We start from the raw sequence: 144,179 nt of genomic DNA, 5'->3' as shown, positions 1-144,179 counted from the left end.
TGTGGCTCCATCGGTTAAGCATCTAAATCTTGGTTTCTGCTCGGGTCATGGATGGTGAGATCCAGCCCCATGCTGGGCTCACAGTTCAGTGCTCAGTGCAGAGTTGGCTTAGGATTCTTTCCTTCTTCCTCTCCCTCCTCCTGCTTCTCCCACATGTATTCTCCCTCTCTCTCTCTCTCTCTCTCTAAAAATAAATAATATGAACATGTAGTCCTTTAAAAAATGCAAATTTATTTGACAGTGAAAAGCTCTCAACTGCTCATGACCTAAGTTGACTTGCTTTGATGGGATTAGACTCTCCCCCACTACCTCACTGTGAAAAATCGGGGTTTTGTTCGTGTAGTATAGAGGTGAGGAAGGAGGAGGCGGCAGGCAAGCCGGAAGCCCATGGTCACCTGAAGGATGGAGACAGAGGGTCCGGAAGGACACAGGAACAGGGAGAAAGGACAGTGAGACAGTGAGAGCCAGCACTTACAAACATGTCTAATGAGTTACCTTCCACAAGCCTCTGAGAGTAAGTTCGGCTTTGAAGTGTTCCCTAGTTTGGGTTTCCCCAGGAAGGAAAGGTATTTCCCCGGAAATTGCTTGATTCCCCATCAAGCAATTTTACATGAGAGGGGATTGCAAGATACACTCAGAGCGGGGTGGGAAAGTAGACAGCACAGAATGAGCATTAGGAAGGCAGTTTCCAGGGCACAGAGCTGGAGCTTTGTCCCACTGGAGACCTCCAAGTGTCGATAAGGTATGAATCTCAGAGTTTTCCCACCCAGAAGATATTGGCGTCGGAGTATTTGATTTGTATACTGCCTGCCGTGATCCATTACTGGCTGCCTGCCGTGTGTGTGTGTGTGTGTGTGTGTGTGTGTGTGTGTGTGTGTAGTAGGGGATGTTCCCTGGGACTCCTAGACTACCTTGGGGCTGCCACTGAAAGCTCTCGAGCAGGGATAGCTGGCTTGCCCCCCAAGAAGGAGGGGTTGTAGACGGGCACCAGAAACTTCTGCTACAGGGAAACCAATCAGCTCAATTCAAATTTCAATTTTTCTGCTTCCTAACTGGCGGAGCTTTGACAAGTTACATGGTCCCCTTTTCCTTGGGCCGTTGTGAAAATAAAGAGATGGATTGCGTAACAGCATTTAACTCATGGTCTCTGACCTGGAAGGAACCCAAGAATTATTCTGCCCGCACCTCTCCCCTCAGACCATACCCACTTTGTGTGGCACAGACCCGGAGGTACAGCCTCAGAGATCGTACTGGGACGTGGAAACATAGCATCCAGCTATGGCTGCAGAATTCCATGCTGATAGAGGGGATGTCTCCCTTCATTCAAAGGGGAATCAGGGTAGAGGAGGAAGCAGAGTAGCAGACGGAAATGGACATCATGGCAGCTGAATGGCTCTTACACTGAATTTCTAAGGCTCATGTGAAGAAGCAGGAAAGTCTGTTTCCATAATTACCTTTCTCATGAGGCCTCCCAGGGAATCACCCCCACGTAAGGCCCCATTAGCCCCTTGACATATGTATTACATAATCCAGCCTGCGGGTCTGAGGCAACAAGATGTTTTTAACGAAGTGCATTTATGGTGCTTTGCTAAAAGCTCCTCATAGAAAAACTAATATCTTTTCCATTTCTTGGGTCCTCGGGGAAAGATAATATTATAAACCATTATCCAGAGATTCTTCTTAAGACTTTCACAGCTTGACAGCCCTTCCAGTTTCACATTCTTTTCCTTGAAGGTTGAGTTTCCATTGTTTACGCACCAATGTTTTCTGAAGTCCCCCTTTCATCCCAAATCTAAAAAAGTTAAATGGGAACCATTCATTTTGGACGGGAACCTCCCATTGCTAAACCTGAAATAACTGCTACTGAACAAGCTGGGCCCTCAAATAACTGAAATTTGGTGAGCAGTGCTTTTGAGAGCAAAGAAGAAAATGTCAGTATATCACTCTATGAGGAGATTTTTTTTTTTTTTTTAAGCAGACTCTTACGGGGAATGGTCTGAGGTAAGTGACCCTCAGTTTCATGGCTCAACCACCCTTTACTTTTATCTCTGGATGACCCAAAGAAAACCGCACAGCTGCCATTTATGCTAACGGTAATGACCTGCCCGTGAAGACAAGGAAACCAATCCTTTCTAGTGACTTCACTGAGAAAATGATACTGATTGGCTTCTCTGGTCAACTCTTAGACTGAGTTAAGAGCCTATCCCCCACAAGACAGGAGCAAGTGACAAGAGGAAAATTCTAGAACTAATTATACCCAATTAGTTACAACATGTGGGCCATTTCTTTTCTGAGTGTTTTCACCCCAGCACCTGCCTTTCCATTTTATTCGCCAACTTCACTTTCAAACTCTCACTCCCATGGCACTGGGATGTGTCCATGGATACTTAGCTAGTCACCATGCCTCTGTGGATCCAGACCACAACGTGATTCCTTCAGTTCCTCATCTTCCCGCCCTTCCTCAGAAATCCGTAGCCTTCTCTCCTTTTCAGAGGAAAAAAATGGAGGCTCCTAGAGCTGGGACCTTACTCACATCCTTAATGTGGACTACTTCCTTGCATAAATCTTCCCCCTTTTCAGGCTAGTGTCTTTATAGTCTCTCAAACACAACTCATGATTTCCTCTTTCCACGTGTTTGGCATTTCTTCTTTGCTCTTATTCAAATATCACCCACTTATCAAAGGCTGACTAAAATCACACCTTCTCCATAAACCTCACTGAAGCATAAAGGCCCTGCTGAGAGGGAAAAAGGGGGGAGGGAGAGACAGAGAGAGACTGAGCCAGACAGAGAAAGAGGTACAGGTTCTAGAAACACATTAAAATGCTCTTGAATCTGGAGGGAGACAAACCATAAGAGACTCTTAATCTCACAAAACAAACTGAGGGTTGCTGGGGATGGACATTGGGGAGGGTATGTGCTATGGTGAGTGCTTTGAAATGTGTAAGCTTGATGATTCATAGACCTGTACCCCTGGGGCAAATAATACACTATATATTAATAAAAATAATTTTAAAAATGCTCTTGAATCTAACTTTTGCAATTTATGAGTGATGAAAGTAAATATCTTCTTCAAATCTCCTTTGTAGACAGTCATGCATATTTTAGTGAGTTTTTGTTCTGAATAAGAAGATCAGATGCAAAAAATTCCCAAAAAGCGGAAATCAATTTATTTATTCAACATTTTTTTAAAAAGATTTTATTTATTTATTTGACAGACAGAGATCACAAGTAGGCAGAGAGGCAGGCAGAGAGAGAGGAGGAAGCAGGCTCCCTGCTGAGCAGAGAGCCCGATGTGGGGCTCGATCCCAGGACCCCGGGATCATGACCTGAGCCGAAAGCAGAGGCTTTAACCCACTGAGCCACCCAGGCGCTCCTATTCAACATTTTTTAAAAAGATTTTATTTGAGAGGGAGACGGAGAGAGCACACATGATGGGAGGAGCGGCAGAGGGAGAGGGAGAAGGACACTCCTTGTTGAGAAGGGAACCCCGGGGGACACAGGGGCTCCATGAAGTCAAGGTCATGACCTGAGTGGAAGGCAAATGTTTAACAGAGTGAGCCAACCAGGTGCCCCTTTATTCAACATTTTTCAATTCGATGCCTCTTAACTTTTAAGCACTGATGCAATGTGAAGCTACCACTAAGCTTGTTTGTGTGATTTAGTCTCTCTGAATACTCAGAAACGGAATGAGACTATATTACTGAGTGAGGCTGTATTACTTAGCCACTGCACTCTTTGATATTTGCCAAAAAGAAATGAAGATACATGTCCATTCAAAGATTGTACTCAAATATTCATAGTGACTTTATTTATGATAATCCCAAGGTAGAAACAATCCAAATGTCCAAGAATAGGTGAATGGTATACCCATGCAATAAGACAGTAATTAGCAATAAAAAGGAATAAATTGTGGGTAGAAGGAACAACGTGGATGAATCAAATATTCATGCTGAGATAATGAAGTCACATCCCCCACCCCAAAAACAGTGCCTATAATGATTCCATTCATATAGAATTCTAGAAAATGAAAACTAATCTATAGTGATGTAAGACAGGTGTTGCTGGATTAGCAGTGATCAGGAAGAGGGGACTGCAAAGTGACAGGAGAAACCGTCTTCACAATGGACGCACACATGTCAACATGTATCAGATTACACACATTGCCTTTGCACAAATTACTGTATATCATTTATACATCAATAAATCTGTTTTAAAAGAAATTAAAATAGCTGTATTACATATTTGGTGCAAAAGGCCTGTGGAGCTATGCAAAGACAGAATACAGCCTTTTTGACAACATCTTCATAACCCCCAAATTTCTAGGACTATTCATCTTTATTGGGGTGGATGGTAGGCACAGGGGGAGAAGAAAAGAATATGTCATCTAGGAGGAAGGATCTTCATTCTCCTTTTGGAAATTTAGGTGAGCATCTGTACACTGGATGTTCAACATTCAAGAAAATTTTGGAAGATTAGAATTTTTTTAAAAAAATTCATTCATGAATGAGCTTTATCATATATGGCCTTCAAATGGCATTATTAAAATACTGAGAAAGTTAATTACTGTTCTCAGAGGAACTTAAAGGCTATTCTCATTTTTACTGTTGTTTGAGGGTGTATTTACAATAAGGAACATGGACCTTCTAGCAGATCTTCTCTTTTCCTCATTCCTAAACACCGGGGCTCCAAATTCCAGAAAGGAAATCTTTCCACGAAGAACAAGGAACAGAGTAGAATCCACAGAGAGGATTTTGGCTGACCTAAAGAAGAACATTTAACAGTCAAAAATGTCACTAAGTGTTGTGAACTGCTTCAGTATGGAGTGAATTTCCTGTCACTGGAGGTATTTGAAATATGCTACATTCAGCAGGATAACATTGCAGGAGAGTGATGGCCTGGGGAGGTCTCAGAAGGAAGATGGGAACAGAAGATCTTCTCATTCTGTGGAGAACTCCATCCTAAGGCAACGGCCTCCGCAATCATGTTGTAAGTTGCAAGGGTAGAATTATAGTAGCATGGGACAGAGATTTTTGCCTCTTTTCCATAGTAAGGAAGTTGTCCCAGAAGATCTGTCATTCTCCTCCAGGCTACCACCAATTCCTAGGATATTTTCACCTCCCTCTCTATGGCAGAGAGTGGATAATTTTAACATAGGAGAGACACTGTGCACATTGCTTTTCATTGGCATTTAGGGAAACTCATTTGTCATCTTTTCTCAAGTTGCACAAGGGGGGAAATCCAGAGGGAGTTGGCTGGGCCAACAGAAGACAAGCCTGTCCAGTACACTTGCATGGATCTGTCTTTGGCTTGTCCTATGCCAGAGGAAAGGGAGAAACGATTCTGTGAGTGCCCTACTAAGTACTCACATTTCCTTCTCCTTCTTCTTTTTTTAGTATGCTCAGTTAGCCACTGTATAGCGCATCGTTCGTTTTTGATGTAGTGTTCAATGATTCATTAGTTATGCATAACACTGCTCACATTTTCCAAGGGCACACTTTTCCGGGAGAAGGAAATTGAATTCTCTGATAATCTGACACCTCTTCCCCTTCTCTTCCCTCCCCCATTCCCCGGCCATTCTCTGCCTTGGAGATTTTTCTCCTCTGTAATAATAACTTCCAGGTGGGAAAGTTGACATGTTCAAGTCGGTTTCCTCTTCTCAATCCTCTACCATAGCTACCTACCCATTCGCCCACCCACCCTGAATCTTCCTTATCTGGGTTCCCCTAATTAAAAGAAGTATTGGCACTATGATCTTAAATGGGAAGAAAAAAAGGGGAAGCATGAAAACACAGGGGGCTCTGAATGAGAAGACAGTATCATCAGAAAGGCCTGCAAACGAGTCTTATTTGCGAGTAGTGTCATACATAGCCCTCCACTCCGGCTTGTGCTGAAGAAGGAACGAAGCTGCCAGTTCTGCCCCAAAGTGGCTCTTGTGACCTTGAGTAATTCCTTTCATCTGTCTGGATCTCCGTGTTTTTTCTCTGTAAAGTGTTGAGCTAGAGAGTTTCTTGAATAATGCAAATTTAAGACAAGTATGTATGAGGGGAGAAAAAAAAAGAAAGAAAAGAGTGGACAACTGGGAGGGGACATTCAGCCACTCAGCAGTGGTGACATATTCTGTGTGTTTAGCAGGGTGGTGGGGAGGTTGAAATGTCATTGGCACAGAACTCCCCAGATTGTGAAAATTTACCAATGTCTCCTTTTCCGTGTATGAGGAAATGGCAAGGCATGAGGGGGTGGGGGCAGGGGGAAGGGCCTGATAAAGATCCAAAGTAGAACATTATTAAGAAATTGCAGCTTCTATTGACGCTGGTAAAGCCTGAGGATCTCTTTGTAAGACTAACAGTTCCAGGGTCACGGCTGTGTTTTAAATTATTTCTAAACCATCTGAGCCAAAGTTATGGTAATTGCTTTATGAGGTAAAACTTATCAGCCTCTCCCAGACTTGTTTTTTATTAGCGATTAGAGGTTTCAATGTGAAAACTGTGAACTCTGGTTCTTTGGAGGTGGTGTTTCCCTCTGTATCACCCCCTGGACATGTCAGTCTCATACAGAAACACACATGCGTACAGTTCCCCCGGGTCCACACATGACAACGCACACTCACACACAATCCTGGATCAGATCGTTAGCCAGATTCAACCCTTAAATGTCATGGCCTTCATCATATCTCTACATTTACTCATTCCCTCATCCTAAGAAGAATGTTCAAGCTTCTTTCTCACCCTCAGTTTTCCTGTTGGACTGTTCAGCCACACAAAAGTGTTCTTTGTCTAAAGGAATTGCACCCAAAATCCCACACAAAAAAAATCATCTACTCATCTTTGGTCATTTGTTCCAAGAACGCCGAGCCTCTGAGTCTCTTCAAATCTGAGAAATAATATTTCTTTAAATAATTTTTTGAAAGCAGCCTCTGAAATCAAACTAAGGAAGAAGATGATGTAAAGCACGAGGGAAAAGAGAATGAAGTCTAGAAAAGGAAGCAAAGATCTCTGCGCTCAAGGAGCCATGAAGATCACCAGAAAGGCAGGATTAAAAAGAAAGAAAGAAAGAGACACAAAACGTCACATAACAAACACAAAGTCTCATGAGCACAAAGGATGAACCACAGCCCTTAATGGATATTCAAACACAGAAAGTCTTGTAGATTTGGGTCTGTCTTGGCTCTAGTTGGGTCTCCTGTGATTTCTGCTCCATTTCCAGCCACACTTTCACTCCCACATCTTCTCACGGTTCGCAAGTCCCTTTTAGTCTTTCCATGCCACTCTTCTCTCCCCATGATGTCCTCTCCCTCCTCTGGATGCTGCTGCCTTAAATATTCTTTACCTTCTTAAGTGCCCAGCAAATGTCCACTCAACTATGCAAACATCTCTTCTGTGATGAAGCCTTCACTCACCTATGAAGTTTCAAGTCAATAACTTTTTTTCTCATTGTCCCCAGAGCACCTTGTGCCTGATCATCAATGCTGGCATTTCAATAGTTGATCATGATTGCCTGTTTCCATGTTGCTACTCCCCAAAACTCTGTGCTTGCCTTTTTCCTGGGAATTTTCATTCACTCCAATCATGACCACTTACGAACTGACGCTGACTCATAGACATGGAACTCTGGCCAAAGCCTCACTCCTGATTCCCTGGTGGCCCTAGGCAGATGCATGCTCACTGAACATTTCCACATGGATAGGATCACCATTGGCCTTTCACTGTAGAACATGATCCTGTTTCTGTATGTATTAGGAGTTTATTTTATGTGTCTCCAGACTCCTACTCTTATGGGACACATATTTGTTGTTTAAGTGAGAGTTTGACACATAGTTAGGCACTCAAGTCATATTTTTATTTTTTTAAGATTTTATTTATTTATATGGAGAGAGAGTGAACAAGAAAGAGAGAGAGAGAGAACATGAGTGAGGGGAGGGGAAGAAGGAGAGGGAGGTGCTGATTCTTCTCCTGAGCAGGGAGACCAGCATGGGGCTCTATCCCAGGACTCCAGGATCATGACCTGAGCCGGAGGCAGATGCTTAACTGACTGAGCCACCCAGGGACCCACTCAACACATATTTTTAAAGTATTTACCCCAATGTGAACTTAGTATCTTTTTTTAAAGTGTGTATCATCTCCTGAGCTCCCTACTTTGCTCAGTGATATAACCATTTATTCATTCGCTCAAAACAGGGGTCATTTTAAATAACTCTCTGTCTTATTCTTAACGCCCGTTGGAGGATAAATGCTTCTTTTTTTATGATTTTATTTATTTATTTGACAGAGATCACAAGTAGGCAGGGGGGAGGAGGGGACAGGCTCCCTGCTGAACAGAGAGCCCTATGCGGGGCTTGATCTCAAGGCCCCAAGGTCATGATCTGAGCCAAAGGCAAAGGCTTAACCCACTGAGCCACCCAGGTGCCCAGAGGGTAAATGCTTCTTAACATTTCCTTACCTCTTTCCCTAATGATGGCTTCAGCTCAGACATTAATCAATCTTCTGAAACATGGCCATTGTCCCAAAACTGCTCTCTTTGCCTACAGTCTTAACTCTCTCCAGTCTTAAGTCACTATGCTGCAGAGCGATATTTTTTGAACATTAAATGTTCTATTCATTTTTTAATAAATCTCTTGTCTATTACAGTTTGAACCAATAGCAAGGGCTTTAGAAAAATGTAATGAGAAAACATCGAATATTAAGAATAGGAGGAGATAAATTGACAGGGCTTTCTGAAGGAGGTAAACACAAAGCTCAAAGGATATGAAAGAAGGAGCATGGAGGTAGGACTTACTATATTACATGTGGAGGATAAAAACCCAGTGGATTTGTTTAGAAGAGACTAGTCTTCTTTAGGAGCAATGGAATCAGGATATGGTCAAATAACCTATCTGGCCATGTCACCATGCTCTTTATAATTTTCCCTTGCTTTTCCAGTGCATAGTGAGGGATCCTAGAATCCCAGCCAAGGTTTGGCCTGCAGGGCTTCTGCTCAGACATTGTATTTCACAATGGCAAATAAATCTTTCAGCCAAAGTAGGTGGCAACTTGTCTTTTGAAGATAGAATGAGACTGCTAAAACTTATCTAGCTGAACACATTTTCCTTATAGCTGTTGATTTTTGTTAGCTGTATAGAATGACTGTTTGCTTTGGCTAATTCTTAATTAACTTCCTCTGGAACACCTTTCATTTTGAGACCTCTTTTTGGACAAATATTCACTTATAAATACCAGTTGGTGGATTGTATATTAAAAACACTGAAGTGCTAATAGATATAGTACAGGGGTTGATGAATCTACCTGTGCATCAAACATTATATGATTAAACTGGTAGAAGGATCTGACATGTAAAATGTATTTTTTTGTACAGATAGACACAGTTAAATGAATACAAATTCATTTGAAAAGGATTGACTGCATAGCAGCTCCCCATTAGCATATTTTTTGGCAATCAACTGACCCTAAAATAATAAAACTATCGTGTTAATGTCATGGAACAAGATCTGTTATGTATGTTGGTATTATAACGTGATTCTCAGACTAAAAAAAATCAACTATCAAAGAATTCCAAACGAAGGGCTAGAGCCACATAGTTTCCCAGTTTCTGGTTCATTTATCTGCTATACTTACAAACTGTCTAACAATTTGTCTAACAAAAACCTAAACAAGTAAGTAATTGGCTAGCTACTAATTTCTTGTTGCCTCATTTGTCTGGCTGTCTCCCTTCTTATTTGGTTCTCTGCATTTTTTAAAAAGATTTTATTTATTTATTTGACAGGCAGAGACCACAAGTAGGCAGAGAAGGCAGGCAGAGAGAGAGAGAGAGGAAGGGAGGCAGGCACCCTGGTGAGCAGAGAGCCCGATGTGGGGTTTGATCCCAGGACTCTGCGATCAGGACCCGAGGCAAAGACTGAGGTTTTAACACACTGAGCCCCCAGGTGCCCCTGCTTCTCTGCCTTTGTGTCCCTACTTTCTCCACCCTTTGATATAAAATAGTCCAAGTCCTTGATGACTGAGAACTCAGTATTACATTCAATAGCTCATCCCATGCCTCATTCTGGAATCTCTTTCTTTCCCCCATCCTCACATTGACTTCTCCTGAATGATGCCCACGTCTGTACATGGTAAGCCTATCTGCTCAGTCGCTTTTCCTGAAAAACTTGGACTCACCTGACTCATTTTCTTGACTCACCCATTGGTTGTTGTTCCAAATGAAACCCTGAAATCTGCTCACTTCTCACTATTCCCACTGCCAACATGCTGGTTGGCTGGTTGGCTTCTGAATGGTGGCAGTGACCTCACAACCGCTCTCTCAGCCTCAATCCTTGCTCTCCTAAGGTTTGTCCTCTACCCAGAATCCCACTGGGTCAATATTCTTCCATAACCCAGCTGTTCAGTACTTTATTTAATCATGCCCCATCTGACCCACAGTAAAAGCTGAAACTCCTATATAGCCTACAGGACCCGACATCATTTGGCCATGCGACTTTCCTCCTTCATGTCTTCCAGCAATCTCCCTTGTTCACTCTCCTCATTCAGCTGCACCAACTTACTTGCTAGGTTGAACATGTCAAGAGTGCCCCCTTCCAAAGGGCTATCGTGTAGGGCCTATTTCCTCGGGCTTAAACACTCTTCCTTCATATATCTTCATGCGAATTCTTTATGCCCTTCAAATCCTGGCTGATCTGTGTGAGCTCTACTATAACCGCCCTACTTAAAATTTGCTACCTATAAATATTTTACCAGAGACTAATCTATAGGGTTATCAGAGCCTAACTAACCAAAGAGAAAGGACAGGGCAAACGTGAACCCCTCTAGCCATTCTGTGTCACCTAAGAAAGGAAAGATTATTAGGCATTTGTGACATTCACAGCCCAGGGACATGGGCTCACCAAAAACCTGAAACCTAATCACAGAACTCTAGCATGCTTCTCATCCCCCCATTCCTTACTCCCACCTCAGCAGGGAGTCTGCTTCTCTCTCTCTCTCCCTCCGCCCCCCTACCCCGCTCTGTCTCATGTTCTCTCTGTCTCTGAAATAAATTAATAAAATATTAAATATTAAATAAAATATAAATAATGAATACAAAGGAAACCAAAATAAAATATGTGGGTATTATACAACATGCTTCTAGAGAATACTAGAGTCAAAGAAGAACTCTCAAGAGAAATTTAAATTTATCTTGAACCAAAGGCCAATGAAAATACAACTTAACCAAATCTGTGTGATGCAGAGAGAGCAGAGCTTGGAGGGAAATTTTTAACATTGAATACATATATTTAAAAAGAAGATCTAAATTCAATAATGTAAACTTCCAGCTTGTGTAACTAGAAAAAGAAGAGCAGGTTAAATCCAAAATAACAGAGACAAAAGAAAAGACATGATAAAAATTAGGACACAATCAGTGAAAATTGTAAACAGGAAATCAATAAAGAAAACAACTGAAGGAAAAGTCAGTTCTTTGAAAAGATCAATAAAATCAATAGTAATTGTCACATTATTATGTTGTAAAGCTGAAACTAATACAATGCTGTATGTCAGCTATATTTCAATTAAAAGTTTCTTTTTTTTTTTTTTAATGGGCAAAATACCTGAACAGGCAAACACTTCACCAAAGAAGATCTAGAGATAGAAAGTAAACATATGAGGGTGCCTGGGTGGCTCAGTGGGTTAAGCCGCTGTCTTCAGCTCAGGTCATGATCTCAGGGTTCTGGGATCGAGTCCCACGTCAGGCTCTCTGCTCAGCAGGAAGCATGCTTCTCTTCCTTCCTCTCTGCCTACTTGTGATCTCTCTCTGTCAAATAAATAAATAAAATCTTAAAAAAAAAAAAAAGAAAGTAAACATATGAAAAGAGCAGCATTCCCTTCTGCATTGGGGAACAGTAACAATTTCTACATATGCTGTTTTGTGGAACTCTCAGAATGGATCACTTCTTCTATCATGGTATAATCACTATAAAATAGAAGATGATCAATGTAACGACTTTGCGGGGTAAAAGGAAGATATTGCCAAGACAGCATGAAACCATGAAATGGACATCTAATTGCTGAGATCAGATGTTCCAGCAGCAAACAAGGAAAAAACTTATTTAGAAGTTACAAGAGTTGTTGATTATTAATGATTCAAATTAGATCAGTGATCTTCCAAGAACAAAAACACAAAAAAAACACAATGTGTCAATCAGAGGGGGAGTGTCAGCGTAAGATGTTGGAGAAAGAAGCTTCCAAACAAAATCTTTGGAAGTATTTGTTCTGTAGTGTGACTCGGAAGGGAGTCTTGGCCTTCAGACTTGACATCGCCAAACTGTAGGACCAGCACAACCTAATTTTGTGTTGAGAAATAATGTGCGTGCTAACTGGTAGTGTCAGCTACAAAGTCAACATATCCTGGGCGTGATACGGATCCAGGCACTACCTATCTAAGCAGAGTGGTGTTGCATCAGAGTTCCAACCCACTTAACAGGCAGTTTTTATATATGAAGAATATAATTGCTGAAAATACCATATATAACTGCTGTTACGGTTTAGCAACACGGCAAATGCTTAACAAAGAGTAATTTTTCAGTAGATGTTAACTGTGAATTTTATTTTTGACGGTTTAGGCTATGAATTTACTGTACTGGCATATTGTTGCATGATTCCACTTACTACCATCTCACAAGGCAACCTTGAAATGAGAGTCAAGACCACCCAATAATGTTTTCATGCGTTCTAATGTGTCTATGTGTTTATGTGTTTTCATATGTGGCCTCAGACCCATCAAACAGCAAGCTCCATAAAGGTTAAATTTTCATCGGTCTTCCCCAGTAAATCTGCCCTTGAGAAGAGATTGTAAAAAATGAGTATTTTAATTACACATATGTATCTTGTAAAATTGGTTTTAATAACAAAAAAGTGTGATAGCTTAGGGAACTGAGAAGGGTGAGGGAAGATGGTCCCGAACAATTTGAGAGAATAAAAATAGTTAGTGGATATACGTTCTCGACAGTGGAATTAAAATAAAAAATAGTTATGGAGATTCATCAATCAATACCTGTCTAAAGTCAAGAGAGACGTCAAGAGAACATAGACAATTGTATTTATTTGCCTTATTTTAATGAACCTATAAATATCCATAATTATATCACAAGTTTATGCTGACATGAGACTTCATACTACTATTCTCATAAAAGGTGACATTCTGGGGATGCCTGGGTGGCTCAGTGGGTTAAGCCGCTGCCTTTGGCTCAGGTCATGATCTCAGGGTCCTGGGATCGAGTCCCACATCAGGCTCTCTGCTCAGCAGGGAGCCTGCTTCCCTCTCTCTCTCTGCCTGCCTCTCTGTCTACTTGTGATCTCTCTCTGTCAAATAAATAAATAAAATCTTAAAAAAAAAAAAGTGACATTCTGGGGGACCTGGGTGGCTCCCTAGGTTAAGGGTCTGCCTTCGGCTCAGGTAACGATCCCGGGGTCCTAGAATCAAACCCCAAGTCAAGCTCTCTGCTCAACAGGCAGGGAGCCCTTCTTCTTCTTCTCTCCTCTCCTAGTGCTCTCTGTCTCTTTCAAATAAATAAATAAAATCTTTAAAAAAAGAGAGAGATAAAATGTCTAAATAATCCTCTTTTGGAGGATTTTACTTCCCCAACTCCTATGTTCGTGGAGAATCTATCCTATTTTGGCATTAAATTTTAGGAAATAGAAATGAGGGGAGCGATGATTCTGGAACCAGAAAAGTGTAGTAGAAATGCCTTGGTGCTGGGAGTCAGGAGACCAAGTCCCAGTCTGGACTGGGCAGGAGCGAGCCACATACCTCAGGGTGGGCTTCATTTCATGTCCATAAAATATAACGGTTTGAACTTCTATAAATCGATTTATATTCTCACTTTCTCGGATTCCATTACTTGATTTAGTAAAGACTCTGAGAAAGGTGTAACACTTAAACTCACTGGGGTTTAAGTGGCTCAGAGAGAAAGAGGAACTTTCTTAGAGTTTTATGGTGGCTGTAACAAATTACCACAAATGTGGTGGCTTAAACCAATGCAAATTTCATCTATTTTAGTTCTAGAGGCGAGAATTCCAAAATCCATTTCAACAGACCAATGTTAAGACCGGCAGGGCAGGCTTTTTTTGAAGGTTCTAGGGGAGAATCAACTTCCTTGCTCAGTCCAGCTTCTAGAAGCTCCCTGAATTGCTCATGAATTCCTGACACATCACTCCAGCTTCTTGCCTCCAGTATCATTTCTTGCACTCCTATACTCCAATCTCCGTCTGCTTCTCTCACATAAGGACCCTTGTGACTGCATTTAGGACACCCCAGGATACTCCAGGATAATCCCTCCACCTCAAAAGGCTTCACTCAATCACACCAGTGCAATCTCTTTTTCCATATAAGGTAATATTCCTAGGATCCAGGGATGGGGACTTACATATCTTTGGGGGCTGCTATTCGGCCTATCACTAGAACCATCCCAAGAATCCAATAAATGAAGTCTTATTGGAGCCAGTGCAGAGAGAGAAGGGATAAGGGTTTATTGGCATCAGATTATGAAAGATTTTTAAAGTCAATGGAATTTTAACCTGCCCAACTGGGAGAAAATGGACCTCTGGGAAAATCTAGTGCTAACAAGTATACGGGAATATGGAAGACTTTCTTTTATGTTATTTTGGGGAGTGTAAATAGCTACAATCTTTTTGGAGGGCAATTTGTCAATATCTACCTAAAATATACAGTATTTGAACCAGCCACCCCACTGTCTTAAATTTATGCTACCCATCTGCCAGAATGATTGCCTTTCTATTGAAAGACGTTCACTATAAAGTTGCTTATAATAGGAAAATTTGGAGAGTCCAATAAACACATTGCTGGAGGGCTGCTTTAATCAATTTTGGTGTGAACACACAAAAGAATACTCTTTGGCTATTAAAACAAATAATATAAAAATATTCATAAGATACATTGTTGCATAGAAAAGTTAAGATGCACAGGGAAGTATATATCCTGATCCATTTTGTGTAACAAGTAGAGGTTATTTACAAATTAGAATGGGCATGACTATTTCCCCCAGAATCATATATATATGAAGCTATTAATAGAAATCTCCCTTGAGCAGAGGGACTCTGGGGAAGAAGACTATGTTTCCTTTCTGCCTTATACTTTTTCTATTTACTTAGAAGTTTCTAGCTACATGCCTATGTAGACGCTATCTGGTAGCGTCCGCTACCAGAGTTTGGATTGTGACATGAATAAGCCAGTTCATCACCTGCCTGTGTCACAGTTTCCCCAACTGTAAAATGGGGCTAATAGTACTTCATCCCTAGGCTTGTTAAAAGGATTACGAGCAAATGCACTAATACTCTAAAGCACTTAATACAGTGCCTACCACATTGCAGCTTCCTAAGACATTTATCTATGATTACGTGTTGCTTTTATTTACATGAAAGCAATAAATGCTAGCTAGGCAGTAAAATTATGGGATATGTTTGGGTCTTCTGAGTATTTTCTGTATGTTAACAAAAGTCTAATAAGTGCTATTAAAAAAAATAGAATAAATCAGTGTAGGTCTGGAAGGTTCAGAAAACCTTTAGAGGTATTTGAGCAAAGGAAGCCCAAAAGCAAGCAAGCACACAGTGCACAAGAATATAGATAGCACTTACTTCGTCTTTTACAGTCAACGAAGCACTTTCAGGAATCACTTGACATTTTACGTTTAGAAGCATGCCGCACCAAAAGAAGTCAGATAAATCGTAAGGGAGATCAACATCAAAGGTGCCAGAAGTAGAGGTACAGCACCTCAGCTACAAGATATCAGGAGTCGTGCCTGGGTGGTGGAAGCAGGGAAGACTAAATGGAGCTGGTGGAAATGCGGGAATTGGGAGCTGGTAATTAGTTGCATAAAGGTGATCCAAGAAAAGGAGGAATCAAGGATTTCCAGAGTGGGAATCCGTCAGAATGGTAGTACCAGCATTGCAGAGTTTGGTAGCACAGAGGAAGGTAGAAGCTAAGTGTCCGAGTCTAAGTGATGGGATAGTGATTAGTTTGAACAAACACTGTCATCGAGGGGCGATGTAATTAAAGAGAAATTCATAAAATTCAAAAGCACATGAATCAAATAACAATTTAGAGTAAGAAGTATCTTCATTATAAAACCCAACATCTTTTTTTTTTAATATACCTTAGTGTTGATTCATTTGATCCCATGTTTTGAACATTTCAGATTAAGATATCAGGGGGACATGCTGTGTTATAGGATCAGTAGACTTAGCATGCAAAGTCCCCATTTTATTTTATTTTTTTTTATTTTTATTTTTATTTTTTTTAAAGATTTTGTTTATTTATTTGACAGAGATCACAAGTAGGCAGAGAGGCAGGCAGAGAGAGAGGAGGAAGCAGGCTCTCTGCCGAGCAGAGAGCCCGATGCGGGGCTCGATCCCAGAACTCTGGGATCATGACCTGAGCCAAAGGCAGAGGCCTTAATCCACTGAGCCACCCAGGCGCCCCCAAAGTCCCCATTTTAAATGATCATAGTCATTTACCTGCTTTGAGTCGCAGTTTCCTGGTGCATACGATGGGGGGTAATGATACTATCTATTTATAGGGTGGTTATATTGAGGTAATATTTGCCAAGTGCTTGGAGGTGATAATGCTCAATAAATTTAAACGGAGGTGAGAATGGGTATGGGTTCAAAGTGTTTCTTCATGCTGCCTTCTGACCTATGTAGAGTCCTCTACCAGACCAATCATGTAAATAGTCTGGATGAATTCGCTACCTATTCCATTTCAGCTGTTGCTGTGAGTGGGGAAGCAAGATTTTGAATAATCAAGAATCACTGTCTTCAGACAAAGTTCAGTAAAGAGCAGAGAGCCAGAGCTGCTCTCTCTTTTCCATGGTAGATGTGACGTCGCAACATGGTCCTATTACCTAATTTGAACCTGACCCATAGGCTTCCTGGAAAGTAAGTGTTCTCATGTTAGATGGAAGTTTTCTCATCATGAGGCTTTCTGAGGAGGCCTTATGGTTAAGTGTGAGCATGTTTTATGCACTTAGCCAGATGTTTGGGCAGCTCAGAGACAGGGACAGTCCTCAGATCCCGGTCAATGGAATTTGGCAGTTTGATCTCCACCCAAAGTTATGGGAAAAGGAACTCAGCAAAACGTGAAGGAGCTTTAAAAAGGGAGAGGAAGAGAGAGAGAATTTTTTCTCCCTTTTTAAAAATCAATTAAATGTGATCTTTCCTACCCTTACTGCTGTCTCCCACACACAAAATTCTGAGGAACATTCAGACACCAAAATCTGAGAAAGAACCAAAGACCATAAATCTCTCTTTGTCGGCGAGGAAATGACTAAGTCCATTCCCGCTCTTCCCTTCAGCATGAGAAAGCCTCATAAAGCAATCCTGAGTGAACCCTGACACAGACGTTTGTGACATACGTGTGTGCACATGAGTTTGTACATACAAAACTGGGAGACTGTCCTAATGCTTTCTGTATGTTCCATCTCTAATTCCAGTGTCCATAGTGACAGAGTCGGTGACTTTCCTGCACGGTTTCTGCAGTTCACGCAAATAGCCGTGTTCCCTGGCTCCTGGACTAATAGACACCCACATTTGTGATTTTGATGGCACATTTCTCTGCCTTGGGGAGTCAACTGTAAAGATGTGGATGTCTGCATCAGATTGACGATGAACTTACGCACAAAAGTCACCCATCACCATGATACCAGCAGTGCCTGGGAATGAGACCAATTCTTTTATTAGAAAAGACCTCGTCTTGTGTGTGACTTTGCCACTGTGTGATGTTGCCCGTTTTCTGATCTTATTGTGGCCTCAGTTTGCTCATCTGTAACATAGGGCTCGCAATGAACTATCTCATCAAGCTCTTCCCAGGTGACTGGCTCCTCTCTCTTCACATCGTTCCGTTTAATCCCTATCCAGAGTTTAATGTTTCCTAATATATATTCAAAACATTCTGTGTCAGTAAACAGATATGAGGCAAACTTTCTTCTTTTGTGGGTAGAGAGGGTAGATAGAAGATTTCGGTCCAAAGAGAATGTGCCAAAACACAGTTTAGGAAATTCTTGGCATCAACCAATCAACACGAATATACTCTGGAAACATGTTTTTAGCAGATGTCAGTAGCTAGAATAATGAAATGCTATCAAAACCAAGAAAAATTTCATGTTCCAGTCAGATAATGGTAAATGTGTATTTACACAAATCCCTATTTTAAAAAGTCATATTTTCATCAGCTCTTACCCAAAGTCGGAATAGAACTCCACCCCCAGAGCTCCACGCAAGCCTTGAGTCTGCAAGGAGAACAGCTCATTGACCTCACAGCCAACCACTGGAGACATACCAGGAGAGAGGAAAGAAGAGGGGAGAACAGCAGATTTCGGATTTCATAGTCTAGTTAAATAGGGCAATTATACCTTGTCCCTCCAGTGCTTCCAAGTTTTGGAAGTGGGAGGCAATTGTAAAAGGAAAGAGTCTTATTTGTTCCTGATGATGAAAGGGCACTCCTTTTCTTATTAATGCCACATGCAGATCGATCAGTTCTTTTCTTACAGGAAGGAGAACTAAGGATGTGGATAATCATGAAAGTATGCCCTGTCTGTAGACCTTCTTTTTAAGTAAATGGAATCTTAAGATATAACTGTTTTGTTAAATGGAGCAGTCATTATAGTTACTGAATGTAATGAGTTGTTACGTGCTAATAGACACTAGATTTTTTTAATTAATATTGAGTTTTTAATAAGTTAAATTTAAATAATCTACTCTCCTGTTCATGGAGAGAAGACCTGATGAGCAAGGCAGGGTGGGGATGAGGGGGGGAGGTTGTTGTGGGGATAGCATTGTGTGCCAAAACTTCTTTAAAAAAAAAAAAGTTTATTGGGGGTTCCTGGGTGGCTCAGCTAGTTAAGGATCAAACTCTTGATTTTGGCTCGGGGTCCTGAAATGGAGACCCATGCCTCAGGGCTTAAAATTTTCTTGAGATTCTCTCTCTCCCTCTGCTCCCCCTACTCAGGCTTGCTTTCAAGCACTCTCTGCCTCAAACAAAAACAAAAACAAAAATAAAACAAAACAAACAAAAAACAAACAACAAAAACAAAAACAAAACCAGTTTATTAATATTTATTAAGTTCTTAAGTGTTTTATACGCACCTCATTTAATCTTCACTTGAGATATCTGAGGTAGATTTGAACACCCCTATTTGACCAACAAGCAAAGACACAAGTTACACAGGTGGCAAGGGACAGAGTTGGAGTCTTAGCATGCAAAGTCCCCATTTTATTGATGGGGAATAGGGAAAACTGTGTTGGGGGAGGGGCAACCAAACATAAAAATCTTGCCCTGCTCATGGAGAAAGCATGGACTTTCTCTCTTTGATGACAATAAAACTCTGGTTGAACAGAGTGTTTCTCAGAATCCAGGCTTCTCAACCTCTACACTATAGACATCTTGAGCCAGATAATTCTTTGTTGCGGGGACTGTCCTGTGTATAGTAAAATGTTTACAGCATCCTTGGATGTAGGAATACCTCCACCAGAGCTGTGACAGCCAAAAATGTCCCCAGACAGTTCCAAATGTCTCGCCAGAGGCAACAATCACTTCTTTGAGAACCACTGCTTGAATCTACGCAAAATACTCACTTTGCTTTATCTCTGCCTCCAAGCCTCATGTGCCTGGTAAAGAAAATGCTAAACTCTGAGAGTATTTGAAATCATATTTATTTCAGGCACATTTCATAAACAGGTCTAATTTTCAGAGTATTTAAATGAGTACCTTACTCTCAAATACATAGGCAAAGTATTTGAAATCCCATGTTGCAAATAAGGACTTGGAAACCCAAATGGTCAAAGGACTGCCTGGGCAGATACTGCTAATTAATCACAGATCCGCTTCCTACTGTGACCCCGGAGCTCAGCAACACACTCCAAGCAACTCTAAACTAAAGGTCAGATTTTGAACTTGTAACTGGATCTATTGGTTATTTCTATATTCAGCAATGCTGCCGCTTCATTCCAAATCCTTCTGGGATCAGCTACTTTATACATTATTATTTTACGTGAAATATTAATTTATGGGTGTTTATTCAGGTACGGTGGCAAGAAAGTCAGGTATAATCTACAAATCCAATGTTCATCTCAGACCTTCCAAGTGTGAGCCTGTGGTGAGTCCAATCTCTAGCCTCCTTTGGGAATCAGGGATCAGAACACTAGTTCTCAGACTCTGGAGGGCATCTAAGTACCTGCACAGCTTGTTAAAATGCAGATTGCTGGACACACCTTCAGAATTTCTGATGCAATGGGCCTGAGACCCATTGGAGAACTTGCATGTTTAACACACTCCCCAGTAATCCTCCCTACTTCTGGTCCAGGGACCACATTTTGAAAACCACTGCCCTAGAGAGAGAAAAGACAACCGTCTTAGAGCAAGTAGATTTCCGTTTGAGAAATCCTTCTGGTTTTCTCTAATTTCTGTCATCTTGGGGGAAATGGTAGGCCTTTCTGGCTCGAGGCTAGTGCTTTGTAAAGAGGCTAATGAAAACTGATCTGCTCACCTCAAAGAGCTGTTTGAAAGATTAAATTACACAGAGGATGTGGAAGAGTCTTCCACATAGAGAAAGCTCTAGATGAATAAATGCTTGTTAGTGCTCTTGTTGTTATTTGGGGAAGGTGCCTTTTTAGCCTGGACTTCTAAAGATTTTATTTATTTGACAGGCAGAGATCACAAGAAGGCAGAGAGGCGGCAGAGAGAGAAAAGAGGGAATCAGGCTCCCCGCTGGGCAGAGAGCCTGGCGTGGGGTCCGATCCCAGGACCCTGGGATCACGACCTGAGCCGAAGGCAGATGCTTTAACCCTCTGAGCCACCGAGGCGCCCCTAGCTTGGACTTTTAACCACCAATTTATGGACCCACCTCTTCTGGACAGCTGACCAGTTTTCTCTCCTCTCCAAGGAGCTGTATGAAGTGTCTCTCTACACAATATTCCCGCCTCTTTCTCAGGCTTAACCAGAGTCCCCATGAAGGAAATGGTTTTGGAATGTTCTGGACGTTTGGCCCACTGCATTGTTTCCCTTTGCTGGTCTCCAGGGACTAAAGGAAATCTGTCAATCAGCGATGAAGGGGTGGAACTGTCCGCCATTGGCAGTCACTCCTCAGAGACTTGCTGGTGACTCATGGCAGCAACTTGCCAGAGGAGGGGGAGGAAATCATCTGGAAAACTCCCTCCCTCCATAAAACTGAAGCAAACATTCTGGGAAAGAGAGAGAAAAGTGAAAATAGTGCTGAAATGAAGTCAAGGTCCCCCTTAGGATCTCTGTAAATTTGTAAATCCCCCTTAGGATCTCTGGGTAAATTTTTTCTTTGGTAGCAGAAAAGAACCCAGATCTTGACGTTCAGGTTCCTGGTTCAGACCCTGGTTGGATCGTGTGTCACTGGAGACATTACTTCTCGACTCTTACAGTCTAAGAGCTCCAGGGAGTCAAAGACCACCACTGTCTTTTTCAGAACTCTATCTGCAGTGACACATCAGTGACAAACATAGCTGCTCGATAAATATTCATTCAGTAAAACTCTCCTAGCCTCAGTCCCCTCGATGTCAAAGGGGACTAAGAAGGCACAGGTCTCAGGGTTCCTATAAATAGCCAGTGAGCTGGTGAGCAATGCCCAGAGCACAGCAGGCCCTCAGTAAGAGGAGGCTGCAGTTCATGGAAGTGGATATACTGATAAACTGTATTTTTTGTTCTTAATGTCCATTCTTTGAACTTACAGGCATTAACTCAGTTGAAATCTTTTGGGGACTCATGTCTTGATTAACTTTTAATAAACCTAGAAGAAGGGGTGCCTGGGTAGCTCAGTTGGTTAAGCGACTGCCTTCAGCCCAGGTCATGATCCTGGAGTCCTGGGATCGAGTCCCACATCGGGCTCCCTGCTCGGTGGGGAGTCTGCTTCTCCCGCTGACCTTTCTTTACACATGCTCTCTCTCTCTCTCTCATTCTCTCTCTCTCGCAAATAAATAAATAAAATCCTTTAAAAAAATAATCCTAGAAGGAAAAGAATTAACTCAAGTACAATACTGTTTTGACTCTAAGCTCAAGGCACAACTAACTCCCTAGTGTGATGAAAAGAAACATTCATTCTCAAGTCAACTGTACCTTTCCATTTAATATAATTCTGTTAATTTTATGTTAATTGTGTGGTTTTTAGAATCTTGCTATTTTTGGGGGGGCCTTTTTTTTTTTTTTTTTTTTTTTGGTCTTTTATTTCCGAGGAGACAGGGTCCAAGGGAAGGATTAGAACAAAGATTAACCCAGAGCTTTGATAACCTTCTTATAAGCCCCTGAGAAACCAAACGTGGTCATTGAGTCCACGGTCCGCTTAGAAAACGTAGAGGAATAATTCTTCACCCACCACTGTCTCTGTAGGGCCTGAAGGGTCAGAAATCACTAAAAAAGCCTTTAAATGGCTAAAAAACAAAACAAAACAAAAAACCAAACCTGTTCTCCTCACAGGACTTACCTGGAAAGCCTGAACTTCTTTGTTCACTTAGAAGGACCACGAAGAGCTGTAACGTTCTCTCTCAAACCAAACCCACCCATTCCTTCATTCCCTCACTCACCTCCCCTTGACCAGTTACTAGGATTAGAAGTCCCGTGACTTGATCTTCAGACTCCTTCACGGTGCCGAAGGGCAAGCCCCAGGAAGGTCTATACTCATGAGTAAATTCAACCAGGTAGGATGCAGAATTTATCCTTTTCCCTTTTACTCTGGTCCCTCTCTAACAGGTCTGTTGCCTTTGCCTTCAGACGCAGGCATCCTCGTCTTCCCCGTAGTCCCCAAGGTTCCAAAGTGCATGTTGCTCTTGCTTTTAGCAACTGGTTCTTTTCTACGTGGAGACCAAAGCCCAGCCTGGGGCCTTCCAAGTTCTCTGTAAAATAATATTTTGCATCTGTTCCTTCTAAGACTCTTCTCTGGAAAAACACACCTCTGTATGAACTAAGTGGTACCATCAGAAGGACAGACACAGGGAGCCAGTCTTCTTAAAACCTGGCTTTCTTGATTCTCTTCTCTTGAGGTGACTTATCTTCTAGGACACTCCACTATGGTCAACTCCAAAACTCATGCTTGAAACACCCTTTTCCCTTCCAAATTATATTTGCTATCTCAGCCTTGAGTCCCAGCTTTTGTCTTTTCAGCATCTGTGGACTGTCCCCTCCCCCCCAAAACTTGCCAACTTTATCAGTATTTCTATTTCCTGCTAATTCAGCCTTGATTCCTTTTAAGAGCTAATTTCATAGCCTGGATGGTCATTTCATAAGACCATAGTCATATTCCCTCCAAGTGGAATGGATTTGGGTCTGGTCCCAAAACAAAGATAAAGCCTGCCTTAAAATCGGCTGAACATCACTGAGATCTCTGTATCAAAGCACTAATAGTAACAGGAAAGAAACATTGATAGTTTACTGCCGCCATAGTTTACTGCCGCCACACCCCATGTGCTTTGTATTACTTAACTTGATTTTCCTCAATCCTATGAGGCTGGCACTATTATTATCCCCATTTTGCAGATGAGAAAACTGAGGTACATACAGCCAGCAAGTGGCACTGCAGTGATCTACAGTCTCCCTCTAGAGTCCACATTCTTCCTTCCCTCAGTCCCAGGACTGTTCCAGAAAGGATGATGGGCTTTCTAAGGCTTAGCTCAATGAATCATCTTAGCAACGTTATGAGTTAATTACTGTTGTCATCCTCATTTTAATTTGGGAAAACAAAGGTGCAAAAAAGTAAAGTCCTGCAATTTATTCAGTATGGAAGTGGAACCGAAATTCACGTAGGACTGATACCTGAGCCCCTGCCCTTAATCGCTGCTCTGTTTTATGTTCATCCGCAAACATCTTCCTCGTTAGCCCTGACAGTGACACTTAACCCAGTGTCACTCAAACTTAAGTGATGGCTGGTTTCACGAGACATAGGAAAAAAAAGTATTCTGAACCCCAACATTGACTTAAATTACTCTGTTTTATAAATATATACAAATATAGGGGTGCCTGGGTGGCTCAGTGATCATGATCTCAGGGTCCTGGGATGGAGCCCCACATTGGGCTCTCTGCTTGGCAGGGGTACTGCTTCCCTTCCTCTCTCTGCCTGCCTCTCTGCCTACTTGTGATCTCTGTCTGTCAAATAAATAAATAAAGTCTTTAAAATATATGTATATGTATACAAATATAAAACTAGATACATAATTTCTATGCTTTAGTTCCTTGATTGCAAACCCAAAATTAGTTTACAAATCAAATGAGAATAAAACCAAAAAATCAATATAAGTCCAATTAATACGAATACCACCGTCATTCCAGTGCAAGGTTTTGGTGGGTAAGTGTGACCTGAAATGACACTTGCAATGTGCAACGATTGCTATGAAACACCCACTTGGAGCTTGCAGCTCCCAGCCAGCGTCTATCTTGTGATGATGCTGTCTCCCGCTTGCTGTCTTTCTTCAGGTCCTGAGGAACTTTGGTCTGTTCAGTGTCGTTTGGTTTTCACACGCACAAAGACATTTGCATAGGAAGTTCATCTCTGTTTGTGCATCATTAGGCCCAGTAATGAAAATAGCTTAATTTGTTGTTGCTCTGTCTGTGACACAAGGCACAAACTCCCTCAGAGGGCAAAGACAAATTTGATCCATTAGTGAACTGCATTTGGTCATCTACAATGGAAATCTCTCCCTGCTGGAAACACTTAAGTACTTTTTAAAATCAAGAGAAAAAAAGGGAAAAAAAAGTAAAATACTATCTCAAAGTGGTCCTGTAGAAAATACCTAATATACACTATTATTGTATGAGTGTACGTACACACACACACACACACACACACGCACTGCTCTTTATGGTGTATTAAATGCTAAGTTAAATTCAAGTTTCAGTGTAATGTTCAAATATCAGCTCTGGACAAAGGGAAATACATTTTAAAATTAGAATCAGGGGGCACCTGGGTGGCTCAGTTGTTAAGCGTCTGCCTTCAGTTCAAGTCATGATCCCAGCTTCCTGGGATTGAGACCCGAATCGGGCTCCCTGCTCAGCAGGAAGCCTGTTTCTCCCTCTCCACTCCCCCTGTTTGTGTTCCCTCTCTTGCTGTGTCTCTCTCTATCAAATAAATAAATAAAGTCTTTTTTTAAAAGTTTTGAATCGGTTCCATAAGTAAGGAAATGGAATGCCTGTTAGTTCCATTACCAGCATGCTATTTTTTTTTAAGATTTTATTTATTTATTTGACAGGCAGAGATCACAAGTAGGCAGAGAGGCAGGCAGAGAGAGGAGAAAGCAGGCTCCTTGCTGAGCAGAGAGCCCGATGCGGGGCTCGATCCCAGGATCCTGGGATCATGACCTGAGCCAAAGGCAGAGGCTTTAACCCACTGAGCCACCCAGGCGTCCCACCAGTATGCTATTAATGTGTAAGATTTTGATTCAAAATGGAGTGGCATGTCCTGGCTTCTAAGTCAAGAGAGAAAGGGTCCTGGAAGGGTATCAGGTAGAGGTCAGTCATGGAAGTCATTTTTTTTTTTTTCTTTTTGCCATGGTACATGGAAGAGAGCAGACTGACCAGGAGAAATGGAGCTAAAGTTATCCTCTGAGCATGACCTTCTGTAACCATAGGAGCACTGAGGCTCCAGAACGGAACAGGCTGTGGGGTAATTGTACTCCTGGAACCAGAGGGCTGTGTATACCTTCCAAGAGTACTGAGGTTGGAAGGATTAACCTGTAGGAAGTTGAGAGGAAAAGAATTCAAATTGATAAGGCTTCTGTTTTCAAAATAGAAAATGTCATTTCCATAAAGTTTGACCATGTGTGTATATATTAAATATACACTTCTATTTTTAAAGATTTATTTGTGAAAGAGAGAGAAAACACAAGCAGGTGTTAGGGACAGAGGGAGAAGCAGGCTCCTTGCTGAGCAAGGAGCAGGATTTGGGACTTGATTCCAATACTCTGGGATAATGACCTGAGCCAAAGGCTGCTGCTTAACCAACTGAGCCACCCAGGGGGCCCGGCACTTTTAATAATAGCAATAAAGTAGTATTTACTTGCATTTCCTATATTAATTTCATTACTAATATTTATTTGCATTTTTCTTTAAATAGATTATTCTATTTGGCCCTCTTGATGTCAACAACCGCATGAGATGGGCACAATTAAAGTACCCATTTTATAGATAAGGAAATTTGGCCATGCAGAGGTTAAAGAACTTGCTCAAGGTTACATCTATCAGATGACAGAGCTAGGATTGGAGTCTAGGTGTCCACAATTCCTAAATCAGAGCTCTTAATCCCTAGCACCAAATTTCTTTCCAAAAAGCATTCCCCAGGTAATCAAATCCTAATAATATAATGCACCTTAGCAATTCGCTGTCAAGCCTGCTTATAATAGAGTTGACACACCTGAGACCCAGAGATATTAAATGAATTTCTCTGGGTTATACAATTAGAGGTAAAACCGGTTTCACATTCCCAGCAACTTCTGTGACATATATTATTATCTAATAGAAAAACTGCTCACATTCTATGTTTTAGGTCTAATTTAATTCCCACAATTCTGTGTTTCCAGTAGATAACTTTATATATATATATATGAAAGATTTTATTTATTTATTTGAGTGCATGAGCAGCGGAAGGGGTAGAGGGACAGGGAGAAACAGGCTCCCCGCTGAACAAGGAGCCAGATGTGGGACTCATCTCATGACCTGAAGCAAAGGCCGATGCTTAACCGGCCGAGCCACCCAGGAGCCTTGGTAACTTTTTAAATATTAATTTCATAGATGAGAAAATGGAAGCCTAGAATTTGTTAAGCAAATTCTTAGTAATCTCAAAATTAATGGCTTTTGACTTCTGTTAAAACAATCATAGTTGACAATAACTTCGGCCAAGCATACATAGGCTACAGTGCTGGCTATCAAGCTAATTCAGCTTCCCGGTGGGTTGTGTTCACATCTGAATGCCTCCTGGCTGGTTTCCAGTTTTCCTGAGCCCGGTTACCTCTTGTTACCATAATCCAACAGTCCCTGAAAGCATTTAGAGTGTAAGTTTATCCCAGCAGAATACTTAGAAACTAGGGTGACAGGCTATCTTGTTTCCTTGAGAGGAAGGGAGTTCTCAGGACATGGAGTTTTTAGTGCTAAAACCATGAAAGGGTAGGGAAAACCAGGGTAAGTTAGTAACCTTATCACATAGTATAGTGGAGGGACATTGAAGTCTAGCTTGATAAACACATTCCAGGCATCATTCATTCATTCATTCATTCATTTTAAAGAACATTTTTTTTTCTTCTCTATGCCACACAACTGCTAAGCACAAGTGATGAGAGCAGGACAGAGAACCTCTGTCTTCAGCAACCACAGCATCCAGGAGATGGCAATAAGGCAAGCTTATAATCAACTATAACCCCAGGCAGAATAATGAAAAGAGCACTGGAAGTCCAAACTCATGTTTGTTTCTCTGTCTTTGCAACATGGTGATATGGATCCCATTTGGCAGCCATGTGGTATGGTTGAAGTTCCCGGGATTCCGAACCCTCCGCCTGAAAAATATGAGAAGGTCAATACAATGAAGGCTACGTTGCTAAGGGTGAGCCGAAGTTCTTAGCTGTTTCTAGGGGGACCTGACTTTTAATAGGAAATCCCAGCCTTTAACAGAAAAGCCATTCTTGTGGGGAAATCAATATTTATGAGATAGTTTCTTTTTTACATATATGCAAATGCCTCTTAATTGATTTACTCGGACCTTGGCAGCTTCATTGAACATGAGCTGTTTTTTCAGGTGAGCCTGGGGGGGTAAATGGGCCTTGGAAAACCTCCCAGGGGTATTAGCTATGGAAGACCAGTAGCATAGGGCAACCAAGCTATGAAAAGTAACTTTATTATCATTTTCCATGCTGTCGCAAGCTCTGTATTTCTGCTGGGAAAGACTTAGGAAACAAGTCAGTAGAAGCCTGCTGTATCCATCCGTACCGTGGGCCACATCCACTTAACAATCCAACAGAACTTCGCAAATCATATCTAGTGACAGAGAAGGAAGTATTACAGTGAAAGAAGAAAGAAGAGTGCCTGGGTGGCTCAGCTGGTTAAGCAACTGCCTTCAGCTCTGGTCATGATCCTGGAGTCCTGGGATTGAGTCCCGCATCGGGCTCCCTGCTCCACGGGAAGTCTTGCTTCTCCCTCTGACCTTCTCCTCGCTCATGCTCTCTCTCACTGTCTCTCTCTCAAATAAATACATAAAATATATAAAAAAAAAAAAAAAAGAAGAAGAAGAAGAAGAAAGAAGAGGAAAACTTGAAGAAGAAGGTCACACTCGACTGGAGAATTGATGGTTCGGTAGTTAGTTGTTCACTCAGAGGGCAAGAGCAGAACTGTCAGCTTGGCAAGTCAAGAGGTGAGCAGACGGCTGCAGATGAGAAGGCTAGGAAAGAAACAGCAATGGCCAAAGAGAAAAAGAGTTGGCCAGACAGAGGGGAAAGGGTGGGGATAAAACACAAAATTAACAGGTACTGGTTATTGAACTTGAACTCCGTGTCAGCCACGGCTGTGAGCCTTTCTTGTATTATCCCACCAAAAGCACTGACATCAACCCTGTGAAGCCAGGGCTGTCTCTGTTTGCAGATGAAAAGCAGACCGAGGGTGATTTGCCTGAGGCCATGCAGGTGGCTGGCATGGAGAGCTGTGCTTGGACCCCATCCCTTGGACTCGGCCAGTTCACTGTACTGTTCTCTTTCTGTCTCTCTTCATGGCCACACTGGGCACACCAGGGTCCCAGCCTAGTGAAAAGAGAAGTCCCTTCCCCAATGTCATCCTTATTTTCCTACCTACCTGCAGATGGGGCTCTCTTTCTGGCCACTGTGGAAATGCCCTTAAACAGCTGTGTCACACTGCGCTCAGAAATAAGGGGTCAGCCAGTTGGTATGAGGCCATATGATTGGTCACAACATCCTGAAAGCCAGAATCTGTGCAGATGTTTTGCTCTAACATTGGCCCCCAAACTTCCCACATGACGCCCTCCCAGCCAAAGTCACCATTCATTCTTAATGCTCACAGACCGGCGACTCTAGTTTCCAACCCCAAAAAGGGAAGCAGAGGAAGTGAGCTTGAGAGTCCGTTGGCCTTCAAAGTGGCAGTGCCAAGGCATAAAGCAAACGAGCACATTTCAAAATGGAAAGATCCCCCAATCTCGACTCGGGGAAAGTGCTCCAGGGGCCGGTGAGGCTGGCTGCTCGGCGGCTCGGCACAGCTGGACCTAATTGGGCTTGGGTCTGGGAAGCCTCTGGTTGCTGCTGGCCTCCTGGCAGGCTGCTGAGAGGAGAAATCTAGCGAGACAAGAATATGACTCTGCATTCCATCGGAAGCAGCCCGGGATACACTCTCTGCTAGGGGACATGGAAACATTCTAACCTACAAAGAAAGGGGCTTTCCGTGGATTTCCCAATAATGTGCATTTATCTGAACAGGAAAGTAAGAAAAAGCCCCGGCCTGTCAGACAGAAAGCAAGTTCTATCCCCTGCACAGTGCAGGCTCTGTTCTGACTTCATTCTTATGGAAGAGATGCCCATGACACATACTGTTTTAAATAACTGACTATTTGCTTCTCATTTGGGATGCGTAATCTACTCAATGAAATGGGCACTTAATAACCCTCTTTTTGAAACAGAACAATTGAGTTAGGGGCTAGTCACACATTTCTGTCTCTCACCCTGAACAAACATCCACGGAGTGAAAGAGGAAACTTTTCAGGGTTCTTCCAACATAGAAGGCTTTCTGCCTTTCTGCCTTTGCATAAGATGGTCCTTTTGCTCTAAAACTGCTTTATCTCTCTTTAACTAATGCTTAAGAATCCTTCCAGATAGCAATGATGGCAGTGGTGTGCTAGTGTTGACGATGATTGGAATACAAGATTTGTGAGAGCGTAGTCTGTGGTGCCCATTCAAATTTGCAAAGGTTGTTTCATTGATTTCTCAAAGATAAAAGGCTCTAAAGCCCACCTTTAATATGCAAGAAAGCTCAGGCAAAGGAAGGTGTGTCCTTCAGGACATATAGCAAAAATACTGCACTCCACATCAGCTAAAAAATTGAAAAATCAGCACATAGCAAATGTGGAGAAGGAAACGCTCATACACTGCTGGCAGGCGTGCAAATTAGTGAAACCACATGAGAAAGCTGTTTGGTTGCATTTACTCAAGTTGACAATAAACACACAAGTAATTCCACTGAAAGGTATATAGACCACTGCCACCCCTGCACCATCCTCACCAAAAGGCAAATATATATTTGTTTACTAGAATTCATCCATGAAAATACTCCATCCCTGGGTATATAGACCCAACTGAAATGCAAGTGTATGTTCACTAAGAGATTCATACAATAATGGTAATAATAGCACTATTTATAATAGTCCCAAATTTGAACTATTCAAATGTCTTCACCAGCAGAATAAATAAGATTGGGTATAATTACACAATTGGATAATAGAAGACAGTGTGAAAACAAACAAATTACAACTAAGTGTAACAATATAGAAAAGCTCACAAAATAATGTAGAAAAAGGGCACCTTGCTGGCGCTGTCAGGAAAGTCCGTGACTCTTCATCTTGGGGGTGTGAGTTCGAGCTCCACATTGGGTGTAGAGATTTCTTTAAAATAAAATATTTTTAAAAAGCAATATAGAAAGAAAGAGGCCTAACACAAGAACGTATATACACCATGATTTCACTTACATAAAGTTCAAATACAAAGTGAAATGATCTATAGTGTTGGAGGTTAGGGGAGTGGTTTCCCTTGGAAGAGTAACTCTAATGGAAGCTTCTAGAATGTTGATGATTTCTGTTGAGAGAAATACAAATGAATAAAAAAATGTTTAAATCTTTAAAAAAAAAGATATTACACTGTTGTGATAGACAAGAATATCTATTCTCATTACCCTTAATCAACATAGTAATGGAAAAGTACCCATCACAATAAAACAATAAAGAAAAATAAGAGCATACAAATTAGAAAGCAAGAAATAAAACTGTGCTATTTGCAGAGGACATATTTATGTATGTATAAAATCCTATCCTCCTAAAACCCCCCAAACGTTCCTATAACTGAGTTCAGTAGGGTTATAGGATATAAGATCAATGCAAAAATTAATCATAACAGCAAACCCATGGACATACATATTAAAAACACAATATCATTTGCAATTTCTCTAAGGAAGTTAAGATATTGAGGTATAAATCTAACAAAACATTTGCAATATCTGAAAAATACAAAATGTTAATGAAAGAAATATTTTTAAAAAATTAAATGCATGAAGAGCCATACCAGGTTCGTTGACTGAAGTTCCATCACAGTAAAGATGTCACTTCTGAACTCAATCTATAGGTTTCATGCCAATTTTTATTAAAACCTGGCAAGGTTATTGGTAGACACAGAAAGATTAATCTAAAATTCATATGGAAAAGCACAAAAACAAAAAAGCTTAAACAGTTTTGGAAAAAAAAGAATGAAGTAGGAAGGGGTCACAGCTACTTGATGTTAATCAGTAATTAAGACCATTGTGGTAAAGGCAGACAGATGGACACAGAGATCAATGGTCCATCTCCATTTTATAAAGGAAAAAAACTAAGGTCCTAAGAGGCCAAGTATGTTGCCCAAGGTTACATATTTTAAAGAACAGAGTCAGAATTTGAACTCAGACTTGAGTGTGTTGTTCTGTACTTACTATGTAAATCCATCACATAAGACTTCCTTTATTTTATGAATAAAAAAAGAAAGTTGGGGTGCCTGGGTGGCTCAGTCTGTTAAACGTTTGGCTCTTGACTTCAGCTCAGGTCATGACCTCAGGGTCATAAGATGAGTCCCACGTAGGGGTCCATGCTGAGCACGGAGCCTGCTTCAGATTCTCTCTCCCCCCCTCCCCTTGCTTGTCCATCCCCACCCCTTCACACCCAACCCGTGCACTCTCTCTCTCTTTCAAAAAAAAAAAAAAAAGTTAAAAAGTCTTTGGCAGATATATGCTTGTGGGCTATGAGTTTCTTACACATTTATGAATAAGTCCTAAAGCAAATCATACATCTGGTTGTGTTATACATTTGATTGTGTAACACTACAAGAGACTGTGAATGTTAATTAACTACAATGGTCAATTATGAAATTAAGTCAATTAACATACTCATCACCTCACATATTACCCCCCCAGCCCCATTGTTTTTTTTGTTTGTTTGGTTGTTTGTTTGTTTGTTTGTTTTTTACAGTGAGAATGCTTAAGATCTACTCTTTTAACAAAGAATATTCAGGTATGCAAGATTGTAACATATAGCACGGATTCTTTCTTTATGTCCCTCCATAGTGTTTTCATAAGCTAACCTTCTGAACCTCAGTTTCTCCATTCAAAACCAGGCGAATATCTGCTGTACAGAAAATAGTTTGTGTCTTTTAATCAAGCATGTTAACAGTCCAAAGTTATCTCTTATTAGCACATTAATTTCATCACTTTGGCCAAGATGGGAACATGTTGATCACAGTAGTTTGTCACGTCAGTGTCCTAGAACATAGACATATCATATCTCAAACATCTGGCTCTTGTATAGCCTGCCCTGATTGAGATCATATATGCATATTCATTGAGTCAGGACATAGCTGAAGACACACTGTTACATGCCATACACTGTGCTAAGAGCTAGAAATACAAAGAAATGTAACAGGGTTTCCACTCAAGGACCTCCTGGTCTAGGGGGACCTCATAATTATAACAGAACATAGGGGCACCTGGGTGACTCAGTTGTTTAAGCGACTGTCTTCAGCGCAGGTCATGATCCAAGAGTCTCAGGATAGAGTCCCGCATCAGGCTCATTGCTCAGTGGGGAGTCTGCTTGTATATTTTATATATACGCACAGTGTGTATGTTTTGTGTATGTGGGTGTATGTTGAGAAGGAGCGGCAGAGGGAAAGGGAAAAGTAAATTTCCCGCTAGATCCCAGGAACCTGAGATCATGACCTGAGCCCAAGGCAGACCTCTACTGACTGAGCCACCCAGTCACACCACAATATTTTCGTATCTTAAAAATCTCCCAGGGGCGCCTGGGTGGCTCGGTGGGTTGCGCTGCTGCCTTCGGCTCGGGTCATGATCTCGGGGTCCTGGGATCGAGTCCCGCATCGGGCTCTCTGCTCAGCAGGGAGCCTGTTTCCTCCTCTCTCTCTCTCTGCCTGCCTCTCTGCCTACTTGTCTCTCTCTGTCAAGTAGATGGATAAAATCTTAAAAAAAAAAAAAAAAAAAAATCTCCCAAATCAAGCCAACAAGTAAACACTTTGAGTCCTAAATACATTTCATTATCTATTGGGGTCCTCTTCTCTCCATGAACCTCCAGCCTTGTGTGAAGGATTTCCTTATGAAGGACAATAATAAATAAATAATGCAAAGTTAAGCACCGCTTTGAATTACCATGATAGAGACTCTAAAATGAGTCAGAGTTCAGAGCTACGAATATTTATGTTGTGCCGAGTACACGTCAGGTAGTGTTCTAGGAGTCTGGAATACAGAATGAACAAGACAGATTCTCAGCCATTGTGAAGTTTACATTCCAGTGAGGGATATAATAAATAAAGAGATATGTAATAATTCATATATTGTGAAGTGCTATAAAGAAAAATAATAGAGCAGACAGGGGCCATGTGATGGGACGAGGGCAAGCTATTTTAGATAGTGTGGTCAAGAAAGTCCTTTGAATAGGGATCCTTTCTGTGCATGCTTCCTGCATCAGAGCAAAGAACCTCAAGGTAGGAGCAGCAGCCCATGCAGGCGTCCTCAAGAAAATGAGCCTTTTGTTGTGTGTGAACCAGCGAGAAGGCCACTATGGCCGGAAGGGAGTGGGAATGACAGACAGAAGTAAGAAATGAAACTGCAGATGTAAACATGAGTGTGAGATGAAGGACCCCTTAGGCTATGAAAAACACTTTGGATTTTATTTTAAGACTGATGAGAAGCAATTGCTGCTTTCCATTCGGGAGGTGACTTGACGTGACAATGACCACCCTGTGACTTTTTTATTTTATTTTATTTTTAAGATTTTATTTATTTATTTGACAGAGAGAGATCATAAGTAGGCATAGAGGCAGGCAGAGAGAGAGAGAGGAGGAAGCAGGCTCCCCGCCGAGCAGAGAGCCTGATGCGGGACTCCATCCCAGGATCCTGGGATCATGACCCGAGCTAAAGGCAGCGGCTTAACCCACTGAGCCACCCAGGTGCCCCCTTTTTCGTCATTTTAATAATTAAGGTAAAGTCCCCATCCAGGTATTCTGCTAAAGATCTTTGATGGTAAAAGGCCATTTTGGTCTTTTTTGATTTCCATCAAAGAGATAAAACCCTTCGGAGAGGGAAAAACACAATCTCAGGGGCCATAGCCTTATTGCTACGTGAAACATTTTAACCAAGATGGTGCCTCCCCCTCGCTCTCCGCAGCTCATTCATCATTTCCAAAATGTATCCACTTTAATGATTTTGTTATCCTTTAAATTTCTAGTCAGGCATCACAACTTTGATATTTTCTCCATATTACCTCAGAGACAATCAGTTTCTCTTACACACTCCCTACACCTTTTTTTGTAGTTCTGCCATTACAACTAATTAACCAAACTCGCTAACATTTGAGGATTTTCAAACTTGTTTTTAATTGTTTTTAGTTTTTTCTTTAATAAAGTATAATTGACCCACCAGGCTACATTGGTTTCAGGTGTACAGCATAATGATTAGACAAGTGTCTCTGTTATGCAAGGAGCATTTATTGTATACTAGAAGAACATGTGGCATATTGTTTTATTTTTCTCCTATTACAAATATGAAACGTCAGACTGGAGAGCTGGTAAGTAGCTTATAGGGAGCCTGGATGTACTGAGTTGCAGGAAAAAAAAAAAAAAAAAAACAATGTGAATCTCATCTAGCTTTGTGCTGTTTGAATGGTAACCCCTATTTAGATGCTCAGTTTCTTTCTTTCTTTCTTTCTTTTAAAGATTTTATTCATTCATTTGACAGAGAGGGATCACAAGCAGGCAGAGAGGCAGGCAGAGAGAGAGAGAGAGAGATGGGGAAGCAGGCTCCCCGCTGCGCAGAGAGCCTAACTTGGGGCTCTATCCCAGGACCCTGAGATCATGACCTGAGCCGAAGGCAGAGGCTTAACCCACTGAGCCACCCAGGCGCCCCAGATGCACAGTTTCTAACGTGCGCAGTGGGGTGTTCTGAGATACCTCCACAAATGTAGGGGACCATTGCTGGATATTTTAGATTTTTAAGGGATACGGAGCTGTACTCTCTATCAGACACTGCAGGAACGTCTAGCTTCAGGTAATTTACAATTCTGTTAGGTGACACTGCATTTTTTTCAATGCCTCATGAATTTACAATGCTGGCTTTCTTATGGTTGCTGTGATGAACACTGAGGAAAAAAAAAGTCAGCGTGGAACAGGAAATGAGGGAGATGGGGTCCAACCTGATTTCCAGGTTTGAAAAGTTGTGCCTGACAAGTGTCCACATCTCATCAGTGAAGAATTGTGGCTATTTAAGAATGAAATAAAAATATTGTTTTTTCTTTCTGTGTGTGTGTGTGTGTGTGTGTGTATGTGTGTTTTCCCAAAAGGCTTATAAATTAAGACACAAATACTTATATGTTGCTTGGAACTAGTTCGTTAATTAAAGGAAATTTCAGGTGTTTCTTTTGGTCCAGAGGTGCTGTGAAAAAAAATTGCTGAGATACCAAAGACACCATGAATGGAGAAAGTTGGGGAATTTCTGGCTGATACAGCTGTCTCACCTAAAGAGGGTGATTTTCTTAAATGTAGGGTAAAATCAGATTGCGGAAAGTAGACAGCAGAAGCAGTCTTTTCCTTCTGGTCTGTCTCTCCTCTGTGAGAGCTGGAAAGCTTTTTGCTGCAAGAAATAAATGATCCAACTCATCTTGTCTTAATTAATAAGGAGGAGCCAGGGAAGCATGCAATGGGGGCTGGCTTGTGTGGTGTATTTTCTTGTTTATCTCCTTGAAAGGAACACATCTCCTTGGCCCATATTTGTTAGCGAACATCCGTAAATTACATCGCCACCACCTTTGGGATAATCACATAGATGCTTGCTAAAAAAGTAACTGAAAAATCCTAATAAAGAATACGGAGAAAGTATATGAAAAGAAACCTTTCATGCCGTTTCTTGCTAAGTTCTCTGGACAACTACATCAAAAGTATCTCCTTTTGGGTACTCAGTCCCTCTTCAGGAGGCATAAAAGGATTTATAATTTCCATTATAAAAATGGATTTATAATTTCATTGGAAGCTCACCTGGGGGCAAAAGAGATCAGGGAAAGGTATCTCTAAATTCTTGTCTTTCAATCAAATATTCACTGACATTTCTAGATGAAAACTAATGTTGCCCGATTTAGCCAATAAAAATTCAAGTGGTTCAGTTCAATTTCAATTTCAGATAAACCCAAGGAATAACTTTTTGGTATAAGTATGTACTAAATATTGCATAAGGCATACATATACTTAAAAATTACTCCTTATGGGCTCCTGGGTGGTTCAGTGGGTTAAGCCGCTGCCTTCAGCTCGGGTCACCGTCCTGGGGTCCGGGGATCGAGCCCTGCATTGGGCTTTCTGCTAAGTGGGGAGCCTGCTTCCCCCTCTCTCTCTCTGCCTGCCTCTCTGTCTACTTGTGATCTCTGTCCATCAAATAAATAAATAAAAATCTTTAAAAAAAAAAAAAAAGATTTTATTTATTTGCTAGAGAGAGAGCACAAACAGTTGGAGCTGCAGGCAGAGGGAGAAGCAGCCTCCTCACCCAGCGAGGAGCCCGATGGAGGGTCAATCCCAGGACCCTGGGATCATGACCTGAGCGGGAGGAAGAAGCTTAACCCACTGAACCACCCAAGCATCCCGCAGAATCTGTGTTTTAATGAACTTTCCAGGTGATTCGGATCTGCCAAGTTGTGGTAGGCAGAATAATCTTCCTCCAAAGATGTCCGTCTTAATCTCCAGAACCTTTGAACATCTGAGCTTAAATGGAAAAGGGGAATCAAGATTGCAGAGGAAATTTTGGTTACTAATGATCTAACGTTAGGGAGCGTGTCCGGTCTTATCCAGGTGGGACCAATGTGATTAGGAGCAACTTTAAGAGAGTCATTCAGAGGACGACAGGACGTGGAAAGAGGGTGGTGAGAGATGCAACTTCGTGGCTTTGAAGATGGAGGAAGAGGGTTTTGAGCCAAGGAATGTGGGTGGCCGCTAGCAGCTGGAAAAGGCAAAGCAACAAATGCTCCCCTAGAGCCTCCAGAAAAGAATGAAGCCCTGGTGACACCTGGGTTTTAATCCAGCGAGATTTGTTGGACTTTTAACCTAACAACTGTCCAATAATTTTTTTCCTGTTCAAGCCATTGAGTTTGTGGTCATTTGTCAACAGCCGTGGAAGAAAGTTAATAGAGCACTGATCGCGAATGCCTGCTAGAACCATTAGATAAAAGACCGTGCTCCAATACCAGAACCGGACTTGGTCGGTAGTTATCATCAGACCCTTCTGTGGTTATTCATGTGTGTTATTTCTAACTTATTTTACTAATACGTACAGCATTTATGTCTTTTAAAATAAGCACTTAATTATTTCTAGTGTCTACAGCTCTATGGAAACAACAAGCATCGGTATACTTTAGATTGAACGTTTGTGACCTCTGCCCTCCACCCCCACACTCCATTCACATGCTGAAATCCTAGCCACTCCCCCCCACCTCGGGGTGCCTGGGTGGCTCAGTGGGTTAAGCCTCTGCCTTCGGCTCAGCTCATGATCTCAGGGTCCTGGAATCGAGCCCCACATCAGGCTCTCTGCTTTGCAGGGAGCCTGCTTCCCCCTCTCTCTCTGCCTGCTTCTCTACCTACTTGTGATCTCTGTCTATCAAATGAATAAATAAATAATCTTAAAAAGAGAGAGAGAGAGAGAGAGAGAGAAAAGAAATCCTCACCCTAGACAGGATTGCATTAGGAGGTGGAGCTCATGGGAGGTGATGAAATCCTAAAGGTGGAGTCCTTAAGAATGGGTTTAGGGCTTTTATAGGGGAGGCCCCAGAGAGTTCCCCTGACTCACAACCAATCCCTCCTGCCACGGGAGGACCCGGGAAGAACACAGCCAACTGTGAGCCGGGAAGCAGGCTCTCACACCAGATCCCGCCTGAGTCGGCTGACGCCTTCCGCGTGGACTCCCTCACCCTTACAACTGTGAGAAATACATCCCTGGTGTTCCTAAGCCACTGGGTCCACGGCATTCTGTTCCTGCAGCCCAGACTGACTGAGACAGGGTGTATTTGAGAAATCAGAGATTCGACCTACTGTTGGCCAGTATGGGCGAACTGGGGTAAGCCGCTCCGGAGTAGATGAAGTCTGAACTCTTCTACCTGTTGGGTTGAAATGATTTCCCGGACAAGTGTAGTGTCCCTGTTTTTCCCCTTTCCCTTCTGAGCAGAGGGAATCTCCTCGCTGAGTTATTTTGGAAAGTAGCCCAGGGAGAACTTGGGAATCAGGAAAAGAACTAAGGACACATGTCCCGGAGGCCTCCAAGCAGTCACAGAAGGAAATTTTTTATCATGACTTTACCACAGACAAAGAATGCATCAAGTTTTAACAGTTTCCCAAGAAAGAGTTCTCATTTTCTCCACATATTCTGTTTGTACTTAAGCCTGTCTAAATCAGCATGAAGGCAGAACATTCATGTGAATGCTACCAGTTAGCTAAAATTTGGAAAAATAAGCAATTTTGTTTCTTTTTATGTTTATTAAAAACATCATCTGTGGCCACGTAGAACCTCTGCCAACACTTCTGACTGACAATCTTTAAATTTTTGTTCATTATTGTCATAGCATTAATAGTAATCTACAGCTGTTAAACAAAAAATGACTTGCTGTGGAATATAGAACAATCGGTCTGTGTGAGTCACTTGGACCCTGTCCTCGACAACCTCTTAAGAAGAAACCTTTGGAGAGTTTCTTACTGGTGTGTTTAGCTGTCTTGTCCCAAGTCACAAGAGCCAACTGATCAATTTTCAGGACTTCTGCACAACTGCTGTTTAACATGACAGTTACTGAAATTTGAATTCTATAAACTTACAATTTTAAAAATCGTATTAAAAATTTAATATGCTCAGGGCGCCTGGGTGGCTCAGTGGGTTAAAGGTTCTGCCTTCAGCTCACGCCATGATCCAGGGGTCCTGGGATCAAGCCCCGCATCGGGCTCTCTGCTCAGCAGGGGGCCTGCTTCCCTTCCTCTCTCTCTGCCTGCCTCTGTGCCTACTTGTGATCTCTGTCAAATAAATAAATAAAATCTTTAAAAATAATAAATAAATAAATAAATAAATAAAAAGTCGATATGCTCAAAATGCCTCACTTTCTAGTCAGTTTACTACATTTTTCTGTGTCTGTGCTCTGAGGTTATTCACATTACCAGGTGTGTATGGTAAATACAGCCCCTAATGACGTATCGCGGGGCACCTCTTCCCACCTCTGTGTTCAGTGAAGTCACTTTGGTAACTTGGAAGAAGCCACAGTGGGTGTATTTACACAACAGAAATGAGCCAATGTTACAAATGAGTTGTGATGACATCTATAAGCATGCCGCCCATTCCAGTTCAAATGAATCACTTGGAAGCAGCTGTATTACACGGGGCCATGATGTCCTGATTTCACATTCAAAATGGATCAGTCTTGACTGATATTGGGAATTATCCTAATTGGAAGAGGAGGTTAAAAAACAACACACAAATAACACAAGTGAACATGTTCCTAAAATGATACGGGCTTTTTCAAAAATTAGGAAGTTATATTCACTTTGGTCTCAAATCCAATCTTTCTTGTTTTCTTTCTCTTTTTAAAGATCCATTTATATTATTTTAGAGAACAAGCACATTGCAAAGCCAGTTTGGAGGGACAGGGGGAGAGGGGGAGAGGGAGAAAGAGAATCTCAAGCAGACTCCCTGCTTGCTGAACACAGAACCTGATGCGGGACTCAATCTTACAACTCCAAGATCATGACCTGAGCCCAAATCAGGTCAGATGCTTACCTGACTGAGCCACCCAGGTGCCCCCAAATCTGATCTTCCTTTAATGGAATTTTTTTTTTTAAATTGAAGGATCATAAGCTCTGAGAATTAAAAGAGGAAAACTTAGGTTCTCTAAGGCATTTCCCACCCTCTCCTGAACACTACAATCATTCTCCCTCAGAGAGGAAATGCCTTGGTCCTGAATTTTGATAACACACTATTTGTATCTCGAAGAGCTATGACCCTTTTAATCTTTTTCAAGTGTTCATGTTTTAATGTATTTATCTTCCCTGTAACACTATGGATAAGTTAAAGTAAATTCTACTAAACTATAAAGACACATCCCTACTGCATATTTTTTCAATGTATTTTATGATTTAAATACAAGGTTTACCATGGATTCTATGTTAATTACTATGCTTTGAATCCAGTTTTTGTTGTCTTCCATCTCTCTAGTCAGTTATTACAAAATTTTAATAAATTGTTACATACAATTCACCTAAGATAGTTGCTAAATGTATTCAAATATTCAGCTTTCAGGATCTCCATGCCCAGAGGCTCTGCTTCAGAAAGTGGAGCCAGTTAACAGAAGCTCCAAACGTAGGCATTCTTGTTAAAGTGGAGATAAAAAAATAATCTTCATTCTAGGAGTTTATAAAAAATACAACCAAGTCCACCATTGTCATGTGTATCTCTAGTTGGGAAGCTAGAGAACCAGAGAGAAAGGAATTTAACATCCTTTATTTATTCACTAGATATGTATTTAACATGTAGTCTCTCGCACTGGCTTCTAGGTGCTGGGACAACCGTGTTGAACAAAAACCAAAAATCTCTGCATGACCAAGAATATTTAGAGAGAATACTAAAGATGAATTTGGAGATTAAAAACATATGGGAATAAGAATATTATGTGTCCAGGGGCACCTGGGTGGCTTAGTCAGTTAAACCTCTGCCTTTGGCTCAGGTCATGATCCTCGGGTCCTGGAATCGAACACCTACATGTTGCCAGGCACGGTGGGGGGCTTGGTTCCTGCTCAGCGGGGAGTCTGCTTCTCCCTATGCCCCTTCCTCTGCTCATACTCTAGCTCTCTCTCAAGTAAATAAATAAAATCTTTAAAAAAAAATAATATATATGTCTTAGGTGGTCGCTGGAGAGGTACCAGCTAGGATGTGGGGGACAAGGTTGAAGCTAAAGGGTTAGGAAGGAAGACACATCAAGGGTGGAGGGCAACTGAAGCGAAATGAATCAGTGTACATACGTCACAGTTTTGGAGCTGTTCATTGCCCAGCAGAAGCTGGGATTCTCTGATACACAGGCTGACTTCCTTGTCAGAAACTTGAGACAGACCAGGTGTTCCCAAAGGAAAACCTCCACATCTGGTCAGGCAGGCAGGACATGGCCCAACTCCAGGTGGCTCTATGTGCCTCGGTATTTGACAATGGTACCTACGTTGTGCCACATGGCAGCTCTGCTCCGGGACATATTCCAAGAGCTAACCACGCCCAGCACTGGGAGATTCTACTTTCACAGATTTATTCTCACCTAGATAATTTTTAAAATCTTGTCCAATGACATGGGGGATAATTTACATCTGGACCATAGAGATTCCTTTAGCTCCAACTTTCTTTTTTTTTAAAAGATTTTATTTATTTATTTGTCAGAGAGAGAGAGAGGAGCAAGAGTGAGCACAAGCAGACAGAGTGGCAGGCAGAGGCAGAGGGAGAAGCAGGCTCCCTGCTGGGCAAAGAGCCTGATGCCAGACTCCATCCTAGGACACTGGGATCATGACCTGAGCCGAAGGCAGCCGCCTAACCAGCTGAGCTACCCAGGCATCCCTAGCTCCAACTTTCTATAGGGCTAGGTAATTCTATAATTGTTACAGTTTTTAGAAAACTTGAGGAATTAGAATAGAACAAATCCCACTCATTTTTCAGGGCTCAACTCAATTCTCACATCTCCCCAGCACATTTTCCTCACCATCACTGCTTTCTCTAAGCTCCTCTAACAATTACGCTCTGAACTCTCCGAGGCTTAGGTCAGAGCAAACAAGGTTCTCAGGAAAAAGGCTGTTGAGAATAAACAAGATGCTAGACTAAGTCATAATGGAAAACTACAAAAATCAACAAAAGGTATGGCCAGCTGTCCAAAGTAAGTTTTCCTGGTGAGGATGGTGATCTTAGCCTTCCTTAAATAGGTTGTCACTATCAAGGGAGGTATATGGAAAGGGCAGAATACATCCAGAAGAGAGAGGTTTTTCTACTCGTGCTATTCTACTCGGGGTTCCAGTTGTCATCCTACTCATAGCAAGATCATGGGAGAGTGAGGGTAGCCTGGAACAGCATTGAGCTCAATAGGGAATGGCACTGGTAAGAGCCAGGCAGCTGGACTGAGACGGCTGATTGGACTGGTCTCAGGGACAGCTGAAGTCCCCTGTGGAAATAAGAAAAAGGGAAAGAGCATGTGTGTGTGTGTGCATGTGTCTAGGAGAGGGGCTTGGGGTAGACACTCACCATCATGGATGCCGGCCGGCAATTCCTTGATGGGCTCTCAGGAACCAGGCAATTTAGAAACTGATGAAACCAGCAAAACTCATTTTGATTTACACTCACTGCTGTACAAAGTGTTACTGATGATTAGTCAACAGAGCAAGGAAGGCAGGAGCTGATGCTCTGTTTCAACCCTTTTATTTTCCATTTGTTTCATGTGGTTTAGCAAGAACATAATGAAGTGTTTACATATGCGTATATACAGAATATAGAATATATAACTATATGTAATAAATACATTATATTTAATACTCCTATATCACATATGTAAGGTAGATTATGCATATATTAATACAGTGGTAGGTACATAGAAAGTGCTCGATAAATATCTGTTGAACATTGGCCTATGAAGTCCACAAATCATCAACTATTCTTTGATTTTTCCATATTCAAATGGATTAATTTTCTACAAGTAACTGTTCACTGAAACCCCATCTCTACATAATCCTGGGCTGCCTGAGTGCCTCAGTTGGCTAAGCGTCTATCGTCAGATCAGGATATCTAGTCCTGAGACCAGGGGAAAGAACAACTGTTTTCCAGAATTAGTCTCAGTTCCATGGGGCAAGAAAGCAGTCACAGCAGAGGCTGTGCCCAAGGACAAGGCTTGCCATGGATCCTGGTAATTGGAAAGCATCAGACCAGATGTCAGATTGAAACACACATTTCACAACGTTATGTGTCTGTCAAATCATCACCTTATACATCACCTTAAATATATATCATTTTATTTGTTAAATACACCTCAATAAGCAAGCAAACAAACAAATAAATTGGAAAAATTGCAAATGTCAGGGACAGAAGAAAAAAGACTTCTTTAAAACAATAGAACAAAAAACAACAACAACAACAACAACAAAATAAAAACACAATAGAACAGGGACACCTGGGTGGCTCTGTTGGCCAAGTGCCTGCTTGCTTTCAGCTCAGGCTGTGATCCCAGGGTCCTTGCTCAGTGGGGAACCTGGTTCTCACTCCACCTTCTGCTTCCCATGCTTGCCCTCTCGCACTCTCTCTGACAAATAAATAAATAAAATCTTTTTTAAAAAATAAAAATAAAACAGTAGAAGAAATTAGCAAAACTTTTAACATTCATGGGCCTGGTCATGGTCCTAATAAGTGAAGACTTCTAGCAGCTAGCAGATTCCTTAAAATTCCTTTCAAAAAAATCTTAGAAGTATCCCTCTCCTCTTATCCAGCTGCCTCTAAGCAAGCCAGCGGTCATCACACACACACACACACACACACACACACACACACACAAGCAGGTGCACACTTAAACACACACACATAGTCTCGAGAACACACACACTTAACCTGTCATAGACTAAGTGTGGCTCACAGGTTGGAGTTCGGGGAAGGAGGCGTCGTACTTCTCTGCTTGAAAAATCAGTGGGTAGGAGAAGAATAAATGAAACAAGATGGGATTGGGAGGGAGACAAACCATAAGTGACTCTTAATCCCACAAAACAAACTGAGGGTTGCTGGGGGGAGGGGGTTTGGGAGAAGGGGGTGGGATTATGGACATTGGGGAGGGTATGTGCTTTGGTGAGTGCTGTGAAGTGTGTAAACCTGGCGATTCACAGACCTGTACCCCTGGGGATAAAAATATATGTTTATAAAAAATAAAAAATTAAAAAAAAAAAAAAGAAAAATCAGGTTGTATTTTGTCATTATAATATTTGTTATAAAATATTTCAGACTCATTAGGTTTAAAGTTATCCCTGGAATTTATACATTTATTTTTTAAAAATTCAAAAAGTCATTTCCAAGCTCAGGTAAGACCCAGGTCCCTAAATCAGTTTCACAGCCTCGGGAAAGGAGGGGCCATTTCCATGCTTCCTGTGAATTGGTAGAGTCCAGCAAAGAGGGTTTAAAGGAAGAGAGGCCTCACTGCACTCTAATTATTTGTGTTAGAGGAAAGAATGGAATTGTCAACCAGACAGAGCGGCCAGCAGGCAGAGACCTTTGTATGGCAGCGCGTTGGCCTCATTAGATAAAGACAGGAAGTGGCAGGAAATCAGAGAGTTTATTTTAACGATCCTATCCTGTCTTCCATTACACCGTAAACAGCCATCCCCTGTGGCCGGCCAGGCGACACCACCTTCCACAGCCTCGTGCGGCCACAGATGGGAGCCCCACACCAACCAGCCGCTGCTGGCAGAAGATAAGGAGGAAAGTGTGTCCATATGAGGTTTATTTATTTTATCAGAGGCAGCAACTGTCGGGGGAAGACTGTAAATGCCATGCACTTTATTCTGGACAGCCTGTCAACTTCAAAGAGGAGGTCTGAGGAGAAGAGTCTGGAATGGTCTCCCCCTCCTCCACGAAGCAAAGCCTCCCACCCCCACAGGTTAAGCCCAGCTTCTGTAGTGTGTCTGGGAAATGAAACATACACACCGTAGGCTGTGATTTTGTTGGCAGGTAGGAGTTGTTAAGAAGAACGCTGCTGCTTGAGAGGCTTAAGAGCTGCCAAGGCAGAAAACTCAGGGCACAGCGGACAAAAGCTGGAGTTTGTGTTAACCCTTGGCCCGTGATATTCCTGGCCTTTTTGCATTACTCACTTCAGGATATTTTAAGAAAGAGGACTGTGTTTTCTGACTGTAAATATGAGTGCAGCAGGTTGAACCAGGATACACCAAATATTTTTCTAACTGAGGGAGACCAATGTAGAATTTAGATGCCAACAAGATGACTAAACAGCCATTTGTCTCATATTTACTCATTTAGGGCTGATGGGAGTGGAAAGAAACAGCTGGTGTGAGCTATTTCTATGGGAATCAACAAGATACACCATGCCATAGGGGATTATTTTAAACCCAAGGTACATTATTGTCCCAGGTCTTTTACAGAGCCCTCACCCTTTGGAAGCTTCTTTGTCAATGTATATACACATACACAAAGAAGCTTTAACTGCTTTTCATGGGTGAGATTTTTTTTTTTTTTTTTTTTTTTGGTCAGCACTCTCTGCCTTTAAACCATAAAATACATCTGTGTGATAAGAAAGAAAAAAAGACTGTATTCAAAGTTAGAACTCAAGTTGCTTTTAAAAGAGCAATGAAAAAGAAAAAGGAATTTGAAAACAAAACAAAACAAAACCCTAGTCATATTGTGCTACATTCGCCCTTAATCGTCACAAGAACTGCCCTGTTTTTTGTTGTTTTTTTTGTTTGTTTGTTTTGATTTTAAGAAGTGGCCTGATAGGGCATCTGGGTGGCTCAGTCGCTAAGCATCTGCCTTCGGCTCAGGTTATGATCCCGGAGTCCTGGGATCGAATTCTGCATCAGGCTCCCTGCTCCATGGAGAGTCTGCTTCTCCCTCTGACCTTCTCCCCTCTCAGGCTCTCTCTCGCTGTCTCTCTCTCTCCAATAAATAAATAAAGTCTTTAAGAAAAAAAAAGAAAGAAAGAAAGAAAAGAACTGCCCTGTCAAGAAAGCGCTGTCCTCAGTTTTCATGTGAGATGGAGAATGACTGAGTGGCCTCCACTTTTTTCCACGAGCAGTTGGTAACTGCCTCACAAAAGCCTCCCAAGGCCCGAAGGCTTGAGCACACTGACTTTTCCATGACTAACACTTCCAGCACCAGGGCCAGCCTTGGAGTCTCCCCACCGCTAGGGAAATAGCCAGCTTGGATTCTCTGGAGGAAGGGTTTCAGGTAGTGCCACTTTGTATTTCCTTTACTAGTTGAGGAACCTTGATCCAAAAACACAATTCTAAGGAAAGGTCTCTGTTCTCATAGAATTTTAGAGCCAAAAGCCATTTTGAGGGGAGAGCGGGCTTCAAAGCCAGTATCCTTTTAAATGGGGATAGCCTCAAGATGGAGCAAATTGCCTGGCATTTAAACGCTCCATTGATGTTAATTAATTAATACCAATGGCCTTTTTTTTCAGATCCCTGTAGCTTTCATTTCCAATACTGGTTCTCATTATTCAAGATTCTTGCCGTGGCCATGGAAGGGTATTGTGCAGGTATTGGGTATCTGCTTTTTACATTTTTTTTTTCTTTGCCAAATCCCTGCTGGTTGTCTTATGTCACACTTGTTATGGTGGTGGTTCTGTTTGTTTGTGTTTTTGTGTTATCTGTTTCTTTCTCCCAAAGACTAGCCCAGGAAAAACATAGTCGATGTCTTTTCTTAACTGCGGCATCCTGACGTCAAGCTCCTCCACTGCCAGGACTCACACACTCATTCACACACACACACACACACACACATTCAGGACTCCTGCGAGGGACTGCCCTCTGGACTTCGGTCATCCTCAGGAATCTATTACCTACCACATCCCCCAAGGAGGAAAATTTACTCTTTTGAAGGCAATTCTTAAAAGCTGCAAAAAATCTCATGTCTCCCCATCTTCACTCCCAACATGTCTTTCCTGATGACATTTCAGTGCTGTGCTTGGCTCTATTTCTTAGAAGGCCCTTTGAGATTACTTTCATGGTACAACCTTAGGGAGAAATTAAATGTTTCGGCCAAGGTCTCCAATACAGCAGTAACAGAAATAAGGTGAGCACCCAGGTCTTCTGACTTCCAGGTCCATTCAATTTTTTACTACCTCAAACTGAAGGTCTTTGGTCCAGGAGACCTAACATTCTCAGAGGGAGAGGCAAAAAACAAAACAAAACAAAACAAAAAAAAGGCAATACGAACAACAATAATCACATTGTACAATGATTTCTCTAGAGTTATAAATGTCTACCATGTTACTCAATGAAATAAACTGGTGCCAAATCAAATAGCATGAGCAGCTGTGCCCAGATGCGATCAGAGGGTAACGACAGAAATGATGCAACCTCAAGAAAACTGTAAAGCAATTGTGAGATTGATCAGAGGGCCAGGGAGATACGAGAATGGTGGTGACCCAAGAATTCCTGATGGGAAAGAGCTTAATGAGAGCTTAGCATCTACGATATCTAAAAAAAAAAAAGAAAGAAAAAAATCCACTACAACCACAAGGTACACCTGCTTTCCCATAAATAGCATCATTGCTTACATTGTAGCCGTTGTCCAAAGTACCTGTCCCTTTCCATTGTCCAAGCTCTACCTTTCCCTCAAGATTATATTTTGCCCCATAAAAAATTCCCTGAGTCTTGGCCCACAGTTTTCCACCTTACTCCTGAAACCTTAGTCTGTGCTTTGACCTTGCTTAAAAACCCTTTCTTTTTCCCAAAAAATATTCTGTGTATTATTTTCCCCAGTTGGCTGGAAACCCCTATGCCTTCTTCTAATCACTTGGGTTTTTTCCCAAACAGCTTAATACAACACATTTTTTTTAAGAGTGTATTTGAAAGAGAGAGTAAGTGGGAGGCAGAGGGAGATAGAATCAGAAGCATACTTCATGCTGAGGATAGAGCCCAACAGGGAGCTGGATCCCACAAATGCAAGATCAAGCCCGGAGTGGAAACCTAGAGGCAGACACTTAACCAACTGAGCCATCCAGGCACTCCAATACATTTCTGATAATGACCTGACTCAGGGGTCAGGGAGGAAAGTTACGTGGCAGTTACAGTAAGAGGTAGGGAACATTCTGGATGTCTCAGAGGTGTGGGACCTGCATTTGTAGTCGGTCTCTCCTTGCATCCCTCACTCCTCCATGTAGAAAGTCATCCATGGCCATGAGAGCTCTGCCTGAAATTCTTGAATAAACCAGGAACTTATTCTACCCTAAGGGCAAAGACTTACTATACATTCAGGTATACAGATGCTCCATTAAAACTATAGAGCAAAAATTATTTACAATTATAATATTTAATGAGTCTGAAATTGGAATATAGGATCAGAGAATGTTTTTTACCCCCCTAATTTTTAAATATATGTTTCAGTGAGGGTGTCTGGGTGGCTCAGTTTGTTAAGTGACTGCCTTTGGCTCAGGTCATGGTCCTGGAGTCTCAGAATCGAGTCCCGCATTGGGCTCACTGCTCAGTGGGGAGTCTGCTTCTCCCTCTGACCTCTCCCCTCTCATGCTCTCTCTTTCATTCTCTCTCTCAAATGAATAAACAAAATCTTTTTTTTAAAAATCTATGTTTTTGCAACATGGGGGCTTAAGTGGGTAGGAGAAGAATCAATGAAACAAGATGGGATTGGGAGGGAGACAAACCATAAGTGACTCTTAATCTCACAAAACAAACTGAGGGTTGCTGGGGATGGACATTGGGGAGAGTATGTGCTTTGGTGAGTGCTGTGAAGTGTGTAAACCTGGCGATTCACAGACCTGTACCCCTGGGGATAAAAATATATGTTTTTAAAAAATAAAAAATTAAAAAAAAAAAGAAAAAAAAATCTATGTTTTGGCAGGAATGCATGACCTTAAAAAAAAATTCAGCTTTTAGAATGACCAGCATCTGGAGCACTGACAACACCAAAGTAAATTGACAGTAAAAAGATTAGTGGTTATCAAGGTTGGAAGAGAATAATAAAAAGGTAGAACACAAAGAATTTTTAAGGCAGTGAAAGTACTCCGCCTGATGCTGTAATGACAGATGTATGTTCTCCTACGTTTAACCAACCCATAGAATGTACAACATGCAAAGCAAATGATATTTTGAACTACAGACTTGGGGTAATAATGAGGTGCCAAATGCTGGCAAAGACATGGAACAACATGAACTCTTATTCATTGTTGATGGAAATATGGAATGGTACAGTCACTTTGAAAGACATTTTGGAGTTTTCTTACAAATCCAAATATACTCTTATCATATAATCCAGCAATCAGACTCCTTGGTATTCACCCAAAGAAGTTCAAAACTTAGGTCTGTAGAAAAGCCTGCACATCGATGTTTATAGCAACTTTATTCATATCTGCCAAAACCTGGATGCAAGCAATGTATCCTTTAGTAGGTGATGGATAAATAAACTGTGGTACATCTGGACAATGGAATATTATGCAGCCCTGAAAATGAGCTACCAGGACAGGGAAAGACTCAAAGGAAACTTAACTGCAAGTTACTAGGTAAAAGAAGCCATTGAAAATCTTTACACATTGGGTGATTTCAATTAGTGCATGTATGTGCACACATACATGGAAAGACAAAACTAAGGAGATGGTAAAAAGATTAGTGGTTGCCAGAGTTAGGAAGGAGAGGAATAAATGGGCAGAGAACAGAAGATTTGGGGGTCAGTGAAACTACTCTGCTTGATTCCATAATGATGAATACATGTTCTCACACATGTATTCAAACCCCCAGAAGGTGCAACAGGAAGAGGAAATTGTATGATGAACTACAGACTTGGGCTGATAATGATATGTCAGTGTAGGTTCATGGATGGCAACAATGTATCACTCTGACAAGGGAGATAGGAGGAAGGTTGCCCATGTGTCAGGGGCAGGAGGTGTATGGAACATCTTTACCTTTCCTTCAGTTTTGCTGTGAGCCTCAAACTTCTCCAATAATAATAATAATAACAATAACAATAATAATAATAATAAAGTCTCATCTTTAAGGAAAGACACACAAAACATAAACGTTAGTTATGTTGATATGCCTGCTGAAGTATGTGGGGGGGCATCCACTGCTATCTGCATGCAACTAATCTTGAAGTACACCAAGATGGATGAATAGACACAGATGGGTCTGTGACAGGTGTGCAAGAAGAGCACAATGCTGATTATTGACCCTGAGAGGTAGGTTAATAGATGTTCCCTGTAAAAACTCACCTTTCAATCTTTTTGAAAATATTTATAACCAATGTTGAGAAAAAAATCTAATTATGATGTAAAAAGGCAATAAACATAGGCATTCTCCTATTTTACTTCTATTTTAGGCATACTCCTATTTTACTTTTAGAAGCAAACACTTTAGAAGCAAAGTGTAATCTTTCAATAAAGCCCATGCACGTGTGTGTGTGCACATACATGCACTAAGAGTCTGAAAAATTCCATGTGTTAGTAAAACCAGCTAATATTGACTAGGTTCAAAAGCTATCTTGATCAGACTAAAATGTGTTCATCTCACCTATCCCCTGCCTTCTGTATGCCTGGTGAAGGAAGTCCCTATCTACATGGGGCAGAGGGCACATTTTGAAAATAATAACTCAGCAGAAGCTTAAATAAAAATATTTGATGTGCCAAAAAAGTTTACTTTTTTTCCTATTATAAATGCAACAAATACTAGCTATAGAAGAAAACAGATGATATGGGAAAACAGAAAAAAACAGCAAGGCCTGCTCAGCCTCTTTCCAGGGAAAAATCTGGAGACAAATGCTAAGATCAAGCCCCTACATTTCACAAAGAAATCTCAAAATAGCATCTCATTTTACATTATGACTAAAAAATAGCAAGATGAGGACAATGGTTAAAAGAAGAAATCCACTTGGAAGGTCAAGGACAACCCTGTTTGAGAGCTAACATTTATTCGGGATTTACAATGTGCCAGGCACCCTCCTGAGAATATTGCATGTACTGACTCATTTTACCTTTGCAACTGAGCCACCCAAGTGTGCCCCTTTTCTTCTTATATGTCTTTTTTTTTCCCCCAGGTGGGCCGAAACGTCATTAGAGATAATATTTATTTCTTCTAAAGCACCTAACACAGAAGGACTGGCTTTTTTGCAAATTTTATTTTTGTTGGGGTTTTTTTCATACCAAATTTATCTTTGACAGAATATATGAGGATGTATATACTGGTAAGTTTGGGACATAAGTGATGGAAGACATTTCCAAAAAAATTATAGTAAAGGGTAAAAAATGGAAGGAAACCCAAAAAACGTAAGTATCATAAATTGACCTACAGAGTAAATCTACCAGAGCTTTATTAAAAAAAAATTCTATTTATTTCTTTGAGAGTGATCAAAAGTGAGAGGGATCACAGAGGGAGAGGGAGAAACAGACTCACTGCTGAGCAAGGAGCCTGATGCGGGGCTCAATCCCAGGATCCTGAGATCAGGACCTGAGCCAAAGGCAGATGCCTAACCAACTGAATCACCTAAGGGCCCTATTTCTCTTGCTGCCATGCTAAGTCTGTGCCACCAGCAGCTGGTATGTTCTCACATCCCTGATGTCACACTGCCTCCCTAGCCCTAAACATCATGTCCTATCTGGGAATGCTGCTCAAGAGATCTAATTGAGGGCATTTTGGAAAATAAAAAACTAGATAAAGAAAATAAGATGTCAATCATCCTATGTGTTTTTTTTCTGCTTATGTATATCCTCACTGTCCTTATAAAACAATCATAGAAGCTATCACAATTTTACATTGCCCTGTGGGTTATCATGTGCTTATAAATGGTGTAAGTTATGTCCAATAGATTATTATACTTCCATCATTTCCCTCTTAGTCTATATGCAGATTCTTTCAGTCTTTCCTATTATACAGAATACCGTGATGCATGCACTCATCAAAATTTCAACATTTCCTCAACACACATTCTGAGAAATACAATGACCAGGGTCAAGGTCGAGTGTTTCTCTTCAGACACTTGATGAATATTGGCTTTTTCCAGACTGCCTTCAGAAAAAGCCCAAAGATTCTCCTAGCACGATATGCTGGTCACACTTTTCAGATTATTAAGTATTTTTTAATTTTTTCAAAGCTGATAGTTGAAAATTAGAAAATTATATGTACCCCTAGATGCATATTTCTATATGCATAGAAAGCACATGCAATATGCTTATTGCAGCATCATTTGCAGTAGCCAAGGTATGAAAGCAGCCCAAGTATCCATCAATAGGTGAATGGATAAAGAAGTGGTATTTGTGTATACATACATATATAATGGAATATTATTCAAATATTACTCATATATATAGAATATCACACACACATATATATAATGGAATATTACTCAGCCATAAAAAAGAATGAGATCTTGTCATTTGCAACATGGATGGGAGGATGAGTGAAACAGATGAAAGGATTAAAAAAGAAAATGAGAAAATTATTGTTTTTATTTGCATTGTTTGATTGATAATGGTGGCAAATATATTCAAAAGGGTACTAGGCATATGCACATCTATGAATTACTTCTTCAGGTATTTTAGCTATTTTTTATAATAATGTAGGTATTTTTTCCAATATAGCAGAGATATTCTTTCCCTATGTTAGTCTGAATAAATATTTCCCACCATTACTTTTCATTTGCATCTACATTTCAGTTGTTTAGAATATGTTGCAACATAGAAAATATATAATTTACACACATACACACAAAATGCACCCATCAGAAATGTCCAGATCGGTGAGCTTTGAGCAATGCATATTTATTTATTTATTTATTTATTTTTTTATTTTTTATTTTTTATAAACATATATTTTTTATATACATATATTTTTATCCCCAGGTCTGTGAATCACCAGGTTTACACACTTCACAGCACTCACCAAATCACATACCCTCCCCAATGTCCATAATCCCACCCCCTTCTCCCCAACCCCCTCCCCCCGGCAACCCTCAGTTTGTTTTGTGAGATTAAGAGTCACTTATGGTTTGTCTCCCTCCCAATCCCATCTTGTTTCATTTATTCTTCTACCCACTTGATACAAATGTAGTGATCCAAAGGGACACATGCACCCGAATGTTTATAGCAGCAATGTCCACAATAGCCAAACTATGGAAAGAACCTAGATGTCCATCAACAGATGAATGGATCAAGAAGATGTGGTATATATACACAATGGAATACTATGCAGCCATCAAAAGAAATGAAATCTTGCCATTTGCAACAACATGGATGGAACTAGAGCGTATCATGCTTAGCGAAATAAGTCAAGCAGAGCAATGCATAAATTTATGTAATTACCACCCTAATTAAGGCAGAGATTCATTCCATCTTCACAAAAGTTTTCTCAGCACCCTTTTGCAGGCAGTTCTTCTCTACCGCAGCCCTAGAAACCACCGGTTTGCTTCCTGTTGCTCTAGATTGATTTCACCTTTTCCAGAATTTCATATAAATGGAATCCTATAGAATGTGTGACCCTTTCTTTCTTTCTTCTTTGGCTCAGTTTATTGCTTTTAAGTTTCATCCATAATATCAATATTATCGGTAATTCATTCCTTTTTATTTGTATTTGTTACAAAGCACTCTACTTCAAAATGCTAAATTTTATTATTCTCTATTTCATAAAGAATCTGTTACATTCTTTTCCAAGATTTTGTTTTAAATTTTCTTGGCTTCCTACATAATATATATTTTAGACATGGGTCCTTCTTTTGAGTCTTCAGAATAATATGCATCTCCCCTTTCTATATATTTCTCATGTTCAAATTTTTTTTTGTTTTTTGTTTTGCTTTGCTTCATTTTAATTAATTTTGAAAGAAGGAAAGATGTACCCAGACATGCCAGCGAATCTCTGCGTGAATTACCCTTGGCTTCTCTCACTGCTCATTTGCTGTTAGTTCAATCTTACGTCCTGATTAATAGGTGAGGTGAAGAGGGAGGGTAAGGGGGGGGAGTAGTTTGATAGTTTTTATTTTGACCCCATTCCCAGTCATGAAGTCACCTGCTTTAACTCTGGTAACTTGAAACAGGATTGTGTCTAATGTCTAGTACCTGATTCTTTATCATTCTGCCTAAAATCCCCAGCACGTCATCAAACCAGATTCCCATTTCTGCATTGCCCCATTCCCTACCTAATTAACTTCCAAAATTTCTTTATTATGGAGACCTAGCTCCCCAGATTCAATGTTTTATTGTTTTATATAAAAGGAAGATAAGGATGATATAAGTCTATGGGCTCGTGTAGTACACAAGTATGCAACAAAGGTTGCGGGAACACAGGAGTATGAAGAAAAACACTCTAACTCCAAAACATAGAACTGGAAATTAGAGGAGTAACTGCATAATTTCTTTTGTTCTTCCTGGTTGAAACAGGATTTGAATCCAGATCAGTTTGACTACAACATTCAAGCTCCCTACAGCAGACACTGCTTCTAGAAGCTGATCCATTTTTGTAAAAAAAGAACCCAAAATTTTCCATCTCATTTATACTACAAGTTAGACAAAAGAGAAAGATGTGTTCCTAGCCCTCAATGGTGCAAACGCCTACCTATAAAATAAAACAACTTGCATGGTAAGTTCTAGAGTAGAGATAAGATAAAGGAATACATTTCTTAACATGATTATTAGACGATCCGTTGTCATGATACAATAAACTCCTCTTGGTACAGTCCACTATAAAGAGTGGGTATTTGGAGGGTGCCTGGGGGCTCAGTGGGTTAAAGCCTCTGCCTTCGGCTCAGGTCATGATCTCAGGGTCCTGGGATCGAGCCCTGCATCGGGCTCTCTGCTCAGCGGAGAGTCTGTTTCCTCCTCTCTCTCTCTCTCTCTCTGCCTACCTCTCTGCTTACTTGTGATCTCTGTCTGTCAAATAAATAAATAAAATCGTAAAAAAAAAAAAAAAAAAAAGAGTGGGTATTTGGGGTAAATAAGAGCTGCAGCACATTAGGTGTGGTCTGCTTCATGCCGAGACAGCAGGAGGATCACTCCCTTTGGTCTGGACACTACAGCCCTGTTAATTCAGCCCCAGATCAAATTATCCTCTTGGCAGCCTCAACACACTGGTGACTCATGTTGGGCTGGCAGTCAGCTGAAATCGCTAATCCCTCTCACACGTGCAGCTGTTTAGCCATATCTCCCCCATCCTGGCCTGGTGGGTTGCTTCTCAGAGACTGAGTGCTACGTTCTCATTTTCCCCTAAACCATCTCATTTGCAAGGATGCACATTTCACACATGGCATAATCGTCATGACATAGGGATGAAACAAGCTTAAACTGCTATTCGTTTGCCCTGTAAGCTTGAAAGTCTGAGTCAGAAAAAGAAGCAAGAAATTAGGAAGAATGTCAGTGTCCCCCAACCTCGCAAGTCTAATAAATCAACATTTTCATCTGTCTCCCCCGAATATAAAGATGATACAAATTCTCTGTCCCTGTATTTTCCCTGTAAAGGTCCCAGCTAAGAATCCTTGGGAATTTTTTTTTAATTAATTTATTTGACAGAGAGAGAGAGATCACAAGTAGGCAGAGAGAGAGAGGGAAGCAGAGCTGAGAGCCCTATGCAGGGCTTGATCCCAGGACCCTGAGATTGTGACCTGAGCTGAAGGCAGAGGCTTAACCCACTGAGCCACCCAGGCACCTCCCCCTGCCTTTGGGGAATTCTTAAACACAAGGCAGAGAGGTACTCTAGGCCCTCTAAGCTGGTCACCTACTCCAAATCAAATATGATTCTAAATGTCTGCGTGTCCCCCCGGGAAAGATGTCTTCTTTCAAAATGAATAGGCCATGCTAAGGGGGAACTCACCTTATCTGAGCATCTGCTATATTTATTCAGGTTTAAACCCTTTCTTTAAACATGCTATTTATTTCATTGTCATGACAACCTTGTAAGTTACACATGACTCTCCTTGTTTTATGGCGACAGAGCTAGAGGTTCACAGAGAATAAGGATATTATCCTTGTTTTAACTGAAAAAAAAAAAAAAAAAAAAAAGGAGCCAGGGTATGACCATCAAAGTGTCTGGAATTAAGGCTTAGTCTATTCAACAAACCATATAGATATCCCTTGCCAGTGCATAGATAGCAGCCAACTCCAAGAGGGAGGGTCTAGGGTGGAAAAAATGAAAAGACACTCACTCAGAAGGGTAGATAAATGAGGTAGTATGCTTACTTTGGTCTTGGTTTCTACAGCAATGCCAAAGTCATAATAGACATTCAAGAAATCCTTGAAAATTAATAAATAGCCAGGAAATGGTCAGGTATTTTCAATTTTCTTATCAAACCAGTAACTTTCAATTAATCAGCAGAAATGTCTTAAGTTCTTACTGTATATTCAATACCTCCTGGTGTATCATGAGTATATGATGATCTAAGACAATCTGATTTGAGTGAAACCCAATATACATGACCAATATTCTCCAATTTAATCAAGTAGCAAAAATCAGCATAATACTGATTGTTCATGCTACAAGTATTTAGAGATAGAGTGCTTGAAAGGATTTGGGGGAACATATCTACAGCTCACATGACATAGTGCTCACATGATGTGAGCCTAAAAGGACAGATAGAAAAATTAGTGCTTTTTAGGAAAGAAACACATTATTAGGAAGGGAGGCAGAGGTACAGAATGGGGAAAAGGAGAAACAGAGGCATTGGAGTGACAGAAAATGATTGTAAGTTAAGGCAATGTTAGTAGCTGTAACAAACAGAAATGTATCATGCATGAGAAAGCTTACTGGGAGCTTTTTAGACCAGATCCAGAAGTGATACTCAACATATTAACACTCACATTCCATTGACAGGAACTCAAATATTCAATCACACCAAACTGCAAGGCAGAGTGGAAAGTGTTGTCTTTCTGTGTATACAGGAAGAGGAGGAAGTGGTTTTGGTGAATAACTAGCCACTCTCTGCAATCGAAATGAACTAATTTGGCAAAAAAAAAAAAAAAAAAAAAAAAAAAATCACATAGAGCTCAAGATAGAGACCTGATCTCTGTGCAATTTTACAATGGAGCTAAAACCCTTGATGAAATATTCATAAGGTTGGCTTTTAAGGGGGCAAAATGAATAAGGAATATAAAATTGCACTGAAAACTCAATGGATTTCCTGATTTGGGTTTGACTTCACCTCTTAGATGCCAAGAAATTGTTATGCTGCTACCGTACATAAAGAAGATGGAGAATACAGCAATACCTTCAAGAATCAATGTAGTCCAAAGCAGTTTGGACTGGGGAAAATAGGAATAATCCTTTTAGGACTACTCCCCATGATTCCAAGAATTTGCCAGCTATATGTTAGGTACTAGTTAAATATTTGTTGGGTTGATGAATAGGGTCTTATTTTCTTAGTGCCCAGAAAATGTATATCAAGGTCATATTTGGAAAAGAGAATTCTGTGAGTGAAGATATAAGACAGAACAGAGGATGAGAGAGAGGGAGAGGAAAAAAAAAAAAAAAGAAGACAAAATATAGAAGGATCAGTGATTGTTACTTTACTTTATGACTGTGAGTTTTGTATACACATTATAATGTTTCATAATGATAGCTAAATTAGGAGGGATGTATTATTATATTCATTTTGTAGAAAAGGTAACAAAAGTCTATAAATTTATGTCAGTTGGACAAGTTAGCACTGTCGATCATTGACAGAACTAGACTGAATCTGAATCAGATTCCAAATCCATGCTTTGCCCCCGATCCTCACTACAGCTATTAATTAACAAGGTAAGGAAAAGACTGGAGAATTCATCATTATTTAAAAAAAAAAAAAATGTCGTGGGGCGCCTGGGTGGCTCAGTCATTTAAGTGTCTGCCTTTGTCTTAGGTCGTGATCTCAGGGTCCTGGGATGGAGTCCGGCATCAGGCTCCATGCTCAGTGGGGAGCTGGCTTCTCCATCTCCCTCTACCACTCCCCCAGCTTGTGCTCTCCCTCTCAAAATAAAATCTTTTTTAAAAAATGTCTTATGCTACAGAGGAGAAAATTAGAGAGAAAGGAAGAACTGTGTCTTGCCCAGGGTCAGAGAACTTTAATGGCAGAGCCAGACCTAGAAAACTCAGATCCCCCAATTTATGGTCCCACTACAAAAGTTTCAACTAGGGAACTGCTTTTTAAAACAGCATGTAGTGCTATAAAGTCATACTCTCCTTGGCAATATACATCTAGAAATTTCCCTAAATTTATGCTTCCCACTGTGGGTTTTTGTGGCAGAATTATACCCCAAAGTAGAACTGAATCAGTAAGTAGTACCTGAACTATGTTTTACTGAGTGAGGTGAAATGGGCACTGAGTAAAAGGAATGGTCAGTTGTATAAGATCAGGATTCCTAATTGAGTTACAGAAGTGATCACCTGATATAGTGGAAAAGAACCCAAGCGGAGAGTTAAAAGATCTGACTCTTCAAACCTGAGTGACCCTGGCTACCTCTGTGACCCTAGCTCTCACATCCTCTATTTCAGTAGCTGGATATACTTCATCTCTTTCACAATAATCCCATAAGATGAGTACCTAACATTTTCAAAAACCAAGGTTCAGAGACATTGTGTTGATGAACATCTATAGGTTAGAGATTAGGTTCCAGGGGTCTTGACTATCAGTTTTAAATAAAACATTGTGCCCGGAGTACCAAGTACAGTCGCCATCAGCATCACCTGAGACTATATTAGAAATGCCACTTATCAGCATCTCCCAGACTTCCTGAATCAGAATATTTGGGGCTGGGCCCTGGAATCTGTGTTTTAGCAAGCCTCCTATGTAGTTCTGATTTGAGAAGCATGGCATCACTGTGATTTGGCATGGACATCATCACATGTTAAATGATATAGAGAAGGGAACCCAAGATATAAGCCAGATGGAAAGGTAAAGTTCAGGAAAAAGAGGCACTGAATCAAGAGTGAGAAGATGGGGGCACCTGGGTGGCTCAGTGGGTTAAACCACTGCCTTCAGCTCAGGTCATGATCTCAGGGTCCTGGGATCGAGTCCCGCATCAGGCTCTCTGCTCAGCCGGGAGCCTGCTTCCTTCTCTCTCTCTCTCTCTGCCTGCCTCTCTGTCTACTTGTGATCTCTGTCTGTCAAATTAAAAAAAAAAAAAAAAAAGAGTGAGAAGATGGGATGATGATGCATGGAGTCCAGTAATTGCCTGGAATGCAACCCATTAGTTTGGGATTAATTTGAACTTTTTGTTTGGAAATAAGTATAAATTCTCAGGAAGTTGCAAGAATAGTACAGGCAAGTCCCATTAGCCCTTGGTCCAGTTTTCCCAATATTTATATTTTAAATAACTATAGAGAAATATGATTACCAGGAAGTTGATTTTGGTACAATGTGTGTGTTTAGTTCTATCTCATACTTATCACATGTGTAGAAACATGTAAACATCACTTACCGCAAAGATCTTCTCAAGTTATACCCTCTTGCCATCCCATACACTTGTCAATCACCACTTTTGTCTCTGTTGCTATAATTTTACCATTTAAAGAATGTTATATAAATGTAATAACATAGCATATGACCTTTCATATGTGCTTTTTCTTTTTTCTCAACATAATTCCTTGCATTTCTCAAAGCAAAACTTTTACTTTTGATGAAACCCAATTTACCAATTTTCTTTTTAAGAATGGTGATTTTTAGTGTCATACCTAAAAAACACTTTATCAAGCCATAGGTCCCAAAGACTTTTTATCCTATGTCATTTTATAAAAGCCTTAGGGTTTTATATTTTACATTTAAATCTATGATACATTTGAACTTGATTATTTTTTTAAACTTTTTACTATGTATGAACTTTGAACATACAGATGAACAGAATATAAACTCTGTAAACCTATCATCTAGATCTGACATCATGTTATATAAAGGAAGGCAGGCAATAGAGCAATTGTCTTAACTGAAATTTACTTAAAAGACCAGTCACATGCAATGAATGGAAACTGAATTGATCATAGTTTGAATAGAGCAAACAATGAAATACATTTTGAGATAATTCGGGAAAGCCGAACATGTATTCATGTTCATGTAGGATGGTATTAGATAATATTGATACAATTATAGTAAGTTGTATTGGGTATAATAATAATCTTGTCATTAAACAAGAAAATGTTCTTACCTTTCAGAAATATATACTAGGGTTTAGAAATAGATACTAGGATATGTAGTGGTAAACTATCAAGATGTCTGATATTTCTTTTTACAATTTCAGCAAGAAAATCATGAAGTAAGTATGGAAAAATATTAACAGCTGTTCATTGGTTCCCTAAAGGAACTGGAACAGCTGTTCTAACATCTTAGTCTTTGAAGTATGGGACAAAGGTAAATTATGAAGCAGAACTTGGGACAGACTTGATTGAAAAAGAGAACATTGGGGTAATAGTGAAAATTTAACCAATTTAGGGGCACCTAGGAGGCTCAGTGGGTTAAAGCCTCTGCCTTTGGCTCAGGTCATGATCCCGGGGTCCTGGGATCGAGCCCCCTATCGGGCTCTCTGCTCAGCAGGGAGCCTGCTTCCGCCTCTCTCTCTCTCTCTGCCTGCCTCTCAGCCTACTTGTGATCTCTGTCTGTCAAATAAATAAATAAAATTTAAAAAAAAAAGAAAATTTAACTAACTAAATTCAATCTAATGGATATTTACTAAGGAATTGAGCATTTGTTTTCTACAAAGTACTGTTCAGCATTTTGGATGATTTGAAGGTTGATAACACAGTCTCTCCTATCTAGAAAACAAAAAGTTCTTCAAAAAGTTACAGCAAGTGTTATAGGAAGGATGAGGAAAAGTCTTCCAGGTAGAGGAAGTGGAGAAGTCAAGGAGCGAAGACATCCAGACAAAGACATCACCTTAAGTAAATACATTCATGGGGTGCCTGGGTGGCTCAGTCTGTTGTACATCTGACTCTTAGTTTCTGCTCAAATCATGATCTCAGAGTCATGAGATTGAGTCCTACATTGGCCTTCCCAATCAGGAGGCAGTCTGCTTGAGATTCTATTCTTCACTCTCTCTCAAAAAAAATAAATAAATCTTTTAAAAATGCATGCATTCCTTCATTCATTCACTGAATTCTTGTTAAACACTGAGGATGCAAGGTAAATAAATCAGGCAAAATCAATATGAATAATAAAATCCTGCATACTATCTAGCCCAGGGAAGACTTTTCTTCTATCTTAAATCAAGTTCATCTTTATTCTTAGAATGACCTATGTATTCTTTTCCTAAGGCTTCTCTAACAAAGTAGCACAAGCTGGCCCCTTAGAACAAGAGAAATGTATTCTCTCAGTTCTGAAGGTTGGAAGTCTGAAATCAAGGTGATGACAAGACCATGCTCTCTCTAATGGCAGGGGTAAAGAATGCTTCTTGCCTCCTTCTAGCTTCTCATGGTTGCTGATCCTACTTAGTAGCTTTTTGGTTTGTAGCCTGCCTGTAATCTCTGCCTCTGTTGTCACATGGCCATCTTCTTCCTATTCCCTCTTCTCTTCTTATAAGTCTACCAGTTCTACTGAACCAAGGACTCAGTCTACTCCAGAATGACGTTATCTTAATTTTATTACATCTACAATGGTCCTATTTCCAAATAACCTCATATTCTGGAATACTGAGGGTTAAGATTTCACTATAGCTTGGGGGGGGGGGGACACAATTCAACCCATAAGAAAACTGATTCTAAAAATCAATTACTTCCATAAAATGTGTGCCTTGGGTTTAGCTAACTTAGAAATATGACAGCTTTGCCTCAGGAACAATTTCCTTTTTCCTTTTTTTTTTTTAAGATTTTATTTATTTCTTAGAGAGAGAGAACACAAGTTGGGGGAATTCAAAGGGATAGGGAGAAGCAGGGTGCCCCCTGAGCAGGGAGTCCCATGCGGGGCTCAATCCCAGGATCCCGGGATCATGACCTGAGCCCAAGGCAGACATTTACCTGACTGAGCCACCCAGGTGCCCCAAGAAACAATTTTCTGAACCTACATTGGACTACCCAGTCTCTGAGATAAGGTCGATAGTATTTAGTCCCTATCTTTCTGTGATCAGTAAGTTCTTGTCCTAATTCACATTATTTAATCATGAAAACATATTTTTAGGGTGTTAATGATGAATCCATCTTATATTGCACAAACATTAAGTTAAAGCTTTAAAGAGCAATCTTTCAGAATTTCATTTAACAATGGATTTATACATCTGTTTAGTGCGAAGTTACCACCACACATAGGTTTCTTGGCAACTGAGCTATTTTTGCCTACAGAGAACTAAAGAGGAGCTGAAGGGTATTTAAAACAACAGATTCCCAACTGTCGGGAATTATGAGTCTGTGTCCTTGTTTAATATCTTTCTGGACAGCTGCCTCCTGCTCTAATGGCTCTGGAGTTCTGCTTTCCACTGACAAGACACTTTCTGAATGGCCCGTGGCAGGGCTGGCGGAAGCCATCAGGCAGCATAGACTTTACATCAACAAGATGCTCAATAAACATTTGTCATGTGAGAGAACGTTGTGAAGTCAGGGATGTTGCTTGCCTTGGGAATGCTGTAAGGTTTATTTCAGTTAGTTTCTACCTACAGTGACTGATGTGCACTACAGCAGCATGGCACCATGGTCAAGGATGAACTGTGGCCCAGAGTTCATGGGTGTGGGTGAGGTTTCGCAGCAGGATTCATAACCTCTTTCATGCCCGAATGTCTTAATTGGTGAAATTGTAAAATAAGATCCACCCAACAAATCTGTGGTCGCAGTTACCTAGGAGAGAGCCTGATTAGGGGAAGGAGGGCAGAGAAATTCTTGCTTTGACTCTTTTCCTTTCTTTCATCTTTCCCATCCTTTTGAAGTAACCCAGAGACAGTGGGAGCCCTTTTTTTTGGGGGGGTGGATTTTATTTTAAGACAGTAGGGCTTTCTTTCTAAAGAGGTGGAAGCTTCATTCCCTTTCCTCCCATTCAAGGGAATAAGGAACTCTACTGTCCTGGATTCCTGTCCTCAAGAAGGTGACACGTGGTTGAGGAGGACCGATATACATTTCCTCAAACTTCGCCATTGTTAGCATCGTCACATTCCCATAACCGTCATGCTGCCGTCATCATTATCAATAATCATTAGCATTTATAAAGTGTCTACTATGGTCCAAACACTGCACTACAACCTGTTTATACAGGGCTCATTTCGTATCACCAGAACCCTTTGACTTAGGTCCTGGTCCTTTCCAGCAAAGTTGGAGAAACAATGCAGCATAGCAAGTAGGCACTGGGTCACCAGAGCTGAACTTGCTAGGTTTAAAGCCCTGTCCCCTGTATGTAAACCTGCCTCCCAAGGAGCCCTATTTAATCACACAGTGCCCTGTTATTCTCAATAAACCAGGGTGACAATGATGATAAGAGCACCTGCATTGTAGGAATATTATGAAGATGACATAAGTTGGAAGCATATCGTGCTTTGAACATAGTTCACAGGGTAAGAATTCAGCCAATGCTTGCTATTCTCATCTCTCTCTTTTAGATGGAGGAACAGACTCGACTAGACAGAGCTGATACCATTTTTAAATAGTGGCACTGAAATCTGACCACGGGCAATGTGATTCGGCCGCTCGCATTCAAAACCTCAACGCTCCGCAGCTAAATTGAGTTTAATCATGAAAAGCCGTTGGCCATCAGAGAACTGGCACGGTGCCATGCAAACCTAAGGGCTGAGGACTGGCACAGCTGATCAAGGCTCACACCACATTCCCACAGGCTGGAGTAAAAGTGAAATATGGCTCTGTTTGGAGATTCCCATGACACCCTCCAAACAGGGTGGAGACACACTGGTTTAAAACCCTTCAAATCCTAGAGATTAAATTGCGGGAAAGGTCAGGAGCAGGGATATGGGAAACTCTCGTTGGCCTTTTGAAGCCTGAACTCGGCTGCAGTTTCAAGAGGCATGCACACAAAAATTCCTCTTTGCCTTCCCTTTCCTCTTGGGTTCCGTAGACGAAGCCCGAGGACAGCCTGTTCTGAGGGTAGATTGAGAGCAGAAGTTGGGACACCCAGGGTGGCTTAAGTTACTACACTGAATGTGGAACCCGGTCTCTCGATCGGAGCCAAGGCTTGGGCTGCCCGGCCCTGTAATTAGCAGGGCTGTTGAAATCCACAGATTTGTCAGGCAAGGAAATGCCCTAGGCACAAGGATCCCATCGCAGGCACTCACCTTCCAGTTCTTTCTCAGATGCATTTAGCCGCAGCTGTGACAGAGGTCTGACACTGAAGTCTGATGATACTAAAAGCACTGACTCCATATTTTATAAGAACAAACACACAATCTTTTCCTCTTTGCTATTTTTTGATTATAGGCCGTCTTGAGCCAACATTTTCTGGACTAGGAGAATGTTTTTTGTTTTGCTTTTTTTTTTTTTTTCCTCCTTCTCCAATCTGGCACCACAAGTACTACATGACAGAGTTGAATCAGAATCAGTCTTGAAATCTTCTACTTGGGGGGCCCAACCAGACCTAAATGAAAACCACCATCGCCAACCCTAGGGGACCCTAAAGTTTGAGCACAAGCTTTGTCATGGCGGCTGGTTGCCAGGGACCTTCCTCTTTGTTACAGGGAGCTCGGGGTACTTATGTGTTCCAGAATGCCATGTTCTCTGCTAAACTTCCAAAAAGCTGTATGCACGGCATATGGATCCTTTATTTATTCATTCATTTTAGATTTTTTTCTTTCCAAAAATGAAGGCAGAGAGCGAGGCATCTTTAAGAAACCTCTTTGTCGAAGCAGTGAGCTCTGAATAAATGAATCCCCCGTCTGCAGAAGGTAAGTCAGAAAGCATTAGTCCTTTCCTCAGACCAGATCCCCATCTCTCTTCTGGACTTCCTTTCCCCAGCTCGTAGACCAGACCGTTTGGCTTTTTATTCTGGGAACTGATGTGGTGGTAATGTTTGAACACTGCTTCTGGAGTTCTGACCCCTGACATAGAGCTCATCTTCAAAATGTACAAATCATGACTCAGACCCATAGAACAGCCAGGCACACATTGACTTCTAGAATCTCAGTATGAAAGAGGGATTTTATAGATTACCTCATTCATTCATTTGGCCCTTTGTTCCCAGTTCTCCATATAACTGATAAAGACCTCTGACTTCAAAACCCACTCCACAAGCCCCTTTTCTCTTGTGAGTTTCAGCTTTTCTCTCTGAGGAAGATGGGCTTGACTATGTCCGATGTTTCTTTTGATCTGTAATTACATTTCTGATTCATTTTTTAGTATCCCCCTTCTACAAAGCAGCTTCCTTAACCTCACAGAGGAAGTATTATAAATATAGAAACATAGCAGGCAAGGCCAAGTTCTTACAATTCCTGATTCCCCAACTAATGATCAATTACATAGGACTTTTTAAAATTTTAAGTATTGAAAATTAATTCTAAAATTGTGAAACCCCAATCATTAATACTGGTGTTGAGTAGTCTGTAACTCGAAGACCAAAGGTCTCTGCCTTTTTCTTCCCCTCCTTTGAGTTCCGGTCCTTCCATTGCCATCTTCAGTTACATAGATGTCTGTTGTTTGCCAGACTCATGAGTTTTTTGGGTAAGAGGATTTCTGTTACCTTTTGGAGAATGACCTCCTTTTTACTGTGTATAGAATTAATGGCAATGGCTGTTGAAGAGTTCTGTCCAACCTTAGCCAAAGGGTAGTCATAGGACCTATCAGAATAGACTTGTGGACCAGTCAGAATCTCCCTTGTGAGAATTTAAACAAAGACAGAACCTGGGCTGAAGCTCACTCCATGTGGGAGGTGGGCATGGGAAAGAGTAGGAATCAGGAAGAGAATTCTTCCTTAATTATCTAGAACTACTATGTGCCTACCCTCTTCTTTACCTGACTCTCTGGGTCTTTCCTCATTAGAAACTCCAGTACATTCTTTCTCTCCTCTGATTAGCCAGTCATGTTCTATTGCATTCAAGAGAAGGATTAGTTAAAACTGAGAAAACATAGCCTCATTGAATCTGTGTAACCTATCCAGGGTTACCCATCTTATGAATGGCAGAGCAGGATTCTAATTCATGCCTTTAGCCCAATCCAGTGTTTTTAACCATTCCAATCTTAAATTCTTTTAGATTCTCTAAGCTCCGAATTGTTAGATAAACAGATATCCTTTCTTCTTTTGGTAATAGGTGCAACATAAATGGACTCTGTTATTTTAACACCTTCCAAAAATGTGTTTATTGAAATATGACTTGATGTAATGCTATTAGAATTTATGGGGGGGAACAATGTAAGGAGGTTATGAGAAATTGGAGAGAGCATCAAACTTGAAGGAAGCAAATCTTTTAAAAATTAATTCTGCCTCATTATAGACTTTTTTTTTTTTAAGATTTTATTTATTTGACAGACAGAGATCACAAGTAGGCAGAGAGGCAGGCAGAGAGGGGGGGGGGGAAGCAGGCTCCCTGCTGAGCAGAGAGCCCGATGTGGGACTCGATCCCAGGACTCTGGGATCATGACCTGAGCCGAAGGCAGAGGCTTTAACCCACTGAGCCACCCAGGCGCCCCTCATTATAGACTTTTTAAAAGTTTTTTACACTGTTGAGTCCGACATTTTTCATCTATACAAAAGGGTTTTTATGGAAGATGAAAAAGTTGAACAGCAAATGTCATTATTCTGAGGGATATCTCTGTTGATGCCACTTAGCTTGATTTCTATTAATTAAGTTCAATAAAATACAAGTTTGGCCACGTAGCGAACAAATTCTTTTTAAGTGAGACACTTTTCTCCTTCTTAGATCTTGAAGTCGGCACTCGCTCCCTCAAACCTGTTTCTTGACATCTTCCTTACTAAAGAATGGAAGGGTATTAATATTTAATTTATAGGCTTGTTTAGTGTTAATGAAATCATATATTCAAAACTGTCATTTGGTAAGCACTCAACCAAAATTTACTTGTCATTGGCTTAAGGGTTCTGTATTTTTTGCTAAACTAAAGATAAATTACTTTTATTCACTCACTTGATCAATTATTACTCACTTCATCAGCAAATACAAAGTCTTCAGTTGATAAGCATTTCATGTTGGCAAGATATGTTTGCAAAGATGAGTAAGACATAGCCCTCCTCGTGCATATCACAGTCTGTTAGACAGAAGAAGAGAGAAACTTTTACATAACTAAATGTAGTATATTAAGGACATTATTAGGGAAAATACAAGTGCCATATGGAAACAAAAAATGGAGTCACTGACTTGTTTTGTCACTACCCAAAGTCTTCACAGAGGAGGTTGTTACTTCACATAGACCTTACAGGATGACGTAATAGGTTGAGGGAACTAATCAGGACTGGTGAACTAGTCTTGGATAGGGATCAGTTGAATTAAAGTGATTATCTATGATTAAAGTGATTACCCACTGTTTTTACTGCAAATCTAAGTCTTCATCCAACTGTACCATTCACACCTGTCAACTTAGTTTAAACAGGAAAAAAATGAAAATATTTTATCAGTGGGTTTAGAGTAAAAACAAAACAAACAAAACAACTGGTCCATATGTTCTCATTCATGATAGTAGAAAGAGAATGAGGTTATAGCTGGGGCTCATATCCATCTGACTCCAGAAGTTCAGCTGGACTAGATCAACTCTGAAAAAATATTCCAGTGTTTATATATGAATTCTCACCCAGTTATATTTCTGTAGACTGCCCGTTATCTGGTCTATGAAGGAAATGACTCAGGCATAGAAAGGAAAGACAGATAATACCTATGGCATCATTGGATTTGTCCCTTGCCAAATAGTATCATTCCAACAGAGATGCTTTCTTAACTGGACCTTGTCCAGCCTGGGCGTCTGTCCATGCAGTGAGATATCAGCTCTATATGCCCAGAAGTAATGTTCTGAACAGTTTGGAAAGTGGCCATCTAAGGGGGTCACAGTAACATAAGCAGCCTCAGTCAAGGTCCCAAAAGGTCAATGGAAGCTTTTAGCCCTCTTTACACTCTCTAATCTCTAGCTGTTTCTTCTGCTAAAAATATACTTGTGGAAAATTATTACTGGTTCCAAATTGCCATCCAATGCCTAGATTCTTGGCAATGCTGGGTGGGACTTTCCCTGGGTGGAGCTGAAAATTAGGCAAGAGATAGCTGTGGTCATCAATGCACACAGAATCAGTGTGTTTCCCTTTCTAAAATTATCTTCTCCAGATACCCAGACATTAAAAAAAAAAAATGTTGCCAGCCATCAAAGACAGTAAAAAAATGTAAAACCCTGATTTGAGTGCTTAAATACACTTTCATGCAATATTGATTAAAACATGGATAAAAACAATTTTGGATCAACAGTCTATATATAACCAAGTCACACAGTTTTAAGTATTTCCTTGGGTCTCACTTGAGTAAGTTCTTGATTTGTGGAAATGAATAGCAGAGAAGAGAAAAATCCTTTTTCAAAATTTGATTTTGGGTAGGCAGGTAAAAAATTTACAAAAGTTGAACTGTTAGCCCCATTATTTTGGACCTGCATGCATTCAGTAATGTTCGTTGGGCACATTCTATCTATCAAGCACTGTTCTAGACTCTGAAATCTAGACTATTCCCCCTGCTCTCTGGATTTTATTGATACTCCAGGTGCTGAGAGAGACAACAACCAAGCAAACATAAATAAGTTTTGTTGTTTCCATTAATGATAGTTGTGTTGAGAAAAATCACAGGATACTATGTTGGAAAGTGCCAGGGAATGGGGGTGTCTCTTTAGGGAACATGGTTATTAGAAATAAGGTCTCTCTGAGGAAGTGAACTACATTGCAAATAAATAGCAACAGGTAGTGATCCTGAAGTAGAAACAAGCTTGTCTTGGCTGAGGAGCAGAAAGAGTGCCAGTGTGTACTGTGTAATAAGGAAGAAAGATAGGAGTTTCACAGAGGTCATGAAAACAGAAGGCAAATCATGTGGAACCTTGTGGAGCATGGTATCCCCAAGAGAAGAAGGCACTTGAAGGCTTCTATGCAGGTGAATGACATGATCTCACACTGACCATTCCATGGAAAAATGAAGAGGAGCAAGAGTGGAGGGAAAGACGGATGTCTGTGAAACTAGGGACAAGATGGTAGGCAATGTGGCTGGGAGGTTGCAATAAGTACCCATGAAGAGTTGGGGTCCCAATCTGACTTCTGCCACAGTACATATAAGAATGTCTCCTAATGCTCAGAACTCATAACAGGAACTCAAATATGACGGATTTTTTTGAATTTCCAATGGCCTTTCCCTTCTTTTATTTTTATTGAGCCTGTCAGCAGCCCTATGAGCTTTGTAGCAGGGGAGTTCTTAGACTTTGACAAAAGAAGAAATTGGGGTTTTCGCTAAGAGTCAACCAGAACACGGTAGAGCCAGGACTCAAACCCATCAGATGCCAACTCCATGCTCCCACTGCCCCCCCCACCATGTTTTAGGCATTACAGAACATTTAATTTATCAGACACAAAATTGTATTGAGTTAAGTGCTCTTCTCGAAGACAGAACTTACTAGAAAAATTATAACAGTTTACCTGCTTTGTATCTAAAGGAAAAGAAGATCCCCTGTTCCTAGAAAAAAAAAAAAATCTTCAGGATGTATTAGAAGGCACCAAAATGGTTATTTAAAATGCATTTTTGCGGGCACCTGGGTGGCTCAGTGGGTTAAAGCCTCTGCCTTCGGCTCCAGTCATGATCTCAGGGTCCTGGGATCGAGTTCTGCATTGGGCTCTCTACTCAGCAGGGAATCTGCTTCCTCCTCTCTCTCTGCCTGCCTCTCTGCCTACTTGTGATCTTTCTCTATCAAATAAATAAATAAAATCTTTAAAAAAATTAAAAAAATAATAAAATGCATTTTTGAGGTAGATTGAAGGACACAACTGGTGGAATTGGTGCCTTTTGCAAGACTGAAATCATGGCAGGTCCAGAAACTGCTGTCCCCTTCCATTTCACTGGTATCTGAAAAAATTTAACTCTTATATTTTCATAAGTAGAATGAATTGTGGACTGGACACATATGGGGGTATTGCTGTGATGGTCTTAGACTTCACGTTAAGTTAAGGTCTAAAAACACATTACCTGTGAAAGCAGCATAAATGGGTTTTATACCTTACTACAGCTGTTGAGTTCCCCAGGCCTGGAGAAGCTAATGGTAGCTCATCATGTGATAGTAATTTATGAACCTGGGGCAGGAGGGAGGAGTTAGGATAAAATGCATTTCTAAGAAGTAAAATTCCTCAGTATTTGAGTTAAATGTCTCAGCCCTTGGTCCAGAAATTGCTACGGAAAGAAATTCTAAGAAAGAAGGAACAAATGCAAGAAGACAAAGATGAAGACGAAAACGAAAACGAAGATGAAGATGAAGGAGAAGGAGAAAGGAACATAAATGAGGTTAGTTGCTTAGGAAGGAGGGGGAAAAGAAAATAAAATTTTATTAAACTTCTATTATGTGGCAAATATCTTTCATAGGGACATTGCATAGGCTACCCTGATTGCACAGTGACTTTGAGATGTGGCATCTCCATTATTATTCAGACGAGGAAAAGAAGGATCAAAGAAGTGGGGTAATTTCCAGTTTAAGTCAATCTCCAACCAAAGCCCAGATATAAAATAAATGAGACCTCCAAACTTGTTCTGGCCTTGTGCACTTCCAAAGTGGGTAGTATGGCAATGATTTGTTTGAGGGCAAGAATTTAGAAGATCCATTTTTGATAGGTTATGAGATTTCTTCATGGTACTGAAAATTTCAGGTATTGTTGTAGACAGCCCGGGGTGGTTTTTTATTTAAAGTCTAAATATCAAAGACCCATAAACCTGAAAAGCTTATAATTTACAACTCTTTTTGAGGGGAATGGATTTAAGCATAGCCTCAATCTGTCAGATTTAAGAGAGTAGCTGCCCAGAAATTGCTAATTTGAGGTTTTCTGCATTATAAAGCAGGCCAAAACATCTGGATAAAACAGACTCAGATGCTAGCCTCAGGGTTTGTAGCCAGCAGTGCAACCTTGAGCTCGGTGCTAAAATCAACTGGTTTGTAGTTGATTCCTTTGAGATAAGGAGCCTTCGCTCTCCCTTTCTTTCTTTAGGTCTTGACTCATTCCAGCAAGGCAGCTGAGTTGGACGCCTGTGAACTTCAAAGTTCCTTTGTGCACTGATGATACTGATAGTTTCATTTAAACAGCCCTTCAACTTTGATCCCAGAAATCCTTCTTCCCAGATTTTTATTTCCTTTAAACTTTCGTCAGTGTTCTTTGGGTTTTACTGGAAGAGACATATCACGTGTTGTCTAGAAAAGTGGGATGTGTCCTTACATGACACGCTCCCGCCTCCCTTCTTTCTGAGTGAATGTGTACAATTGCGATCCTCTCCTGATCTAGTTAAAAAATGATTGTATTCGATTTTTCGACTTGACAACCCAACTCAACCCAAGATAAAGGCAACTTTTGCTTCAGTTTGTGAAACAGTTGTGCTTCTTCTCAGTCAGTGCCCTATACGATGCCAAATTGTTTCAAAGGTTAGGTTCACCCAGTCTTTGCACATTTCCCCAACATACCAGGTTTGAACTCCTGATTGCCCTGAACCGCAGAGCTGAAACAAGTCACCTAGGTTTGCTGAAGCCATAGTGGGGAGAGTTTTGTGACAGCAAATGGGCAAACTGAGCTCCTTGAGAGGAGCCTGTGTCTGTGGCTCAAAGGCCCAGCGGAAGGAACCTGAAGGCTCCTCCCCCCTTCACTCCTATGGTCTCTGCACCTGGAGCTGATTACTCAAGAAATAAGGAGCTTAAGCGTTGCATGTTTTTCCTAGATTTGAGTGAAAACAATTCCAACTTGCGGTGTCAGGAATTATATACTAGTGTTACCTACACAAATTCTGCAGGATAAAAATGTTAATCCAGATGTGACCTCACTTCCTTGTGGAACAGACACCCTAGTCGTCTAAGTGTAGAAATTTCTGTATGTGATGGGCCTTCCTTGCAGACTCATAAAACATCATTAGCATGTTGAGGTTTCTGAGAATTTCTGCAGGAAAGAAAGCTGACTAAGGTAAAGGGCAAAATGTGTGCAAGGGGGAGCAAAGCAATCTACTTTAGTAGGACTGCAAAAAAAGAGTAGGATTAACGCCTGCCAAGAAAGGGTAAAAACAGAACAATCATTAGGCTTGAAGGTTCTCGAAGAGATTGAATCGTTTTCTCTTGTTGACAGTGGGATGAAATTAAACCTTTGTATTCAAAGTAAGGTCTTAGAAGGAGAATTGTAACAGAAATGTAGAGAATCCGTTGGATGGAACAGAAATGAGGAAAAGAGGTAGTTAGGAGGTATCTTCACCATTCAGGTAAGAGATGGAGATTGTCTTAACTTGGGTGAGAGAGGAATTTGAGTGTCATGGCAAGCAGGAAATCAAACAGTTGTTGCGACCAGCTGGTTACAGGGTATATAAAAGAAGCTGAAGGGACGCCTGGGTGGCTCAGTTGGTTGAGCCGCTGCCTTCGGCTCAGGTCATGATTCCAAGGTCCTGGGATCGAGTCCCACATCTGGCTCCTTGCTCGGCGGGGAGCCTGCTTCTCTCGTCGCTGCCTCTGCCTGCCTCTCTGCCTGCTTGTGTGTACTCTCTCTCTCTATCTCTGGCAAATAAATAAAAATCTAAAAAAAAAAAAAAAAGAAGCTGAAGATCGTGTTTGGGCAACTGGAGGGAGAGCTGGAGGGAATGGGATGAAAGCAGTCAAGTGCCTGGAAGAGCAAACTTGAACGAAATCATATTCGTTTATGTGGGACACTCAAATCCAAACCTCCATCATGTAGTTTGGTTTGTGGTATTTTTAGCACCGCGTTCAAAATTATCTACATGCCCTGTGCCCTATCAAATTGAAACATCTCATTCTAGTACTTCTCCCAGTTGGATTATGGAAGATACCCTTCAATTGGTTTGGTTATTTTTTTTAAGATTTTATTTTTAAGCAATCTCTATGCCCAATGTGGGGCTCGAACTCACAATGTCGAGATCAAGAGTCACGTGCTCTACCAACTGAGCCATCCATGTGTCCCTCAAATGTACTTTCTATAGCTTAGTCTGCCCTCTTGGTTAAATACCAACCCCACCTTAATTAAACTTGTTAATTCTGTGAAAAGAACATATACCAAAATCATACCTTTATTACTTCACCCATATTCTTTTCATCTGGAAAGTCCCCGTAAAATCTGTACCTCCTTAAAGAAATCACCCCCAAACCACACCACCTTGATGGCCATCTTAACAGAGCTAATCGTCCACTCCATTCCTTCCTTATATCCCCACGCCATTCTTCACACCTTTATTATTCCATTTTGCACTGAATGTTTGTATAATTATCATATTCCTCTTACTCAGTTATAAGTTCTTTGAATCTACCTTTTGATTTCTTGCTCAAGACAGGTGTTTAGTATGCTTCCTTAAAACCAGGTGTCTGTCAACATCCATATTTGAATAGCTCAAAAGGAAAATGCTAATATTTGAATGACAGTTGTCACAGAGAGGATGCTTTGTCTGAGGAAAACAGAAGATACTAGATTAGAGCAACGCTTCTCAGATTCAGGGTGAGGAAGTCATCCGGTGGATTTCATTAAACAAGTCCTGGGGGCCAGCCTGGGATTTTGATTTGGTGGGTCTGGAGTGGGGTCTTGCCTTTGCATTTCTAACAAATGCCCAGGAGATGCTGGTGTTGCTGGACCACGAATGGTACACTGAGTAATGACCTATTCAAAGGGTTAAGTCTGACATCAGAATGCCTTCCCCTAATTCCACCATCACGATTTACTAGCTGTTTGAGCTCAAGGTACCAACTTAATCTTTAAGCCTGTGATTCCTCACCCGTAAACAGCAATCATAGTAGAACCCCTTCTTCAGACTGATAGAACTAAAACGGCCAGTCTATACACGGTGCTCCTGGCGGTCCCTGATACCTGGTAGGTGCGCAAAAACTAGGTGTTGGTTTGAGTATTTAATGGTACAAATAAATCAGCAGATTCCTAAAGAACAAGGGCCATTAAGCCATGGCCAAACCTGGCTCATTGCCTTTCTGGGTAACGCAGATAAACTTGGTATGGTTTTAAAATACTTAAATGACTAAAAAATATGAAAGATTTCATAATGCATGAAAATTACAAATTCAAATTTCGATGTCCGTAAAGGGTTATTGGAACATGGGCACACACATTCGTTTGTATAATGCCTGTGGACACTTTTTGTGCTGCAGGAGCAGAGTGAGTAGACCCCTGACTGACCACATGGCCAGGAAAGCCTAGAGCACACACACACTGGCCCTTTCCATGAAGTTAGCCAACCTTTTAAAAAGCACCAAGTGACTTTATCAGTCAATTGGGATTAGAACCATCACTAGATGGCAATAATATTCAGTGACTACTGTATGTGTATTCATAAACTGTTTATACATATAGTTTATATATGTTATATACTCTTGTATGTATGTATATAATTTATATGTCTATAGACAGATAATTTAACTGTACCCAAGTAACAAGGGAGCCTTAGGAACCAAATAATAAAAGAAAATTGGAAAATAAGATGTTTGAGGGATGAGTGGCAAATTGGATTACCATGATATTCCTAAAAATAGAGATAACCAACATTTAAACATCTGTATTTTTACAAAATTGGGATGTTACTGTACAAAATGGTTATACATTTTCAGTGTAACATTTGCCCAACTTCTCGTATCTTGAGGATATTTTAATGGGTAATAATGTTCCATTGTTTGGAAATGCCCAAATTCATTTAATTATTGCTCTCTATTGGTTTTGAAGTTACTTTAAGATATTGCTATTATTTATAAATACAATTAAACAAACTTGATTATGACTTTTCTGAAAATGTATCCCCCCCACTCTGATAAATTACTATAATAAAAGTTGTTGAGCTGTTTCCAAGGGAAGTAGAAGGTTAAGATTAAAGGCAAAGTTTATATGAATTGAATCTTTCTCTGTATCTGTTTTCCAGCTTTCCAAACCACACCAATTTAGGGGATTTCTGCTTCATGATTAGTAATATAAGTGACTTTTATTATCTCTGACCAGGCATGTTTGTTTGTTTTCTGCATACCCCATTCTTGAAAATCTATTCCGCTACAAATCAGGAAACAAAGCTTTTGTTTGAAATGCCCCCTTCCCTTAGAAAAAAAGGCAATGCTCTTATCAAAAATATTTTATTTACAAAAAATCAATTATACTATACATCCTATACTGGAAATACACTGAATAATTGCTAAAATAAATACAGGAATTAATTCAATCTCTTAAAAGAATGAGAGAATTTGACATTTGAAAGTTATCAAAGCTTAACTTAGAACATAAATAGTTAAAAAGGCAAACTCAAGTTTTAGTTTCATTTATTGGCATGCTGTGCTCTGTTTCCCACAAACTCTCCCATCCGTGAGTCTGAGTTGCAGAATGGTTATGTACCTTTTTGAAGTCCAAAGGTAGAATGTGCATCTTTTTCTTAGGCAGAATAGATGAAACAGGGCATCTGCATGGAGAGGAAACACGTGGTTGAACACGTCTCCACATTCACACTCCACTTCATCACAACATGTTTTATGCAACGACTCATGTGTTTGATTGTTTCTAACACAAGTCTACACAGCACCAGCTACAAGGCAAGATGGGTCACATCAAAAGTCAAAGCAGGTAACTGAGGCCCTTAAGAGTAGTGAAATTAGCCGGGTTAAGGGAACCTAGTTCCTTCATTTGTTCATGTGCCAATTCTTGATATACTTCTTAAACCTGGGTATTATTTTGATTACGTAAACCTATTCTTGGAGGCCAGTAACAGGACAAATGGAGTGATTATCTGTATGAACTCAGAAAAAAATATCCTCCCTGGGAAGGAGGATGATGAGTTTAATGCGCCAATTTTGTAATCTATAAGCTTTTACACTTATCAATTGTAGCCAACTCACCCGTGTAAAAGTCCTAGTAACATGGAAACTGAACTGGCAAGCTGAAAGAGACAGGTCGATTATGTTCAGTTTGTTGACAGGATCTGGTGAATTCAGGCCACAGAACAAACGATGAACTTCATTGTACTTGTCCAAATGACACAGGTAATTTCTTCCACTTTCCCTTTTACTCAGCCTGAGAAAACACTGCCAGAAGCTCCATATTTGCCCAGTGTTTTCTTTCAAGGACTAGCATTACCCCCCACTTATTTAAGAATCTTATGAAAAATTGCACTTTTCTACCCCCTTTGGCCTTGATTTTTAATGACTTCCTTTTGTGTGTGTGCACCTAAGTATGTATTTCTACTCCCAAAGTGTGAAGGCCTTTTCTAAAAGAAATGAAAAAAAAAAGTTAAAATATTGAAAGTTTAAATATTTTTCACAGAAATAAACTATTCCATGTTAAAAGGTAGAGAGAGAGAGAAACATTTTATTCTTTCTATCATGAACAACATCAGTCAACCACGCTTCACATTTTGGGTAGGTTTTTTTTTTTTAAGTATGAATTTTTTCAGAACCTATTTTAATAATAATAAAAAAGAACAGGTGTATTTTGGCAGAGAAGTAAAATATAGAATATGCAAAATTTGTTTTAAAAATCGGCATACAAAATTTTAAAACACAGTACAATTATATAAAAATACAGCACAGCCAACGGCCTTTGAAATTTCCTTTGGCATCTCATTTGGTAGAGTTAAACAGAAAATCCTTTCTAAAAAAAAAAAAAATTAGCTATCGACACAGTCCATAAGTTAGGTTGTATACGTTGAAAGAACTTTTCCTTGAGTTTCCAAAATCCTTTTCTTCCATGATAACCCACATAAAGCATGGCTAGTGAGGTATATAGGGCAAACACTGTTAGGCAGATGTACATAAGGAAAAAGTGCATAAACAAAGAATGCTTCCCATTTTCATAGAAATAACAGGTTAAATCTGAGTTTCTTCTCATTGATGTCTTGTTTTCCTTTGGCTGAATCAAAATAAACCCATAGAGACATGTCTTGGTTCAAGTCCCAGCAGCAGTGATGTGTCTCCTTTGGTGGCATTATTGGATGCCACAATACTGTACAGTCCCAAGAGGAACTAAGGTTTTGTGTGTGTCTGCGTATGTGACAGCAAACATCAAACAACGTAAGATCATACATCAAGCACCATGTCATACTGTTGTCCCTTCTTCCTCCTGCCACATTTATTGATGAGAACCACATAAAGCGTCAAAAGCATGACCCAATAGCACGCATAGAGCAACGTTCCAACAATGAGAACTGTCTGCTTGGATTCTGAGAATGGCTTTTTAGATTCCTTATAAATGGTGAAAATCACACCCCCCAGGAGGATTGTAAACCACACGGATACTGGAATGAGTCCTATGAAATTGACAACAATGGTCTTCCTTCCAGACGTGCCCCACCCAGCTTTGTTTATTGTTGCGATTGCAAACATCTTGGCAGGAAGTAAACTTGACATATATAACACTGAGTAGAGGGACATGAAGACCATGACAATATTTCCTCTAAGGCAGCTGGCAAAGGACGATTTAATGAGACCTACTAACTGGACAGTTAACAAGAAGAGGAGGATGTTCCAAATTTTACCCCGGTAAAAGAGTTGGATGACTGTCGCAATGAGAAAGAAAGGGAAGAATCCAGTGATCACGGCCTCGTAGGTCATCCACAAGTGATGTTTATGAAACCACATAGCATTGTACAGCCACTCTCGGAAGTATGACTTGCTCCAACGGGTCTGCTGGTTTAACCATCTGAGATATTCTATCGGTGTCTCCGTAAGGCACTTGGATCGAGCTGTGTATTTTGTTGCATAGCCCAGGCTCAGCACTCGGTTCGTTAAATGCCGGTCATCACCAAAACTACACTGGCTGCCCATAAATTCCTGATTGTACCAGTCTTCCACAAATTCATGCAGCAAGGAGTTTCTGTACATCCCCAGAGGTCCACTAATGCACTGGACACACCCAAAATAAGACTGGCAGGCCCTTTCTATATTAAAAGCCATCCAGTATCTCACACTGCTGAGGAAGGAGATCCAGGAATCGTACTTGTTTAAAATCTGCAAGAAGAAAAAAACAAAACAAACAAACAAAAAAACCAAATAAATAAAACATAGGCCCCCACTAAAATACCAACAAAATCCACATCATCACGAGATTACTACCTAAAGTGAGGTTTGTTGTTTGATCCTCCTGTATCAGCATCCTTCTTATTTTTGACATGATTGTTTTTCATTTTCTCTGATTCTGTGTTACCGGATTAATCTGATAAATTGTGTGCCTGTGTTGGGACTCCTGGATGAGCAACCGTTTTTCTCCTACATGACGCTGTCCTCTTTTTTGCCCAGGGCTTTTGTTGTTGTTGTTCTTGTTATGCTGTGATATTGAGCGTGTTTTTAGGCTCTAGTTCTCAGTTCCTAAATTTTCCCACTCTTTCCTACCATCTAAGATTTGAAGGTTTTTAAGCCCTATTCTCTCCTGTTCTGGTTAATTTCCAACTCATTCAATTCCTTTAATTTTCTTTCTCCCTCTTGTCCTCCTTTATGCAATGCCAGTGATTAAACTGTTTGTTCTGGCCTCTCCCCAAAACTTAAGTCCTGAAATAATGCTCTATGTAAAGGCTATTGAAAGTTATCAGCTTTTTCTTGGCAGTATTTCTAAATTCTTTCCTCCATCTTAATTTTGCACGGTTCTCATCTGGATTTTGCATGCTTCCTCTTTTATCACCAGGCTGTTTGTCTATTCCAGGCATTGTCTTTGCCTTCATTATCTCCATGCACGTATAAAATGGGTTATATAGCAATACAATACCTAATTTTTAAAGTTAAGTTTCCATGGGCTTCTCACCTTTTGCTAAAATTTGATCACGCATTTGCAAAGCACTCATTGTAATCTTCACATGTTATCACATATTCACATATATGTGCATTTCCCATCCCACAGACTCCAAGTTGCCTTCATTAATATCAACTTCATGGTTTCTCCATTTTTAACAAATAATGGGAAATAAATAATTATAAGTGGGAAATAAGTCATAATCAGAAAACCCACTTAATTATTTGTTCCTTTGCCTTTCTTACCAGTATAAATCTAAGTTGCAATTTTTTTCTTCTTTCGTGTTCCAATTTGAATTTTTAATCAACCATATATTAATTATCTTTTAAATACATAGGTATATAGAATCCATCCTCAGCACTTCCATTTTTTTTTTTTTTTACCTTCACAACTAAATGAACTTTGACATCAGATTTTTTTTTTTAAGATTTTATTTATTTATTTGGCAGGCAGAGATCACAAGTAGGCAGAGAGGCAGGCAGAGAGAGAGGCGGGAAACAAGCTCTCTGCTGAGTAGAGAGCCCGATGTGGGGCTTGATCCCAGGATCCCAGGATCATGACATGAGCCGAAGGCAGAGGCTTTAACCTACTGAGCCACCCAGGTGTCCTCAACATCAGATTTTACCAGAACACTAAGTTATGGTTCAAGAAGATATGGAGATCATTACACATTTAAATTAATTACGTATAACTTATATAACTTATCAGCCATACCTCACAAGGGTTACATTCCAGGGTTAAACAACAACACCAAAAAAATCTTTTTTTTTTTTTCAATGTAGAAAAGAAGAGAGACGGGGTGCCTAGGTGGCTCAGTGGGTTAAGACTCTGCCTTCGGCTCAGGTCATGATCTCAGGGTCGTGGGATCGAGCCCTACCTCGGGCTCTCTGCTCAGCAGGGGCCTGTTCCCCCCCCACCCCCACCACCTGCCTCTCTGCCTACCTGTGATCTCTGTCAAATAAATAAAATCTTTTTAAAAGAAAAGGAAAGAAAAGAGGCAATAAAGTGGGTCCAAGGCACATACTCATGTGTCTCTATCACCAAAGCAACATTTGGCAGAGAGTTTGGTGTGTAGTGAATATACATTCAAAGAATCAGTGTGTGAGCGTTATCTAAAAGGGAGGCGTATGGGAAGTGAAGCCATATGCACCTGGACATCTCCCCCGACACCTCCAACCATGGGGTCTTCTTCTAAAACTTTCACCATCTCCACAGAGGAGGCAGGGTCAAGCATGGTGTCAGAATCACAGACCTGCAAAGAAGAAAGCAGAAATGAGTTAAAGAAGAGGAAGAAGTAGGAGTGTGGTCACTACTGTCAAAACTGAGCACACAGATTAGGCCTTCAGCTTGACTGTCACAGGCCCTCAATAAGCAAGTACTGCAGGGATGACAGCTTGTTTTGCCATGACCATTACAAACAGCATGCTCAGTACTAAAGGAAATGGCATAGCTGGAAGAAACAGGCGTAGTGCTAGGTGTGCCCTGCAGGCTAAGCAGGTTGTCTTGGTTTACTACCACTATTCCTCATCTTGGCAATGAAAGTCTTATGTCCCAGGTAACATCCCAGTTTTCCAGGACTTGGTAAACATCTTAGGTTGGTCACTGAGGTCTTTTTTTTTATTGTTGTTGCTATTGTCTTAGACAAGCCCTTTATGCAACTTATCCCTCAGGTCTGAATGATGGTCAGAAGATCCTATGAAGACTATTGAAAGAGAGCATGTTTAACAATAATTTCCCCCCTATTTTAATATGATGACTAAAAGACTGGAAAGCAATTCTCTTACGTCTGGTCCGTTAAGAGCTGGACTTAGCCACTGATACAGCATCAGGAAGGGAACTAGCATGATCTGCAGACCACCTGCTTATTCTAAAACATTAAGTATTTATCTAGCCCTTTGTGTGTAATGTAAATTATCGTTAAGTCATTCTACAAATGCTAATAGTTGTTCTTAAAAACAATCTTTCTATGGGTCCAAAAATGTAATTCTGAAATGAAACCAAACTATAGCTTCAAGAAAATTATTGGGGTTAGTCTTTACCAATGAACCTCTGAGAGCCCCTTCTGTTGGAGCTCTAAGGGCTCAGGGTTATAAATACTTTTCTTTCCAGCCCGATTTCTGAGCCTACTGGAAAATGAGATAGAAAAATAAGGGAGATGAGACCAAAATATTACCTATATAATCTTAAAGAGAATACAGAGAACAGATCTAATTACCTGTGGAATAGCAGGTTTCATAATTACACTTTCCTGTATTAGACAGACCTATCAAGTCCAAGTAACATCTAAGTGGGGTCAGCCTCCTCCTTCAGATAACCTGCATTCCCTTCTAAAAGGATGGAAGATGCCAGCTTCTTGGTGGTAGCCCACTCCCAGAAGAAAGGGGAAAGGAGGAGCCAGCAAACCCCTCTGCTATACTCACTAATCAGATGAAATCATTTGGGGAGGAAGGAGTGAGGCCACTGAGAAAGGCTACTACTGCCAGGTAGGTTACACCTGTGAACAGACCTTCTAACACATGATCAGAGAAAAGCAGAAGTAGGGAAATGCTCCCAGCTCTCTATCCCTGATTAATACCAATAAGATAGTATCCTTTTCTGGACACGGCAGCAAAGCCTAGTAGAAAAAAAATTGATCAGAGTTGACCGGTAATGAATCAGTTTCACTCACATCCCCATCCAAATAACAACATAACTGATAGGGACTGGAGAGATATCAGCAATTCCCATTATTTTGCCATCAACTCTGACTACTATGGACTTAATCAAAATTTAGTTTATGAGGCGCTTGGGTGCTCAGTGGGTTAAGCCTCTGCGTTCAGCTCAGGTCATGATCTCAGGGTCCTGGGATGGAGCCCCACATCAGGCTCTCTGCTTGGCGGGGAGCCTGCTTCCCCCTCTCCCTCCACCTGCCTCTCTGCTTACTTGTGATCTCTTTGTGTCAAATAAATAAATAAAATCTTAAGAAAAAAAATTTTAATCTATTTACTTGTATCAAAAGTAATTATTTTTACAGTTCTCCATACTACTACATTAAAATAATACGGACTTGATATACTAGTTTAAAAAACAAAACAAAACTAAGAAGCATAAACTGAGTTTAAGGGGCCTCTCTCTCCCCTCCCCCCCCCATATACAGTATGAGTCTCTCACATAAATAACTATGGAATTTCAACATTTTATTTTATTTTTAAAGATTTTATTTATTCATCTGACAGAGAAAGAGACAGTGAAAGAGGGAACACAAGCAGGGGGGGTGAAAAAGGGAGACACAGGCATCCTGCTGATGGGGGGCTGATGGGGGACTGATGGGGGGCTGATGGGGGCTTGATCACGACCAATGCGGGGCTGATGGGGGGCTTGATCACGACCCCAGCCCGAAGGCAAGTGCCTAACAACTGAGCCACCCAGGTGCCCTAGAAATTCAACTTTTTTTTTTTGGACAGACAGAGATCACAAGTAGGCAGAGAGGCAGATTGGAGGATGCAGGATCCCTGCTGAGCAGACAGCCCTATGCGGAGCTGGGGTGGAGCTGGATCCCAGGACCCTGGGATCATGACCTGAGCCGAAAGCAGAGGATTTAACCCACTGAGCCACCCAGGCACCCCGAAGTTCAACATTTTTAAAACTGTGTCTGTCTCCATTTTACTAACAGCTACATTTTTCTGCAAAAAAATTAACATATATTAATGAATATAATGTTGGTGAAGACAGCAATTTAAACGCATTATTGAAACTTGTAAATTAAAAGTATACAGGGTATTCGGTTATAACCTTATAAACTCTCTGGATTTAACTATCATAGTAATTTTAGGGTTAACATCTGAATTTTTTATTTTATTTTACTGGTTTAGAAGCATTTATTTTCTAAATAAAAACCGTTTATGTTGCTTCATTTTTCAGCATTCTATTTTGGTCCGGCATGATCTCACTTAGGCAACAGCAAGGCATTAGTTTTTCACCATAGAAAATAGGATTTTACTAATGCTTGGGTTGGTATGCTAGCCTCAAGCCTTAACAAATTTCTCCAGAAGTGACTTTTTGCCTCTCGCGTGCCTTGTCTATTCACCGGTTTGTAAATGGATGGTGGCAAGCTTGTCCAGCCCTTCATGAGGGTAGAAGCTGTGAAGGCAAGAGTTCAAACCACCTTCAGCATCCAGCATCCTGAGTCTATGGCCACACCCACCTCTATTGACTCAGGCTGGGAAAGGTAAAACCGGAAAGCTAAAATAAGCCTAAAAACAACAGGAAGGGGGCAAACTAGAATTAATGTTTAAGTAACTCCGCCTTGTGAGCAGAGGCAAGCCAAGGGAACTGCTCCTTTGAAATGACTAACCGTGAACCAAACTTCTGAGGTTCTGAATATTTAAATGGGTCCTGTCCTTGCCAGTTTCCAACAGCAAAGCGCCAGCAGCTCTCTGAGAGAGACTGTTCTCATGGTGGGTTGAGCGATGTCAGAAGGGAAAGTTCCCACAAGTCTCCTGGGCAGGGATATGCATCAGAAGGATGAAAGTGCTTTAGAGAAACTCAGTTTCTGTGACTGGCTTCCAACTTGGAACCATACAGAGAAGACACACGTGGCCCCTGGGTATGGGCGACATCCAAAGCTGTGACGCATTCCGTATTTAAAAAAAAAAAAAAGAAGAAGAAGAAAAAGAGAAATAAGAAGCTCAAAATCTGGGTTTCTGGATGCTCTTTGGTGACAGAATGCCGGCTGGAAAGCTATCATCTGGGACAGTCAGCATGTATGTTCACGGACCTACTAGTATGTATTCATTACTCTCTACCGAGTGCAACTTGAGCCCTTCTGAGTATCTAGTTGCCACCCCACCAATTCTCCCACCAATCCTAACAAGCATGTAATTTCATAAATGTTGGCCATTTAGCTCTAGGCTAGACTGTGAGGGACATACACCAGCTGACCTAGAGCTTGACCTCACCTGGGGACAAACTACAGGCCGTGATTTGCCCACAGGAAACAATTAGAGAACAAATCGAAACGTCTCTCTGTTCACACTTGAGTGTCTCCCTGTCATTGGTTTAAAACCACATGATCACAAGTCATAGGATTTCTCACTAGGAGACATGGAAATGAAGTCAGCAAAATCTCACTAAAATGAGTGGAAAATGTCAAGACAAAGACACTTCTGGGAGGAACCAGCCACCTCAGTCTCAGCCACAGAATCATCAACTGAAGTGCCCAACACTGCTCTCTTCCTCCTTCCTCCTGCCCTTTCACAGTCAAGAGGTGGCAGCCTCCCTTCCTCCCACCCCCCAGCTCCCCCAACTTCCACTCCACACTCTCTACCCCTCCCCAACATCCCTCCCGGTCTAAACCAGAGTCTTCAGGCCAAGTCCAGCCTGACACCTGTTATGGTATGGTCCATGGGGTCATAGTGGTTTCTATCTTTTAAATTAACTGAAAAAAAAATTTTTAAGTACTATTTTGTGGGACATGGAAATTATGTGAAATTCAAATTTCAGTATCCGTAAATACAGTTGTACTGGAACTCAAGCATACCTATTCATTGTCATAGCATCTATGGCTACTTTCACACCAAAACAGCAAAATGGAATAGTTGTAATAGAGACCATATGGCCCGCCAAGTCTAATAGTTCCTATCAGGCCTTTTACAAGCAAAGTTTGCCAACCCTGGGACTAAAATAATTGGTTGCAGGGGGAGGGCTCTCTTTCATAAAATTAAAAAAAAAAAAAAAAAAAGAAAAAAAGTTTAGATTAAGTACGTTCTAAACCCAATTTTAATTCTAGTGGATTTTTTTTTTTAAACATTGCCTCCATCTTTATGTGTTGTATGAACAGGAAAGGCATAAAGGGTGCAAAACATTAGGTAAGGTAGATTTTTTTCCTTTGGCCAAGATTTGCCCATTATAAGGACAAATGCCTTCAGAGTCAAGAGGTCTTGGGGCCTGTATCTCATAATTTCTGAGAACTTTAACAAGTCATTTACCATCTGAATGGTACTGGAGTGAGCTTCTCCATATCAAAGTCCCTTGTAAACTGAAAAGGACCATAGAAAAGTACACCATTAGCACAAGGTAATAATCTTTACATTTTTGTGCTAAGTAAACCCATAACCTATGGAATCATGACAATCCTTACCACAAATGGATGGCTCAGCAGAGAATCTCTAGAATGACCGTAGGAATTGATTACATATTGATGATCTCTTATCTCAATGAACAAATTCAATGTGTCTGCAACTATCTGTAATTCAGTTACAAACTATTAGTTTGTAGTCTATTACATCCATTATTAGACTATAAATTCATTCCAACTAATCTCATTGATCTTAAATTTAACCTAACAAAACCCTCCTTTAGAAATATTACCTATTCTACCAAATGTTCAAATTCTAAGACCCAAGACTAAAGTAAAATGTTAAGTCTCTGTGTTTCACTTTTTTAAATGTTTCACTTTTTTTTAACGGGTTTCCTTTCAGACCGCCTGGTGGATCTCCCCACCCCCACCTCCACCCCCATACCGCTTCAAAGGGCATTGAGAGCTGCACAGATTAAGAGAAAATCTTAATTACTCGGGCTGTTACTCAATGAGTTAACAGGTTGAAAGTAAATCAGGACCCCTTCTGTTGCTACTGCCTTTATCCTTTACCTACTTGCAAGGCTTGACCCTTAATCTTAACCTTGACCCAGGGAAACTATTTTTTTCTGTACTCTTGGTCATGACCCTGCTACCAGCTTTCCTGACCCAGCTTTACCATGAAGTAAATGGAGTCTCCCTCCTTCCCCCCTCCTTTCCCTCAGGGCATTTCTCTAGCGGAAAAGGGATAGGTCAGAACCACCACCAAAAATCAGTACTTTTTAGTGATTTTATTTATTTACTAGTTATTTACTAGCAAACACAAGATGGTGTCCTCCTTGAACTCTTACCAGTTTAGTACCAGAAGAAACACACTACTGTAGAAGAGAAAGTACCATGCAAATACTGGAACCAAACAGATCGGTCTCAATCCACCATTCACGAAGTTTGTATAAACTTGGACTAGTTTCTTGACCGTGGTGCCCTCACCTCACCTTTCTAAGCCTTCACCACTCAGATGGAAAATACGGACCCTCACATCCACTGAAGTTTGTTGTGTTGGTAAGTTAATTCGATAATGCATGTAAAACACTGAATAATGGCCAGGTCATAGTAAATACTCAATAAAAGGAAGACATAAAGAGATAAACCTAAACCAGAAGTGACAAACCAAAAACAGAGGACCCTAAGCTAAGGACACTCATCTAAAGAGAAGGGGTCTTTCATATCCTTACTGTGAGTACGTGAAGGCTAAGGGAAAGAGGAAACTGATGCCTACTCCAATACCCAATAAACTGAAGTTAAGAAAACTGAATCCTGGTGCACCTGGGTGGCTCAGTGGGTTAAAGCCTCTGCCTTCAGCTCAGGTCATGATCCCAGGATCATGCATCTGGCTCTCTGCTCAGCAGGAAGCCTGCTTCCTCCTCTCTCTCTGCCTGCCTCTCTGCCTACTTGTGATCTCTCTCCCTCTGTCAAGTAAATTTAAAAAATCTTAAAAAAAAAAAAAAAAAGAAAAAAAAAAAAAAGAAAGAAAGAAAACTGAATCCTGGGCAGGCAATGTAAAAGATTAGGTCACTCACTAGAGAAAAGAAATTTAAATAAATAAATAAATAAATAAATAAATAGCAGTTTGCAGCTGATTGGTATTCATTCATAACCTTGAATGTACCCTTGGGGTGTAACGTGTGAAAGTTCATCCTTTCCCAAAGGATAGACCCTGGGCCCATTAAAACTTATAAAAGTGTTTGCTGCATCTTGACTTCATGCCTCATTGACGTTGAACCTGCTGAATGTGATACAATTTAAAAGAGGAAAATGCTCTCTGGTTTTGCAAGTATCTAAAAGTATGGGACAGAATTTTATTTTTTAAGGGGCGCCTGAGTGGCTCAGTGGGTTAAGTCTCTGCCTTTGGCTCAGGTCATGATCTCAGGGTCCTGGGATCAAGTCCCGCATTGGGCTCTCTGCTCAGCAGGGAGCCTGCTTCTCCCTCTCTCCCTGCCTCTCTGCCTACTTGTGATCTCTCTGTCAAATAAATAAATAAAATCTTTAAAAAAATTTATTTTTTAAACATGGACTTAAGAATTCAATTATCTGCCAAGAAAGAGCACATAATTTGGTTGGGAACACAGACATGCAGGAGATGGGGGAACTAAACAATAAGAATGGAAAATAACCTTTACAAAAAAACAGAATATTGCACACAATTTAAAATTTCTCATATAACCAAAAAGGTTATTCAAAAGTTCATAGTATATGGTAATTAATTTTATTATAACAAACTTCTAGGACCTTATCAATATTGCATGATACTTTCAACTTTTAAAAAATCTTGATTTTCTATTTATTTGGATTCTGGATAAATGGAACTTACAGGTAAGCTATAGCTAAATTTACTAGCCTCAGATTAAAGTGGCAAATACAAAATCATAAAATCTAAAAATTTTAGAGCTTAAAAAGACACTTTGAAATTCATTAGTAAAACCATTCCAGAAAAAAAAAAAAATACCCTCAAAGAAAAAAAAGATAAGGGGTACCTGGGTGGGTCAGTGGGTTAAAGCCTCTGCCTTCGGCTCAGGTCATGATCTCAGGGTCCTGGGATCGAGCCCCACATCGGGCTCTCTGCTCAGCAGGGAGCCTGCTTCCCCCTTTCTCTCGGCCTGCCTCTCTGCCTACTTGTGATCTCTCTATCTGTTAAATAAATAAATAAGTAAAATAAAAAATAAAATAAAGATAATCTTTTGTGAGAGGAAGGAAGATAAGGAAGACCACCTTTTCTTACATCAATTGAGATTACGAAAAGGGGTTCAAATCTAGTCAATGAACATCTAAGACCATCATGAACACCTAAGACAATCATAGACATCTAAGCAATTTGGCCCTTCTCTGTTGCTTTAAAAAAAAAAAAAATAGGAAGATATATGCCTTTCTTGGTAGAATGAATTATCCAAACTATTGTAAAATAATTACTGACTTTGGTCAACCTAGAATCTCTTCAAAACATGAAGGTTAAAAAAGGAGTCATTGGTCATTCTCTTTTTAGGAAGGCTTACACATGAGTGAAAAAAGTCACAGAAGGTGCAAAAAAAAAAAAAAAAAAAAAAGTGACAAGCCAGCTGGGAACATGGGAAACCAAATGTTATCACCTTTAAGGCTTAAGCCATTGAAACACCCTTATTCCAAATGGTTGGAATTCTCATTCTAAAGAAGGAAGTCAGGAAATCCCATTATGGTGCCACTTAACACAGGGCTTACATTCAAGAATCCAAATTTGAGGCAAAGGGCAGATTAAAAATGAAAGTGAGGGGAAGCTGACTGGCTCAGCCAGTCGAGTGTGCAAATCTTGATCTCAGGGTTGTGAATTTGAGCCCCATATTGGGTACAGGGATTACTCAAAAATAAAATCTTAAAAAAGAGAATACAATAAAAATGACAAAATAAAAATGAAAGTGGAAAAACGGGACAGTAACTGCTAAATGAAAAGTAAATTCTGGTAACCCCCTCCCCCCATTTTTTGGCTTTGTTTTTTGATTATACTCATGCAAAGTCTAGGTGTATTGCCAGAAAGAAATTAAAATGTCAGAGGAATTAAAATTATCCTGGAAAATTTTTTAAAAAGAAGAAGAAGAAGGGGGCACCTGGGTGGCTCAGTAGGTTAAAGCCTCTGCCTTCAGTTCAGGTCATGATCTCAGGGTCCTGGATTGAGTCCCCCATCAGGCTCTCTGCACAGCAGGTTATCTGCTTCCCCCCTCCCCAACCCCTGCCTGCCCACTTGTGATCTTTCTGTCTCTGTCAAATAAAAAAAAGTCTTTAAAGAAGAAGATGAAGAAGAGAAAGAAGAAGAACCAACTATACTGAGTTAAAGCTCTGAGCTCAGGATGTATCTCAAAGATCATTTGTTCTACCATAGCAAGAAAACAAGAGTCAGGTCTAGAATTCAGATTGCCCCATTCCCATTCCTATTTCAACATATTCTAATCTCACCCCCTAGTATGAACAATACAAGAAGACACAACATTCTCAACATTGGCCCTCGGAGTATTTGAATTCCTTAGGTTTCCCATAGAGAACAAGAACCAAGGCAATATGACATCGGATGATTCTCACAATCCTTGACAGTTATGTCCTACAAAGTTTCCATGAACACCACTTAGAGAACACTGAAACAATTGCCTCTGGCACAAATATGGGGTTCAGTTCCTCTGAGCCTCTGACTGCAAATTTTTGTCTATGGATCAATACCGAATCCTGTTTTATTTGCATTTCTGTTTAAATACATCTTAAAATGTGAATTTGAGTCATTAACATTGAATTCAAGGCCAACAGCACTTTACTGACCTCTGAATGAAGCCCCCCAACAAATCCAGCTCCTCCGTGAGGCAGTCCCACTAGCCAGCACTCAGCACTACACTTGGGGAGCACTTTAAACAGCCGTATCACCCACAGAAGGCACAACAATGTGAGAAACATGATACGAAACAGATTATGAAGCTCCTTGTTTACGCTGTGCTGTACCATGTACAGGACAGTTGAGAGCACAGTCTTCTCTGACCTCAGTTGGGAACATGCACGTCAGGTGACTCAAATTGTATGCTGTTCTCCACGTCTGCAAATGATCCCCACGGCACTGCAAGTACTGATTTGGGGCTTACAAGTACATCTTAGTGAGTGGGGTCATTTACAAATACAGACTCCATGAATAATGAAGGTCAGCTCTACAATTTTGAATAATTCAGTCTTACTTTTTTCCTGCTAAAGGAAACATGGATACCTAGGATACTGTCAAGAGCAATTAATCAGGGCGCCTGGGTGGCTCAGGTCATGATCTCAGGGTCCTGGGATCAAGCCCTACATCGGGCTCTGTGCTCAGCAGGGAGCCTGCTTCCCCCCCCCCACCCCCGCCTGTCTCTCTCCCTACTTGTGATCTGTCAAATAAATAGATAAAATCTTAAAAAAAAAATTAATTAATCATAAAATTGTCTCCTCTAATCTTCCCCAGTAGAAAATGTTTATGCTTAGTATGTTATTTTGTGCCTGGACAATCCCTAATACACACATCAGGGGATGATGATAGTTACACCTCGGTCACATGGTTACCAGTGGCCACTTAGGTTGGAAAATCCATGTTCGGTAAAAAGACATAAGAATAAAGAAATTACATAATCTAGATATCAAAGTACAACTAAAAAGTCTTCTGAAATTGTTAATAAGTAATAAACAAACAACATAAAAAGGAACTACAATATAATCTGAAAACTATTTCAAAATAGGGAAAATTAGAAAGGTCTATGCTGGGGGCGCCTGGGTGGCTCAGTGGGTTAAGCTGCTGCCTTCGGCTCAGGTCATGATCTCAGGGTCCTGGGATCGAGTCCCGCATCGGGCTCTCTGCTCAGCAGGGAGCCTGCTTCCTCCTCTCTCTCTCTCTGCCTGCCTCTCTGCCTACTTGTGATCTCTCTCTGTCAAATAAATAAATAAAATCTTAAAAAAAAAAAAAAAAAGAAAGGTCTATGCTGTCAAGTATCAAATTTGAGAATCTATAGGTCAAGTATTTGCTGCGGAGGATTTTAACTTTGCTCATTGTGCTTTTCCATATTTTTAAATACACCGCCATGTGTTACTATACTAAATTAAAAAGCTAATAGAAGTACTATTTTGCAAAAGTAAGACAGACTTTGCCCTATCTTACTTAAGCCATATGAGACAGATCTGTCTCTCTTTGGAAGAAAAAAAAAGTTCTTTCCAGAAAACACTTTGATTCGAAATTCAGAAAATCTTCCCCATTCTCCTCTTTTATTTCTCATTTCCTTCTTTTCTCACTTCATTATTTATGTTTTCCTGTATTCTTTATCTCAGAAAGCAGCCACTAGCATCCTAGGTGAATTTGCTACTACACTGGCTTTCTCCCAGCTAAAGCTTCTCTCTCTGTATTCTAGGTTGGTGTTAATTATTTGAAAGGCTTTAAGCGGAGACGACCAGACAGGAGAGCTGAGACAGGTGGAGGGACAGGCAGTAGAGCCTTGCAGTGGTGGAGATCAGAGGGAACTGCTCCAGAGTACCCAGGCGCATATGCAGAAAGGTTCACCTTGAGACAGGAGGTGAAGCTGGGAACCCTTGCGACTGTGAACAAGGAAGAGAGAAGATGACCTTGACAGCATTGAGAAGCAGTACCTTTGATTTTCTCTTGTAGGAGGCAGGGCTATGTGTTAATAGCTAAGGAGGAAGTTTGGGTAGGTGCTGGGAGGGCGGTGAAGGAATGAAATAATAGGTCATGAGAGCAATAGGCGGGACAACTACTCAAGGTCAAGTGGAAAGAGAGCTAACCAGTGCCCAAGACCCAGCTGCAACCAGAGGAGACCAATCACCTTGGCTGCGTCTGCACAGCTAAGCAGTGTCTTCAGCCACATTAGCAAGCCTGTGTGTGCTGCCCCAACCCTGTGTTCTCTTGTGTGTGAGCACCTGCTCTTCCCATTCAGTCACTTAAATGCTTAGTAGCCAACCTCCTTTAACCCCCTCTCCTTTGTCTTTCTGCTTCGGCTTTGCAACGCTGGGACCCTGGGTCACTCAGAATGGATCGTGAGAATGTGCTGGTTTGAACCATAGGACATTTCCATTTTTATAGGACACACACGATTAAATATCCAGGGATGGAATGAGGGATGACAGCATGGAATCACCTGGATTCCGAATGCCAGAAGGTTTTCAAATACCCTTGTTTGAGAGCATAGAACGGGCTGAGAATTCCAGCAGGATTCAGGGTCCAAGGGAACAGCTGCTGCTTGGGTCAGTCTCTCTGGAGGCCTCAGCCTGATGGAAGGAAAGTTCTCGAACCTGATTAGGGCTCTAGCAAGAAGCCTACTCTAACATTTCACAGTTTGTCCTGGTCAGGCACAGTGTCAAGTTGTCAAGGATACAAACAAAATTCAAAACAAGAATGAAGGGAGAAGGGATTTGGGAAGAACAGGCTTAAAGAAAGAAAGAAAGAAAGAAAGAACTCACAATGACATCTTGATTAGAAATGACAAACATAGCAATGGTTTTAACTAGAATTAAAGGCAAAATATCAAAACATGCTTCTTCATTTTAGGCCCAGAGCTTCAGTCTTCAAACCCTCTATAAATTCCCCAGCCATCCCATCACTTCCTTTAAAAGGGTCATTTTAGGGACCCTGGCTGGCTCAAGGCAGTTAAGCTTCTGCCTTCAGCTCGGGTCATGCTCCCAGGGTCCTGGGATCGAGTCCCATGTCTGGCTCCCCCTCCTTCTCCCTCTCTCTCTCTGCCTGCTGCCCCCCCTACTTGTGGGTGCGCGCTCTCTCTCTCTCTCTCTATCAAATAAATAAATAAAACCTTAAAAAATATTTATTAAGATAAGTTAAATAAAAGGATAATTGCCTCCCGTCTCTGGGCCTGACGTTGCATTATGAAAATACATAAAAATGTCCCGAGTTAACTAAAAAGTACCTCAACTGTGACCATTCCAGAAATTAGGAGACTAGGAGAAACTAGAGAATGAAACTATATCAACTCCCCAGAAGATGGTAATACGCAGACTGGTATGAACTGAAGGGAAAAAAAAAAAGGTACCTCAAAACTCTTCAGCTATTAACCAAAATTTACCCCCATGGTAATCCCAAACCCCTTATGAGATTGGTTTATTCTATGCAGGAAACTGAGGCTTGGGGAGGTGGTCGGTCCCAGTCGAGGTCGTCCAGCTAGCATCAACAGATTCTGAAGGCAGTGTCCATTCCCAACCCATGACACAGAACCTGTCATCCCACTGCCCATGACTTTGTGGAATCAAGGCCCCTGAAGTATATGACAGTTCTTCTGAAAAGTAGAATTTCACCTATTAGAGGATGAGAAGGGCGTCCCAACGGATTTTCTTAAGTCAGAGATAGGTCTCCCTTTTCCATATCATCATGGCCAAAAACCTAACAAAGTATCTGCAAGACAGTTGCAACGAGCAAATTCACAGGGACCCTACCAACATTCTAAAGAAAACTACAGTGAGAACCAAGAGGGGAGAAACCCAAGGGCGAACAGTCAGGGAATTAATGACAGACACAGCCTGTCTCATTTTCATGAGAGCAAACACCATCACAAATGCTTTCAAAGGTCAAGTGCAGTGAGTGAGGTAATGCTGTTTGGGGAGTGAAATAAACATTACTTTGGTTTTGCTCTGGGAAGGTTTTTTTTTTTTTCTTTGTCTGTTTGTTTTTCTCTTTTTTCCTTTCCTTTCTGTCTCTCAGTTTTGAATTCTTTACCCTTTTCAATCAAAATCATTCTCACTACCCCCATTTTGCCCGGTCTCTGTGAAAAACGTTTTTATAGCCATCTCTCAAGCCTGCAGATTTTCTCAAGACCCTTCTGCTCGGCAGACACTATTTTCTTACCAGGCTGGAGATTTTAAGACTGTGGAAAATGACGTTGGATTTGTCTTGGCAGAACCGAGGGGGCAGAGAAGGTGAGAGAGGGAGGGAGTAGGAAGGAAGGGTCTCCTGTTCAAAATAATCTTGATTTCCAACCCATAACACTGCGTAAGTTAAGCATTTTCGTAGATAGTCTTAACAGTTACACAAGATTTTTTTTTTTTCCCCTCTCTTTCAAAATGTGCTTTCAACAGTCAGGCTGTTTTCAAATGAACTGAAAGAAGTACTGTGTTCAGAGAGACAAGGATGGGCTATATAGCACATGCCGGGAGAGATACAAAAGCTGCTTTATTTAAATGTATGTTTGCCCTGGCAGGAATTCGGAAACCCACCTGTACATAATCCACACTGCGTCCCAGCGCTCTGAAGGCCGTGTACATGACTTCTCTTTTTCCACCCCATTTTTGCATGATGCAAATACTTTTGTTGGACAGGACCAACTGTGTGACATGCTGCGAGCTTTCTTTATGCGACTCCTCCGTCTCACCAGGACCTTTCTCGTGGAAGTTGTTCTTCCAGATGTAGGTGGCTGATTTGTCCCTGCCCATGACTTCACTAAAGATGTCCATCATATAGAGGTCGTCTTCCGAGTTCCCGTCTATGACCATGACTACTTTAATCCCCGGGTAGGTCAGCCTCTTCACCGACTGCAAGCATTTTCGTAAATAGTCTGGATCTTCTTGATACGCGGCGATGCAAAGAGCAACACTTTTGTTCAATTTAATGGGTGTTTCTAGGGATTTTTTCATTTTTCGGTGCTCCAAAAAGGCAAACAGGCTTTGGATGATGAGGTGGGATGCTAAAAAGGCACCGTACAGTCCAAAAGAGAAATAGTAATTATCTGTTTGGATAAATTGGTAGCCGACGATATAAGCAGCGGTGATTCCGAGGAGGAGAGACACTCCGAACAGCGTGGTTCCAATTATTCTCAGGATACACAGAAACCTCTCACAATGCATCTGGAAGAAAATCAAATGATACTGCTGGTTAACCACTCTTGTCCCCTACTTGTTGTAAACATGGCATCATGGGGAGTATTGGGCTAGAAGCACCCGAGAGCTCCAAGCTCACTTTCCTCACTTAATCAGCTGTGTGACTTTCTACCGCCTCAGTTTTCTCATCTACAAAATAGGGATAAAGATGCCCTTCTGGTAGACCCCAGAGGGCTGTTTCAAGAATCAATGGAGGTGATGGTGGCAAGGTGCTACTGGAAACCATAACGTGTCAAAAAAAATATGTCAAAGTATTCTTTTTAGCATGTTAGATCACTTACCTAAGGATACACTCTACATAGGAGGCCACAGCTAGGTGTAGAACCTAATTGTTCTAGAGAGCAAGGCATTCTTTCTTCCTATACCACAGGTCCCCCCTACCCCCCAACACTGACCAGTGAAAAATGCATTGGAGATTTTGCTAAATTTCATCTCCTCTCCAATGCAAATCCCTCAGCTCACACCCTCTCCATGCAGCCATCCAAGTTTGGAGATCTGGATTCTAGTACTAACTCTTCCAACAATTAGCTGTGTGTGACCTTGAGTAGCTTTACCTCTCTGAGCCTCAGGTTTTTAATCCGTTACATGAGGGAATTTAGACTCCCAATCTCTGCTGACATTGAAAGTTCTTTAAGCCTGGGCACCCGGCAGATACATCTCTCAAGCCCCTGTAATTCTGATTTGCACTCCCCAGAGGCCTGGGGGGTGGGATTAGATGCTCCAATCCTCTAATCAGAAGTCTGTTTCCTCCAACCACCAGCACAAAAAATCCTGAGGATCAGAAATCTTACTGTAACACAGTCAGCACACAGTAAGTGTTTATAGAAACCATTCATAAATTAAGGAACAAACAGCAACACGCTGTAATATATTAGACTTGAAACACATTTCAGCTTTTAATGGTAGCCAGTTGTGTATTCCTCTCTATAGTTTATGTTATCTCCTAATAAGACTTTGAACAACCAAAGTATAGGAGGACATTTTTTTTTTTTAATTTCCTTTTATATCTACAAAGTTAAACATACAAGAGTTACCTGGCATGTGATGGCAAGGTTTCCCACGTACCCAACAATTCTCCGGGCAACAGTGGTTGTCCCATGATTTAATTCAATTCTGACACCATCCCCCCCAATAGCATCAGACCCCACAGGACTGCCTGCATCTCCACAACTTCAGAAACCAGTCCCAAACCCAGGGAGTGACCTGTACTTCTGATCTACCAGTTCTAAATAAGAGGTTCCCAAGACCCACCCACCTTGGGTTTGTTTAGTTTGCCAGAGCGGCTCACAGAGAACTCAGGAAACCAGTTTATTCACTAGATTCCTGGTTTATTTTACGAGGAGCAGCAGCCAGCAAAAAAGGTCTGAAGGAAGGGCACGGAGCTTCCATGCCTCTCCAAGAGCACCACTCCCCCCAAATCTCATTGTGTTCACCAGCCCAGAAGCCCTCTTAATTCTCCTCTTCTGCGTGTCTACGGAGGCTTCATTATACAGGCGTATTTGATTAAATCACCGGCCATTGGCAACTGAACTCAATCTCCAGCCCTTAAAAACTCCCCAGAGGCCTGGAGGGTGGGACTAGATGCTCCAATCCTCTAATCAAATGGTTGGCTCCACTGGCAGCGAGTCCCCACCCTTAGACTGTCTAAAAGTCATCCCATTAACATAATAAAAGACACCTCTATCTTCTCACTTCAAAATACCAAAGGTTTGGGGCACCTGGGTGACTCAGTGGGTTAAAGCCTCTGCCTTCGCCTCAGTTCATGATCTCAGGGTCCTGGGATCGAGCCCTGCATCTGCTCAGCAGGGAGCCTGCTTCTCCCTGCCTACTTATGATCTCTTCTCTCTCTCTGTCAAATAAATAAATAAATAAAATCTTAAAACAAAACAAAAACAAAAAAAACACAAGGGTTTTAGAAGCTCTGTGCCAGGAATAAGATGAAAACCAAATATATATTATCTTACTATAAGCCATGATAACAATCCCTCACCCCGAAGTTCATGTCTTCCTCTTCCAATAATGAACTATAATGAAAGATGTCACTGGTGTTTGTAAACACGGCGTCCCCATCTTCAATCATTCACTCTGACTTCGGGGTTTTTGTCATATCTATATATAATTAATACTTGACCTTTTTCTTGAATTCAACCAGCTTTTGAAAGCAAAATAAATCTATTTTAAGTGGAAACTTAAGGTAAGCAATGATCTCTTCAAAGTCTCTGTTTTCCCACTCCACGTTGACTTAAAATTGAATGCCCACCCAGCACCTGGTATGATGTTGGTTGCTATCCGTTGTGTGGCCAACACGTCTCCCAGATCCAAGAGGCATCATTTATAGTCCAGTGCCTGTCATTACACACTGAGGTGGTCCTGAGTGGAAACACATTGTGCTTTGAGGAAACTGTATGACTTCTCCATCAACCGTGTTCCCCCTCCTAAGCACAAGATGGCTTGGGGTGGCTGGCTCTGGTGTTCCAGCTTTTGGAACCCTGACATGGGTCACTTCCCATAGGGACTTGAGGGCGGATCTCCTGCCGTCTCTCTTTTCCTTCCACAGGCTCAATGCGCATACTGACAAGGTTCCCGGGGTTTGCAGAGCCCAAAGATCAAGGAATCTTGGTTTTTGAACAGCCACATGAAAGGGAGTGAGACACCAATCAGGAAGACCTGCCTTGGACGCTCTGTTAGCAAGAATGAATTGCTGAGTTTTGTTTTTTTGCTTACCCACTACGAATTTTGAGTTCACTTCACTCTAACTAATAAAACCCAGGTAATGCAAAGCAGCCTGGAGGGCCAGGATGCTAGCTTGTGGACATTATATTCTTTCGTCAAGAGGAGATAATAGTATTTGTCAAGGCCCCTTCACAGAGCTGCAGTGAGAAGCCAAATCAAAACCAACCCTTATGAAAGGGTTTTAAAAAACCCAAACCATGACAGTTTCAAGTATTGGCTAACAATTAGGAAGCTAAAACAACATACACAGATGCTTGTTCCCCTTCCGGCACTTAACTCAGGACATCAGAGGCTGATAAAGGTAATCTGAACACAACGGAAAATTCTCAGAGCTGGGGAGCGGTGAAACGGTGAGTTCCCAGTGGAAGGCAAGAGAGCACAGCATCCCTTGTTAATTAAAACAGCTGACAGGATGCTGAAAACTCCCACCAGGCACCTTAACTAATGCTAAAGGTGCACGGAGCCCCAGACTTGGAACTTGTCATCTCCAAGATGTGAGTCATTCTCACAAGAGTGAAGAATTTTAAGGGGACTACAACACTCTGCCAGGGAGAAGCTGAAGTGTGTGTTTCGCTTGTGTTTAACATCGCCAGAGCCAGCAAAAGAACTGCCTGCCATTCTTTCCCATTATTCACAGTTTCCTTGCTTTTATCAGCACACGCGGACAAAGAGCGTTTGCAGAGCATCTGCTGGCCACAGCTGAAGTGGGAACACCCTCTTACATCAGAGGAGTCTCCAGAAGGTCCCTTTGAAGCCTGGGAAAAGTTGCTAGTAAACTGCAGCAACACAGTTAAAAATCGAACCTTTCTATTTCTGCAACATATTGTACTGCTGCCCGTTATGACACATGCAGCATGTCGGTCCGGGCCAGAGGGCACAAGGCACATTTCAGAGCCAGCTTTACTGAGATGCATTGATCTCCAGGAGGGACACACAGTGTGTGTTGCTTTATAACCCCCCCACCCCGCCGCCCCCCAGGGCAATTTCATAGATATGGGCACCATATGTGTGAGACTTACTGAGTCTGAGACAATCCTCAATTCATATACTCTGTTTCATAAGCAAAGTCTCCTTGTCAGACATATGGCTTTATTGTTAAATCGGAAAATATGGTTAGTTCCATCCTGGATCGTAAGAGTTTATTGCTACATGGAAAAAGGACTTAGAAATCACCTTCTGTAAGCATTTAAAGCATAAAACTTAAATTATTATTATTATTATTTTTTTTTTGCTCAAATCAAACTTTAATTGATTTTTAGGCTGCTATTAGACCTGATACCAGTTAATTCACTGAGTACTAGTCTTCACAGTAAATTCTAAGCTAAGCCAAGTGTTAACGAATTATCTTGATGTACCATAAGGTAAGTTCCGCAAAGTTGACAGATTTTTTTTAATCTATTTTCACTAATGTACCCCAAGGCCATAAAACACTGTCTGGCTTATAGGTGGTATTTAGTAAATATTTGCTGAGTGAATGGTTGTAACTTGACCCATCAATATTGTCACTGGCATCATTTTTCTACCAGTTAACATTCCCCATTCACTCTTTGCAGGCACCAGGGCAAGTCTTATCTGTTTTGTTGAGTAGCATAATCCTATTTACTCTTTCTTTTTTATTTTTTTTAAGATTTTATTTATTTATTTGCCAGAGAGAGCGAGCGAGCACAGGCAGGCAGAGTGGCAGCAGAGGCAGAGGGAGAAGCAGGCTCCCTGCCGAGCAAGGAGCCCGATGTGGGACTCGATCCCAGGACGCCGGGACCATGACCTGAGCCGAAGGCAGTCACTCAACCAACTGAGCCACGCAGGCGTCCCGATCCTATTTCATCTTAACAGCTTTAAATGGTAAATGTATTCTCAATCTCATGTTACAAATAACATCTACAAAGGACGAGGAAACCCAGGACTCTCCAGTACAGAAGTAACTTGTCCACAGTCCCAAAACCAGGGATAGGATCCGCAGGGTAGCGTAATGCCAGATTCAAGAGTTCTCCATCAATATTTGCTGCATAGATTTGACTCCTCATGATGCAACAGGCACCATCCCTTTGTCTCTGGCTAATATAACATGCTGTGAAAAGAAATTTTAGCGATGAACCTCAAAAACTCTTTTCCTGCTGTTATGGAAAATGGGGAACTGACAGGTGCATATACACGATCAACCAATACTCCAGGAGGATTTCAGGGCTCCTATACTCTTCTATGTGGATGCAGCCAAAAGTGACATAGAAATTCGTTATCCCAAAGCAAGCAGCCCAAATCCTGCTTTCCCATGAGAAAGGCACTCCTCCATTCACTGTTCCATCTGTAGAGCAGAGAGCAGCTTTGCTGTTAGCTCACATACCCCGAGCTGGACTCCACATGTCATTGGGTATCAGAACCTTTCTCCCCCTTAACCTGTTATTAACCAGAAAGTAACATGGGATGAGCTAGAATGACAGCTGCTCCCACAGCACTAGCGCCATGGCAAGAACTGTGTTCCCATAGCTTCACAAAGGGGTCCTTATGTGGGGGATGCGGGAGAAGAGGAAGTGAGTTCAATGATTCGTCAGCCTCTGGGAAAGGCTACAGAGATAAACGCCAAGGGATTCCTCTTCCCAGAGGTCTGAGCTTACCACTCCCTTCTAAAATGATTCCTCTCTCTCTTCACTCCCTGTTCCACTCCCCAGATTCTACCTGATTTTCTAACGAGCCCTGTGTACACTCTGGCCACAGAGCCTTGATGATCTGTCAACTGTGTGTTCTTGTACTCAAAACAGGGTCCGCCACGTAGTAGGCATGCTGAGTAAATGAGTAAGTCCTTTTGGAGTCAGACGGTCAATGCAGAATAAGAACAGGTTCCTTTCCTATCTTTGCTGCAGGGGCGATGGGTATATGCTGAACCCTTAAGGGTACCCCTCATCCGGCAGGATTTTTTTTCTTTACTTTTGAATGATTTTTTTTGCCCAGCTATCTAAATGTAATGGTTTTAAGGAGTACCAGACCAGCTGTAGAAGCCCTTATGATAATAAAGTTAGAAAAGGGCAAATGGCCTTCTGAAAGCATTTCCAGAAATTGCGAGTTACAGTCTGAAGAACTTACGAATTCAGGGGTCAAGTCTGGGGCACGGGGCATACTGGTACTCTTACACTCCTTACTATCCGTTGATCCATATACCGTTTTGAGTTTGGTTCTAATGATGTGTGTGTGTGTGTGTGTGTGTGTGTGTGTACTTGTGTGTTGCACACATGCCTACACATCTCTGGAACCAGACTGAACTGGGCCAGATTCAGGGCTCTTCCTTTTAATGGCAGGGTACACACTGAACCAGTTACGTAATACCTGACATCGTAAGTTCCTCCATGTAAGATAAAAAGGAAATAATCATGTTGACTTCACAGATTTTTAAATTAATAAGAGAACACATTTAAGCACATTAAAAAAAAAAAATGACCAACAGAGCTCAGCGAGGTTAGCCCTCTGCCACTTGTTGTCCTTCCGCTAACTACCCCATCAGCCTGACTCTCCTTCCCTCTGATCCACTGTTAGTTAATAAAGGATAAGCATGGCATAGTGAGCGCAGCTGGACTGGGAAGAAATGGACTGAAGCCCAAGTTCTGCCTCGTATTAGCTCTCTGATCACCTGAGGGTTCCTGTGAATGAGCCATGTGTCCTTAGACAATCAATACCCCTGAACTTCAAATTCTGGGGACAGGGTTGAAACTTTATTTTCCTATCACAACTGCCCACAGCAGAGTGTCTAGGTGGATGAACGTATGTTGCAAAGGGGACGTGCTCTTCACCTGGGAGGAGTACAGAGAGTAAATTCCTTTTGGTATCGGTCTACTCCCTGTGCCTAATGGAACTTTTTGTGGGCTTGCTGTAAGCAGGCAAGGAATATATATCTATATCTATATATACATGTATATGGATATATATATATATATATGGATATACATGTATATGGAGATATATATATATATATATATCCATCCATCCCAGCTTCTGTGAGATACTAATAGCTTTAATGTCCTAATGTAAAGAAAGAGTAACTTAAATCGTAAAGTACACCTGCCCCTCTTTCTCATCATATTCCAAAACCCACGGAAGACTAGATTGCTGTCTTTTTAATTTGTAGCCAGTATCTACACCTATAGAGCCCAAAAGGAGATCCGTAAGGAATATTTCTTTAGCGGGGGCGCCTGGGTGGCTCAGAGGGTTAAAGCCTCTGCCTTTGGCTCAGGTCATGATCCCAGACTCCTGGGATCGAGCCCCGCATCAGGTCTTTCGCTCTCTGCCTACCTGTGATCTCTGTCTGTTGAATAAATAAATAAAATCTTAAAAAAAAAATATTTCTTTAGCAAATGCACTGCTCAAAATCACATCTCATAAACAGCTGAACTGGCTCTGGAACACAGGTTTTCTTAACACTTAACTTGTTGTATTGCAGGGGGTGGGGGCGGCCAGGCCTGCAGTCATAGGTAGAACAATTAGAATTGTGGTGAAAAAATAATGAATACTGTTATGCTAAAAATAAATAAATTTAATTTTTAAAAAAAAGAATATTAACTTGGGTGGGAGATCCTAGCAAGGAGCGTGGAAACCTGCTTCTTTGTCATGTAAGACATACTCTGCTTTTAGCCATTTGCTTGCTAAGGGTGGGTTAGGAAGGCATGGTGAGCAGAGAAAAAGCAGGGGTTCCCAAATTTTCCTGTACATCCACATTACTTGGGGGGTCTGTAAAATCTACCCATGTGCGCCTTCCACAACAACCTGTGTTCATTGGTATGGAGTGCTGAAAGGGCATCAGTAATTTTCAAATCTCCTTAAGTGATTCTTATTGCAACAAAGTTTGGCAATCACTGGGTTAAAGTCTAAGAAATCTTCAATGATTTGTTTGCATCCATCCGCATCCCTCCTGTACTGCCTCGGCCACTGTCCTCAACCAGAAATCCAAGGAAAAAGTGCCCAAATAGAGCCTCTCAACAGACTTCATATTACAGCACATTCCCCTCTGGGACATATTAGAGCACATGATCCTCATCTTGTCCCCTTCTGACCTCCTCTCCCTCTCTGGCTTTGAAGTTGGCCTTTGTCTCTCCAGTCCCACTGCACTGATCCTAGCAGAGACCCTGGAGCCACGCTTGTAAGGTTAGGCAATGGGCCTCTCCAAGGCCTTGACACTCCATCTGTGTCTGGATCCAGAGCTCCGGGTTTCAGATTTCTCTCTGTTGGTACCATCAGTACTGATAGATCACTCCCAGGATGCTCGTTCTCCCAACTGCCCTATTGGTTCCTGAATTTCACCATCATAAACTTCATCCTGAAATTCAACATGGCAAAGGGGAAAGTTTGCAGAAAGACTTGGCATGAAATCTTCCTTCTCTGTGTTCCTCCTCCATTGGCTCTTGGGCACAATCTTCACGGGTCAGAGCCCCAAGCAGCCACAGGCACCAGAAATGCCAAGAATCCTAGAGAAATCTTTTCTCATCTCTCTCAGATGTGGCTTCTCCTCAACGCTGGCCCCCATAAAATTCGACTAGTCCAGCTGCAGCATAGACCAGTTCAGGGGGCCTTATATTCAAGAATTATTGGATTTTTTTTTTTGTTTAAAGATTTTATTTACTTGAGAAGAGTGTGAGAAAGTGCATGAGAGGGAAGAAGGTCAGAGGGAGAAGCAGATTCCCCATGGAGCTGGGAGCCCAATGCAGGACTTGATACCCGAACTCTGGGTTCATGACCTGAGCCGAAGGCAGCCGCTTAGCCAACTGAGCCACCCAGGAACCCAAGAATTAGTGGGTTCAATGACATTCACACTCCTCTCTAAACACTGTGACTTTGACTGAGTTGCTTCATCATTCTTAGGCAAGGTTCCTTTAATTACAGAATCTTCTTTATGGGGGGTTGGGATTAGACATAATGTATATAAAGTATCTAATTCAGTGCCTGATACATATTAGATGTGATAAATAGCAGTTATTATTTTTTTTAAAGATTTTATTTATTTATTTGACAGAGAGAAATCACAAGCAGACGGAGAGGCAGGTAGAGAGAGAGGAAGGGAAGCAGGCTCCCTGCTGAGCAGAGAGCCCGATGCGGGACTCGATCCCAAGACCCTGAGATCATGACCTGAGCCGAAGGCAGCGGCTCAACCCACTGAGCCACCCAGGTGCCCAATAGCAGTTATTATTTTACTTTTTTATGGGCCCCATTATATTTTGCCTTACACTACGGTTATTTATGAAGACTTCTCTGAGTATATTTTTTGTCTGACAAATTCCATTAAAATGCAAACTGCATCTTATTTGTTTTTTAGAACTTTCCAGTAAAAATTATGCAGTTAAGAGGCAGTCTTTTCGGGACACCTGGGTGGCTCAGTTGGTTAAGCAGCTGCCTTCGGCTCAGGTCATGATCCCAGCGTCCTGGGATCGAGTCCCACGTCAGGCTCCTTGCTCAGCAGGGAGCCTGCTTCTCCCTCTGCCTCTGCCTGCCATTCTGTCTGCCTGTGCTCTCTCTCTCTCCCCCTCTCTCTCTCTGATAAATAAATAAAATCTTAAAAAAAAAAAAAAAAAAAAAAAGAGGCAGTCTTTTCTATTTTGTTATTTAAGTTAAAAAATATATACTTAAGGGGCACCCGGGCGGCTCAGTGGTTTAGAGCCTCTGCCTTCAGCTCAGGTCATGGTCCCAGGGTCCTGGGATCGAGCCCCAAATCAGGCTCTCTGCTCAGCAGGGAGCCTGCTTCCCTTCCTCTCTCTCTACTTGCTTCTCTGCCTACTTGTGATCTCTGTCTGTCAAATGAATAAATAATATCTTTAAAAAAAAAAATATATATATATATATATATATATTTAAGATGGGCACCTGGGTGGCTCAGTCAGTTAAGTTGTCTGTCTGCCTTCAGGTCAGGTCATGATCCCGGGGTCCTGGGATTGAGCTGACATCTGGCTCCTTACTCGGTGGGAAGCCTGCTTCTCCGCACCCTCTGCCCCTCCCCTGCTCACTCGTGCTCACTCTCTCCCCTGAATAAATAAATCTTAAAAAAAAAAAAAAAAAAGTAACCGCATTATATTTAATGTTGAGTCCTGTATCAGTAACATCTTCCTAGATTGTGAGGGGCACCCGGCTGGCTCTGCCAACAAAGCATGCAACTCTTGATCTCCGGGTCATGAGTTCAAGTCCCACCTTGGGAGTAACTTGGAAAGACAGATTGTAGACAAGGCTATACACACACACACACACACACACACACAGAAACTCTATACATCTGTATACACTGATGACATTCAAAATATACTTGAATAATTTAATGTCTATGCACCGGGATGATACTTATTCTATGCAGATCACTGCTAGAGAGGAAAGGATTAAAACCAAGTTAGGGAGGAAATGACTTTTCTGCAGGGAGCTGTCTCCCCATTCAGCTGTCACACCTGCCACTGGCTTGGTCCTTGCATCCTCTTAGTGGGACACAACCAGAGTGAATTTGAATTAAAAAAAAAACAGAAGCCAGAAAGGGACAGTGGAGTTTATGTTCTGTTCTCCAATTACATTAACTCAGCAATCCCACATTACGCAAAAGCTGAGAAGCTAATAATTCAACAAACCACTTGTTCTTAGATTGAAAAAAATGTAACTGTGTAAAGAAGTCAAGCGGTAAAAGGCACAGCATAGGGAAAACGGTCCATGGTACTGTAATACTGTCCGATGATGGGGGGTTGGGTAGTTACACCGGTGGAGAGCATAGCGAGAAGAACAAACTTGTTCCATCACTGTGTTACACACCTGAGACTAATGTAACGTTGTGTGTGAACCACACTTCAATTAAAAAAAATGTAACACTGTAATATAACTTGGCCAAAGGGGCCAAGTGACCCATAAGGGCTTTCCCCACAGTTCTAATAATAGATAATTAATAAATCCATGAGCAGTCTGTGCCTAAAATTTTAAGAAAAAAAATTGTCTTAGGGGCACCTTCGTAGCTCAGTTGGTTAAATGTCTGCCTTCGGCTCAGGTCATGATCTTAGGGTCCTGGGACTGATTCCCACTTGAGGCTCTCGGCTCAGAGGGGAGTCTGTTTCTCTGTCCCTCTACCCCTCCCCCACCCCAGCTCATGCTCGCGAACTCACTTTACGTGAGATCTTTATTTTTTTATTTTTATTTTTTTTTAAAGATTTTATTTATTTATTTGACAGAGATCACAAGTAGGCAGAGAGGCAGGTAGAGAGAGAAAGAGGAGGAAGCAGGCTCCCTGCTGAGCAGAGAGCCCGATGCGGGACTCGATCCCAGGACCCTGAGATCATGACCTGAGCCGAAGGCAGCGGCTTAACCCACTGAGCCACCCAGGCGCCCACGTGAGAGCTTTAAAAAAAAAAAAAATTTTTTTTTAAAGTTTTAAAAGAAAGCTGGTACAGAAACCATGTATAAAAGTGTTTACGAAATTCAAAACTATGAGGCTCTTCTATAAACCTAACAAGAACAGTTAGTTTCAATCTGACTTACTTTCTAGGAAGTTTCTTATTTATTTGTTGCTCAATTCCTGTGTTCTAGGATGGCAGCTACTTCCTTTGCTTTGGAGAGTGACATTCAAATTTGCGACTAATCACCAACTTAAGACCTTAATTTATCAAAGATGCAGATCTTTCTCTGGTAAAGATTTAGCTCTAGGTATAATACCAGGTAATACATTGGCCCATATATCTACATTTTCCCACTCTCCCACCTCAGGAAATACGTAAGAAAAAGTGAGTAGGAGTGTTGATATTCTAATTCCAATGCTATCATTGAAAAATGTATTGACCTAGAATTCTGAATACTAGTTCCAAAACTGCAAACTTACACATGACATAATATAAATACTATTACAGGCAACTTTAAAGAGTTAACCTTTTATTGAAAATGTAAAATAGCCAAGGAGTGAAAAAACCTGCAATGAACATGATGGGTATTACAAATGCAGTACCAATCAATCAATAGTAAATAATAAAATAAAAGTAAACATAAAAAGGCAGTACCTCAGTAGTTTGAGTAATCTTATCTATCATCTAGAAAAACGCAGCGAAAATATAATGAATGAGTCAATTTGCACACACTGGAATGAAAAGAAAATGTTTAGAACTTAAGTATTCCTTTCAATCCTAGTCTCAAAACTTAAAACCGTATCTACAACAGTTTAACAGGCATAAATATTTGTCCTAACCAAATCTATATAAATACACCTTTTAGTTTTTAAGCCTTTCATCACTGAATGTGTCTGAATACGTGCTGACCTTTTAAAAAATTGCCTTTCTAAAAAATCATAATCCCGTTTAACGCTTTCCCAAAATACATGATCCTACTCCTTCACTGCAATGAAAAAATCTGCGAGGAGAAATGCTTGAAATCTACAAAAGGCAGTGAAACCTACCCCCCTCTTAATCATCACCCTCACTTCCCCAGCAAAATCCAACTACCAATACCCTTCTCTCCACTCCTAACCCTGAGCTGAGAGTCTATATATACTCAGGCTGCCAGGTCGGGGAAGCCCTTTGTAGCCAATCAGAGCTCCCCGATCTATTGCGTCACACCTCCCCCCAGGGTGTGACGTCAAAGGCAATCCCAGGCCAGCCACGTGGGTTGGAGTGCAGGCGTTCTGGGCAGCTGCTCGGGAGACACCCGGCTGCAACGGTCCCCAGGCGGGGGGACGCGGCCAGGGTGGAGCCGCCAGGACTCCGACACGCACCTTCGGGGCGCACGGTTGTAGCTGCTCGCGCGCCCGGAGGCGCGCAGGGCCGCTGAGTCCAAGTACACCGCGAGGGCGGGTGGGGGGTTGGGGGGGATGCAGGGAGAGGCGCGGGCACCTAAGCCGGTGTAACAGGACCCGGGTCTCGTAAACCCTCCTCCCCAGGCACCGCCTCTCCGCTCCCAGCCCCTCTTTCCAGCCTTAATTATTCTTTCAGCGCCGCTTCCCCTCCGCTGAGTCTCCCTGGCCGGAGGGAAGAGGCTCTGTCGCCAGCCCATCCCGCCCGCACACAGACCCTCCTTTCAGACCCGCCCTCCCGCTCGCAGGGACCCACTTCGGAGCCCTCGCTCACGCTGGGCGGGAACCGGCGTGACGAATTCCGCCCAAGGTGTTGATTATCCATCCCGACCCAACCTCTGGCTCGCCTCCCACTTCACCCCGGCTCCCGCGGGCCCCCGGGGTCCCACCTCCCGGCCGGGCGCTAGGGACGGCACCCCCAGGCCCCCCACCCTCCCGGCCCCGCGCTGCAGCTGCGGAAAGAAGCGCCAGCGTGCTCGGTGCCACGTCGGAGTTGGCTCCCGGGACGTTGCAGCTGCCTGCGCAGCAGCGCCCGGTCCCCACGCACGCCCTGCCCCCGGGCGGCGGGGAGAGGGACGCGCGCCCTCCTCCCTTTGGGGACCCTGAGTGCCACCGCCCGCGTCGGGGACCCCCGGCCCCGAGTCAGGCTTCCGGAGCCGAGCAGAGCCGGGGCAGACCCAGCCTGACACTTTTCTGGGGTCGGAGGAGAGCAAAGGAAGGGAAGCCCGGGAAAGTGGGAGTGGCCGAGCGAGGCCGGTAGCCGCGAGGAGGTGGCAAAGGACCCTCCTTCTCGGGGGTCCCGGCTCTCCGGAGCTGGGAGCCCGGATCGCTTTAACCCTTTGCTTTCCAAGTAAGAAGCGGGTTTCCCACTTGAAAGTAAAAGGCTCTGGGCTGTTGCAGGGTTTTCCTCCCCAGGTACATTGCGGGGGGGGGGGGGTAGAAAGGATAGGGGCAAAGGGTGGGGGGGAGTGGGGGTGCTGTGCGGAATGCATTTTCCTTGCACAGTGGAAATCCCTGTTTCCCAACTTGGGAGCCCCTCTGCGGCTCCGCAAGAGGAGGAGTGGAAAAGTACATCCCGGGACACGCAGTCTTCCCAGGCAGAGAGGTTACCTGTGTTCCCAGAAAGGCAGCGGATTTCTGGCGAGCGCCGCAGGGATGAGAAAGGGCAGGGATCTATTGCCAGGCCTGACACTGATCTGAAGTAGCCCCTGGTTTTCAGTCTGTTGGAAATTGGCCGACCTCAAACTTATCTGTCGAAAACCAGCTTTACCATTTTTTAACACTTCGTGGATAATTTCTTCCCTCTCCCTGGCCTAGTCGGGGGCGCCCTCCTGGTTCACCATATCGCGCCAGGGTAACGTACCTTGTTCAGCTCTTGGTCATAAAGTTGTCCTCAGCCTGTCTGTGTGGTCCCGGAGGGTTGGTGGCGGGCAGTTTCCAAAATTGAGGTAATAAGAGATCAGATGAATTTGAGACGACCAGCCAAAAAAAATAAAAAATTTAAAAACAACATTTAAAAAGGATTGGGGAGTCTTAAATGTTTGCTTCTCCCCCACTTTTAAAAAGGAAATATCACTACTATTCTGTTTACTATCTCCGTTGCACTTCAGTCTAATTCTTAAAAAGAAAAATTTGTGCTTTAAAAATAAATTAACTTTTTTTTTTATTTTATTTTATTTTTTGCTCCAGTTCCCCCTCCCCTGATATCGGATAGTCTCTTTTCTTATTCGGGTCAAGAAAAGCCCGGTGAAGACTCCGAAGAACCCAGGAAGCGCAGAATCAGGAGAAAGTCTTTGGCTGGGGCTGGTTCAAGTCCCTGGTTCAATGGGCTGCTGGAAGCCAGGACTGGGTAATTCTTTCCAGACGTCTTGACTTCTCCTTCCTCGCTGTTGTTGCCTTTCTGCCTCCTCCAACTTAAGGGGGTCTTAACAAGCGAGCTGGTGGGTGTTTTAATAGGGCGGAGGAGGGAGTGGGGGGTGAGGGGAGTGGAGAAGGGAGGTGCGGACTGGGGAACCCGGAGGGGAGGGAACTGGGAGCGCGGGCGGGCGGGCGGGCGGGAGGCGGGGAGGGGGAGAGGAAGAACGAGAAATGGGCCATTCAAAGCCCTCTCTGAGCTAGAGGCCGGTTCTAAACTCCAATGAATTCAATTAACTTGATTGCTAACGTGTGCAGAGAAATTCACTGCACAGATGCTGGTCACCACCTGATTCCTTCCTTCCCTCCAGCGGCGGAGCTGGGAGGTCGCGCTTTGCAGACATCCGTGAACTCCAGCGTGAGTTACAAGGATTCCCTCTTCGCGAAATAACTCCCCACACTGTTCCGCTAATTCACTTTAAGGCCAAATGGTGCCCTTAGGCTAAGGAACAGCCAAGGGGAGGGATATCTGGGAGGTGTGTGTGTGCGTGTGAGTGCGTGTGTATACACACACCTGGAAATTCGAAAGCCGCCTGCGACGCTAAATGAAGTAAAATCAGCTACAAGTCTACTGCATGTTAACCCTTTCTTCCCAGGACCTCAAAAGTTTCTGAGCAGATGTCAAGTGTCAGAGCTTCCTTACACAGACGTTTCCGTATTGGGTAACGGAAAAAGTGAAAACATGATCATATATATTTTTTTCCCCTAACTTGAACCCCTCATGTAAAAATACGCAAGCAGCACGCATTATAAACAACGCATAAAATAAAAACCGTGCTCTGGAGAACTCGGAGGCAGCGCCATGAGAAAAAAAAGCCATTTCCAAGAGAATGGCTTGAATGAATGGCTTTTGCTTCTTGCGAGTCTTCTAAGAAGCTGACGAGTCAGAATGCTTCCATTTGCTCCCAGGCGCTCGTTTCTCAATCTTTTTTTTTTTTTTTTTTTTTTTTTCCAATGCCCTAAAGCTGGGAAGAGTTACTTTTCCCGGTTAATCTCCCCTTTATTTGTTTGGTCCTCGCCAACACGGCTCCTGATGACTTAAAATGGACAGTAGGTGGCACTGTTTAGGAAAAAATGGGAGTGATTTTACAGATGCACCGCTTTGGCCATTGAAGGCTCCGCTGGAATTATTACAGGGGAACAAGAGATTTCTTTTTTCTTTCTTTCTTTTTTCTTTTTTTTTTTTTTTTCCTTCTCTTCCAAGGTTTCTCTGAAGTGTGGACTTCTTTGGAACTCGGCTAGGCCTTGAAAAGTGGGGTTTTGCTCCTTATCACATATTTTGGATAGTAATGAACAAGTCAAAACAAAAGTCGAGTGAAATTTGAAACGTTGCTTTTCAAGGAGTCGCGCAAGGTGTGGTGGTAGGGGATGTGCTTGGAGGTCAAGAATTTTATGGCAATACCAGGTAGGCAGCCAACCCAGTCCCCAGGGGCAGACCTGCAAAGTACCACGCATTTCCGCTAACACCTCCCCACCCCCCACCTCCCACGAGGTTACACCTCTGGGAAGCATTACCCTGGCCTGATGACTTCACACCGCTCTGGGGAAACCCACTTACTAATTTTCCCCTACACACCCTCAAGGCTTCAGCCTTTGTTTGAACACTGCCTTAGGTGTGATTCAGCTCTTGAGGAACTGGCTTAAGTTTCAAGAGCTCAATTTCATCCCACTTAGACTCCTTTTTCTTGAATTTTAGTTGGATGATAGCTTTTAAATGCTAAGTTGTAATTTAAAATATATTATCTAACTTATGCACTCTTACATATACTATAGATTAACCTTATTTAGGGGTAAGGTGAAAATCGTGGGTGTCAGGTGTCTAGCTGTGGGACCCCACAGGAACACTTAACCTTGGCTCTGAATTTCCATGGTATTATGTGATGCAGGATGGCCGATTCTTGCTTAGTAGCATTTAGCTGTCCCTGTGCTAATAGTTCCAGCAATGAGAACATTTAGTGAAACGGGGTTTCTTTATTAAACAGAGACACATTTGCTGTTTGTCCCCTTGTGCTTGTAATTCATGGCCCATAAAGAAAAAAGTAAAATGTTAAAAAAACAAAAAAATAGAATGTTGCCTATGGACGACTATAAAAGCTCATTACACATCCATGGATTTCTATCAGCTCTCTCACCTCAGGAGAACAGGGAAGAGGCTAGTGTAATTTAAAGCCAGACATGAAAGTTCCTGAAGGTAGATATTATATATACATACATATATATGTATGATTATTATATATGCAAATATTATATATAAATATATAAACATATATACAAACATATGTTTATATATTTTATTTACATATATTTTAAATATATATGTAGTTACTTACATTTATATATGATTTTCTTAGAGAGGATCCAGGATAAGAGACACCTGAAATTCAAACCCTGTCTTTGACATGGCATTATGTGATGATGTGGAATCCATTTGTGTGATCCTGGAATTGTACTCACCCTCAAGACCTGTATTTCCTAGTTGATAGACGAAGAAGAAAATACCTGCTTTCCACAGTTATGATGATATAGTTTGTTCAATACTCGTAGGAGATTAGCATAGAGTCCAACAGCTTCTCTGAGGTAATGTGAGCCGCTGGTTCCTCATGTAACCCCCCCGTGGTTTCTCATACAACCATTAGGTGTATTCAAAAAACATTAGCACCCTTCTCTTGGCTTTCTATTAATTATATTTTTTTGAAAAACATTCGCTGAGGTTTTGTCCCATGTTCATTTATTTGACCAACTTCAGCTTTCCGCTGTCCCCTCTGTGACTCTCTTGGACTAAATTATTCTGTGTGCCTGTGGATATACCCAAACCTTCACATTTAACCAGAATTCCTTTCTGAGTCCCAGGCCTGAATTAACGGCCACCAGCCATCCAATACTGATTCCCAAGCAAAAGGTTAGGGGACATGAGATCGAGTTTCACAAATAAGCTACGCCACCAACCAATTGAATAACATTTGATAATCTAAATTTTAATTTCTATTTTAAACATGAGCCATTTGGATGGATCAGAAGATGACAGATGTTTCAGGATGTTTGACATCCTAACTCCTACCTCATCCAACGTTTTCAGCTTTACAAGACAATGAATGTGGCAAAGAGCTAGGGAGGTTAAGAGTTTTACTTCAGTTAACATAAGGTCGCAGTAAATGTTGCCAATCTCCTCCCTTCCGCATCACAAAGGAAGTGCTCATCATCTGAGAGGCAGTTTCCAGAAAAAGGATTTAGTACCTTCACAATTCTATATATTCTAAGTGGTTCTCAAACTTATTGGTGTCAGGGCCTCTACATTCCTAAAAATTATTGAGGACTTCACAAAACTTTGTGTGGGTTATAGCCATCAATATTTACATTAGAAATAAAAGCTGACTGAAAAGTTTAAAAACATTTATTAGTTCATTTAAAACAATAACAAACACAATAGCCTGTCATGTGAAATGTAACATTGTTTTCCATTTTTGCAAATCTCTACTAGCTGGCTTAATAGAAGACAGCAGGATTCTCACATTTTCTTTATCATCCAGTTGTTTTGACTGAAGTATAAAAAAAAAAAAAAATTCTGACTTCAAACAGATATGTAATGGGAAAATGGAGAAGTATCTTCCTAGTCTTTTATTTATTTATTTTTCTTCCTAGTCTTTTTAGATAGGACAAGTTTGCTACTATGTCAAACCTGACAAACTAATTTTTTTTAAAGTAAACTCTACCTTCAATATGGGGCTCAAACTCATGATTCTGAAAGTCGCTGAGCCAGCCAGTTGCCCCAACACAGTAATTTTATAAAGGCGAGTTGCAGTGTTGTATCTAAAACAACAGGAATGAACTGTGTGTACTCTGTTACCTTAAAATCTCTCGGTTTATCTTAAACCTTAAACGCATCTTTACAACCACTCATGAGTTTATATCCTGAATTGATTCCTTGGAAAATACCATTTCACTGAGTTATGCAGATTTTCCGAATGTTGATATATTTCATTATTCCATGTACATGTGAGATGTAGCATTTCTCTAAACCCTAAGGCTGTACTCCTGTGGGGATTAAAACACAACATTTTTTCAGCTTTACAAGAAATAGAACTCTGTGAGTCTCAGTTGTGCAAAGATGGAAGGAGATTGACCTGAAATTTTGTTTTCTAGATCCCTGTTTGGAATATGTGAAGGAGTTTCCAGTAATCGCGTAGAAATTAGACTTCTTACTTTTAGTGTTAATTCCAGGCTAAACTCTTGAGACTCTAGTATTAATTCAGACCACATTTTGAAGAAGGTATGGCTCTCTGCGCTAATGACTAAATTTGGAAAATGTGGATAGAAAGAGATACGGAGTCAAGGTTTTAGAGTGAACACGTTGGAAGAGATCAAAATGCTTATTGATTATTGATATAGAAGAGGATACTTTATTTCTTATTATGATTATAGCTTTTGACTATCTCACCAATCAGAGTAGTAAATTATCAATTGTTGGTGATTTCAGATTAAATACTGAATTATTATTAGAAGTATGCCTTAGGGATTACTCAAATGAAAGAAAAGGGACAAATGTATCTCATCAGCATTTCTTTCCACGGGTGAGGAAACTGGCTTTAAAATACTATATGACTGGGGCGCCTGGGTGGTTCAGTGGGTTAAGCCTCTGCCTTTGGCTCAGGTCATGATCTCAGGGTCCTGGGATGGAGCCCCACATCAGGCTCTCTGCTCAGCAGGGAGCCTGCTTCCCCACCCCCCCCTCTGCCTGCCTCTCCTACTTGTGATCTCTCTCTGTCAAATAAATAAATAACATCTTTTAAAAAAAATAAAATATTATATGACTTACTCTACACTTTGAAAGGTGGCTACTTGAAAGTACTTGAGATTAGTGATTGTCAATTTGATTGACAACAAAATCCCCCAAATACAACCATCTGGATGATTTATTAAGGAAGGAAGAGAGGTAGGAAGGGAGAGAGGAAGGCAGGCAGGGAGGAAGGAAGAAATGAGGAGAAAAGAAAAAAGGAGGGAGAGGAAGGAAAAAGAAAAGAAAAGAAAGAGGGGTGCCGGGCAGTCTCTGTCAGTAGAGCACACAACTTCTAACTTAATATATGTTTACATATACATTTTTTTTAATTAAAAAGAAAGCTTTATATTTTGGAACTTCACCTTAAATCTCTGGATATGGGGGAGCTTTACTTTCATATTATTAGACTATTTCAATTTTTAAAATTACAGCCAGACTTCTATGTATTTCAGATTAGAGGGGGAGCAAATTCTTTTCCACAGCCTAAAGGATACTTTTATCACTTGCATTTTTCTGACTCAGGTTAAAGAAAAGGACAACACTATTTAACCTCCTGGATGTAAATGATTTCTGTCAACAGGGGTTTATAATTTACATGACAAATCAATAAAAGCAGAAAGTGCCACACAAGGCGAAACCTGTGGTCTAATTGTCCTTTGATATTTTAGTAGCCTTTTTTTTTTAGAGGATGTAGGGTGTTTTTTTTTTTTTTTTTCAGATTTTACTTATTTGACACACAGAGAGAGATCACAAGTAGGTAGAGAAAGGCAGACAGAGGCGGGAGGGGGAAACAGGCTCCCCTCTGAACAGAGAGCCCGATGCGGGGCTCCATCCCAGGACCCCGAAATCATGACCTGGACTGAAGGCAGAGGCTTAACCCTCTGAGCCACCCAGGCACCCCAATATTTTAGTAGTCTTAATCAGAATGACTAACGAGAAGATGTTACCTTGTCTATATCCACAAGCAGTTGCTAATAGTCTAAATTGTGGAATTAGAGTAAGTCATCGCAATATTTAAATTATCTGCCTTGGAGATTTCAACTTATTCCTGAAAAGATTAAAAAACTTCCAGCCTTTTAAAAAAAATCTTAAAAAGGATATGCTCAATTTCTAGAAACTAATTTATTTCTTTTTCTTTATTTATTATAAACTAATTTATTTCTTACTAGTTGTTAAAGTTAAAAAGGGATTCTGTTCCCAGAAAAGTGAATATTCACTTAAAAATTTTCATACTAGTTCAGGGGATTCCTAGATTACTTTCCCCAAAACCTGTTCACGGAGGAACTGAAAATCCCCTTCTTCCAGCGAAGTATTATTCAGTCTTTGGAAATAAATTTTCCTAGTTCATTGTAAACCACACCCTATACTTAAAGGTTGAAAAAGAAGACAAAGGTGGAAGAAAACTAAGCAAACTTTGTTTTCTCTAATGATTCACACTGATTTTCTTTTTAAATCATAAATTGCGGGAAGAGGAAGTCTCAAGTTAAAGGAATCTTGGGGCATTCGGGAGAAAGCCCTTCAAAGGGAATAGGAACCTGGACATACAAAGGGTTTCAAGAATCCATCACATCTAGCCTTCCTCAGGCACTGAGACCTGATTTTGCATTTTCAGGAAAACAACAACATCCCAAAAGTGATTGCAGACTTTCCTGGTAAGAAGCCTGCCTTCCAGTAGAGGTGCTGGAATCTTTGGGAGGAAAACCCCTGAACCCACTTACTTAGTGAAGTGAGACTTCCTACCTTTCTCCAAGAGAGGTGTTAGCTCCAAGACCCAATTAGCCGAATTACCATCCCAATGGCACCTGAGGGCTGGTCCTGCCACTATCAGGCCTAAACACACAATTAAGAGGTGTGACTCCACGCCTGGCCTTAGTCACTTCCTGCTTACAGTAGGTCTCCGACAATTGGGGGATAAAACCAAGCCACGGAGCCGCTACTCTGAAAGAATTACGTTTTTCTGAAAGATGCAAATGTTTTCACCCATAGAATTTTCTCTCTGTTACGGCATTCAGCCTAGATCTTAAGGTTTTGAGAACTTAATAGGCCATGGTTCCATCTGCGTATTCCCCTGAGTCCAAGAATCAGGGCACACACTTTGATTCCGGTCCTGACTCACTTCTTGCAGAGAGCACCTGGTGTTTGTTCGCACCGAATTTGTCAAGCTTCTAATTAAGCAATTTGGGAAGTAGCCTTATTGTTTGTTTTGAAAAGGCAGGTGTCTCCAAGAGTCTGAGGTGACAAAGAATTTTTTAAAACTCTCTGCACGTGTGGTTAGAGGGTGGCTTCCATGGCAGTTAGCTGGCTGCTTTTAAAGTATCTGTAGATTCCATGTCCAAATCCCAGGCCTCCTTCATCCGAATCTATAGCAGCGAGTGCTGGGAACGTGCCTTATTTGAAAAACGGCAAAGGTGATCGCAAAAAGTCTTGGCACCATCTGACGCTTGGAAGCTTCTGCTTTAGAGATGAGGTTGGTGTGGAGATCATTTCCTGGGCTTTGTACACGTAGCTCTTTAAGATTCGGATTTTTGTCTCCAACTCTCCTTGGATAACTAAAGAGTGAAAATGCCTCTTGCAGAATACAACTGAATTGTGAACGCCAAAGAATTTCTTTTTGAATGGCAGCATCTTGACTTTCAAGAGGTTTGTATCATCCGTACATCGTCCACTCACGTCTGAATCCAGTGAGTTCTACCACAATCAAGGCAGTTATGGAGTATAAAAGGGAGGGTTCTAACCTCAAACTACCTGTCTGGGGCAAAACTCTCTAGTCTAGAGCCAACTGCTTAATGGCTCTAGGCCTCAGTTTCTCTCTATGTCAAACAGGCATAGTAGTAAAACTTGACTTTAGAAGTTCATGTGGGAAGTAAATAAAATTAACCATCTTAAGCTCTAATATGTGTTAAGCCTTTTTTTCTTTTTAAGACTTTATTTATTTGACAGACAGATCACAAGTAGGCAGAGAGGCAGGCAGAGAGAGAGAGGAAGAAGCAGACTCCCTGCTGAGCAGAGAGCCCGATTTGGGGTTCGATCCCAGGACCCTGAGATCATGACCTGAGCCCACGGCAGAGGCTTTAACCCACTGAGCCACCCAGGTGCCCCGGCAATTTTTTTTTTTAAGGTTTTTTATTTCTTTATTTAACAGAGAGAAAGATCACAAGTAGGCAGAGAGGCAGGCAGAGACAAAGGAGGAAGTAGGCTCTCTGCTCAGCCCCAATGTGGGGCTCAATCCCAAGACCCTGAGATCATGACCTGAACCCAAGGCAGAGGCTTAACCCACTGAGCCATCCGAGCGCCCCAGTGTGCAGGCAATTTTAACCATGATTATTGGTTATCACAGAAAACAGTTTTAAGCTGAAAGACAAGTAGCCAAGAATCTGTCTCTTCATTGGTATGGAAATACCCCTCCTGGTAGGCTTCCTGCTCCTGTATTATTTCTAGATTTGCTCAGAATTCAAAACATTTAAAAACTGGTAAAATCTTGAAGATTTCAAAGCTGCAGATTTGGTTTTTAATTGCTGAAGAAGATCCTTTTAAGGGACTGAGAGCCAGAAGGAAGTACGCAGTTCATAAGGCATTTGCTAGGCAAGTATTAACCAAATCCACCTACATTATCTGAAGCCCCACATTTAAGAATTGAAAGCCAAATTTAAAATACTTCTGTGAAAGAATTGAATGTTTTTTCTCCCATGACATATTTACCAAAAGAAGCCGGTTTAGAGGGAGCATCTGGTTTTCAGCACACCCTTGCTTTACATCTATGTTTCCAGCGGAATGTTCTGTGGTGCTGAGAGGTCAAGTGACTTGCCCCAGGTCGCACACACAATAAGTCAGTGATTCAGGCCTGATTGAATCAAGGATTTTTATCCTCCAGTTTCTGGTAAATTTCTTTGGTAGGAGTGTCCACAAATAAATGGTTAACTGAGACAAATATTTACGCTTCTGTTTTTAGAGCAAAGAAAAGGAATACATTTGCTATTTTTTGCATCTTTATTAAATTTAAATTTCTAAATAAAATTTAAAAAATATATTTCTAAATATAATAATTCAAACATGGCTTAGCAGCCGTCTTCCAAATAACTAAATTTATGCTGTTGGACTACACTGAGTTGAAAGTATAGCAGAAGCGTTTGTCTTGGAAATTCTGGCCAATTTGGTCTAATTTGGTCTAACTCCTCAGTTTGAGTTACTGTGATCATTGTTGCTGAGTATTCATTACCCGAAAGTGTCTCGATTATCTGCTATGGGCTATTGTAAAGTCTTGCCTCTAACATTTGCAAGACTCAGCGCGAGGGTACTAAGGCAGGTTTACATGCCAGACGTCTGACTGCCTAATATTTGTAAGTCAAAGTGACTTCTTTTTTCCCACTCTAGGCTGCATTCTGTAATGTGATGTGGAACCGAACCCATGTGAGTTCATTCTTTAATGAGTCAGAAACTGCCCTGGGTTGAATTGTGCAAAGAAAACTTCTATTTGCAGTAAATAAGGAGATTGCAGAATGGCTTCCAAAGCCAAGGGTTCCCAAGAGAGGAGGAATGGGTTCCTTTTGTTTAGGCGGAGGATGAATATTTAGATAGGGAAGCATTGTCCTTGCAGATAGAGGTGGCAAAAGTTCCCCCGTGCACCTTAGGAAAACGTGCCTATGCCTACGTTCTTTATTATGTAAATGAGACGGAGGATTCTCCTTGGGTGGAGATTTTAGTATTATAATGAAGTAAAGGTAAGGGTGGGTCATTCCAGAGGTCACTCCATGGTCCTTCTGCTCCGGTGCTAGTGGGGTATAGCTAAGAAGGGGTGGGGGGTCGGACGGAGATCTTGTCAGGACGGTCAGCATCACCTGAGGGGGGGTGGTTGGGGTTTCATTTGCCCGAGTTCAGAGGTAGGTTGTCAAGGAGATCTGAAGGAAAAAGGCAGGACAAATGTTAGTGGCTACAAGCAGGTGGACAGTAAGTGTCAGGTCCTGGAGACTAGATGGTGACAGTGGCCTTGAACACATGCATTGGACACCAGCTTACACACCCAAGTGCATCCACAGTTCCCAGTATCAGGCATCCCTGCATCATTCTTTTGACCCCTGTCCTTCTCCCTAAGGGAATGTGAGCTTGCCAGGCACAATCCTTTCTTTCCCTACCAACTTCTCTCCCCAGCCTCTTTCCTATACTGTACACCTCCCCAGGTCTCCCCTCCCTTTGCTGGTGGGATGCTGCCCCATTTCACGAATCACTTAATAAAACCGATTAGATCTTTAAATGGACTCATTGACTTTTTGATCTTTAACACCAGTGGACTCATGGTAAACAAGTTAGAGCATGTTTCCATGGCGGTGACTTAACTGTCTTTGTCCTTTCTGCCTGCTTTTACCATCTCTGCCTGGCTTGATACGCACACTCATCCCTCCTTATCCCTGAGGGGGCTCCAAGCTATTCTCTCCTTCAGACATCCCTTACTAAGGCTCTAGTTGTGTGCTTCAACTAGTTTTGGCTGTGAAGTCTTACCGACTAGTCCAGTACTGTTCACTTTCTTTCAGTTCTTTGAAAAGAGCTTCTTTTGTTTTTGTACAAATTATGTTTATTTGCTGTAAATAAATCACACCACAATAGAGGGCATAAAGAGAATAAAAACCTGGAAATGTTGCCAGTTTTTTTCATGTCGAATCATGGATTGAGGTATAGAAGTTATACAGAGAGGAACAGGGATCTTTTGTATCTTTTCTTTTCTATTGATAGAGATCTACATAGTCTATTTAAATGACTATTATTCTATGCTAGCATTACTTTAGAATTGATTTAACAATCTCTCCTGCTTCACTGTTTATTTATGCTCTGTTATCTATTATAAAATAAATTATAAGACGTGTTCTTCATTTTGAACAGGTCCAGTCATGTACAATTATCCCCTTGGGAGAAATTCTTAAAACTAGAGTTTCTATCCTGTCAAAGCAATTCTGCCATTCATTTTTGTATCTCTTGGAGCACCCAATGTGAAGCCTAAAAAATAATGAATATTAAATAAATATTGGCTACATGAATAAATTCATTAGTAAATTGTGATTGGTTACTTAATATATCTATTTATGTAACTGACCTAATACAGTACTATAATTGGATATTCTGGGAAGAACCATCTGGATTTATGCTACTTGTTTACACAGACAGAAATTGAATGAAAGAAAAGAAAGGAAATAGTAAGTCTTAAAACCGAAAGAGCAAGGTAACTTTGCAGTGATACACTTCATTACCTGTAGGCTGTTTTTTGGGTTTTGTTTTTTTAAGATTTATTTATTTATTTGGGGTGGTGGGGGGGAAGAGCACGCAAGCCAGGGGGAAGCGGGGGGGGGGGGGGTGGTGGTGGTTAGGGTCAGGGGTAAGGAAAGCGAGAGAAGCAGACTCCTGCTCAGGGTTCGGTCTCACGAACCTGAGATCACGACCTGAGCTGAAACCAAGAGTCGTGACACGCAGCTGCCTGAGCCACCCAGGTGACCCCATTACTTGTGTTTATTTGCTTTTCCTACCAATGCTATGAAAAGATTAAGCTGATCTCATTGCCTCTATTTTGCAGATGAAGAACTTGAATTCAGATAGAAGAAAGGATTTGCCCAAGATGACCTGCCTGACTTGCCCAACACTGTTTTCCCTCCAGTCTAGTGTTTTCTCAAATACACCCCTTTGCCTTTTAACTAAATAATGGTTTTCCACCATTGCATCTTAATGAAGAACAGCCACTGGCTTCTTAGAATCACTGTTTCTGTATAGGCGGTCTCTCTTTTTGCCAGTGGGGAAACACAGATTGGAGAACAACCTTCTGTATCTTCGATGGCCTCTGACATAACCAGCCACACCTGAGGGCTACTCCTTTTTTCAGTGGGTGAAGGTTGCAAGATTGTCGAAAATCTTGTCACTTGTTCAGATGAGGAAGCAATGTGCGCTGCCTAACTAGGAGTTTTGTGTTTTTTGGGTTTTTTTTTTCTTCTTTAAGATTTTATTTACTTACTTGACAGAGAGAGAGAGAGAGACAGCAAGAGAGAGGAAACCCAAGAGGAGTGGGGGAGTGGGAGAGGGAGAAGCAGGCTTCCTGCCAAACCGGGAGGAACTCCATCCCAGGACTCTGGATCATGACCTCAGCTGAAGGCAGACACTTAACAACTGAGCCACCCAGGTGCACCCCCGCCCCAAACTAGTTATTAAGTAAAACCATGTAATTCATTTTAGACGGGGACAGATTCTGCCCTATTCTTTGACTAATCCCTAGCATCTAGCATACTGCCCTGTATGTGTTAGATCCTAAAAATATACATATTTATATAAAAGGAGGGAAGGAGCAAAGAAGAAAGGAAGTCTAATGCTGATATCTTCTACAAAATATTCTTTACAATAACTGTCATTGGCTTATTTTTATTTTTATAGATGAAATTTTCATCATCCCAAATATCCACAGTAACTGACCCAAGTAAGATTAGATCGGTCTTCAAAGGTTCTTTGTTCTTTTATCTCTCTTCAAATACTCCTATTTATATTTTGAAATATGGGGCTCTAATCTAAAAGACTAAGAGTTTTTATTTTGGGGGAAATGGTGACATTAGGTTCAGTGGGAGGAAATGATTGTGGTTTAAAAATGATTGTTTAAGCAAATTGGTATAAATTGTGCTGCTTCTGACTTTCACAAATATTTCTATTCTTTGTAGAGACTAACACAAAAAATGTTTTCTATTGCTATAAAAATAATATCAAGTTGAAATAAATATAATTATATAATAATATATAGTATAAATTTGTATAACAATATAAACATAATATATAAAGAAATATGTACAGATATATATAGATTTTTTTCTCCCCAACCACACACAGATCCACGTTCTTGAACTAAATTGACCATAGAGGGAGAATTGACTAGGCAGTCCCCATTTCAAATACTCTAAACCTTGATTCACTTACTGTAGTCCATGCAAGTCTTGAGTCTAGGAGAAAAGTGGTGTCAGTACCTACAGCTGATAGAAATGACAGGCTCTGACAGGAAAATAAGGAAACTCATTTGCACATATCAGTCCCCTGAGACTAAGTTATAGTACAGTACAAAACACGACCCCAAATCACAAGAAACTTGTGAAAACCAAGGTTTATTTCTCTCTGTATTTGTGTGATTGACTGAGGCTCTGCTTCTTGGCTTTTTAGTTTGGTGTCTAGGCTGAGAGAAATACTCCTGCCTGGGACATTCAAAGGAAAAAGAGAAGGTGGCAGAGGAGGCCGGATTCTGGAAGCTTCTGCTCATAATTCACTGGTCTAGACAAGTCACATGGACAAAACTGACATCAGATGGATGGAAAGTATAATTCTCCCACAGGGAGGGGGCTTCCCAAAGGACAGGACCTCTAAGGAGAGGAATGGCACGTTTGGTGCAAGTATACTCCAGTGATCCTGTCTGGTACGTCCTCCTAGCTAGAGTTTACAAAGTCATCTTTTTCTCTGCTACTTCCCTCATTCAGTGAATACTCAAGTTATTTTCATTTCATACATTTCCCTTCTAGACATTTCTCAGATCTAATCTCCCCTCTATACACCTACCAGTCCTTTGTTCAGGTTCTCTGATCTTTGTTCAGGTCTTCCGATCATAGATGAATTCCATGTAGAGCCACCAGTGTGAAGCATGCAAAGTGCACAGATCTAAAATGTCATTTTTCTGGGGCACCTGGCTGGCTCACTAGAGCTTGCGGCTCTTGATCGTGGAGTCATGAGTTCAAGCCTCATAGTGGACATAGAGTTTGCTTAAAAAAAATCAACTGGATTCAGTAAAAACTTCTTTAAAAAGTCAGTGTTAGGGGCACCTGGGTGGCTCAGTGGGCTAAAGCCTCTGCCTTTGGCTCAGGTCATGATCCCAGGGTCCTGGGATCGAGCCCCGCATTGGGCTCTCTGCTCCGCAGGGAGCCTGCTTCCTCCTCTCTCTCTCTGCTTGCCTCTCTGCCTACTTGTAATATCTGTCAAATAAATAAATAAAATCTTTAAAAAAAAAAAGTCAGTGTTATAAAAATGGGTCTTTTATTTTCACAGATAAAATTGTATGACAAATAGAACATATGGGGACACCTGGGTGGCTCAGTTGGTTAAGCGGCTGCCTACGGCTCAGGTCATGATCCCAGCGTCCTGGGATAGAGTCCCACATCGGGCTCCTTGCTCAGCAGGGAGCCTGCTTCTCCCGCTGCCTCTGCCCGACATTCTGTCTGCCTGTGCTCGCTCTCTCTCTCACGCTCTCTCTGACAAATAAATAAAAATCTTTAAAAAAAAATTTTTAAGAACATATAAAACCAGAGGTAAAAATAAGTCCAATTATATTTTTAAATGTCCAATTATAATGGCAATATAATACACATAAAGGTATTAGATTTACTTGGATAAAAAGCCAGATTTCCATTTTGCCTATCACACACACACACACACACACACACACATACACACACACACAGAACTCTACCACTTTTTTCCTGAAACAGACATATTTTCAGTGACACCAAAAAAAGCCAACCCAAAAAAGAAAGAAAACTAATAGAAATTTGGAAATGATGGATAATACACACCAAATGATACACACCACATACTACACACCACAATAGCAATTCAATATCAGTTGCTACTTTATTCTATTTAGTGGTAAAATTGTAGCTACTTCTATATTTCCTATATTTTTTATTTGTTATTTATTGTGGCGATTAACAATATCCTTTTTGTCTCTTAGTCATACAAATTTGTAAATCAGTAACAATAGTAAAATAAATTAGCAACTGGTGGGATTTTAAGAACATACAAATGAATCTAAGTTAATATGTAAGAATTTTTTTCAAGATTTTCTCTCACTTATTTAGGTATTTCTTCTTTTCTAAAGCAGGCATGTAGAACTATAAATTTCCCTCTCAACACTGTTTTAACTACTCCCCACATGCTTTGATGTGCTGTATTTTTATTTTCATTCCATTTGGTATATTTTCTTATTTACTTTGAAAGTTCCTCTTTGACCCATGGCTTATTTAAAAGTATGTGGTTTAGTTTCCACATGTTTGGTGATTTTCTTCCCTTTCTGTTATCAATTTCTAGTTTGATTCTACTGTGGCAGAAAAACACAGTCTGTATGATTTCATTTCTTTTAAATGGCCCGTGATATGATCCACCTAGCAATACTTTTTGTAGACGCTCAAATACATTCCACTCTTGCTGAATGGAGTGTGAATGGTGCCGGCTGATGGTGGTGTTGTGTTATACTGTTTCTCTGACTTTCTGTCTGGTTCTCCCAGTTGTTGGAAGTTTCTGTGTGAATTTGTCTGTTTCTCCTTTCAATGCTATTATTTCTTCCTTCACAGATTTGAAAGCTCTGTTGTTTGATGCATGCACATTTAGAATTAAATTTTTTGTGTAGGTTGATCTATTTATCATTATCATTAAAAATTTATTTTTATTTGCATTCAATTAACATGTAATGTACTATTGGTTTCAGAGGTAGATGTCAGTGATTCATCAGTCTTATAGAATACCTAGTACTCATTGCATCACACGCCCTCCTTAATGTCCGTCACCAGGATACCCCATCCCCCCATGCATCTCCCCTCCAACAACCCGAATTTGTTTCCTATGGCTCTTATGGTTCGCCTCCCTCTCTGATTTCATCTGGTTTTATTTTTTCCTCTCTTCTTTTATGATCCTATCATTATATAATATACCTCTTACTACATGGTAATTTTTGTTTCTTTGAAATCTACTTTAGTTGATATCTATACAGCTATTTCTGCTTTCTTTCCATTTTTTTTTAAGATTTTTTTTTTTTTTTTTTTTTAAGTAATCTCTACCCAGTGTGGGGCTCATAGACAATGCCAAGATCCAGAGTTGCATGCTCCACCAATCTGAGCCAGCCAGGTGCCCATGCTTTCTTTTACTATTTTTAAGATTTATCTTTTTCCATCCATTTAATTTTAGCCTACCCATATCATTATATTAGAAGTAAGTTTCTTATACAGTGCATACACTTGCACCATGTTTTTTTAACCTACTCTGCTTGTTTGCATCTTATAATTCATGTATTTAAACCATTTTCATTTAATGTTATTACTAATATTTTGGAGCTAAAAGTCCACCATTTGAAATTTTTTTATCTTCCTGTTCTATTTTTCACTTCTATCTTCCTTTCCTTCCTATGGGGTTGCTTAAACATTTTTTTAAAATTCCATTTTGATTCATTTATAGTTGTTTCAGTTTATATCTTTTTTAAAAGGATTTTATTTATTTATTTGAGAGAGAGAGAGCACAAGCAGGAGGTGTCGCAGTCAGAGGGAGAGGGAGAAGCCAACACCCCACTGAGCAAGGAGCCCCACGTGGGGCTTGGATCCCAGGACCCGGGGATCACGACCTGAGCTGAAAGCAGACACTTAATCGACTGAGCCACTGAGGTGCCCTGGTTCATATCTTCATATGGTTGTTGTAGATACTGGAATTTATTTATATTTATATATATATATAATTACATATGTGATATGTAATTTTATCACAGAATACTGGTGTTGAAATTTTTTCAGCTTGAGTAAAATGTAAAAGCTTTACCTCCATTTTGTGTCCCTTTAACTTCCACATTTTATAATTGTCATAAACATTTCCTCTTCACATGATAGTCCCACAGGTTGCTATCACAAATGTATCCCTTTCAGTTGGCCGGACTGAAAAAGTGAAGTTGTCCCTTAGAAAATTTAGATTTGTCCTACGAGACCTAGATCATTCTTGACTGAAAGGTAAATGGCTTTGACAGGTAACTGAGAAAAATCCACCCAAAGAGCAATTTTATTCTGTTCTTTTTATTTTTTTCTGTCTATATTCCCTCTGTTTTCCAGAAACAGACTTTTCAAGGTCTTCTTTTGCTTGTCTTCCATATAATTTCAGTGGTTTTTAGTTGTACATTGTAGGAGAAATGAATAGATAAACTTATCTACTCTATCTTTTTAGAAGTAGAAGCTTACCCTATTTTGGCAGTTATGATTGTGGTTACTTTAATAAATCATACATAAATTACAGACTATTGTGTATGTCAGGGATAATAAATGGATCTATAAAAACTAACATTGTTTGGGCGCCTGGGTGGCTCAGTGGTTTAAGCCGCTGCCTTCGGCTCAGGTCATGATCTCAGGGTCCTGGGATCGAGTCCCGCATGGGGCTCTCTGCTTGGCGGGGAGCCTGCTTCCTCCTCTCTCTCTCTCTGCCTGCCTCTCCAACTACTTGTGATTTCTCTCTGTCAAATAAATAAATAAAATCTTAAAAAAAATAAAATAAAATAAAAAAATAAAAACTAACATTGTTTGAAATAATGGCCATCAAATTAGGTATGGATGAGAAGCTACTAAAAATTTTGAAGGTTTCTGCATTGAGATCATGTTCCAAGTATTACTAGAGTTCTTGCTCTGCCTATGGAAACCAAAACTGAAATTATAGAAGTTGCATCACTGTTATGGCTTATAAAAGATAGATGGTAAAGATGAGTTGACTGACTTTTCTCCTCTTCTCCAAAATGCCATAGCTATACATCAAAAGACTGACAAATTAAAGTGCATTTACATGCAAAGTTAAACTAAAATATAATATTTATTTAATTTTTTAATACTTTAACTTTTTAAATCTTGAATGGGAAGGAGACGTGAGATAAGAATTCTCTATTTGCTGCTCAAATTTGATTTCCCACTTCAAATGTATCCCTTTCAGTTAGCCGGACTGAAAAAGTGAAGTTGTTCCTTAGAAAATTTAGATTTGTCCTACAAGACCTAGATCATTCTTGACTGAAAGGTAAATGGCTTTGACAGGTAACTGAGAAAAATCCACCCAAAGAGCAATTTTAACTTAATATGAATGTATCTGTAATTTACTTTTTAAAATAGTCCTTTTATGAGACGTGGTCCTTATGTTGCACAGGGGTGCACATACACATGCACGTATGCACACACACATCACACACACGGATATGCTTCATAAAACAAAGCTAGCTATATCCTTTTGCACCTGCAACTTCTGGGTGGTAATAACTTGAATTACATTGAAACCCATGTGATGGAGATGTTAACTTCTCTACTCTTTGGACAGTGGAACAGATGCGGTCTTAAACTTCAAAGGGCCTTGACTACTTTCTGAGTTTCATTAATGAACAACAACTTTTCACAGCTTGGCTTAAAAAAAAAAAAAAAAAATCTAACAAAACATACAAAGGAAAAAGACCAATGAGGAATCCATCAGTATTTTCCTTCTGAAATGTTTTTTAGGGATAGAAAGGAAGTCAAACTCAAAACATTTGATCTTTCCCAGGAAACTGGACTGTCCTGTATTTATTGCTTTTCAAATCTGACAGTTCATCCTGTGGCCTCACATCATGGTAAGGGACCCAGTTGTATGAGGCGAAGATGGGCTTGGGGAGATAATTTGTGTAAAAGTTGGATAAAAAAAAGAAAACCCAATTGGTGATAAATGTTTTTAATTTTTTTTTTCTGTACTATCTTCTTTAATTCTGGCTGTTGAGGTTAGCACAGTTTGAAGACAGTAGACAAAGTAAAGAATACAGACTCAGTAGTTTTGAGTATTCTAATAGAGTCTGTAGGTTCTGAAAAGAAGAAAGTAGGTTGAAAACTGTTCTAACCAAAAAAATTAAGAAAATCTTCAACTCTTAGAAAAATTTTAGATCTCCATAACATTGACTGATTTATTATAGGAGTTTTTTTTTTTTTTTTTTTTTTTTAAATCAAGAGATTACTTATTTGTTAGCTTTGTGCACACAGTTACAAATTTCTTCAAGAGAAGCAGATGAAGGTTTGGGTTCCAAGTTTACTAGAAACAAATTGGAATACCAGCTCCACCATGTAGCTGTGTCATCTTGGGCAAGTAACTTAACATTAACAACCTTTTGTTTTTGTAAAACTGATATGGTGATAATGGCTTATAATCTTTTAACCAAAACTCAGGATCAGCTGTGAATTTAGGAGTAAAAGATATAGTTTTTATGTATAAACTTCTTTTAAAAATATTTTATTTACTCGACAGAGAGAGCGGGAGAGCACAAGCAAGGGGAGGAGAGGGAGAGAGAGAAGCATTCTCCCTCCTGAGCACTACAGGGACTAGATCCCAGGACCCCGAGATCATGACGGCCTGAGCCACTCAGGCACCCCTTTATGTATAGACTTTTATTGAGGAAGTGGTTCAATATAATTCAGATATTCATTAGACTCCTAGTTAAGCATTTTTTATGCACCATGAGTAATACAAAAATGGATGAGACTGTCCTCGCTGTCTAGGGGTTTAGGATTCTGTATAACAAATGCAGATGGACTAGAATGCATGATTAAGTTTCCTTATAAAGTCATAAAAGTCTCCGGAAGCTCAGAGGGAGAAAATGAATTCTGATGGAATGTGGTGATTCAAGAGAATTTATAAAAAGAGGTTGTATTTGGACTTATTCTTCAATTTCATTAACTTTTCATTAATTAGTTGTACTACTCAAGTTCATTTTCTGTATGTGCGTGTGGTTTCCTTCTCTTTAGCAAAAACTGCTACACTATTCACTCACATGTCATTACAGATTTAAATTCTGTGTAAATAGCACTCAAGTACTTTTTAGCCGCTAGATCCTGCTTCAGTCTAAAACCCCAAACACCAGGTCAGCTGTTACAGGTGTTCCTTAATTAACTTTCTTATTCCTAGTAACGATACATGTTTTTCTTTTCATAATGGCCTTGTGAACATAGCTTTATGAAGGTATGATTTATATATTATATACATTGGTCTGTTTTATGTGCACAATGCAATGATTTTTTTTTCAGCTTTTATTTTTAAGTAATCTCTACACCCAACATTGTGCTCAAATTTAAAACCCCGAGACCAGTAGTTGCATGCTCTACTGACTGAGCCAGCCAGGCGTACCCAAGTCAATGATTTTTTAAGGAAGTTGACAGAATTGTATAACTATCCTCACAATCCAGCTATAACACATTTCCATCATCCTAGAAAGATACAATTTAGAAGTTTTGAATAATAAAATGTAATGCAGTGTAAACAATATATATTATCTAACAACCTAATAATGTATATTAACAGCCTCAGGGGAGTTGAGACAGCACTCCATTATAAAAAATATTAAATTTCTATAGTGAATCATACTCATGCTCACACTAAATAGAATAAAGCCTATTCATAGCTTTATGTCAATTCAAGTCAGATTTTTGCCTCTAAAGCAGTTCACGTCGAGTCACCCAGTGATTAATGAAACACTTTCAGTTCATTTTGGAATTGCAGGAAAGGTACTGCTGACTGAAAACGCTCATCTTATAGGATTGCTGTGAGAAATGAAGAGAAAATGTAGTAAGGTGCTTAGCACAGCACAGAATACACAGTGAGCTCAGTCTCTGTGCGTGTGTGGGTAGTTCATTCAAGCACTCTGTTAGACAGCACGTGGTACTGTGTAAAATGTGCAGTTTGTGTGCCCAGAGACTTGGGTTCCTAGACCCCCTGTTCTGTTAACTGGTGTGAGATGTTGGGTAAGGGTGGGAACTGACCTTTAATACTTCCAATGAGTCGGGCACTGCTCTTAGCACTTTACATATGCCAACTAATAAATCTTTATATCAACCTTGTCTCATAGATATCATCATCTTCCACTTTACAGATAAGAAGCATCGAACGTTTCAACAACTTGCCTAAAACCACAGAGCCAGCAATCGGTGAAAGTGATAGTCAAAACGAGGCATTCCATCCCAAGAACCCATCCTTTGAAACAGCATGCTCTGTTTCCTAAATACCATGAAGAGTGCTAACACTCTGAGCTCTGCTAAAAGTCGGGGTGGCTGGCTAGCTCAGACAGTAGAGCATCTAACTTTTGATCTCAGGGTCATGAGTTCAAGCCCCATGTTGGACCTAGAGCTACTTTAAAAATAATTAATTAAATGAAATAATGGGAGAACAAAACTGCATGTTTTAATTTACATGATGTTACAATTACAAACTCAGAATTTGGGAGCCGAAAAAGAACTTTGTAGTTACTGTTGGGTCCCCCAATAATGGATCCATGGTCAAAGGAGTGAGACTGATACAAAGCAAAGGTCAAGCAAAGCCTTATTTCACGCCAAGCATCAAGAATCAAACTGACCGTCAAACAGACCGGTTGGGCCACCCCTTACAGAGAGGGTGACCCCTCCCAGCCTCACAGACTAATTTTTATAGAGCAAAGACCATGTGGTTGAGCCCGGCCACACACAGGTGGCCAAGGAGATTGCAACACACAGAGAAAGCTGCACAGTCATGCTAGGTCACACAGGGGTGGCCAACTGAATTACAATTCACCCCATAATAGCTATTTGAACTAGCCTATCACCTTGGTCAGAATTGGTGCCCAAAAGGTGGGGCCCACACTCCTTGGTAGCTAGGGAGACAGTATGTGCGCTTTACCGATTGGATGTCTCCACCTGACCTCACCCACCCTTATATTTGGGCTTTGTTACCCCGGGGATTGGTTTCCTGGACTTGCTTTTAAGTAAGTTCCGGGAGGGGGGGTGGGGCACAGCAGTGTCAATTTAAGTTTTACTGCATAAATGCTGAGGTGGGAACGCTCTGGCTAAATAGGCCCTTACAGTTACATAGTCAAATTAGCATTCTATAGCTAAAGAAACAAAATTCTAGAGATTAAGCAACATACTTCGGGTCACATAATTAGTGAAAGACCTAAAATCTAGTCCTTGGGTTCCTTAAGAGGCAATCCTTACAACATGTGTAATCAGGATACACGTATTAATATAGGTAGACATGATACCCTAAATTGCATATTTACAGAACAAACAAGTAACACATTAATCTTTAATTACTTTAATTTTATTTTATTTTTAAAGATTTTATTTTTTATTTGACAGAGAAAGATACAGTGAGAGAGGGAATATAAGAAGGGGGAGCGGGAGAGGGAGGAGGCTCTCCACTGAGCAGGAAGCCCAGTGCGGGGTTTGATCCCAGGACTCTGGGATCGTGACCTGAGCTGAAGGCAGAGGTTTGTTTTTTTTTTTAAAAGAGTGTATTTAGGGACGCCTGGGTGGCTCAGTTGGTTGGACAACTGCCTTCGGCTCAGGTCATGATCCCGGAGTCCCGGGATCGAGTCCCGCATCGGGCTCCCAGCTCCATGGGGAGTCTGCTTCTCCCTCTGACCTTCTCCTCGCTCATGCTCTCTCTTACTGTCTCTCTCTCAAATAAATAAATAAAATTTAAAAAAAAAATAAAAAAAAATAAAAAAAAAATAAAAGAGTGTATTTATTTACTTGACAGAGTGAGAAAGAGCACAGAGTGGGAAAGAGAGGGGATCCCTGCTGAGCAGAGAGCCCTATGTAGGGCTGGATCCCAGGACCCTAAGATCCTGAACAGAGCTGAAGGGTGACACCTAACCAACTGAGCCATCCAGGGGTCCCTTATGATTATTTTTTTTTCATAAAAAAAAAAATTTTTTAAGGTTTTATTTATTTATGCATGAGAGAGAGCACAAGCAGGTGGAGAGACCAAGGGAGAGGGAGAAACAGACTCACTCCTGAGTAAGGAACCTGATGCGGAGCTCGATCCCAGGACCCTGGGATCATGATCTGGGCTGAAGATAGATGCTCAACTGACTGAGCCACCCAGGCATGGCCCACTCTCCTGCTTCTTTTAATTGTAAAAGTAATCTCTACACCCAACATGGAGCTTGAACTCCAAAACCTGACATCAAGAAATGCACATGCCTCCAAATGCACCAGCCAGGCACCCCTTCCTAAGCTTTTAATCATTAAGCATTTTCCTTTTAAGTATTCTTTTACAAAAAATTATTATGTTCTTAAGATCTCCTTTATAAAATCCTTTAAAAAAAAAACACACACATTTAAGCTCACATAAACTCAAACACATGTGAACAATACAGCTTTCTGGTCCTTCCTCTTGTTTTCAAAACCAGACCTATGGATAAGGCTGGGCTCTCCCAGAAGACACTTTCATAATTTAAACTCATCCAAAGAGTTAGGGAATTCACACATGTTTCCCGTCCTCTTGTTGTTAGACTGACCCTTGTGCTCAACGTACCAGACTGATTCCTCCCTAAAGAAAAGTCTAGAAACTGCAAAACTCTGAGAATAAAGTGGGGTGGGTTCTTATTTGCATGTCTCCACAGTACGGCTTTCAAATCCTTTCTAATCACCCTGAAGGCAGCCCCACCCCCTTGGATCCTGTTTGTTGTTTTAATTTCCCATCTCAAGAAACCAAACGGACAATCTCGTTCCCGTAAGAGGTAATTAGAGTAAACCATCCAGAAGGACTTAAGAAGCTTCAGTGGCGAATGATTTCACAAACGGCCGTCAGTTCCAACTAATTCAATCTAATATGATCCCATCGAATGCGACAGAGGCCTGCCAGGTTCCCTACTCTGGGAGATAAACAATGAAGTCAACGCTGTTGGCAAGAAGTTCACAATCTTATAGAGATAAGCCGTGGAGGCCAATCTGGCAAGTCCCGGCAGTGCCGTGAGGGAGGTGGGTGTGGGTTGCTGGGAGTGATGGAGGATGGGGAGCCCCGTGACCTATTACATTTGGAAGGAATAGGTGCCAGGGACGTGGTAGGCAGCTGGTCGGGAAAGACAGCCTGCGGGTCTCTGCACACAGGTTCGTATGTTGAAAGGAGGATACAATGTCTAAAAGCTGGAAAGGAAGAGGCATTCAAAATGGAACGAAGGACACGAACAAAGCTAATGTCATGGCAGCATGAAGGATACCCTGCGGGGACAGAGAAGAAGGGCCGGGGTGCCCTTCGATAAAAGCGTCAAAGGTGCCCAAGACTTTTGATCATCCTAACGCTCGGTCTACACGTTAAATAATACCAAATTACCTGTGGATTGCCAGTTATTTGATCTTCATGTACTATTTTAATAGTTATTTAATTATAACTGTCAATAAAGAGGTAAAATGTATTGAACACATAAACTAGGCATTTACTTTAAAAAATATATTTTATTTATTTATTTGACAGAGATCACAAGCAGGCAGAGAGTCAGGCAGAGAAAGGAGGGGAAGCAGGCTCCCTGCTGAGCAGAGAACCTGATGTGGGGCTCCATCCCAGGACCCGGGGATCATGACCCGAGCCAAAGGCAGAGGCTTTAACCCACTGAGCCACCCAGGTACCACAGCATTTTACATTTTATCCTCAACAGAACACAAAGGAGAGTGCTACTGTTATCTCCACTTTCCCGGTGAAGAAACGAGAAGAGACAAAGGTTAAGTGACTTGCTTCAAGTCCAAGGGTAGCAAGGAAAGCTCAGGATTGCAAATTCAGTTTCTAGAGCCACAGGCCGACTCCCGACACAGACGGGAGTGCCCACTGTATACCGAACCGTTGTCTCAGCTTTTGAGTTAAACGTAAATGACTAAGGGACATAGTCCATGCTCTCTGGGACCGCCTCTTGCTCATCAAAGGATTTCAACAGCTTCAATTAGATAGAGCAAAAAAGCCAGGAATAAAAAGCCAGTTATAAAAGGCCCCTTAGGAGTGCCTGGGTGGCTCAGTGGGTTGAAGCCTCTGCCTTCCGCTCGGATCGTGGTCCCAGGGTCCTGGCATGGAGCCCCACATCGGGCTCTCTGCTCGGTGGGGAGCCTGCTTCCCTCTCTCCCTGCCTGCCTCTCTGCCTACTGGTGATCTCTGCCTGTCAAATAAATAAAAAAATAAAAAAATAAAAGGCCCCTTATTCCTTGCTACAGTTACATGTAATTCCGCCGTTCAAAAGAAGGGGAGGCATAACCACTTGAGAGGAGAGTAGAAGAAAGAGGGAAAGATGTCTGTGTGCCAAGGGCAGTTTTGCCTACCAGACCAGTAGGACTGTCATTTTTACAATGGGACAGCCTGGGGATAAAGAATAAACACACAGATATGTTGCAAGCTACATGTTTCCACATGCATTTTTCCGTGTAATTCCTACAGCCAACTTGTGAAATAGGTACAGTGATTTCATTTTATAAAAAAGGAAAACACGAGGATGTACCGGTAATTTGAGACCACATCGTATGGAATAACGTAAAAAGTGTGACATGACCTTTGCCTGTTGCCTCTTTCCTACCTTAAATGGTAACCTCTTGGTTCAGACATTCGGCTGCAGATTAGAAATGAGTATTAGAAACCATGGCAACCGCAGAAATATTCGGAGCACAACACACGTATGTGGGATGGAAGTATATCCAAGAACACGGCGTAATTTAGGACAAGAAGGTTGGAGGGGTAGCCCCCTCCCGGGATTTAGGGGCTTAAGTGGAGGTTTCCTATGAACTGCCGGGTGAAAAAGCTAAGGCTTTTAATAAACAGAAAAAAGTTTCTTGGCAAAAGCTGGCAACGAGTCGTTGGACTCTTTGTAGAGAGATGATTCAATAAGCTGGCCTCTCACCTTCAACTTGGGAATTGGTCCTCCTATTATTTAATGACAACAATAATAATAATTGCCATTTACTGAGCACAGAAAGTGCCAAACACTGTATTGGATCTTTTCCATACATTATCTGAGATCTTTTTGTTATCCCTGCAGGTGAGAGTTATCTGTTTTGTAGAGCATGGCTCAGAGTTTAAGTAACTTGTTCAGGGGTGCCTGGGTGGCTCAGTTGTTAAGTATCTGCCTTCGGCTCAGGTCATGATCTTGGAGTGGGGAAGGGGGGTGCCCTGCTCAGTGGGGAGCCTGCTTCTCCCTCTCCCACTCCCCCTGCTTCTGTTCCCTCTCTGGCTGTGTCTCTGCCAAATAAATAAAATCTTTTTTTAAAAAAGTGAGTAACTTGTTCAATTACTACAGATTAATAGAGACAGGATTAAATTCAGATTCTTTCCATTAGGCCATCTTGAATTCATTAGAATTATTATTTGATTTTAGCATGGGAAACCAGTGGCCCACACTGAGCTGATGTAATTCCAGTCAAAAGCAAATAAATTAGTTAACATGCAGTCTGTCTTCTGCTGATGGTGGCCATAAACAACTGAGTTTACTGAGATGCTAAGCTAGGTGTTAGATTCATGAGCACATCATTATCCTGGGACTAGGTTTGAAATCACCGACCTCACCTCTCCAGGTCTTGGCTTCGCCATCTCAAACACGAGAGTATTGAATTTGAAGTCTAAGGTATGAGGCAGCTCTGTTACATTTTCACTCTTTGCTTCCGATCTTCCATTGCCCACAGGACCAAACCTCTCAACCCATCAGGTGTTCTGGATTTTTGAGATTTCTGGAGACTTGGCTAAATCAAGGAGCATTTTCTTGTTTGCAAGGGTGGTTTTTCTCCTTTCTTCCTTGAGACTCTGCTTAAAGGGCTTCTCAGGCTCAAGAGTGAGATGAAAGTTCCTGGGTATCTTTATGCTCCCTAACTTCATGAGCTTATCAATTTGCCCTGTTTGACCGTGCTACTGTCGTAAACAGTAAGTTGGATCTCATGGCTTTCTAGTTTCTTCACAAATCATCACATGTGAAAACCGGAAACATAACAGAAAATTATCTCTTTTTCCTAAGAGATAAGAAAAAGTTCTAAGGAGCTTCTCTGCGGAAGAACACTTAAGAGCACATCTTAGGGCTCCTCGGAAATCCGCATTCCAACATGACTCTCAGTATCTACTGGGCAGAATCTGACGCTGGGTGGTCTGCTTTCTCTCCTCTACACCTAACCGATAATGCACGGATGTCAAAGTTGAGACAACGGGCAGCGTGTCTGTATCAGGCTGTCTCAGAATTGGAAAGTCGGAAGAGGCAATTCAGGGTCAAGAAATAATCTAGGTTCAAACTGGACCAGGTCTCCTGCCAGAACCAGGCTCACCCAGTGTCTAGCCATGGCAGCCAAGTTTCCATCTGCTTTGCCATGATTAACACGTATGGAGACATGCATTTCTTAGTAACAGAATGTGAAACCAAACAGGAAGGTAACTAGCTGTGAGAGTTGAGGTTTCGTTTCTGGGTAAATCAGCAGTCATCTGACAGAGGCGTTCCTTCTGTGTGTAATCTGAAACCAGCTTAGACAAATGAGACAGAGTAAGAGAAAATGTGTTAGCAGCTGCGTTTAAATTTCCCCCGGCCATCAGGATCTGTCTTCGTTTGGGTTTTAGACTCTTTAAGGTAGCAGTTGTCATGTTCAACTCTAGATAACCCCATAAATCCGGAAATTGCTAATGTGATTCATGTGGGAATCAGTTACGGTAATGATCTATGCCCAAATCTTGGTTTTTTAGTCATACCTATTCCAAGAACCTATTCCAAGAGCTGTGTTCTATGATAGGATGGCAAGTCAAGGTTTCTGCAGCCTTGAGTCACCGCTCCTTACCTATATAAAGCCTATGATCTGGCCTGATTTTGAAGTTGGCCTGTTTGCCTTGGCTCTTGGCTCTTGGCCAAGTTTGGACCTCCAGGGCCGGAGTGACAGTGGGAGCTGGGGAAAGTGGAGAAGGTCTGCTCAATGAGATGAGTATAAAGTGAGAAGATCTTTTAAGGGTTACGGAATATAAATGTTCCAAAGAATTGTTTATATAAGTTGCCTTTGTGATAGGAAGCCTGAGATATTTGTGTGTGTGTGTGTGTGTGTGTGAAAATTAAAGATAGTGAAAGTTCTAGCAAAACTGACACACCTCACCCTCTTCCTCTTCAAAAACTTCTTACCTTCATTTCAATTAACCAAAAATATAATTGAGGATCTGCTGTGTTAAAAGCTCCCCTATGGAGGTTACAAATAGGAAGACAGAAATGTGCAGATGTCATTCTAAATCAAGGCAAGGTGGGAATGGTAGAGAAATCACTTCATCTTGGAATCTTGCTCTGACCTAAATGTGAGTTTCTGACCCTTCATCTGAACACCTGTAACAGACTATCTTTGTGGTAAAGAATACCTATGACCAATCAATATCCAGTCCCCCCTTCTTAATAATGGAACCCCAGTGTTACTTGGGATAACAATGCACATATTAGAATAATCCACTTCCCATCCTTTTTTTGCAGCTAGACGTGGAATGTGACTAGTGTCATAGATATGGCAAAGTAATTAATTTCTGGCCTATACAATGGGAGTAGAAGTACTGTGTGGGACTTCTAAGCTGCTTAAGGGATGCAGACTCAGCTGGAAGAAATTCTCTCTTTATCCCTTCACCATCTTCCTGGAGCCAGCCTCGAACTTAGATGTGCTGGCCATGTAGCCAAGAGCTAGCTATCTGGGACCAGAAGTGGCCTTGAAGGATGGAAACCATGTAAGTTCTCTGAGAACTTTGGAGAGGTGTTCTGTCTAACCTGGACTATTCTCCTGCCTGGATGAATGGATGGATGGATTCGTTCATTCATTCATTTTACATGAAAGAAATTTATATCTTTTAAAAGGTCTATTTGCTTTGTTCTTCAAAGAACACAAACCTAATTATAGCTAATATACCTGACATAAAACTTAACACACTGCATGGGATCGCTTATTTCATTTTCTGATCTTCCACATATCCAGACTTTAATCTGCTTAATGAGGGGCACCTGGGTGGCTCAGTCGTTAAAGTCTGACTTTGGCTCAGGTCATGATCCCAGTGGTCTGGGATCGAGCCCAGCATCTTCTCCCCCTCCCACTCCCCCCTGGTGTTCCCTCTCTTGCTGTCTCTCTCTCTGTCAAATAAAATCTTAAAAAAAAAAAAAAATCCACTTAATAAAATAGACCTTGTATACTTAGTCCTCCTTGTAAAGATTTATGGGTTAAATTGAAAGATAGAAAAAGTGGGGCACCTGGGTGGCTTAGTGGGTTAAGCCTCTGCCTTCCACTCAGGTCATGACCTCAGGGTCCTGGGATCGAGCCCCACTTCAGGCTCTCTGCTCAGCAGGGAGCCTGCTTCCCCACTGTGGAGGCAGAGAAAAATTAAGGCCATTCCACCTCAGGTTTAGCCTTAGTACAGCCATCTTAGCTCCGGCAGACCCCTGTGCCCAAGGGCTAAACTTTCCCCTACTTTACTTTAGTTCTAAGAACCCCCACCCCGCTTTAGTAACAAGAATCCCCACCTTGCTTTGTTACTGGAATCCATAAATACCCTTGCCTTAACTAAGCTTGGGGTCCAAGTCCCTACTCTGCTGTGTTGGGTATACTTGGGCCCAAGCTTAAGCTTGTTAAATAAACCCTCATGTGATTGCATCGGTGTTGGCTCCTTGGTGGTCTCTCGGATGTGAAAACTTGGGTACAACACCACTCTCTCTCTGCTTGCCTCTCTGCCTACTTGTGATCTCACTCTCTGTCAAATAAATAAACAAAATCTTAAAAAAAAAAAAAAAAAGAGAAAAAGTAGATTTATTAGATTGGGTAAATTTCTTAAGTTGAAAGATATACAGATCTATTGGAAATTGGAATTGGATCTGAGAGCACAACAGAAGCCAAGTATGACTTACAAATATTTTGTCTGAGCAGCTTAAAGGATGGTTCAGGGCAGGTTTGGGGAGAAGATCCAGCATTTGGTCCTGAACCTACTAAGTTTCAGCTGGACATATAAACTTGGAAGTTGTCAGCAAATAATTGTGATTAAAGCCATAAAACTAGATGAGACCTTCCAGGAATTAATGCAGGGGAACAGAAGCAATCACGGGATTCAGCGTAAGGCAACGAATTCAACTGTTAGCGGTCTGTAAGATAAGGATGGTCAAAACAAGAAAAAGAAACCAAGAATCATCACGGAGTTAAAAATGAAAACAAAAGTGGTTTCCTGGGAAGCTACATTAAGAAAAAATTTCAAGGAGAGGAGAGTAATCAGCAGCCAGAGACCGCTGAGAGATCAAATAAGCTAAACGCATGTCATTGACCATGAGATTTAGTGCTGTGGCAATCACTGGATATTGGGATGGTGACATGGTGGCGACTGTATGGTCCCACCAGAATGATTTTGAGGAAAAGCAAGAACAGAGGGAATTAAAGACTACATTTTCAAGGAAGCTAGTGTCTTAAGTCACGGGAAGATGGTACTGGAGGAGATTTCAGTGTCCTAGGACAATTTTTAAAAAGTATTTATGTATTTGACAAAGAGAGAGTTCAGAAGCAGAGGGAGAGAAGCAGGTTTCCCACTGAGCAAGGAGCCCAATGCAGGGCTGGACCCCAGGCTCTAGGATCATGATCTGAGCCGAAGGAAGGCAGTCACTTAACCTACTGAGCCACCCAAATGCCCCCCTCCCCCGCCCCCGCCAACACCCCAGGACAATTTTTTGTTGTTATTGTTTTGTTTAGGTGGAAGAAATCCTGCATATTTCCCAAGAGAGGCAACTACTGATAACTCATGAGAGAGGGAAGAACTGATAAAACTTGCCTCCCAGTAGTCCTGTTGCTTTCATGGTTTGCCCCCTTGTATTTGATTCTCTTATAAAACTATTTATAGGATCATAGGGAGCTTTTTGTGCCTTTTCTTCCATGCAATTACACTGTAAACTCTTTGTAGGCCTGGCCCAGGGTTGAACTTTCAGCTCAGCCGGCGGTAGCTGTAGGTTGATTAGCATCATAAAGTGTTCATGACGATGGGAGGTTTAATGAGTCACTAGGACCCAGAGGCTTCTGAGAAGCTGATGCTCGGAGAGGTGTTGCCTTGGTCTTGGACACAAAGCCAGGGTTCTCAGTGATGGGATTTGAGAAACCCGTAACAAGTGATGAGGAGGTGGGGACAGGAATTCTTCCCACTGTTTACTGTACATTTTGCCTAAAGGAGCAACTGGAATAAATGCAAAATCTTCCTTGTGAAATCCCAAACTATCCGTGAGCACACGATGAGTAGACAGTCCCTCAGCACCACACGGAGAGGTTGACCAAACCTACTTACACATGAAGAAAGCAATGGTTGGGTGGCTCAGTCCGTTAAGCATCTACTCTTGGCTCAGGTCATGATTTTGGGTTCCCAAAATCGAGCCTGATAGGGGGCTCCCTGCTCAGTGGGAGTCTGCTTCTCCCTCACCCAGCTCATGCTCTCTCTCTGTCAAATGATAATTTTTTAAAAAAAATCTGAAAGAATGAAAAAGAAAAGAAAGAAAGAAAGAGAGAAAAAGAAAGAAGGAAGGAAGGGAAGCAAGCAAGCAATGGTCACATCCCTGTTCCCTACGATAATTTTCTTCCTAAACAAAGGCCCTTCAAGAACAGAGCGTTGTCACTCCCAATTGGAGAGGTAAGCACCAGGCAGTCAGGAACGCCTCCCATTCACCATCACTCACAGAAGAGGTGGCCTTTGTAACAAGGCTCTCTCTCACCCTCTGCCAAAGGAAATCGTCTTCCTACAGGGTCTCCATTTTTTGAGGACTGACTCACTCAGTCTAGAGATGACGCAGGTGGGGTCGTGTCGTGGTCCCTTCCCTGTCCCTTCTCATCTACATCCACCTGACAGAAAGGAATCCTCTTGAGACAGCCCTCTTGATAGAGCAAAAGGACTGCTTAAGGCAAAGGAGGCAAACACACGGATGAAGGGAAAAGTTGGGAGACTTTGGTGAAAATCTACATATTTTATTTCTGCTATAAACATGAAAGATTTTTTCCCTGTGTAATTACTTCATGTAGGCTAATGAACTGCATACTTTGAAGCTGCTTCAGACACCGTTGCCCTTTCCAAGGTTTATTTAACACATTTTTCTTGAAGACGTACGTTCAAGAGTTTATGGATTAAGGAATAAATATTTGCCTTCCTTTTCCCACTGCACTTGCCTCCGTGGAAGTGCTGTCATTGCTCCCACGAAGGACTACAGTAATCAATCGTTCAGCCGAACTTCCTTCTTCTAAGCCTGTGGCATTCATGCAATTTGCCGGCACACCTTCCAAAATCATGCTGGAAAAACGACCCACTCACAAATTTCTAAACGGACACATTTCTAAATTTCCAGACAGTTTCATCTTAAGTTTGCTGCAAAACACGTAACATCTAACATGTCATACCATTGACATTTAAAATATTGCTGCATCACTTTAAAACATATCTAGTAGAATCCAAGTTTGGGAATGGTTTCATGGGTTACACTTAAAATTTGAAACACCCTGGGTGTGTGTGTGTGGGGGTGCCTGGGTGGCTCAGTGGGGTAAAGCCTCTGCCTTTGGCTCAGGTCATGATCCCAGGGTCTTGGGATGGAGCCCCACATCGGGCTGTCTGCTCTGCAGGGAGCCTGCTTCCTCTTCTCTCTCTCTCTGCCTGCCTCTCTGCCTACTTGTGATCTCTACCTGTCAAATAAATAAATAAAATCTTAAAAAAAAAACAAAAACAAAACAAAACAAAAAACAAAAAAAGCACCCAGGGGGACGGGGCACCTAGGGGGCTCAGTGGGTTAAGGCTTCTGCTTTCAGCTCAGGTTATGACCTCAGGGTCCTGGGATCAAGCCCCACTCGGGCTCTCTGCTCAGCAGGGAGCCTGCTTCCTCCTCTCTCTCTGCCTGTCTCTCTGCCTACTTGCAATCTCTGTCTGTCTAATAAATAAATAAAATCCTTAAAACACTGTGGGCGGGGAACCTGGCTGGCTCAGTGGGTAGAGCGTACGATTCTTTGATCACAGGATCCCAACTTCGAGGCCCACAGTGGGACATAGAGCTTATTAAAGAAAAAAATGAAATAAAATTTGAAGACATCTTTATTGATATATAATCCACATATTATATAAAGAGTTCTTTTAAAGTGTTCAGTTCATTGTTTTTAGCATGTTTACAGGGTTGTGTGGCATTTACCACAATATAAATTTAAAACATTTCATCACCTCTAAAAGAAACTGTACCTGTTAGCGGTCTATCCTTCCTCCCCCATAATCTTCCTTTCCCTCAATCCTAGCTAGTCACTAATTTACTTTTTAAATATATAGTTTGCCCGCTCTGGACATTTCAAACAAACAGATTCATATGATACGTATTTTTTTGTAAGCGTATCTTTTTTTTTTAAGATTTTATTTATTTTTTCTAGGTAATATGAGTATTTTCATGGTGCAATGACATATTTTCAAGTGTAACATTTTCAAGGTTCATTCTTATTATACAGTTTATCAATTATGTATGGTACTGACCTTGATCAGTTGTCCATCATGTTACAACATGTATCAGTACCAGCATAAAAACAGACTCATAGACTAGTCAGAACAAAATCAAGAGCACAGATGTAAACTCACACATATGTAATGCAAGTGATTTTTGACAAGGGTGCGAAGACCACACAATGGGGATAGGACAGTCTGTTTGATCATTGGTGTTGGGAAAACTGGAGATCCACATGCAAAAGAATAAAACCGAACCCCTATCCTACGCCATTCACAAAAATTAACTTGAAATCGTCTAAGGCCTTTAATGTAAGACCTGAAACCATAAAAAACTCTTAGACAAACAGGGGATAAGATCCTTGCCATGAGTCTGGGCAAAGATTTCTTTAGATAAGACACCAAAAGCACAAGGAACAGAAACTAAAATAAACACTGGGACTACATTAATATAAACAGCTTCTGTACAGCAAAAGAAATAATCGATAAAATGAAAGTGCATCCTACAGAATGGGGAAAACATTCACAAAACCTGTATCTGATAAGAAGTTAATGTCAAAAATGTATAAAGAACTCATACCACTTAATAGCAAAAAAGCAAATGATGTAATAAAAAAACAGGCAAAGGACCTGAATAGACATTTTTTCCAAAAAAGATATACAAGTGGCCAGTAGGTACATGAAAGGATGCTCAGTATCACTCATTATCAGGGAAATGCAAATCAAAGGAACAATGAGATACCACCTCCCATCTGTTAGGATGGCTAGTATCAAAAAGACAAGCAATAACAGATGTTGGTGAGGAAGTGGAGAAAAGAGAACCCTTCTACACTGTTGATGGGGATGTAAAATGGGTAGCCATTTTGGGAAGCCATAGGAGAGTTCTTCGAAGGGCACAGGGAAGATACATAAGGCTATAGACTTTACAAACTAGTAAATAAATAAATTCTAAAGATCTGATGCACATGTCAACCTAAATAAAGAAGGAAACAGAGGCAAGCTTGAATGACCAGAAATTGAGTCAGTTTTGGAATAGCAGAGGAATTGCAATTCATGTAGCAGCAAGCCAAAGGAAGTCCATTTAGAGTTTGGGATGGATTATATCTATGGGCAAGGAGTGTGAGGAGGGGAAGTCCAGCCAAAGTCCAAGCAGGAAGTTTATTGGCTTAAGGAGGGGAGAGGTTCTTGTCAGATACTCATTGGTCAGGAGGTAAGTCTTGGTCTTGGGTAAATCAGGCATATATGGAAAATCAGTCTCTCAGATTTAAAGCTTTGTCTTTAAAACTTTAAAGACACGAGGGTGCATGCATGAGATTGATTCTTCATTTCATATTCTCCAGTTCTATTTTAGGTTGAAATTCTTTCACATACAGCATAGGGAATATAGTCAATAATTTTATATTATAAACTTCAATATTTCTTTCTTTTTTTAGAAGAATTTATTTATATATTTGAGAGAGAGCGACAATGAGAGAGAGAACATGATGGGTGGAGGGTCAGAAGGAGAAGCAGACTCCACACTGAGCAGAGAGCCTGACATGGGACTTGCTCCCAGGACTCCAGGATCATAACTCCAGCCAAAGGCAGCTGCTTAACCAACTGAGCCATCCAGGTGCCTCAAACTTCAACGTTTGTAAGGGATAAGACCTTCACTGTTCTCACCACGAAGAAAAATGATAATTATGTGATGTGAGTAAGGTGTTAGCTGATGCTTTGGTGGCAAACATTTTGCACTATTGTAAATATATCAAACTGATACTTTGTACATCATAATCTTATTCAATTTTATTAACCAAATATAACCTAATTTTTAAAACTTTTAAAATAATTTTGGAGGGGCAAATAATACCCTCTCAAAAAAGGAGGCAATATCTATCTCTCTTTGGGAAAGAAATGGGAAAAACTAAGCCCCCCGCCCCCACCACCTGCGACCTCCAGGCTTTTTTCTCCTTGTACTATTTTTCTTATGAAAACAATATAATGGAAGATTTGGACTACCAAAAAATAATTTTCAGGATTCTAGCAAAATAGAATCATCTTTCTGTTTCCTTCCTGCCAGTTTCTACATGTGTGCATATTTTTGTATCAATGAAACCATAGTGTACACACAATTTGAAAGTCTGCTGTTTTTAATTAATAGTATATCATAAGAATTTTTCATGTAGTTACTCTAATATCATTTACAGCTGCAAAATATCCCATTGAGGATGTAACTAATTTGATTAACCATCCTGCTATCCTCAGAAATTTACTCTACCCTTACTTTGGTGGGTTATAAAAAGCAATATGGCAAACATCTGTGTGCATGTAAGTTCTTGCTTTCATTTGGATTATTACTTTGGGCTAGATTGATTTTTCAAATTAGTAGGATTAACTAGGATCAAAGGGCATGATCTGTTTTTTGTTTTTTTTTTAAATGACCAATTTTTAAAGAATACATTTTTTTTTCCCCTAAACTTTAGGGTCACAGAGAGATAGGGCTAGAGGGAAATTTTACAAACGCCTCATCTATAAGATGGGAAAACAGGGCCAAGAAGGCAAATGCACTTGTTTAGTGTTAAACATTAAATAATGCAGTAGATGAAGATTGAAGTTATATAATAAATTAAGTGACAAAACCAATATCAGAACACATCTGAGCATCTTCAACAGCCTTAAAAAAAAAGTTCTTTCTAATCCTTTTAAAATATAACTCCTGAGTTAAACTGGTATTCAAAATATCTTGACTTTTTTCCTGTCACCTTTACAGTAAGCATATTTTGGGTAA

At 41.1% G+C, this 144,179-nt stretch overlaps 1 protein-coding gene across 2 annotated transcripts; it reads right to left on the bottom strand.

Moving 5' to 3' along the window:
• Positions 1 to 76,723: 76,723 nt before the first annotated feature.
• Positions 76,724 to 108,751, bottom strand: HAS2 (hyaluronan synthase 2). Of its 2 annotated transcripts, none has more exons than XM_059165707.1 (4): positions 108,104 to 108,751; positions 93,576 to 94,202; positions 79,917 to 80,018; positions 76,724 to 77,991 (listed from the first exon to the last, which is right to left on the bottom strand). In XM_059165707.1, exons 2-4 carry the CDS (start codon positions 94,200 to 94,202, stop codon positions 77,062 to 77,064), a joined length of 1,659 nt encoding a protein of 552 aa, XP_059021690.1. In that variant the 5' UTR covers positions 108,104 to 108,751; the 3' UTR covers positions 76,724 to 77,061. The 2 variants fall into 2 exon arrangements, with proteins under 2 accessions (XP_059021690.1, XP_059021691.1); XM_059165708.1 differs by lacking the exon at positions 108,104 to 108,751 and adding an exon at positions 95,270 to 95,399.
• Positions 108,752 to 144,179: the final 35,428 nt, after the last annotated feature.

The sequence above is a fragment of the Mustela lutreola genome, chromosome 3 (assembly GCF_030435805.1).
Source record: "Mustela lutreola isolate mMusLut2 chromosome 3, mMusLut2.pri, whole genome shotgun sequence".
Taxonomy (NCBI): domain Eukaryota; kingdom Metazoa; phylum Chordata; class Mammalia; order Carnivora; family Mustelidae; genus Mustela; species Mustela lutreola.
This window is presented reverse-complemented; position numbering and strand designations above follow the sequence as displayed.

What these genes read in the sequence shown, in the direction of transcription:
- HAS2 (XM_059165707.1), bottom strand. Translation starts at nt 94,202, where the DNA reads ATGCATTGTGAGAGGTTTCTGTGTATCCTGAGAATAATTGGAACCACG. An exon ending in GCAGTGTGGATTATGTACAG is followed by an intron (nt 80,019 to 93,575) that starts GTGGGTTTCCGA and finishes TCTTCTTTGCAG; the next exon opens with GTCTGTGATTCTGACACCAT. An exon ending in GTGTCGGGGGAGATGTCCAG is followed by an intron (nt 77,992 to 79,916) that starts GTGCATATGGCT and finishes TTCTTCTTGCAG; the next exon opens with ATTTTAAACAAGTACGATTC.